The sequence below is a fragment of the Tamandua tetradactyla genome, chromosome 1 (genome assembly GCF_023851605.1).
Source record: "Tamandua tetradactyla isolate mTamTet1 chromosome 1, mTamTet1.pri, whole genome shotgun sequence".
NCBI lineage: Eukaryota > Metazoa > Chordata > Mammalia > Pilosa > Myrmecophagidae > Tamandua > Tamandua tetradactyla.
The window spans coordinates 26,390,566-26,532,383 of NC_135327.1; the positions used below are offsets into that span (position 1 = coordinate 26,390,566).

At 47.6% G+C, this 141,818-nt stretch overlaps 2 protein-coding genes, 3 long non-coding RNA genes and 1 pseudogene across 15 annotated transcripts; 2 read left to right on the top strand and 4 right to left on the bottom strand.

Moving 5' to 3' along the window:
* The first annotated feature begins 826 nt into the window (after nt 1-826).
* Nucleotides 827-16,935, top strand: LOC143644219 (uncharacterized). Of its 2 annotated transcripts, XR_013156559.1 has the most exons (5): nt 827-888; nt 2,477-2,570; nt 14,281-14,474; nt 16,149-16,227; nt 16,730-16,935. It is a non-coding gene; the product is annotated as an uncharacterized LOC143644219 (long non-coding RNA). The 2 variants fall into 2 exon arrangements; XR_013156558.1 differs by lacking the exons at nt 827-888; nt 2,477-2,570 and adding an exon at nt 13,923-14,046.
* On the bottom strand, nt 4,493-62,344 carry LOC143644180 (guanine nucleotide-binding protein G(s) subunit alpha). Of its 7 annotated transcripts, none has more exons than XM_077112811.1 (13): nt 60,208-62,344; nt 20,765-20,837; nt 17,546-17,590; nt 13,243-13,297; nt 13,034-13,153; nt 10,826-10,923; nt 6,639-6,693; nt 6,430-6,503; nt 6,226-6,284; nt 5,981-6,101; nt 5,668-5,798; nt 5,299-5,366; nt 4,493-5,021 (listed from the first exon to the last, which is right to left on the bottom strand). In XM_077112811.1, exons 1-13 carry the CDS (start codon nt 62,327-62,329, stop codon nt 4,875-4,877), a joined length of 3,168 nt encoding a protein of 1,055 aa, XP_076968926.1. In that variant the 5' UTR covers nt 62,330-62,344; the 3' UTR covers nt 4,493-4,874. The 7 variants fall into 7 exon arrangements, with proteins under 7 accessions (XP_076968926.1, XP_076968936.1, XP_076968945.1 ...); XM_077112830.1 differs by lacking the exon at nt 60,208-62,344 and adding an exon at nt 24,490-24,675 and having other exon boundaries at nt 4,496-5,021; XM_077112821.1 differs by lacking the exon at nt 17,546-17,590.
* LOC143644207 (neuroendocrine secretory protein 55-like) lies at nt 20,765-76,314 on the bottom strand. The gene is made up of 2 exons (XM_077112873.1): nt 75,121-76,314; nt 20,765-20,837 (listed from the first exon to the last, which is right to left on the bottom strand). Exon 1 carries the CDS (start codon nt 75,895-75,897, stop codon nt 75,163-75,165), a length of 735 nt encoding a protein of 244 aa, XP_076968988.1. The 5' UTR covers nt 75,898-76,314; the 3' UTR covers nt 20,765-20,837; nt 75,121-75,162.
* Nucleotides 64,623-73,819, top strand: LOC143644215 (uncharacterized). Of its 3 annotated transcripts, none has more exons than XR_013156557.1 (4): nt 64,623-65,002; nt 66,539-66,681; nt 67,673-67,854; nt 71,669-73,819. It is a non-coding gene; the product is annotated as an uncharacterized LOC143644215 (long non-coding RNA). The 3 variants fall into 3 exon arrangements; XR_013156556.1 differs by lacking the exon at nt 67,673-67,854 and adding an exon at nt 68,119-68,228 and having other exon boundaries at nt 64,624-65,002; XR_013156555.1 differs by lacking the exon at nt 67,673-67,854 and having other exon boundaries at nt 64,626-65,002.
* Nucleotides 76,167-108,231, bottom strand: LOC143680411 (N6-Methyl-AMP deaminase-like; annotated as a pseudogene).
* A 21,789-nt stretch (nt 108,232-130,020) lies between these two features.
* Nucleotides 130,021-138,822, bottom strand: LOC143683888 (uncharacterized). Of its 2 annotated transcripts, XR_013175697.1 has the most exons (4): nt 138,493-138,822; nt 137,446-137,533; nt 133,126-133,254; nt 130,021-130,692 (listed from the first exon to the last, which is right to left on the bottom strand). It is a non-coding gene; the product is annotated as an uncharacterized LOC143683888 (long non-coding RNA). The 2 variants fall into 2 exon arrangements; XR_013175703.1 differs by lacking the exon at nt 137,446-137,533 and having other exon boundaries at nt 138,609-138,822.
* Between the last annotated feature and the right edge of the window lie 2,996 nt (nt 138,823-141,818).

Below are 141,818 nucleotides of genomic sequence, written 5' to 3' on the forward strand. Positions count from 1 at the left end.
ATTAATATGATTTATTATTGTATTTCCTAATATTGTACCAATGTAAATCTCACCTGGACATGATCCATTATTTTTTTGTATAATATTGGGTTCTATTTGTTTATGTTTAGTATTTTATTTCATATATATACATATTCATATATATATATATATATATTGCTCAGTAATTTTCATTTTTGGCGCACTCTTGGACAGGTTTTAGCATCAATGTTATATTTGCTTCATAAAAATAATTTTGAAGTTTTCCTTATTTTAATATGCTCTGAAATAAGTAACACTGGAATTATTTGACCTTTAAACGTTTCATAGGGAAAAAAAAAAGTTTCATAGAATTCTCCTGTGAAACTACCTGAGCCTAGAGCCTTTTCCTTTTCCTTTTCCTCTTTTATTTTTATTTACCTTTTAAAAATACAATATACATACTGGAAAATGAACAGATCATGAGGCTACAGCTCAGTGAATTTCCTCAAATGGAATATACTTGTTTAATCAGCACCTAAATCAAGGAACAGAAACTTACTAGCATTCTAGAAACTTTTTATGTGCCTTCCAGTCGCTAGACCCTAACCCCAGAGGGAGCCTAGAGCCTTTTTGTTGTGGTGTTCTCTGCGTTCTCTATTTTTTCCTATGGTAACCAGTCTGCTTAGATTTTTTCTCTCTCCTGGGGTCAGTTTTGACATATAATATTTTTCTGAAATATTATCTATTTCACCTAGGCTTTCATATGTCTTACCTAGAATTGTGCAAATTAATTTCTTAGGATTTGAAAGTTTGTTAATTTACCTGGCATCTCCCTCAATCCTTTAAAACTATAGGTGCTGGATATGTTTTTCTAGATGTTCCACCAAGGTGTGTGCAATAGGAAATGATGAAACCTTCTATTTGGGGGTAAGGTGTGTATGTATAACCGTGTTATTGAACAGTCATTTTTCCACATCTATTATCTATCAATCATCTATCTTTCTATCCATCCATCCATATACCTATCTCTATTACTACCTATCTGTCTATCTAATACATCTGTCATCTATTGTCTAATCTAATCTATCTACCTACCTAGCAATCTATCTAGCTATTTATGTGTATTTCACATGGCAGGGAGTGAATGGAAGCCTTTGCATTCCTAATAAAAAGAGAGACTTGACTATCCCTTTTCTCTCCTTTCTGCTTTGGGCTAAAACATGATGCTACCCTGGGACCGTGAGATAAAGCAAGAGAATTGTGAAGGCGTCTGCCTTCATTCCTGCTGAAATAACACCAGGAACCACCTATCTCCAGCACCTTAAGTGGGTCTCTATTTGTGCTACTCAAGTCAGGACTCTGTTCTTTGCAGCTGAACAAATTCCTGATCCAGAAATCAAGATAGGCAGAATGAGAAAACACTAGTTGTTCATGGTATATGAAAGTTTAAACATGAGAAAGTTGCCGACAGAGACACAAAGTCCCCAAATCTAAGTTGGAAACCTGGGGAGCAATTACTCAAACTGGGTGCTCGTTGCAAAGGTCTTTTCAGTAAAACTTTGTTAAGAGCATAGTTTGCATACATTACAATTTTCAGATGAGATTTACTTTTTCACTTTGGAACCTCGGAGGGTTTCAAGAAATAATCCCCATAAAGGGCCTAGGACAATGTCTTGCATATGGGAAAGTGCTTGCTGAACATTATTTCTGCACTATAATAATTAATAAGCATCTAAAACAATGATGATAGCTATTAGTCCTTGGACAGCTAGCTCCTTCCCATCCTTGGGCACTCCCACGCTAAGAGGCCCACTCTGAGGCGCATCTCTAGCTGCTCTGTCTAAAGTGGAGTCCCTCCCCTCTCCCTTCACACCCTCGCTGCCCTCATACTATTTTTGTCACCAAGACCTTGTCACCTTGTGTAATTCTCTTAATTACTGATTTGGTAAATGTGTCTCTCCTCCACCAGAACGTAACCCCCCATGCAAGCAGAACTCTGAGTGGCTGGTATAGAGTAAATACTCTCTATACATTTGTTAAATGACAAGATGAACAAAAATGTCCAAGAAACCATTGCGATATGAGATAAGAATGCCATTTGACATCGAAGGGCCAACAGATATGGCCGTTTCTTATGGTATAATTTGGCCCACATTATGTATAAGTGAAGGTCGATAAATAGTCTGCCCAATTCTAGATGCTCCTCATACTATGAGGGGGTCTAGTGATTTATTACCATATTTTTAATTTCTAAAAGGTCAATGAATAGTCAATTATAATATTTGGCCTATACCCCTGTATAAAGTGTAACAACAAAATATGTTGTTCTGCACTTGACTAGAGATTTAAGATTTAGCTAAACTTATTTTTTTAATTTAGCTAAACTTTTAATTTAAAAAAGAATGAGTCCTTGTAATCAAATGTTTAGATGAAGTTCTTCATAATATTTTGACTTTCCGAAGATCCTAGAATCCAGATTTTAAAATAACCCTATAAAAGTTATGTTTGGTCTTAGGGTCAAAGGGAAAATGCAAATGAAAAAGTTTGAAACACAAAGGATGACTCCTCAGAGAAAGAAGCTGACTTCAAACGCAGCTGAGTGACTGCAGGTACTCCCCTGAACAAATCTCCTAACTGGCAGGAAGGCAGGTGTGTGACTGAGGGAAGAGGAAGGTCCCTCCCCATAATCACTACCAGATGTGGAAGTTCCATGGGGCCATGCGGGATGTCTCCTCGAGTCCAGTCATGGTCCTGACCATGGGTGCCCCGGAGAGAACACTGCGGGACTTCTCCCGCCCATGGGCTGCATCTTCTGGAGGGCCATAGAGTGTAGTGGCCAAGCAGTGGGCTTGGGATACCTGACCTTGAAGTCCATTTCCCTGGCTGACTACAGCATCTCTTGAGGTGAGTGACTTTGGTCCATTCTAGAAGATATCAAAGTCTCTACCGAGTTTGCTCAGCAAGAGGGAGTCCTGGGGTGTTGCTTCCCAGGCCCAACTGCTCTAGGGCCTGGGGATTTGTTTTCTGAATTTGAGGGGTGTGTGCCTAGTGCTGTGACAGTCACATGGGGATTCCTTTCGTGGAGGTTCCAGAATTCCCATGCAGGAAGGGGCACCCCACCCCTGGGGCACACACATTCCCACCCCGAGGCACCCCACCCCCCAGGGGCCATCTGGTTGCACAGGGGCTAAGGGCTGTTGAGCCTTCATCTTCCTGTCATCCCACTTTTTACTTGGAGGGTTTTTTTTCTGAAATAGCTGGTTTTGAATGAGATTGTGTTTACTTGGGGCACTTTGGGCTGGTCAGCGGGCTCCATTTGCACAGCAAGTGCTGCGTTTTCTTTGGATTGTGTTTATTTGGGGGGCTGTCTTGTCACTAAACCTACATACCACGCACACAATGTCATGTGGGTTGTGTTAGGCAGGGCACTTACAAGGTTTATGGCGCCTGGGTTATATAATTGGGAGGCATTTGTATTGCTAGTTTTTCTGCCTTGTACTGGGCTATGTGACTGTATAGAATTTGATCTGAAAAACAGAGCAGAGATTTCTGGCCCGGAGTATGGTAGAGCCGTCAAGTCCTCGTCCATCTGGCCAGTTGCAAAGGGCACAGTGGTGCTGTGGGTGTTGTTTCCCTCTTGCCCAAGGAGAGCCGCGCCACGGGGGAAAGGATGCAGGTGGGACGGATAAGCCTGGGGGTAAGACTGGGGAGTCCCTCACTCCAGCCTGGCTTCATTGTTTGATACAGGGCCCCTGAGAGCTGCTGCCCACCCCACCCCTAATAATGGTGAAAAAGTTGTTCTGATGTTCCTTTTCATTGAGTGTAGTTCCACATTTTCCCCAGTGTTTATTGGCTATTTGTATTCCTTTTTTTTTGTAAATTGCTCATTTTTCTGATTTTTTTTTCCTTCAGAACTCTTTATTAAGGGAAACCAACCCTTTGTTGCCCTACGTTTTTACCACTTCCCCCCACGCTCTTCTTCCTCATTGATGTGTGGTCTTAATGGTTCTTTTTGTAGTCATTTTTCCACCATTTATGGCTTTTAGGTCTGGGGTCATGCTTAGACAGGATTTCTAAGTAGGACTAATCCACAAGGAATTTATTTTGGTGAATGAAATGAGGTGGGCAGTTTAAGATTTTCCCAAATGGCCAGTCAGTTTTAATTCCATTTATTGAACGACCCTCCCCTGTTTCCCTTACTGAACTGAACACTGCATTCCTAAATTTCCCCACATCTGAGAGCTAGACAGACAGCAAAAACTGTACACCTTTTTGGGGAAGACTATGGGTAAACAGGCATAGGAGAACCTTCGGATGGGGCCCCGCTATCCCACTGTAGACTTCTTTGACTGGGGATAGTGGCGGACTTAATACAGTTTGCAAACTGTTTTGAGAAACTCAAAGAATAGGTCAACGAAAACATACAGTGGCAAGATTTTATACCCACTTCTAACCTTCATCAACTAAGTGGGGCCGCCCCCTATGCTGACGCGTAAGGGGCAAGTGGAAATCGCCGAGGAGAGTTTACTCAAAGCCGCAAGTAATTCACAGGAGTCACATTTCTTGCCCACATTTAATTTTTATTCTGATTTTTTTAATGCTGCACAAAACAATATTTATTTCATTTATTTCTTTATTTCTGTTTGCTGCTGTCATTTTATTTACTGAAAGTGAGAGGGAACTTTTGTGGCCTTTTTTTTTTTTTCTTTTCTTGTAGGCCGCCTTAAGCTTTCTAAATTTGGAACATTTAAAGCAAGCTGAAGGGAAAAGGGGGGTTCGCGAAATCACTCAGGGAAAAGGAAAGGTTGCTTTGTTAATCATGCCCTATGGTGGGTGATTAACTGCGTGTACAATTACGTTTCACTTTTAATTAATTGTGCTTAAGGCATTAATTAAATTTAGGGGTTCCCTTCTTAGAGCAGCTCGTACTGACGAAGGTGCATGCGCTGAATGATGTCGCGGCAATCGTTGAACACGCGGCGAATGTTCTCAGTGTCCACAGCGCAAGTGAAGTGGGGGTAGCAGTAGTGGCGTCCATCCCCACTGGCAGTGCTGATTCTCTGTGGGCACAAATATGGGAACGTGGTCAGCCCACCCCTCTCAGGAGCATCCCCATCATCCAGGGGATCACCTGCCAAGGATGCTGACCAGTGACTGAAGTCACATTAAAACGAAACCAAGTTGAGGGGCATCAACAGCTAAAAAGTGCACTGGAGGCTCATGAAATAAAACTGAAAAAGGGGAGAGTTCAATCCCTACATTTAGTGTGAAGTAAATTTACATCCGTAAGAAAAAGAGAACACGCAGGAGAGGGAGGTAAAGATGAGTTCTACTCACCAGGAATTCGTCGCGGATAAAGTACTTGGCCCGGGTCACGCGTGGGTCCTCTCCGGGCTCGGGAGTAGCTATGAAGAAAATAAATGTTTTGTTTTTTAAGGGAATTATAAAACGCTAGAGCAGGGCTAGAGTGCTAACATCATGAACTTCTCTGAACTTTTATTTCTTCATATGAAAATTTGGGGAAACGAATGCGTTTTTGCTTCCTTTACAGGTCCTTTATAGTTTGGTGGTAGGAAGTGGAGGCATAGTTATAGCTAAATCATTTAATAAAAAACACCAAGAACGTAAACTTTTAACACCTATGTGACTGTACAGGACCAATAGGCTGAAATGTGCTCTGATCAGTGGCAGAAAGGACATACGTACCATCCTCAGGAGTAGTGTAGCGAGCAAATTCTGGAAAGTAGTCCTCAATCTTCGATTTTCCAGCAAGGACTTTCTCAGCGAGCAGATCTTGCTTGTTGAGGAACAGAATCACAGAGATGGTGCGCAGCCATCTAACACAAAGGGAAGAAAGTTTATTTCCAGGAAAAGAAAGCCATGTTGCAAGGAGTTTGAAATGCTTGCACAAGCACTTGGGCAAGATTCTTTTCTCTAAGAGTGCACAAGCAGAGCCTGGAGGTCAGTGGCAGGGCTCCTAGGTAAGCCACGATGAGGAACCAGGGCTCCCTTGGCAAACCTGTTGTTCCAGATGCTCTTGAAGAGGTTCAGGGCCTCCTGCAGGCGGTTGGTCTGGTTGTCCTCCCGAATGACCATGTTGTAGCTGCTGCTGGCTACCACGAAAATGATGGCAGTCACATCTTGACCATAAGAAAGCAAAACCGTGAGTATTAGAAGGGAGCTGAGGGGATGGAAAGGGAAAGGGGGGGAAAGCAAGCATAAGTGGCCCTTAACAATTAAAAAAAACCAAAATGCCCTTTATACCATTGAAGCATTGGATCCACTTGCGGCGTTCATCACGCTGGCCGCCCACGTCGAACATGCTGGTAGGGGGTTGGGGGAAGGAAGAAACAATATCTTGTTATCCCAAAAGGGCTCAACACTGGTCTGTCACCCTAAAAGCCACAAGGAACATCAAGAAACAGATACATAACTCTGCTTTTGTTTTTAAATAAAATGTTCACTTACTGGAAGTTGACTTTGTCCACCTGGAATTTGGTCTCAAAGATTCCAGAAGTCAGGACGCGGCAGCGCAGCAGGTCCTACAACAAAACACAGGTCAATGGATCTTACTGAAAGCAACCCACACAGTAATAATGGGCTAACCTGGAACAAAACTCTCGACCAGCTTTGGAAGAGGGCTCCAGGTACTCTGACTATGACAGGTGTTCACGTACCTGGTCACTCGGCACGTAGTCAGCCTGCTTGATGACATCAATCTTGTCCAGAAAGCTGGGAGGAAAAGAAACGTGGAGGTATTCAGAGCTCACATCAATCTGCCAACTACTTGTGACTCTCTAGAAAGTCAAGCTCAAGGAAAACGACTATCCTGTGGCTCTAGGCAGTAAGGCAATGGGGGACCCTGCTTGCATTAACCTTTGTGGCTCAATGCTTATGCTAACTTCAACAAGTTAGAGCAAACCACATTCAAGGGAAACACTCCCAGACATGTATATGGCTGATTAATTAGTTACTTCAAGTTAAGATTTTTTTTTTAATTTAAAAAAGGATATAAATTGTAGCAATTTGAAATTGACACCTAGGAATCAGGAAATGGAAAATACTTCTACGAGATATTCCAGAAACTTCCCAGGCATCTGGACTACAGACACAGGACAGGACAGTGGTGGGCTTTGTTCTTGTTTTTAATTTTAAAAGTTTGGTTTTGTGCCTATCAACCAGCAGAGGGCCCAAATCAGACCCATCAGGTTTTCGTGCCCTTTGATAATGATTGGCAAGAAATACAAATTTTCAAATGGCTTGGCTTTGACGAAAATGGCAAATAAATTGAAAACTGTATATACCCTCGCCATTCTGTTTTTTTTTTTTTTAAAGTAAAATGGCACACTTAAAAGAATCAAGCTTTTTCCGCCCAAGGGACTAATGAAAATGAGACTGTTTTAGTTCCTCGGAATCTGTACCCCTTCCTTCTACTTTTTAAGAATCTCATTTATTAAAGAGAACAAAAGAGGCTGGCACAAAGGGGCCCTTCTTGTCCTAACCACACTGAGCAGGAAACAAACACAAAGTCCCCTTCCGTTCTACTTGGTCCACGAAATAGAACACTCCAAATATTAAACTTTTAGTTAAAAAAAAACAACAACAACAAAGAACTCAGGGCCACCCAGGTGACAGTTCCTTGTAGGGTCCAGGGACAAGAAGCAGAGGGGGCCCAGCATCTTGGAGACTTAATACCCATCATGATTACTAAAAAGCTTTATATAAAAATTACTTCTCTCTACTTCCAACTCCACAGTTATAACTTTTCCCAAAGCAAAAAGTATCTTGCTTGTGTTCCTTGACTGGGATATACGATTAGGAAACTTAATAGTTTAAAGTTAAGTACTGTAATTAATATGGAAAAATTAATGTAAAAAACATTTTATTTTGTGTGTGGGAGTGCATTAGTTTAAAGTGGGCTAACCATAAAAGAATATCACAAAGGGAGAAAAAGCTATTTAAAGAAATTGTCAGTTTTTGTTCTTTTTTTTTTTGCTCCCCCCCCTCTTCCTTTTTACCAGTTTAGAGTTAGTCTGGCTGGAGGATATACTAACTTGCCCAATCAGTCTTACATTACAGTCCAGAAATAGCTCCCCAGCCGCCCTGGCCTCCAGCACCGTTGTCATGACAACAGAACCACAGTTCTATAAATAGATCATCAGCACCAAATCTTGTGAGAGAGACATCTGGACTGGGGCCAGCCAAACCCCAGCTCAACAAATAAAAATAGGCAGCTTAAGAAATGGGCAAGGTACCAGTATCTCAACTTTAACATAAAGGCAGTTAAATCAGAAACATACTGGTCATTTCAAAAGCAGGGCTGTTCTAATCATCGAGTTACGGAAGACATTTTAAAAGTTTTAAGCTGTGTTGTTCTCTTTTTTTCTCTAGTTTCCTAAAAACTTTCCACAATCTGTGCAAATGTTGCTCTTTCAAGATAAAGCTGCAGGAGTAATCTAGTGTTGCTTTTTAAAAACTTTTTAAATGGTGAGAGGAAAAAAAAAAACACCACCCTAGCAAACGAAATTAATGAAATTGCCCCCCCTCCCAAAAATGCCAAAGCATTCAAAACTGGGAAGCTAAATGTCTTAATCCAAATCTTCCTAATCTAAACTTTCCCAATCTTAATCTTGTACCTGTACTTAATTTCTGACTTGGATCCAAAACACAAAACGCAAACAATTCCAGGATTTCCATTTGTTTTGCATTACTATAATTAGCGCTTCCAGCTTTTAGTTCAAACTTTTGAGAAAATCAGGGACTTTGTTGAAGGAGTGGTGGGGGGTTGTGTCACACAGACTGGCCAAGATGGACTGTTTTTCTGTTCCTTGCAAAAATATACAAATTCGCTTGGATATTACACCATGAAATATATATGCATGTGACAAATGAAAACAATCAAATGCACTTCCTATGGGAAAGCAGGGCAGGGGAAAGATAAATTGGTAAGTTTCACAGACCCTAAAATAAATTCATGAGATTTGTAGATAATAGTAGTTCTACAGAACTTGCCTCTAGTGTTTTTGACTTATGCTACCTTGCCCTCCCTCCTATTCATTCAACTGATTTTCACAACGCATTCCTCAGGCCTGGGGCTCCTAACACAATCTGAGCCACGCTGGGGTTCTTCTGCTCATCGGCTAATCCTTTCCAGAGCAAAACAGTCACTGAGTTTCAGCTGCTTACCTGAGCGAGGCTGAAATACCACAAATATCTACCATCCTTCCACCTCCCAGTCACAAAAGACATGGGTCCTTCACAATATCATAACCGAGACTGCTTTGTACCTTGTACAACATCAGTAAACAAAAGATCTCTTTAAATGTTTTTATGAGCCTGACCACCATATGCTTGCTGTATCATGTACAGGATGAGGGAGGTTGTAAAATATTTAAAGGCAACTTCCCAGATGTGTGGTATTATGTCCACTGGAAGACACCACAAAGGGTGCTCGTGGCAGCCAGGTGGGGACAGAACAAGGATCTCCCTGGGGAAAGTCCACCGGGTTCTAGACAATGGGGGTAGCAACCCAGGATCAGGTAAAGGTGGGCAGGAAGTTCTGAACTTTCCCCATTGACCGACATACTCTTCCTCAATAATCCTGACGCTGCAATGCCTAGATGCCTAGAACTCAACAGGTTTCACCCTGGCTTACACCTGTGCAGCAACCGTGGCTCAGGTGTTACCAGGAAGATGACTCCCAGAAGGAGATGAAGTCTAAATCAATGACCAAAGGCAAGCAGCTGTGGCCAGAGTGAAAGCTGAGGGGCAGGGGGCTGGGATCTCGCCGTGGCCTGGCCAGGAATATCAGCAAGTCCGTCAGGTGCTGGACCAGGTGTGCCTACCCTTAGAGTAGACTTTGAGGAAGTATTTACTGGTGTTTTCTAATAGGGTAGAATGCAGGCTGATTCATTTACAGTTTTAAGTTCATAAAGAAATTGAAGTCAGCTAAAATTAGAACATGTGTCTGAATAGAGAGAACCTGGGAGCCTAAGATAAAAGATTCCACCCCCCAAATTAATTTCTCCCCTGAAAGGAGATTTTTTTGGATGAGATTGCACCAGAGGGAGAAATCCAATGGGTCTGTGATTATCCTAGGATTGTCTAAAGTCTTGCCTGGACGAGGAGGCTCTTCACATGGCCATTGCTAGCCTGAACCTGTCATCCGCTCGGGTGATTTGTTTGATTAGAAAATAACCCCACCACTGTCCTGTGTGCTTAGCTGTATGTATAGCTTAGGATTGAAAATCCACGGATCACTTACCATCCTTGAATTGAGGCCGGTATGAGTGAATAAATAAGGATGTGAAATAGAGTTCAGAAGTCAAGACAACACAAAACCAACTCTATCTACATTAACAAAATCTAACAATACTGGGCTGCGGCAGTACCACAGTAACTTCCTGATAGCAGAAATAGTTAAGCAATCATCAATCAGCTACTGAGGAGGGAGTAGACCTGTTGGTGTCTTCACCATTCATTCCTCTTTGTCATGTGTTCAAATTCCAGCAATAAAATATTTTTACATCCTCCGAAGTGTGAATGCTTTAGAGGTCAAATTCAATTAATTACTCCAAGCTAATTAATTATGAGCGTCAGTTTATTGCAAGTAATTATTTTACCCTAATAGGCATGAATTGTTTGCATCATATAATGTTACTGCACTGAAAAGTGCAATTCAGGGCTTTATACAACCAGTGAATCAGACTAGAACTTTCTAACTGCAGGTAGGGATAACGGTTTGCTTCTGTGGAAAGAACTCATTTGTAAATAACTTTAAAAGCCAGAGTGATAGACGGTTTGGCTATTTTGTCCATGTTCCCCAGTTTTATGTGCCGATTTGAAAGAGAGGGGTGACACTCACTACTGGGCGCAGTCGATCAGCTGGTACTCGTTGGAGCGCTCGTAGCAGGCCCGCACGCCCTCGTCCTCCCACAGAGCCTTTGCGTGCTCGTAGAACTCCTGAAACACAGGGGCGAGAATGCGAGCCGGGGAGCCCCGTGACCCCCCTGTGGCTGATTCCCACCTGCGAGCCCAGCTAATGAATTAATGATCACAGAAAACGTTCCTTCAATGGGTTCAACATACTCACAAGTAGACATAATTAGTTCCTGCTGTTTTCCTATTATTATCGATTACTGGTCTTGGGTAGCCTCCCCCTGTATTTTTTGGGGGAGAAACGGATAATAAACTATCAAATTGTTTTGTTTCTGCCCCACATCATCTGTATAGGAGGGATGTACACTAATCTGTGTTGGGAGAATGTGCCAGTGAATGAGTCAGTATTGTGAAAACAAGAAACTTCATTGTTAAGATGCGCCTAGGACTAAATTTTCCTTCCAGGAAAATTTGAATTTTACCAAAAAATAGTATCGTTGGTAATTTCTGGCAAATCAGTGCCTACCATTTTGGTGAGAGTTGTAATAGGAAGAAATAAGACAGCAGATAGCCTACGAAATCGCAGTAGGTGATGATTCACGTTTCATTTCAGCAGAAAAACAGGCTTAATTATGTAGGGGCAATCTTCCCTTACAAGGGAAGGGAACGTTTTTTCCCCAATGCAAATGCAGCCATAAAACATTTTGCATTATGCAGAGAGAGTTCTTAGATAGAAAGGACTTACTGGGGGACATCAGCATCTGTAGTTCCTGATTTAAATGTTTTAAAATCTGTTTCTGGCTCCTATAAGTCCGTGTTGGCCTTGCACCACCTGGCTGCATTTGCAGTTTCTGGCTTGAAGGTAATAATCAATATCTCAAGTTAGGAGGATAAGAGAAGTTTTCAGGAGAAGGATTAAACATAGGTTGGAACATAAAGTTCAGATACTAGTAAGACCAACAAAAAGGTTATTGCGCGGTTGCATCTCTGTGCATGTGACTGCCATGTTTTCTTGTCCTATTAGAACTACAGAATCCCATTTCATGAATAAGTCGATGTGTTGTTGCATTCTATGTTTATTACCTGAAATTTTTTCTAAACAAATGCTATTTTTTTAAATTACCTACCAATACTTATTAATACTGCTTCCCCACTAGTCTAAGTTTGCAGCCAAACCCATTTAAAATACACAAATACAAATTCCCACGAAAGCCTAACAAAAGGCAACAATAACTCATTGTTTTAACTGCAGACAAGTCTTTTCCTTTGGGGCCTTATAAACTCGCACATCTTCCCCTGGTTTCCCCTTCCCCTCTCATAAACCATTCTACACAGGGGCCAAAATGTAGATGCCTGGACATGAGACTTTTCTGTGTTCCCTAAAAATAGTTCTTGATGGAGCAGGCAAATCACTACAAATGATGTTATCCACGCCAATCAGAAGATGCATAAAAGAAAACTTTTTTTTCTAGAAGTTTTACATTGTAATTTATTTCTGAGTTATAATTTAGGTGAAGTTTTTTTTTTTAATGTTGAGAAAAGCTTTCTTTTCATTTGCCCTAAGGCAAAGGCGGACTTTAGGAAAACCTTAATAAACGCAAAATGGTAATGTGTTTAAAATGACAATATCTTCCATTTATAAAACTCAGAACTGGCATTCATTTTTGCATTCCTTGGTATCTTAGGATACTTTCAAGTGAGATCTTATTAACTGGACAATTAGTATCTGTGTACCATCTTTAACAAACAGTTTTGTTTGTCATAAGATGCGTATGAGGGAATAATTAAGACTATCACAGCTCATGACTTTTCCCTCATAAAAATTTACAATCTAATAAAGTGAGAACTGTAGTATTATGGTGTGAGGTTTACTTGTAGGGATGGGAGAACCAGATTTACAAGGGGTGGTAGAAATTCGCTCGTCCATCTTGAACAAACCAGATTTGTTCAGATGACAGGTTTTGTGAGCATCAAGGACATGTACAGAGTTGGCTTTTTCCCCAGGTATCAATATGGCTGAAACGTGCTGTGCCTGAAGCGTGGTTCTGACACCCTTTTTCCCGTGTGCGAAAACGTCTCTAATGTTCTTAGTGGGCAGGTGGATGTGAGCAGAAACCCCAGCTTGCTATCACCTGTGCTTTCCACCAGTCAAGTGAACGGGGCTCAGGCAACACAAGTCAAGGGCTTTGCTTACGGGAGGGAAATCAAAGTCAGGCACGTTCATCACACTCAGGATGTAGTCCACTCTGAACTGGTTCTCAGGGTTGGCCAGCTCCACAGGGGGCACCAGGTTGCTCATGGCGGCCACGATGGTCTGAAAATGATTTACAAGCAGTCAGGGAAAAGGCCCTGTCTGAAAGGGAGGCTACCTGGGGGAGAACGAGAAGGAAAAAGAGCACATACTTCAATGGCCTCTTTCAGGTTGTTTTTGATGTCCTGCACTTTCGTTGCCTTCTCACTACAGTGGGATTGAAAAGAAAAAAAATCATATTGCATCACGTTGACCCCCCAAATTGCTTTAGTCAGGATATTCCAACTAAAAGCATAGTATTCTGTTCTTCGAGGAGTTGTGGGTTCAGAACTGTGCATACTGGAGGCCCCCAAATCAAGGCAGTTCAAATTATAATCTCCAGAATGTGTCCTGAGGACATGCCCAATTGGGGCAGATTAGCAAATTGGCATTGAGATAGCGATTCAGGCTACTGTACCATAAGCTGGACCCTGTTTGTTTACTACGCCAAGTGTGGTACCGTTGGCTTGAAACCCCCACAGCACCCAGTAACACTTCCTAAAAGGTTTCTGTCGGTCCTTATCATCACCATTGGTGGGGTGGGTAGGGGGGGGCTGATGGTCAATATGGGGAGAGAGGAGAAAGAATAGGTTCATGGTTTGACTTGAGATTCACTCAGTCACTGGACTAGTTTACCGAATACCAGCTAATGGAGGTGGTAATATTTGGAAGATTCGGTTCATAAACAATAGTCTTCATTGCAAAATAATGGATTCCAGGGCTTTGTGGCCCCCTTATTTTTCTAATACATTCACTCTTTTTGATAAAAGCTATCATGCTCCTATCCCACCAGACGCAGTTCTGGGCCATGCGGCTAGCAACAATGAACAATATTGCTAGTTTATGATGTGAATGAACGTGAAGGGAAGGATTCCACCCCGACATCCCTGTGTACCTGGGACCTGCACTTCAGTTAGGTGAGGGGGGGCGGGTCGGTTACCCCTGTGACATGGGGGCTGGAGGGGTTGCTCCTTTCTGTGAATTCTGATGTTACTCGGGCATATAGGGCAGCCACATTGTGCACGGCATGATTTCCATTCGGGACAGTGGACCCTAAGTAAAGGCCCACGCCCTTGGGCTGGGGGCTTCCCTGACCCCCAAGGTTAATCTTTGTCCCAATGGCACTAGTTCAAATGCTGCCTCTCTTACAGAAACCGGCAACCAGGCCTTCATTAGAGTTCGTGCTTCCAGGGGACATAAAGGACCTCTTCCCCGAAGTACCCATCTTGCTGCGTCTACAGCCCCAACCTCACCTTCCACGCTTTCGAGTGGAGGTATGGGGCCAGCACGTACAGCAGCCCAGGCCTGCAGCTGAGGAAACTGAGGCTCAGAGGGGTAGGGCCTGGTAAGAGAGGGATATCAGGGGCTCACTTTTTCTAGCTGTTTGGGATGCTTTTGATTTTTTTTCAATGTCTCGAGATTCCCAGTTTTTGAAGCATTCGCTTGGTTGATTCGCCAAGAGTCATGGAATGGAAGTAGAAATAAAAACAAAAAAAGAAAAAAAAAGCCTCTGGAGCAGAACACAACAGGTATTAATGTAGAAGAAAGGCAAAGGGGGTTAACAACGATTGCAGCCTGTCAGAGCAGGTTAGCGGGGCCTCATGGGGAAGCTGGGTATCATCATGTGTTGGGGGGCAGCGGTAGGGGTCCCAAGGATGCCTGCCAGCCGCCCTTCCCCCCACAAAGGGCCTGGTCTTTCCTTTGCCAATAATTATAACAAAGGCTAACATTTACTGAGCACTTTATTCTCCCAAAATAAATATTTGGATATTTATTTGAGCAGTGGGCCTTCCCTCTCCAAATGATCCCCTCCCCCTCTTCCTAGCCTGGAGCCTCTTTTCCCTGCACGGGCTGTAAGATTCTCCTCCTACACGGGAGTAAGGGGATGGTGGCTTCAGAGGGGCTGTCCATTTAGCGGCCGTGGGTGTGGATGGCTTGGGGACCCGGCAGAGGAAGAGTCCAGCCAGGTCAAGAGAACCTTAGAAGAAGATGTGATGAGAGGACAGAGGTGTGGAGTCTGCGCTCAAATCATGGCTCTGGACCCCAGACTCAGAGCAACTGCCCCGTTTTTATGGGAAATGAGTACATGAGGTGGGGGGCGGGGGTTGTTTGGAGAAGCAGAATCAAAGCTCGATTCTGAAATTAACCTTTTCAAAGGATTTCCAGACTCGGTGTTAGAGTCTAGTAGTTGTTTAGACATTAGAGATTAAAAGGACATGTGTTTGCCTCTAATGTTCCCTCATGAATGAAAAATTTACCTAAAAACTCACAGGACAAATCCATTCCCATTCATTAAAAACAGGCTCCGTTCCCTTGGTAATGAAAATCCATTAACCTTTGGTTTATAAAGGTCCAGACAATAGCAAAATTAGGTATGTTTGGGTCTTAAATACCCAAATCTACATGCGGCAAGAGAAAAGTATTTCTAGAGACAAGGTTCTTTCATTCAGTTCGATATTTTGGTCTAAGTAGTAGTATGATAATTGGAAAACTTCCAGTCTTAAATACAGATATTTTGAGAACGTGTTCAGGATTCATCTACGTTATGTGAATAGGTGTGGGAGTATATCAAGTATAAAACAGCTAAAATAGAAATCTAAAATCTAATTCGGGTGTGTAATACTAAAACATAAAATTCTTCCATCGAAGCAATTACCATGTAGATGGAGATATTATACTGGGGGTTGGCAGGTTTATCATCATTTTTACTATCACTTAATTTAAACACAAGTTGTGAAATTCAGAGAAAATTCCTCAGATGTCTCTAAACTACTTAAGCCAAAATAGATTTATCAATTGCTGAAATTCTGACTGATTAAATATTGGGGGTGGGGGGGCTAGAAGTACTTTCGGGTATTGCTGTCCCTCTCCTATCCCCTCTATGTATAAAGCAGATTAGCTGGGTTTGCATTTTAAGAGCCTCCCTCCCCCCACTCTCCATCTAAGTGCTAAGGGAAAGCGAGGCTGCGTTAGGCTTCATCTAGTTCTATACCTTATCTCTGTACTTTCGTGAGAAAAGACAGACAAAAGAAGGAAGACAGAAGACAGACGCGAGATACAGGGATTGCTGAGACATGCAGAGAATTTTTATTCATCAGGTATGTTGTTAATACTTAATTTTTCCTTGTAGAACAGAGTCACACAGAGAGAACTGCAGGCAGGGTATTAGTAGGGCTCAAGGGTCTCACGCAACATCTAGTGCATAGTAGGTTGCTCAATAAGGACTTTTCATATTCCTCAAATGCCAGCTTTTGGTACAGGAGACTGTCAGTTTTTACGTAGATGCCATTTTTGGACTGTTGTTATACCACATGTTTGCCAATCAAGGATTTCAATTCATTTTGGGTTGATTTACTCAGTTATCTCTAAAGGTCAGCTAGTAGGGCCCTACCCCCCTCCCCACAACAGAATAGTATTCTTATTGGAAGTTCCTAAAAAGATGGACAATTCCAGCATGCAAAGGGTGACAGGACAGGGCCGGGGAGATGAGAAACTGTAGCCACCATCTAGGGATAATATATTCTAAAAGAAACAGATGAACAGACACGTGTCAGTTAACTCTGTCCCCCACCCCTAAATCCTTTGCCCCTCCCTTCCCAGGCCACAGAAGCTATTTCTTTCAGATGACCTCGGCTAAGTCAACCAGCTCTGCATGTTCTCATGAGAAGCAGCTGCTCCGTTCCTGCATGCTGAATGTATGAGCAGCACTGGACTTAGGGCTACCTGGCATGCGTGTGTTTGCATGTGATGGCACGAGGGGGCAGGAAGGGAAGGAAAACATCATTTGCTAATAAATGGAAAAAGAGTGATGCCATCGTCCATTTTCTTATCCATTAGATAATGTAAAGGACTTGGGAATAAAATAAATGCATACGATCAGTTTTAAAAGACTAAAGGCTTTTGAGTCTTAAAAACAGTCTACAGCAAAGTGCCAAGGTGTTTATCAAAATTAAACACTGCAGCACTGCGTAAATAGAGGTTTTTTTTCCCCTTAAAGAGGTTTGAAATTTTAAAATCAGACCAACCACTGGGTGGATGGAATTTAATAGATAGTTCTAAGTATAAGTAGCAGATTCAAATAGAGAACTGGGGTGTTGGGGGGTGGGGATAGAAACCATGTGGGAAAACATCAATTCTCAAAATCCTAAACTGATCCTCTAATGCTGAAATCTTTAACTTTCCCCCAGCTGGAGCTAATTATACTTCCAGCATGGCCCAAAAAATTATGTTTCATACTTAACTTGCTCTGAAAAACTAAAAACAATGGCTTATGTGTTATATGGCAACATATACCAACATGGCCGATGGTTCCGAAATGACTTGTTTTCCCCTCAGATTGCTGCCCATGGTTTCCCAGTATGATCTTCATGTTTGCTTTGTTTGTGAAAAAATTTTTCTGTTTTTGAATGTGCCTACCCATCGCTGTTGCTCCTTGCAGCCTGCGGGTCCTCTTCGCCGCCCCTTTTAAAGAGAGATTGAAAGCTCACCTAATCTGCAAGGCACCGCAATTCCACAAAAACCCCACACAGCCTCTCTACATTCCTAAACAAATGGCCAAGAGAACATGCAACAATCCGCGCCTCCGTCCTCCCGTTATTTCCTAGGTCGCCTTTCTGGCTAAATTGGAAACGTCTACTGAGACTGCAGGCCAAGGAGAGAAAAATTCCACACCTTCGCTGCAGTATTAGCAGAGCCCTCTTGAGATTCTGGTCGGATACAGAGGGACCGATAATTATTTTCTTGTGCTTTCACTAAATGTACATGCATTAGGGAGCTAAGGCAGTGATTTATCTCACAATCCTTCCGAGAATACGGCAGCGCAAAAGGCTCCTAATTCTCCCAGGTCACAAGCTTCCCGATGAGTTTTATCTGAACACAGAAAGCAACTGACATGGGAGAGTTTTGCTCATGATTTCCTGGTGCATATTTAACTACCTCCCTTTTTGCAGCCGGGGAAATTACCTATAAAACATTTTTATTTATAAATAATTGTTCCCCATATATTCTTATCAATTAAAACCTTGTCTGGACCATGAGGCAGCAAAAAAGAAATGGAACAAAAATTTACTGCCACAAAACCAAACGCAAAGGACGTGCTCTTCATATTTAGTAAGAATTCCGCCTTGAAGGCAGGCAAGGGTGGGATGGCCAAGCCCCTATATGGTTTTGTAATTGATTAGCTTGGCTCAACAACAGAAATGGTTAGCTGTTAGTGTTTCTGTTTTTGTGTTTGTTTTTTTTTAACTCCCTTGCATTAACTGTAAGGAAAAGCTGGCTTTGAGGGAGGGAAATCTGCATCCGACCTCTGTGTTTCTGAAGGTCAAATTAATATTACACATTCCTCAAAAAATGTAATTGGCATGGCAGCCTGCGGAGACAGCCCAGCCCTAACAAGGTGCACATTCCTGGAGGGGTGCCCAGGAAAGGTCCCCCCCCCACCCCTCAAAGCACCCTTTAAGGGATGGATGTTACCACTTTGTAGGGAATTCCTAGTGAAGAAGGAAACTGCTTTTGATGCAATACCGCAGTGAGGAAAAAGAAAAAAAAAAGGCTCAGTTGGGTAAGATAAAAATAAGGTCTCAGGACTCCCATGAAGAATTCCCTGGATGTCATTTTCACAGGCTAAATTTACCATCCTCGGCGATTACCTATGGCTTCCCTCTACAAAGGAGACAAATGGGGGGATGCTGCTTCCTCTTTTCAAAAGAAAATAAAAGAGAAGTCCTGGTTTAAATGCCTTGTCTGCATCACAGACTGGCTCACTGAGAGGCAAAGGAGAATCCTTTCTCTAAAGATTAAAAAACTTGGGGCGATTTGTAGGGTAATAAACCATCCTTCAAACAATTTACTTAAAGTTGCATTTTCTATCAGGCTCAAGCTAAGGTAAACAGCTCCATCCTCTTAGAAATGCTAGCCATGTCCACTTTTAATCAAAATATTTGCCTCGAGGGTACATGGTCAAATTATTTTTCCTTAACTGGTCTCCTGGAGAAGCAAGTGCTCTCAGGCAAGGGCAGGGGCAAAATTTATGCAAGAGATAAATTTTTCTTTAAATTATACATTCATGGCTAAAAAAGCCCATTTCGAACAGCTGTATCTGTCGTCAAGGCTTTATTGAAAGTTGTGGTCAGGAATTGAAAATTCCAGAATTGTTTTGTGACAAGTGAAGGTGACTTACTGTAGCAGCCTGTGGTGTGCGCATATTGATGACTCATTGGAGTCATTCATAAAATTGGTAAAATAGCCCATTCTTCTGCATACTAACTAGTCTTCCTGAATTCAGGGTTAAAGTACAAATGCCGTTCTAAACTAAAATGTCCATTTGTATGGGTGATGTCATCCTTTTCAGCCCCTTAATTATTTGAGCTAACACATTCAACAATTTTCCATATCAAGCTGCCTTCAGATGGCAGTTTTTTGGTGTTTTTGTTTTACCTCGAAAGGTGATAAAATTCATCTTCATTTCCTGGACAGTAGGCGGGGGTTTTTTTTGTTTTGTTTTTGGTGTGTTTGTTCTATTAACAGTTGAATTAAACTGTGCTACCTGACTCAACCTTCCCTTTTGGAACTGAAGGGAACGTGGCACAGAGGTAAATTTTCCCGTGAATCCAGGCTTAAGGAAAGGAAGGGGATTGCTTCTTAGTAATCCCCCACCAGTGCCCTCGGGGATCTGTCATCTAGTGAGGCTGGCAAACTTTGCCTTTTCTCTTTCACACATTTCGTTACATGGGAAAAGTGAATTTCATGATTATGTTTAACTTCCCTTAGCATTCTTCATGGCAAGTACGACTCCATATCTATCTTTGCATCTGTATTATAGACTGGTTGCTGCTTTTTCTGGTTTTTAAATCTTTATTCTCACTGCAGTATTGCATTGTCCTTCAGTAGAAAGCTGAAAAGGACTTCCCAAAGGCAAAAGAAAAAAAAAAAGAAAGCCTATCCATCATTTAAGTGTTCTCTGAATCTTTGGGCAGAAGTACTGGTTTTTTAAAATGAGAAATGATGTTCAGCCCACAATGTTAATTCTAAAGCAAAACAAAACAAAATATCCCAGAGGAACTGTCAGCAAGGGCTGCTAATTTCAACTTTGTTTTATAGGGGAATATTATGGAAACAATGTTTCCCTAATAGTTTAAAACATCCCGCCCTGGTTAATTATGCTGAAATCTGCTAGAGAAAAAAATAAAAATCCCAGCAGCAGTGGTCAGTGGAGGAGGGCGAGGATGTGGCCCCCGCCTGCGCCAGCCATGTCGGGAGAAGCACTGCAGCACAACTCTGCAGCAGGGCTGCGGCAGGCGACCTGGGCTCAGACATGCTGTCACCAAGCCAAGGGCTGTTAACTGTCCTCCGCAACCAGGCGCTATTTTCCTTGGAAAGGGGCATGTTTTACAGGATCACTGGAGGCATTTTTTTCCTTTTTTCTTTTTTTTTAATTATTATTTGTTGTACCAAAGATTAAAAGGAGGGAGGAGGAAATTCCCTAATGAAACTCTTCTTAGGATTTTTTTAACACGGAGTCTGAAAACTTAAGTGAAAACTGGGTGTCCCACCCCAAAAACTCTACCTATGCTTCCTAAAGGTTAATCTAAAATTTGTGACACTCTCTTAATTTCCTTAAGCAGATGTGGCACTTACTCTCCATTAAACCCATTTACATGCAGGATCCTCATTTGCTTCACAATGGTGCTTTTACCAGATTCTCCAGCACCTAGAAAACGAAAGTAAGTCTCAGGTTATGAAGGAGGCATTTTACACACTTTGGGCAGGGAGAGGACTGCTGTCTTTTCCATAGAAGCAACACGTAAAAAAACAAACACAAACAATAGAATTGCAATTTTCCTTGACATTTCGACGCAGAGAAAATGAAATGAAGGTCGGACTCTGGGTCTCCTGCCCTTATGTCACCATCAGAACAACAAACAAGAATGAAAGGTTTTGCTGGTTTGTGTGTGTGTCTTCCTGGTGGTTTTGTTTGTGGTGGTTGTTTATAAAAATTGTGAAGTGGGAAAGTAAAAGGGCGAAGAGAAGGAGTGATTCAGTTTTATCATTTGAGGGGGAAAGGGAAAACTAAGGTTAAAACTGCAAAATGGAATCTTTGGAATGTGAGCATTCTCTGGTAAGATGTACACAGAAATGTATAGAGTCACATAATTCACTGTTTGTCAGATGCGTCACGAACGCACCCAGGATTGACAAACAATGCCCAGCCCAGCAGTCTCCTCTACTTTCCTACCCAACGTTTCTACCCAGGGCAAGTTTTCCTCCCCTTGGGCTACTTCAAAATCTACCTGAGACCATGATGTGACATTTTATCCACTTATTTGCCCTCCTTCTCCCCCAAACTGCATCTTTCAAAAGATATACCCCCTCTGGATACAACACTCAGGTTGCAGGGGAAATGGAAGACCGTCAATTATCTGTCATCTTTTCAAAAAACACATTTAAATCTCCAGGAAAGTGCTTGAAACCAACCCTAGTAACGTTGGGTAACCCGCAGCAACAGTCATGAGGACTGAAAGGACAATACTTGAATCATAAGGAAAAAGATTCCAAGCCTTTCCCACTAAAACAGTAAGAAGGAGCACGTCTCCATTTTAAACCACCTTTCATTTGTTTAAAAAAAAAAGCATTACACATACATACATATCTATATATCTATATATATATATAAGCACATTGCCACCAGGCTAGAAGGAGGATTGGCTGCCATTTTTTTCATTATTCTTTTTTTGCAAATGAACCCTCTTCTCCAAATTATCTGTGTGAACAATTTTTTTTGCCCTCCTCCCACACAAACCTGTGTGTGCCTCGCCCCCATTTCTTTCTTTTTCACTTTGTTTGATTTTGCTGCCCAGACAGCAAAGCATTCCTCCTTCTCTTGCCTTTTCACGAAGCTGTAATCAATATTGTAAGTTAAAATTAGTTTCCACAGAAACATTGATTTCAAAGCAAACACTATCTTAATCAGTTTAACTCATAAATTAAAATATAAGGGGTACTAGTAGCAGAGCTCATGAAGAGAATAAATTATATGCATTAGGATCCCCAATATTCTTATTGCACAAATGTATAGCACGTATTAGAGATCTGTGCCTCAGTTTCCACATTTATGAACTGGAGGACTGGGCTGAAAAATTACTGCAAGATTTTTAGTAGTTCTGTTAATTCACTCAATACGTATGCCATTAAATGAAGATACAGTAAAAAGGGAAGATTGGAGCATTATTTTTCCTGTGGGGGGGTATTATTTGAGGAGAATCACTTTGAAAATGCAAAATGTACCACTATCCTGGTGACACATGGTCTCAAAAAACTGATAAAATTTAGTCATTTAAACTAGAAGATCTCAGCAAGATTAGCCCACATCAGTACAAGGTGGGTTCAGAGTAACAGTCTCGAATTAAGTGAAGACTTTGTGATCATTGCCCAAAAAGTGTCAGAAATTTAAGATCCCATTAGTATCACACTTGACTTAAATTAGTATTCAAGATAGCAAAATAGTGGTCATAGGAGATTCTAGACTTTTCCAGGCTTATGCTTTGAAATCAAATTACCATATGCATATTAATATTCACATAGCATAATTATACTTCTAGAAGTTTTAGTCAAGGCCTCAATGTATGTACCATTTAATTACTGGTACTGCAAGAGAATAAACACCAAAGAGACTTATTTTCACTTTATATAAATCTGGACTGAGGAGAACAAAGACATGACCCATCCAAAAAAACCAAACCAAATATCATCACAAAGAAAACCGGCCTTTTACATTTTGTTCTTTATAATCAAGCTGTTTTGTTGAATGTGACCATGAACTAGGATTTAACCTAGTAAATTCATAAATTTGTCCAGATAGCCAAATTACCAAGAAAGTGGAAAACTTCCATTCTAATGAATGCTTGTGCAATTTTTTTGATCATTTTAACAATTTCTTTTATGTTGCTCCCCATCCCACCCCCCCAAAACAGCACCTTAAAGAAAAAAGGGGTAAAGGCCGTCTCCTTATAATTATCTCCTTTTTTGCCAATGAGGAAAAACCACAATCAAAAAAAGAGAAGAGAGAAAAAAACCCCAAAGCCAAACAACCAAATGTCACTTGACAAACAACTAATTAATGCCCTTCCATTGCCTTCCACCTGGGAAAAGGTCTCTTTATAGCACCCTTAATCCCCCCCACCCTTGAAAAGGACAAAAAAACGCCATTTCCACACCAAGAAGCCATGTACAGACAAATGTCATTTTCCAGTTTTATCTAATTTGTGAACGTCTTCCCGCCCCCCCCCCCAAAGCTTTCTCAATGTGGCCGACTAACAGGAAAATGTGTGTGTATTTAATGGTTTATTGCACGGGGAGGGGGGGGGCTGCTACAATTAATTCTCTTCTTTGCTTTTCAAAAAGCCTGCATATCTGGAAGGGGAAAAAAAGGTCATACTGTAAAAATGACGTGTCATTTGGCTTCACAGGGCACTTTGCGTACTAACACACACACACTCTCTCTCTCTCTCTCTTTTTTTGTCTTATTTTATTCGATTCTCATTCTCTTCCTTGCACCGCCCGGCCGGGCCCGGGACGCGTCTACTCGCCAGCTCCGCGCGCACAGTGGGTCGCGCCCAGCGGCCGCGGCGCTCCCTCCTCGCCCCCCCTCCCTCCGGCGCCACGACTCGCCCGCGCCCCCTCCCCCGCCCCCCCATTGCACCACCTTTACCACTCGGATCCCTTCCGAGGGACTGATGTCACCCGCTCCCCCCCCCACTCTCCACGGCCACTTCCCTCGCCAAAGCCTCCCCTTGGCGAGGCCCCCCAGCGACACCCCTTTCTCTTCTCCCGCCTCTCTCTGTTCCCCCCAATATTTCCCTCTCCCAACAAATCACACACTCCACGGAGGCGGGTCCCCCTCCCTTCCCCCGCCACCCCATTTCCTGTCCCCGAAACCCTTGTATTGGTCGCAGTCTCGCGTGTCCCGTCCCCCTCCCCCTCCCCAACACGCACCCAAACCCCCGGCGTCGCGTAGGCCTCGCGGAAAAAGAGAGAAAGAGCGAGAGGAAGAGCAGGGAGGGGGGAAAGGGGGCGGGGGGCGAGCACGGGATGGGGAGGCGGGCGGCCTGGGGGGGAGGGGGATCCGCGCCGGCGCCGGCCACGACACCCCTGCCGGGCTGGGAGCCCCCGCCCGGCCGAATCCGCGCCCCGGGGTCCCCCTTCCGGCCTCGCCCCCCCACCCCCCCGTGGACAGAGCCCGCGAGCGGGCGGAGGGCGAAGGGGCGCGCGCCGGGGCGGGGGGCGGGCTCGGCGCGCGCGGCCTGCGGGGCGCCCTGCGGGGCTCCCGGGCCGGGCCAGGCCGGCGCCCCCCGCCCCGCCCTTACCCAGCAGCAGCAGGCGGTGCGTGGCCCGGTAGACCTGCTTGTCCTTCTGCAGCTGTTTCTCGATTTTCTTGTTGGCCTCGCGCTGCGCCTTCTCCTCGTTGCGCTGGTCCTCGGTCTTACTGTTCCCGAGGCAGCCCATGGCGACGGCGGCGGCGGCGGCAGGGGCTCGGGCGCGGCCGGGGCTGCGGCGGCGGCGGCGGGCCGGGGCGGGCGGCCTCTCGCGGGCCGGGGCAGCGCCGGGCGGGCGGGCCGGGGCGGGCCGGGGCGGGCTCGGCTGCTCGCGAGGAGCGCGCCGGGCGGACTGCGGGCCGCGGGCGGGCGCGAGGGGGTGTGTGGCGTCGGTCGGAGCCGAGGGGCGCGCGCAGCTCCCCGCCCCCCGAGCCGAGGCTGAGGGGGCTGATGGCGGCCGCCGCCGGGCCGAGGCGGACGAGAGCAGGAGCCGCGGGAGCTGCTGCCGCCGCTGCCGCCGCCGCCGCTCTTATTGCCTCGGCCCGGGCCCCGCCGCCGCCCCGACCCAAAATGCCGCGGCGGGCGGGGGGAGGCGGGGGGAGGAGGAGGCGGCGGCGGCGAGGGGGGTGGGAGGAGGAGGAGGAGGAGGGATGAGCAGCAGCGGCCGCCGCGGGGAGGGCGGGAGCCGGCGGAGGGAGGCGCCCCCCCCGGCGGACCGGGAAGGGGGTTCCCACCGCCTGCACCCGGCCGGGCCCGGGGAGCCGTCCCCCCACCCCCCCGTGGCTCGGGCCCCAGCAAGGCCGGGCCGCGGGGGGAGAGGGGGCGTCTCCGCGCCTGTGACGACCCCTCGCACGACGCCAACGCTCCACCCCCCGGGCCGCGTCGCCCCGCGGCCCCCGAGGCCGCGGCCCCCCTCCTCCCGCGGGCGCCGCCGAGGGGCCGGGGTGGGCGGAAGGGGAGGGAGCGCGCGCCCGGACTGAGGAAAATTTTCGCAAAGAGAGACACAGAGAACCAGAGAGCAGAGGGTGTGGAAAAAGCGAGGCGAGCACGAACCAAAGGACAGAGCAACCGAAAAGGAAAATGTGTCCAAACACACGCACAAAGACTCAATAAAAATCCACACTACACAGCGATGGTGGTGTCTGGTGGTGGTGGTGGTGGTGGTGGTGGTGGCGGTGGTGGTGGTGGTGGTGGCGGGGGGCGGGGGGCTGACTAGATGAGCCGCTCCTCGCGCCCCCGGCGCCGGGCGCCATTGCCCGCGCCGAAGACACCGGTAGCCCCGGGGCGTCCGCGACCTCTTCGCTTGGCGCGGCCGCCCAGGAAAGAGAAGAAGGCGCAGCCCAGGAACATTCGGAAGCAGCAGGTTGCCCCGAACACGAAGCCGCAGCCGCGGCCCTGCTCCGTGCGCTTCTGCAGCAGGAAGTTGAGCACCCACGAGGGGCTTCGCACCGAGAAGACCAGGAACACCACGAGGGGCAGGTGGGCGCTGAGCGCGCCGGCCTTCAGCGGCCCGGGCCGCCACACGATGCCCCCCACGCGCGGGGCCGCGTAGTAGTTGTCGTCCTCGTCCTCCGAGCCCGCGTCCCACTCGGCCCAGGCCCTACTCGTGCCCCCGCCGCCGGCGCCCTCGCCGCCTCTGGCGGCGCCCTCCTCGGCGCCCTCGGCGCCCTCGGCGGCGGCGGCGGCGGCGGCGGCGGCGGCCTCCTGGCCCGCGCCTCGAGCCTCCTCCTGGGCTTCTGGCACCTTCTTCTTCTTCTTCAGAATCTTCTCCAACTTCTTCCTCTCCTTCTTCAGAATCTTCTCCTCCTTTCGCCTCTGTTCCAGCAGCTTCTTCTCCAGCTTCTTCCTCTCTTTCTCGGTCAGGAGCTGACCGGGGGGTGCCTCCTGCGCCCGGGTCTTCGCGGTCTTCGGGGTATCCACGGGCTTCCGCGGCGCGGGCGGCTCTCTCGGCTCGGCCAATGCCGCCGCCGCCGCCGCCGCCTCGGCTGCCACTTCGGCCACCTCGGCGGCGGTAGCCGCTGTCTTCTTCTCGCTCTCGGCCACTCGGGCTTTCATCTTCTTGGCCATCTTCAGCATGGTGGCTTGGCCAACTCGGGGGGCCCGGCTCACGCCTGGCTGGGGCGCCCTGCTTGCCCCCGGGCTCGCTCCGCCCGGACCCTGTACGCCCCGTGTCGGGGATCGGCCGAGGTCCCCGCCGTGCAGCCCCGGGGCCGCGCGGGTCGCGGTCACCCGACCTTCGGGCTCCTGGGCTGGCTGCCTAAGAGTTAGCGCCAACAAGGATGAGCAAACGAAAAAGGGGTGAGAACAAACCAAAAAGCACCCAACAATAGCGCGAACCAAAAAGCACCGAGAAATGTCAAATAACTCAAAAAAGAAAAGTGCAGAGGCGCGATGGCACGAGTCTGCTGTTACCCTGAGGCGCTCCTTGGTTTGGCTCTTGGACGCGCCAATGGAGAGCAGAGAGGAGAAGAGAGAGAGAATTGGGGGGTGCCCGGGACGCGCTCGGGGCAGGGCGGCAGTGCCCGGGTGCCGCTGCCTCTGTCCCGGCGCCCGTGGCTCTGGCCCGCGCTGGGCGACTCGCACTTCCGCGGGAGGCCGCGGTGCCCCGGGACTTACATGTGAGTGAGGTGCACTCACACGCAAGGCAGTGCCGCCCGCCGCTGCCGCCGCGCCCCGTGCGGGGACCGGGGCTCGCTCCAGCCGCGGTGCCGCAGCCCGGAGCAAGAGAGCTAGCTAGCGAGCGAGCGAGAGAGCGCCGCGCGGGGCCAGCCACCAGACGCAGCCCGCTCCGCGGCGCCGACGCGACTGAGAGTCCCCGCCGGGGAACAGCGCTCCTGACCGGCCCGATGACGCCCCAGCCTCTTCAGAGGACCGACCCACAGTGGTGGCCCCTATAAACCGAAGGGGAAGCGCGAAAAATCGGCCCGCCGAGGATGCACCCAAACGGGACGCCGAGCGCCCCGGGGGCACGGGCGGGCTGGGGGGGCGCCATCCGGGTGGGCGCGAGGCGCGGGGGCACGGCGGCGGGGGGCACGGGAGCGCCCAAGGCGGTGGGCGCCCGACCCCGCCTCCCAGACCTGCCTCCCAATTTTCGGTGAGTGGTGTAGCCCTTGGCGGCGTGCAAAGTGTGCGACGGCGGCGCTTACCGCTGCAGCGCGCCTTCTTACCTCCAGCTTCCCGGTTAGCGCACGCGGGGACCGCCACCCACCCCTCCCTCCTAGCGGCGCGTGCCCGCAGAGGTAGGTGTTGGTCGGCAAGCCTAATTAATTGCGACGCCTCTAAAGGGTTTCAGATCTCTGGCGAGAAGTGCTATGTGAGCACAAATAGGAGCATTCCCAGAAGGAGCGGGCGGCGCGCGGACGTGAGAGCGGTAGAACCGTGGCAGTGGGTCGCTGTTTCGTACTTCCAGGCGGGAGAGGTGGAGGACCGGCTCTAGAACAGAGAGAAAAGTATTTTATTGAACGTGAACTTGTCAGAGGATTGTTGAAAAACTCAGACGCGTCCCTGCCCCCGCCCTCCCACCTGGTCCACACGAGGATGCAGGGCAGAAAGCACTAGGCGAAGAGGGAGGACTCGAAGTCCTCCACAACAAGCCGCCGCTCCCTTCTCCTGGGACCTTGCCTGGGTCACTTGCTGCCACGCAGGTGTCTGCCCGGGTACAGTTCATTCATTCAGTCAAGGTTTGGTCCCCTCCGTCCACCATGTGCCCAAGTGGGCCAGGGGTAGCCAGGTGGTCAAGCTAAATCTTGGTGCCTACCTTTGGTGGAACTTTGGCCTACTAGCCAGGAAACCCACATCTGGAAGGAAATCATGAACTCCCTTCCAACTTTGACCTTCTTTGACTTCTAAATAGGGTCCAAAAAACCTGGGATGGATTAGGGGGTGGGGGGTGATTGTTTAATACTCCCAGAGGCCTCCATCAAAGTGCTGTTGTGTACAGATAGTTTCAAGCCATCTCTTTGAAAAGAGAAAGGCACTGTTAAGCACTCAACAGGACTTTTGAAATCTCCCTTTCTCCCAGTTTGCTCAACTCAAAGTAAGAAAAGGTGTGACAGATGAAGATGTCATTCGTTATTTTTCTTGGCCCATTCAGGTCCACTTCTACCCCTATTCTACAAGGCCTTTTCTTTACGAATCTGAGAGGACAGCAGAGGTGATTCAATGTCACGAAGGAGCACTTGAAATTAAGAACAGGAAACAAAAGTTGGACACAGGGCCCTCGTCACCAGCAGCTCCTGCCTTCCCGTCTCACTGCAGACCCCTGGCATTTCTAATCTGCTGAAAAGCTGTTGCCCTTCCCCCCACCCCCCATCCAAACATAAGCCAGCTCTGTGTGATTATGTCCTCTCTCCCACAGAAAAATACATCCTTCTTTGGAAAAAAGTTCAAAGGAACTACTGTTCTAGGTTGACACTTCTCACTGAAACAAAGGTAGATAACAAATAATGGAACCCGGATGACAGTGTGCTCAGGAGATGTGCAGCAGATGTGCCTGACCATCAGTGACTCCCTGACTCTTTGAACAGACCATGATTCGCTATCATCCACCAACAGGGTTATAAGCCACCTAGAGATGGTTTTATATCTTCAACAGTTAAATAAAAACTGATTGGCTAGATACTTGATGGCCATTTTAAAAAATGGATGAACACTTTTGCAGAGTGAAGTAAAGGCCAGAAATTTGTGTTCCTCTCCTTTTGTTCAAAAGCATCTTCCTTCCTGCTTCTAACAAGTGGCAAAGCACAAATACATTGTATTTCATAGGTACAAGGTAAATAGTAACCAATCCATCCTTAACACTTATGCCAGTAGCTACACAGTTACTTTAATGAATATAGTGAAGAGGCTCCTTATTTGGAAATCCCTGCCTTGAGTTTCCATTTTCCCCTTGGAGATAAATATCACACTTGAACTTTAAAAGGAGTGAAACTGTCCCATGTCATATACTGACACATATTCTAAGCAAGGCACAATTGGGACTATTGTCCTAGAAAGGTAGAAAGCAAGGTCAAGGCTTTAATCATTTCAGCTTTTAACCTAGCAGGCCATGCTTGAAATGCTTTTTTTTTTTAAGTGTAAGTTTCACCTATATTTTATTATGACTAACCACTGATGAACAAATAAAGCATTTACTTTGTAAATAAATGACAGCAGGTGGAATCGAGGGTTTACAGGTAAGCAAATGACACTAAGAGCTCTGAAACACAAGCTGGTTTGTGGTCTGCTCAGTTTTCTGTTTTCACAGGACACAAAGTGAAAGATGAGATTTTTACTTAATTGGTGTGGTGAGCTAACACCAATCTACAGTTTTAGGCCTAGCATTTGACCTAGCTGGGCCCTAAAAAAAGGGAAAAAAGTGGTATAACCTTTTAAAAAAAGTCTTATAGATTTGGAAGCCGCTATGTGTGGCCTTTTCATACGGATTTATTCTAATATGTCATTCCTGTTTTAAGTACCTAGTTTATGTGCCAAGAGTAGAGTAAGCCATTAGCATAATTCGTGGAACAGTCCAGATGAAAGTTTTCCCAATGGAGGGGGAAGTTATAAAAACTTCAGGATTCAGAGAGAGACAACAGGCCAGAACATCCTGTGTATGAAATGCCCAAGGAGGGCACAGCTCCCTGGCTCAGGTGGTCTGCTTCTCACCAACGCCAGAAAGTTGGGATAATTACACACATACACACACCCACACACCCACACAACCTAAGACACCAAGTCACCTAATGATTCAACTTGGTTAAACAGACCATGGCCCTCACTCAAGTAAGGGATGGCTGAGCAACGTTTCTTTTCAGCATTCCCTATTTTACAACAATAGATTGATTCATGTAAAGGGATTTGAATTTTGTGGTCTTGTAAGCTTTATATTTATGGATGGAGTTTGTGTTCCTTGGCACTTTCTCACCTTCCTTTCTGAATAAGAATGTCTTGTCTGGTTTTAGAAACCAATAGACTTGCCTACAGCTTAGAATCCTGAAAATACTCTTAAACTTAATGATGTAATTCTCATTGGCCTTTCATTAGTTGGGGTCATTGTAAATTATTTTCCAAGAGCCGAGAGAAAATGTAACTATAATATTATTTTAATAGCCTAGAAAACAATAAATAGGTTTCCACTGAAACAGAAACTTTACCTGTAAGGTTTTAATAATAGTATTTACCGCTTCCATAGTGCTTTATGTCTTCAAAGCACTTTCTGTACTTTAATTAACTAGAATGACTAAAACTGTTATTGTAAGTGAATGCAATTCGAAGGCAATGCCATATAGATGAGAACAAGTATTGTAAAATGCATTTTTAGTCCCCATTTAAGCCTTGTAAATTTTATATTTTTGCAGATCTGTGAATTGTGCATTTCTAAAAATTGTTCCTGCAATTACAGGATGTCCTTTTTTTTCCCTTTAAACAAAGCATGCACATTTATTTACTACTTTGGCAGCAAGTAGTAGTCTTTCACTTTAATGTTTGATTTCTCATCAATCCTCAAATCATTGAGCAACTTCTCATTTGTACTTCTAAATTTGAGATAAACTGGAAAGGCCAAATAATTTTCCTCCACCCATATTGGTTCGGGGGCCTCTACTTTTCCAGTCAATCTGGTCTGTGAGACAATCAAGCCTGATGGTTTAGGCCCAGAGCTTCCTCCAAATTTCCTTGTACTTCTGGAATATGATGTAGGAGGAGTGGGAGCAAATCAGTCAACCAGTAAATATTTATTTAGCTTCCCAGACCGGCTAAGGGGTAACAGGGAAATAAGGAGCTAGGTGGCAGGGAATGGAGAGGGGGCCAGACCTGCTGAATCTGGCCCCTTCTGGCCCCAGGATTCCAGCTATTACCCCGACTTTGAATAGAAAGCTTCCAGAAACATACTACTAGAGAACAGCTATGTCTTTGACACCCTCAGGGATATGTGATGCTTCCTGGAAACCTTTGAGGTCTACTAGGCCATCTTTTCCTCCTCATTTATCAAGCTTTCAAAACTGCTCATCAAATGCACCTTGCACTGATTAAAGACCTAGGAGTCATTTGTGGAGAAAGCTGCATTCCTAGCCCCAGATTTGCAGAGGCTTGTTGGTGTCTTGCCTCAGGTGCCCACACAAGACTCCCAAGAATGTCCTCCCCGATCCTCAGCTTCCAGACTACTGAGCTAACTCAAGTGCCAGCTCCCTGTACCCAAAACTTTAGAAAAGCTCATTTTTTTCTCTCCCATCAGATATCAGCTTTGAAGGAGATTAGCTGTCTTTGCCTTCTGGCAATGTCGATAAAATGCTTCTGTTTTGGGTGGAAACATAAAATCCCTTCTTTATTAATGGGGGGGGGCCCTCTCATGTGTCACCTTTGTGTCTGAATAAATGGTGAATCACCCATCACTTCTATTTGTGCTACCTTATCATGAAAGCCCTAGTTCAATTTGCAAGGGTATGTTGGGGAGGGGAATGGGTGGGTGCGAGGAGATTCTATTCAAAACTTGTTAAAAATCTAACATAGTGATTACCTCAAGTATTTTTTTTTCTTGTCATATTCACAAGTTAATAACCAAAGAACTTATTTTCAACCACACAATAATCCTAAACCTGTGTTCAAAAGTCAACAATGTTCAAGTTAGTAAAAAATGTAAACTGAATAATATAATGCACATGGTTAAGTCTGGTTGAAAATTCTAGGCGACCCAGCAATCTGGACCTCAAGAATGGGGGGGGGGGAGGCAATGGGAATACCAGCAAAATCAAAAGGGCAACCCATCTGCAGAGCACAAGCAGCCATATCTACAGTTCATAAAGCAACTAAGAGTAAAATTCAGTAAGCCTCTTTCTCTTAGGAGTCCATTGACTGATGGGCTTGCTTACTGAAGATCCTCCTAATAGGCTGGAAATATATTTAAGAGGTTTTCCCACTCTGCAGCAGGAAAGCTAATTTTCCTAAGGACTAAGATAATGGGAAAACCTGTTGCCTAGGGACTTTTAATTTGACCTGGTTAGACGGAAACTCGTCCAAAATCAGGAATAATGAAGAGAGGCTATCTTTTGTTTTTATTTACAAGTTTCCTTACCTAAATATCATTTTGATCAAGCATCTTATTAAACAAGTGAAACCAGGTGTGGGGGGGAAGAAGTTGGTATAAATGGAGATGTGATGCAGAGAGCAATCAAAAGGGAGATAGCTAACACCCTAAAAGTTTATCTCAGATAAAAGAAGCCCATTACTTGCTCTTACTGAAAGATTTTTATTTTTTTCCCATTGTATTTAATTCTTTGAAGTTAGCCCCATATAATTAAAGTCTAGAAAGTTAAAACTCTGGATCAATCAGGCAGTAAATTTCTTTTCGTCAAATGCTGCTTTGTGGATACACACACACACACACACACACACACACAAAACAACCAGTTAAATAGAAGGTTCACATTGTGGATTTTTACTTTATTCACCTACCAAACGAATGCAGGTGATCATTTTAAAACAGCCCTGCAACTAGTTGCTAGCCTCAGTTTGGGGCAACTGAGATTTGACTGGGAAAGGCTGCAGATGCCATTTGCCTTCTTAAATGGAACCCACTCTGGAGCCCCATTTCCATCTGCTGTTGGTAAACCCTGAATTAAGCAATTAATGTGACATAATTAGCCACATGTTTAATTCATCGAGAAATGTAGGTAGCTTTTCATCTTTTTGTGTTTGCCCACGCATGTTTAAATTGAAATCGGAAAATGTGTAATTAGAGCTCAGCCCCACCTATTTCCCTGGATTTTTATGTTGATTGAGAGCGAACCATCAGGGGCCTCCTGCACAGTCCAGGTGAGGCAGGGGTGGCTCCCCTTGAGGGAGCTGGGCACCAGCCCCAGCCCTCCTCCTCGCTGCCACCCCAGCCCACCCCTGCATGGAATTTCCCATTTATTCTCCATTTCGTCAAAACTGAGTGTCGGCTGGGGAGCTCAGCAGCTGCGCCCTCCTCTCCCCGACTCGGCTGCTGCCTGAGGGCTGGGCGGTGACCCCGCTCTCTTCCTGGCTTGCTAAAAGCGTAAGCGGAGGGCTGCTGGCTGGGCATCGGCAGAGCCCAGATGGCACTGTAGCTTTCTAAAGTCTTTGCCGACTCTGGAAGGCGCGAGGCAGGGGAAATTATTCAGCCAAAGCATTGAACAGTTGTAACCAGTCAAGGATCAGATGAAACGGAGACGTTTTGATGAGATACAGACCTCAGGTGCCCCCGCCGGCCCCCCACCCCCCACTCCCACCCAGATCCTCTCCTCTGCTACCCTGACCTGGGAAGCCTGCCTCTGCCAGCTTTCTTATAAATTCCTGTCTCTCAGTTGCTTTAGTCTCTACTACCTTCTCAGATTACGGCTCCTTTTGTGCTAATTACACAGAAAAAAAAAATGGAAAGAATGTCTCTGACTTTACAAAGAACACAAAGCAGACTTGCTTTAAATACTAAAAATAGCCCATTTCTTTCGGAAGGCAGACGACTTGGCCTTCAAACTATCTGTACAATGTGGATTAATTGTGGATGGCCAACTGATTTATTAAGGTCCAGGTGACAGAAGGGGCTCAGCCATCAGAGAGAGAGATTAAAAACGTGTGTTGCTTTGGGGGGCCATTTCCATAAAATGAGAAGTTCTGATTAATAATGAACTCATCCCCTACCGCCTCCCCCCCACACACACCCGCCAGCACTTAATGATCAATTAGGATTTTCTGATGGGGATGGGTTCATTTAAGCTTCCTCAGGAAGAAGAAAGAAAACCGAAGCTGTCAATCTGTAGTAAGCAGTACCTGTGCTACGCAGGTAAAAATACAAATGAGATGAAATTGAAAAGTCTAACTTCTCACCCTACAAGGTGGTGCCTGCAGCTGCCGAAGTGGATAGTTTCTGCAGTCCTTGTTCTCCATTATGTAAGAAACGGTTTCTTAAAAGAGAATTGAGAAGGGTGTGTTTTCCCTGCTAGCCAAGCAAATTATGGATTCCTCCTTTCCTCCCCACCCCAAAATCCCCTAAGGGTTAATGGTTGCACAGTAGCAGCTTGGAATGATTTATTTTCCTGAGGAACATTAAATACTGAATTGCTCATGCTGCAATAATGCTACAGCTGTGACCCTCAGGGCTGAATTTTGGACACTGTCTCCAGTGACAGGTGCACTCTCATGTGTGCCCAGCTGGGCTGAAATGGTGATGCCGAGCTCAAGTTTTCCCTGGATTAACTGGCGCGGACTCGGAGCCAGCCAGGAAAGGGCCCTTCTCCACCGGAGAGAAGACCGTGAATCCTCAGGCTTGGAAAAAAATGCCAGCCTCTGTGCTCTCGGCACAGAAAATGAGGAAACCGGGAAGGGCCTGGGGTGTCTGGGCAGGCAGGGAAAGAGAAAGTGGGAGAGCTCCAGGGGCCTTGGGTTTCAGCCGCAGGACCAATCCCTTCTGCTAGGTTCTAAAGCACACCGGGCTGTTCCGCAGTCCGCTCTTGGAGGGTTTTAGCAAACAAAGCAGGCCCAGAATTCTAGGAAATGTGTCACCAAAATTGGTATTATTAGAGGAAGTGGCACAAAGCTAGAAATGTGGAGTCTAATCTGTAACATACCAATTATACCTATTTTTATCCCAGGGCTGCAGTGACCTGACACCAAGAAATAAAAACTCTGGAAAAGTAGCCCTCCACATAGCTACTACATGAACACAGTGGGATGAGAGTAACAGGGCAAAGTTTCCATTGGGTCCCTCTGTCTCACCTGGAGTGGAAAACTAGCAGACACCCAGGAAGGCAGCTGGTTTTCCAGGAAACCTGGCCACAGTCAAGGCAGGTAAGCAGGGCTCTAAATGGAACCTTGGGGTTCAGCAGGCTGGTCAGAGGACAATTCTGAAAGGCTTAAGACTCGACTGAGCAAATTGCACTACACACATGGGGTACCCTGAGGCTTAAGAGAGGAGGGAGAAAGCTGGACTATGCCTTGTCAAGCCAAGATGGGCCCTAGACAGAGGCTTCCCTCAGACGATTCCACTGATCCAAGACCTGGGGATCCCTATCCAAAGACAAGATGGAACCCAAATGGCTCAATAGAGAACCAGCCAACAGCTGCAGCACCAGATCTCAACGGGGCATCCAGCCTCTTGCTGATTGACCAGCCCCTACCCTTGGAAGGTCAGATGGTCAAAAAGAATATATAGACACCCAAGGGATGCAACCCAGATGACAGCCTGTCACCTACCTGCAAGATGAGATTAGAGGTGAAGATACCTGGTCAGGGTGCTCAAAATTTCAGAACAGACTTTAAAATAAAAAGGGTGGGGGAAAGGGGAGAAAGGAAGCGGGTTGTGGGGGGGGGGGGGGAGAGAGACTCACTGCTATGAGAAAATGAACAAGGACCGGGGCAGACCACCACAGGTTTTTCACAAGTGACAAGCATCCTGCCTTCTGGGGCCATGCATATTTACCTTGTATTTTTTTTTTTTTTTTAATGCAAATGGTAAATCACATCATGAACTCAGCCTGGTTTTTTCCCCCAAGAAATGTCTCATAACCTTCCTTGCCCTGGTAATTCCTCCTTGCTGACTAACAATAATAGCTAACTAACCTTCAGAAGTCTCACAGCGGCTAGCAGTGGAGGGAAGACCCACCACCTTGCTCAGTGGGCGATCAGATGAAGGAAGGGGGTCTCTCTCCACTGCAGTGAATGGCGGCAGACTACAGCCAAAGGGATTGTCCTCTCAGAAGAGGGGCCAGCAGGACCAAAAGATAGTAATATAAATAAAATCAAGCTTCTAGGACCATAAACTTTTTTCTTTTCTTTTCTCCTTTTTTTTTTTTTAACTAGTGGGCTCAGCTTTTGGACACTTTCTGTTTGTACTTGGAGCGAACTGTAAGATGACAGGGCTCTGAAAAGCAAAATTCAAAAACCAATTGTAGGGTGCACGGGTGGTTCAGTGGTTAGAATGCCTGCCTTTCAGGCGGGAGACCGGGGTTCGATTCTGGGACCATGCACCCCCTCCCCCCCAAAAAAATTTTAAAAAACACCAATTGTACAAGCTTTTGCTGGGTCATCTCTAGGAGGCTCTCATGGTCTGTCTTTCCATACTGAGGGGCCATATGATAAAGCGCCAGTATGAAGGTAGGTATAATCATGCTGCTTTAGTTCAGAAAGGCTCAGGAAAAAAACAGAAGTATCCAAAGAGGTCTTGGGGGTCGTGAAACAGGTTCAGAGATGGGGCAGGATAGGGCTGCAGAGGCTCCCACTTTTGAGACCATTGGGATATTTCTCATTAAGATGATGGTTGGAGGTGTCAACCAACCTAAAGCAGTGTTAGATTTTTTGCTTCCTCATTAAAAACAAAGCAAAACAACTGTACTCTTTGAGTATGAGGATTTATTAATAATCGGGTACCCCGGAGCTGTTTTTTAAAAGCCTACCTGTTAAAGAGCCATACAAAAGAATTTAATATAAACTTAGCTGGGACCCAAAGACATCTAATCCCCAAGTTAAATGGGCACTCCATCACACTTAACCATGTAAAGCATCCAGAATTCTAGAAAAATCTGACCCAAAATTCGGCTCATGATGTCATTTAATCCATGTCCCTGGGGGGGGGGGGCGCCCCAGAGCAGAGTAATTTAAAGTCACTCTCAGACTTACAGTAAGCTTCTTAAATTGTTTCTATTAATTAAATTAGCAATTATTTTGATCCAAGTCACCGTGGTAGTTTTCCTCTGTGTTTTTAGAGCCCACCATTCTTAATATTTCCTTGATGGCTAATAAACAATCGAGTCTCCAAATATGAAACAGAGGCTTCCCATAATTTGCTGACATATTTTTTATATGGCAATTATGATGTTTTTTATTTCCTTCCATTATTTTCCTGATAGAATAACCTCAGTTTGTCGTTGGAAAAGTCTAATAATCTCAGGGTATTAAAAGGAGTACATAGCCATGGGTCTAACATAATTTTTAATACTTTTAAAAAGAAATGCATAATTTCAATGAGATGCCACAAGTTGGTTGAATTCAAAATATAAAAAACAAATTGCTGATCAACCAGTGTGATCCCCAAATAGATTTAATATTGTGATTTTCACAGTTTGACTTTTGGAGTTGAGGAATATTTTAATCTTAAATATAAATATCTTTATATTTCATTTACCTTACATATTCTTAAATGTGCTAAATAAAACATTATTATGTTTTCCTCGACCTGGCATAAGTACAAATCCACTAGATTTATTGAGGTTCCAGAAGGCAAAGAGAGAGGGACTGTAAAAAGAAAAAAGAAAAAAGACTAAAGAAAAGAACTCTACAATAAAAAATTTGTTTCTAAAATAGATGCCAAAGGTAGAAGAGATTTTGAGAGGAAAAAAATATTCATAATGTCTAAAATGTGTAAAGCAAAACAGCAAATCTACAAATGAATTTTTTTAAAAAACCACTAACAGCATACAAATCCCAGGTAAATAACAACAAATCACTAATCTAGAGTAACTGAACCCATACTTAACCTCCCCCCCAACACATGACAATTCAGTGGAATCATCCAGCTGTCACTCTTTTCCTTTTGGAAAGGTGACATTGATTTGTCTAGTAAGAACTCATTATTAGAATTCTGAGATCTGCTTAATGGGGCCACTAATAAATCTAAGTCATCAATTTTTTACTTCTTTCCCTAAAGTCCGTAGTATGTGGCAAACTTGAAAATACGTTTTCAAGATTCTGTGACTATAACATAAAAATAAAGAATCGAAGCAAGGCTGGATCTGATCGCATCTGGGCTCTGCCCTTCCTGCATCCCAGAGGGAAAAATAAGTAAGACAGATTAAGAATGGCATCTGGGGGCAAAGTCGATACCGTCCTTTGGGCTGAGCTGTTTGCAAACAGAAACGAACTGCCCGAGGCTAGAGTAAGGAAACGATTGAGCTGAGGCGCGATCACCCCTTCTCCCACCTCTCCTTGTCCCCTTCCTCCCCCACCTGCTGGGCTTTTTGCTGCATTGCGAGATCAGGAAAAATTCTTGCTAAGAGAGTCTAAATTCACAATCCACATGGGAAAGAAAGAAAAAAGATGGATTGTCTATTGCCAGGTTTGGTGACTCTGAGATAAAAGGATATGGGGAGGAGGAGTCTGCTTTTTCGAGAAACCAAATCGTGGATATTTTCTTCTTTTTCTATAAAAACAACCCTCCTCATCCTTCTTTTTCCCTGGCCAGACTGAACTGGTTGAAACCTAAGACAAAAGAGGCAGGTAACTTCAGCTTTCTCTAAACTCTAAGATGGCTGCAGGCATCAGACAAATCTTGACTCTGATGATGATGTGCTGAGAGCCTGGCCATAAGGATTTCCCTCCAAGCCCTGTGCCCGCACCCCTCCCCCTCGCCTACCCAAACGACAGCCCCTCTGCAGCAGAGACGGCCAGGCCAGGCAAAGCGAGGGACTCCGACCTCTTGTTCACACGTGCCTTCTCTGGATATGGAGGGCTTCTGGGCCGGCCCCCTCCAATCCAGCTGGGCACCCCTAAAAGTCAGTTTATCTGCGGCATTTAGGCTGTGTTGGGGTGATGTCAGGGCACGTGGCCAGAGGAGTGGATTTACTCGAATATGCAGGCAAACTGTTTGTCTGTAGACAAAACATCCAGATGCTCTTTCATGATTGAACTTTTGACCAAACTGATTGGATGCTTTGGACTCAAGAAGATAAAAACTCAAGGCAAAGAGGCCACTAGACTAGGAAATCTGTGGCCAATACAAAGCCCTAGAAAGAGTTGGAAGCCTTATGTTTTTCTAGCAAGGAAATTCAGAGTTTTCAGGTAGCTTTGAATGACTCAAACTTACCAAAGCAAAGCTACAACAGTAAGAATGGATTTTTTTTAAGGTTATACTGTTCCTATTTATTTGGCCTTGCTGCTGCCAGAAAGTGGCTTGGAGCCCTTATTTTTAGCACTCTATAAAATGCAAATGGTCTAAATTAAGAGGCCATCTAATCTCACCCAATATTAGTTCTGACAATGAAAAATGAGAGCAATTCTTCGGACAGGATGACAATCACCACTAAACCGTCATCTCACTATGCTTCTCCAAGCACTGTGTATTTCCCTTCTCCAAAGTGCCTATTTATTCCTAAGAGGGGTCCCAATCCTCACTTTGCTCATTTTGTCACTGAAAATGTATAATCTCTTAAACTGAGTCTGTCACAACCCCAAATTCTGCAAACCTATCGGATCTGTTTCTTTCCCTAAAACTTAAGCTATTCTAAAATAAATGATCTAAGCACCCCAAACATCCTCAGTCAGGATCCTGCCTTCGCATATTTCTCCTTCCAGACTGAACTGCCAACTCCGAATATTGCTTTCCTTGAAACGAGAAAAATGAATTCAAACATTTTTTTCAAATGTTTCCCCCTAAATCGGTCCCTGGAAATCAGCAAGATCACTGCTCCCTATCTCTGTGACAGGCAGAATTCCCGTGTTTCCAGATAAGGGATGAATTCGCATTCTGGCATAGCTCATGGAGATACTGCAGTCATTCTGGGGAAAAGGGGCACTTTCAGTGCATCGCTGCAGTTTGGTTTCACAATTGCAAGCCCACTGCCTCTTCCCCTAAGAGTCTGCAGATGCTGCATGTTGCTTGTTAATCCTCTTGCTAAGTGCAAGAAATAAAGTGGTTTTACTTGTAAATGTGATCACAAAACAGTCCATAATTTACCTTCCACAAAGCCCTAAGTCCCTGCTGTTCATTATCAGCTTGCCTGTTAATAATAATCAAAATGGGAAGTGTCTCTAGCAGAATTGACAATTTAGTTGGGGGGGGGGCAAGGAACCCCCGAAGATTGCAAATTATCTGAGGCAGTTGCTGCCTATGTATGGGGTGTCTCCTCTGGGGAAAATAATGAGCAAGCGAGCAGGCCCACTGGTCAAGGCCACAGGGTTCCTTTCTGTTAACACAGGCACTGTGCAATTCAGTCACACACGAACAGCTGAGATGAGCAGGTTCAAGGCATCTGTCACTTTTCTGCCTAACCCTGTACTAGGGGCCCTCGAAACAATCTTTACTGTAGGTTGTATACCATGAAAGAGTCCTAAAACAGAGGAAGTAGGTAGAAGGAAATGGGAAATAATATGCCTTCTATGTATTCTCTCTCTCTCTCTCTCTCTCTCTCTCTCTCTCTCTCTCTCTCTCTCTCCCTCCCTCCCTCTTTCCCTTACTCCCTCCCTCCCCACCTCATCCTCCCTCCCTCTCTGTTCTTTTTATCCACAGGACTCCCAGAGCTACCCTGGACACATTTTCCTTACTTCGATTCCCATGTCCAGCAGCTAAGGCTCTTTCCAGCACTGAGGGTCAGGAATTCACTTTCTCTCTAAAGCTGCCTTCTCAGCCCTTTGAGGCCAGCCTGAACCCCCAAGGCCACATTTGGGGATTGTAGCAATCCACTTCTACTGAGGGGGGTCCCTGAGGACGCAACCCCTAAAGTCAGGGAAAAGGTTACCCAGAAGCCCAGGTGGATGGAAGTGGGGAGACGCCACTCTGTTTTATTCTTGCCTGAGCTGAGTGAACGCATCCTCTCTCATCATTCGCTTTCCCCTTCTCTCTCTCCCCAGCCCTAAAACATGCTCCTGGCTAATACAGAGCACCATCCTGGGCACAGGCCCCCCAGGTTCTCTCCGTCTTGCAGGGGTCCCGAGGCCCCTTGAGTGGCTGTTTGAAGCACACATCTGACTTAGCCCCTGCCTTGAATTTGCCTGCTCTGTGACCACGAGAAACCCTTCACCCCTTTCAAGTTCAGTGGGGCCAAAAGCACAAGCTAGGGGGAGACTCCCCTTTGGGTTAAAATCACGATATCTCATCCCCACAGAGACACAGGGAGAGGCAAACACCCAGCAGCTTGCTAAGCTTTGCCCTTTCTGCTCTTTCCATTCATCGTTCACCCCTGGCTAAAAACAGTAAGGCAAGGCCTGCTAGATTTGCTTGGGGGTCAAAGGATGGCAGGGGAGGGGGCTTCACTTCCTCTCTCCAGTGTGCATCCATCATTTGAGGTGACATCCCACTACGGTCTCTTGCAGAGGTCCCCTCCCTCTTGTCCCTCACCCCCTCCCCACCCAGCCTCCTCAGTAAAAACCAAAAAAAAATCTTGTCCTTTCATCCTAATTAAAGTGCTGTCAGTAAATCCAGCAGGGCTGATTTCTGCTGCTGTTGAAAGGACCCTTACCCATTCCTTTGCCTCCCCCCCCTTCTCTCATTTGCTAAAGTGGTCCTTTCTCTGCCTGAAATCAGGCCCTTTGGTGATGGAAATTTTAGCTTGAAGCAGAGAGTTTTCAGCAGACTGCTAACCTTAGGCGGGTAGGGAGGAAATCCTCCATCTGTGGCAAGGTGCAGGCGAAGCCATTTTGGCCGGCAGTATGGGCGCGTCTGCAGCAGCTACCTCTGTAGCTGTGCACGGTTTTCTAATTACGAGCCACTGTCAGGGTACACAATCTAGAAAAATCTGGAGGCTGAATTGCCCCGCTGCCTTATCTAGGGGAATGGAAGAAGCCGTTTGGAAGGAACTAGGGAGGTGCTGAAACTGGGAAGATAAAATCCAAACGCCTCTCGTACACAGAGGGAAAGCCTGGCTGCGTAAGGAATATTGTGGCGAGCCTGCATGTCCGCACGTGCGAAAGAAAGCTAGAACTTACACGCCTAATTAAGCGCCTTTCCCCTAAGTGGGGTAACACTTGGTAACACTGCTGTTTGTCTCGGGGACTGCAGAGTTGAGGGCTCAGGGATCTTTCTAAAGTCCTGATGACAGCATCTCACCTCATTTTGTGGAAATGTCATTCTAGATCCTTGTTGACCATCACAGAACTTGAGGAAATAAACATTTCAGGTGGGGAACGCATTCACGTTAAAAATAAAAAGACAGCCCACAACTCTGAATAGCACTTAGCTCTGCCGTTGGAATCCATGATACATATTCAAATACATACAATGCAAGGAATTCATAAGATTCAGCTTAGCCTTCAACTACTTACATTTTAAAGAAACTCACAAGTCAAGAGCTTTTAAAATTAGCTTAATTTCCTTTTCCTAACTATCATGCATCTTGGAAAGACCCCTTTTAGGTGACACTGGGGAGCTTAATTGGCAGGATTACGGGTTTCTATAAGGGTACGCTTAATATCTGGCAAGTCAAATGACAATTCAGGCTTCCACTCAGTTGAATCATTAGTGGTTAATGCGCCTCCAAGGAACTCAAGTGAAGGTGTGAAATCCACCTGTGTCACTGAGCCCAGTTTTTCCTGAGGCTCTAACCATGGACCATTAGGGGCTGTTTATGTAACATCCAAACAACAGGCTGCTTTTTCCCTGTTTGCCTATTTGCTGGCTAGGCCCCTGGTCTCCTTGCTCTTTCTACCCCCATTACATTTTTTTTTAAGAAAGCAAAGCATTATTGACTGAGCTGGAACAAGGCATGCACCCTAAAGGCTGTGGTCTCTGACAATGACATGCAATGGAGCACCCCACCCCCACCCCCACCCATTGCCTGGTAGAACCCAACCAAGAAACTGTGCTGGCGTGGTAGTACCTGGGGAACCTGGGACAAGGGGTCCCCAAGTTCTGGGGGTAGAGGGGAGGAAAGCCAACTCTGTGAGCTGGGGGTTGCTATACATCCCATGTTTGGGCTGGAGTTGGGGAGGGAGTGGAGCCGTGCAACTTGAGAGCATGTAATTGGCCAAATGCCCTCTCACCGTACCCCCCCACCCCACCCCCCCGCCCCAAGCCTTGTGTTAAAATTCTACTCCTGAGGATCGCACTATTAAAAATGTGACTCTTTCAGCCACTTGGCCTCACAGAGCTCTTTATTAAAATACATATGTCCCTTGAGAGAGCAGAGCCCCATAAGCCTTTGCTAGCTAATGGGATGAACTGAGCTGGACACAGCTTCCTGCAGGCAGGGAAGGAGGCCTAGAACCAAATCATCTGTACTTCAAAAAGCTGCCATCCACTAATCCCTGAACACCCGGAATGCCAAACTCAGGCATCCCGGCTTCTGTTCTTTTTGAGAGGTAGCCTGCTGAAAAGGAGATCAGAAGCCAGGGTCTGAATCTCAGCTGTGGGATCGATTGCTTACTGAAACTCTGAGCCTTGGTTTCCATTTCTCTTTCAAATCATTTCCCTTAAAATGGGTGATGCTTTGAAAGTTCCCCAGTAGAATGGCCTGGAGTCAGGAGAGGGCATCAGACAGCCATGGGAAAGTAATCAGTGATCCATTGCTGCTGTGAGGCAAACCCCAGCTACAGGTAACTAACCCATTCTCAGAGGTCAGAAGCAGTAACACGTAAAAGAGGACTCCTTTAAAGTAACTTGGGCAATGTCTGGTTTTTCCAGGGAGGTAGAAGAGAGGCAGATTCCTGGCTGGCGAATAGGCTTCAGTTTACGTTTTGAAAATGAGTTTTCATTCATATCGATTTCTATGTGCCTCACAGGTACATAGTATTAAAGGGCTATGAATCAGAAGAAACAAGAACTTAATAAATCTGTAAATCTGAATTTGACTTATTATGGAATAAATCAATCCTGCCATCTGAGGGTCCCTTCAGTTTAGTCATTTACACAAAAGAACCTGCCTTGCCTCATATAAAAAGAACCTATCTATCTATCCAGTCACACAAATACTTTCAAGAAGTATATAAAGATCACAGATGACGGCTGAGCACTACAAGAGAATTACCTGTAGTAATTCATTACCAAAGGTAATGAATAGAATCTGTAGAATAGAAGAAAAAGAAAAGTATCTGTGAAAGCAAAGTTAGAAATAAAACTCTAGAAACTGAAAGCATTTTTTTTCTTTCAACAATGACGGGAATTAATTACACTCCTTGAATATTGAATGTCTCTGTCTATATTAGGTAATGGAAAGAGACCTAAGCTCAGGATCTAAGATGAAGGGCAGCTGAGAAGCTAAGATGGAGAGCTGAGGCTAAGGTGAAAGCATTCTACAGCACATCAGAACCTCCGACTGCAAACCAGGAACACTTTCCCATCACACCCTCGGAACACTAATTCTAGACACAGGCAGAAGATTCTAAGATGAGGGTAGAGAATTTGGTCCTGCCTCATAAGGGAATTTTCTGTCCTGGGAGATCTCAGAAGACAGAGTTTGGCTCCTGACAGAGCAGAAGTGAGAAGGGAGCTGGCGAAGGGAAATTCTCAGCAATCCCCCTGGGCCAGGCCTCTGGGGCCCCTTCTGGAAGAAATCCCTGCCTCCTCAATGTGGCCAGTAACTCTGAAGATACCTTGTCCAACACTGCAACTGACAAGGTACCAACACTGGGCCCATCCTGTGACAAGAGAAGACTGGGCTACTGCTGTTGGCGGTTACAGTCTCAGCCCTGGGCTGGCCTGGGATTCTGAATGGTTGTGTCTGTTGAAGGTCTAGACACCGATGTTGTTTTGACCCAAGCAGATCCTTCTAGATTTTCTGCAGCTTAATTATCAGCACTCACAATAATTTTATGTAAGCAAGTGATTTTGTTTAATTCTCTCTCAATTGGGTTAGAGAATGGTTAGAAGGCTGCTGAAGGTTTGTTTGTTTGACAATCCAGTCTCCATCTCTTCTTAGCTGATCTATCTTTATTTCCACTTTAAGCACTTAGGAGATTGCTCATGAATGTTGACTTCCTGGGATGTTTTTACTCTCTAGCAAGATGGTCAGATCATCAAGCGGGACCAGCAATGTCCTATACCTTTGTCTTCCCTAAGGGGAAGGGTACATTTTAGGCACTCAATACGTATATATTGACTGAATGAATGAATGAATAAAGAAAATACCCATACCAGGGCAAACTCACCAACCAGGCAAAGATTCGTCCTGCTGAGAGGCGCGGCAGACACGTGAGTGGCTACTGCAAGCTAAAGAGGGCTACTAGGAGGCAAGAAGGAAACAAGGCTATTTCAAGGTACAAAATTAACCAAAAAGTTAGGAACCAACTTATCAGTACAGAAACATGGGTCCGTGTTCACCAAGGACAAGTCAGGATTCCATGCTATTTGCCAAGTTGGATACAACCTATCTTACACATGAAGTAAACCTCAGACCTGCCAATAGTCAACAATTTGAAAAATCAATTTGTGACAACTATTTTTGTTTTGGCACCAAGATGGACTCACTGGGTCCCTAAATTAGGTGAGTCATTTATGTTAAATTCCCATTCAACACATCCAAACAACCTTTAGTTTTTCCTGAGGAATGTCAGCCACAACCTTTACCCCCTAACAATTCCTAAATTCACAGAAGGCCCGTTTTTGTAAACATATTTGTGTCAAGTTCCTTTTTCTGGGCGTGAGAACTGCAATTATTTCCACCCCCACTGGCCCCTAATCGCCCATTTTACTGAGTCTCAAAGCAATACAAATTTAGCTCAAATCAATTAGCAACACATTTCTAACTCCTGGCACTTTTGGAAGAGTGTGAACTTTTCCTGGTGGGAAGAGGCTAAACCATGAGAATGAACCAAAGCAGGGTCAGCCTAGCAAGCCATTTCTGCCTCTGTGGGCTGCAAAAACTTGGGAGAATGGGTCCTATTACAAACAGATTAAAACATGATTTCTTTTTTATTTTTTCGCTTGAGCTAATTAATTAATGAATAAAACATAGGACCCAGAGAGGCAGCTGAAGGAATATTTTCCCCACTAAGGCTAGGTAACTGAAGGTCTGCTCTGGCTTGTGGTTCATTTGTACAGGGTGAGAGATTCGTATCTGGGCGTGAGGTTCGGTCCCAGTCCCCCCCACCACCAGACCTCCCCCAGCACAGAGAAAACTGCCTCCTAGCCTAGGGGGCTTCTATTCCTCCTGTAGAATCCAGCCCTCCTTGTTCTCTTCCCTTCACCCTTCCTTACTGAATAGAGTTGTCGTCCTTCTCTAATGGATGTACCCCGAGAGTAAATTTATTTTTTCAAAAGAAGGTAAAGGAAGAAGGGAGGGAGGAAGGAAAAAAGAAAAACACAATACCCACATTAGGTTTGGCTGGTACCTAAATCCTCAAAGGTATCCACCTATAAAATTCTAAGGATTTCCTAAACATCTGAGATACATACTTAATATGCAGAGTGTTTGCTTTTAGCTTTTAGGATTTGTTTTGTTTTGTTTTTGGTAATTGTGAATCAAAGAACACATGACAGTCAGATTTTTTTTCAGGACAGAAAGGCCCAGTTTGTGCCAGATTTCTTAAAACAAAACGAAACTACTAAATGGCATAAGGGTAGCAAAAACACTTGGAAAATCAGATAGTGCTAGGAGGGGGCTTTTAGCAATAATCTCCAGAAAAAAAAAAAAAAGCAAAGGTTCAACAGACACTTCAGGATGGGGAAAGCAAAAAGGCCCCTCTCTAGACAAGAGAGCGAGGGCTGGAGCTCAGAGGGCTATAAGGGTGGAAAGGGTCAGGGGTGACCCCAGCCCCAGCACCCACCACCAGTCTTCTCTCGGACTCCTGGGCCCAAGATGCCTCCACCACGCCTTCCCAGTTGAACCCAGCCTGACCCCTTGGGAAATTTCTGGCTGCCCCTCAGTGGTGCTGGCCGCTGGCCCTGTTCACTCTCCATGTACCCTCTGCTAGGTGCAACCTGATCCTCACTTCCCTTCTGGACTGTAAGCTCCTAGAGGGCAGGGACCCCAGAGGGTGTTCAGAGCTAAACTTAGCAAAAGCACCTTATTTTATGCATTTCTCCCTTTCTCCCCTAAGAAAGTCTTATTTAATCTCTGATTTCTTTAGCTTTTTCCTTCCTTTTGCATTCCCCACGCCCCACCTCTTTCCCCCTCTTTCAACAATAAAGAACTGGTTTAAAAAAGGGAATTAGTTTTACTTCTGAGTAAATTCACAAGGACCCTGGGATTTCAAAAGTTCAGATGGAAAGGCAAAGGAAAGGAATACAGATTGTTTTTCCCCCTTCCCCACCCCAGTGAGGGGACCCAACCAAAGAACTGTGAAAAGGCACATGGAGAACAAGAGAAGACCTCTGCAAAACCCTTCGGCAGTGTGTGTTGGTGAGGCAGGAGGGGAGCTAAGTGCAAAATAGTTTGTACACAGTGATTAATATGCTCTTTAAAAATGTCCATACATCTGGGTAAAGAACAGGAGGAGATAAGGAGAAACCAAATCAGGGCAGGATGATGGTGGGGTCGGGAGATTTCCTCTAATACTATAATGTCATTTTAACAATAAATATGACTTCTGCAGGACAGGGGAAAAGAGCTGGGGCAAGTGTGGGTTCATATGGTGTGTATGTATGTGTGCATGTGTGTAGTGGGCAAAGAAACCCCACTAAAGAGCCCTCCTTTACCTCTGCCCCAAACGCAAAGAGCGGCATGACTGGTGCTAAAACGAAGCCCCCCAGGGACCCAGGGCAGAGTCCTACCCCAACCTAAGACGCTCCTTAAGCACCCGACTTTTTTCTGTCGGGGCTTCTACGTTTTATCTAGAGAATTCTAAGTGATCCCGCTTCGTACGCGTGGGCTTAGCCATTCTGCGCTCTTTGCTGACATCTGGTGGGGGAGGAGACTTACTGGCCCTGTAAAGGTGTTGGAAATCTGGGTAGCCCACCTGCCCTGCCTTCTCCGGGGAACACCCGCTCCCAGGAGTGGTGACCGCTGCCAGCTCTTTGGGCGAGTGGCACAGAGCAGAGAGGAGGAAAAGGAGCCAGAAAACCTTTGCAGAACCCCCAGGAAAATACTGGCTTAAGAGAGGAATATTGTAGTAAAGTAGTTAACTTCAAAAACTTTTTTTTTCTTTAAATAGTGGAATGCGGGAACTTTTGCCTTCAGTTATTCTTTTTTTATTCAGCCCCTTTGACTTTTCAACTTTAAAAGAATGAAGAATATATTACCAAATGGGATTCCTGGTAGGGGCGGCTGCTCACATGACCATCTCAAATATATGACGTCATGATTGCACAGCTGCTCTGGGGAGGGGAAAAAAGAGAGGGTGCCTGCTCTTGGACCCAGCGTCCCCCCAACTGGAAACTAGGCCTAAGGAAGCCCCAAGCGACCTCCCCAAGTTCAGTGTTTGATGAAACCGAGGGAGTGGCCCATCCTTAGAAAACCAAAGAGCCATTGCTGACAAGGGATGCCCCTCCTTCATTATAGGTTTGGATAAGTGTGGAGTAAAAAGGTATGAAGGAAAGGAAAAAGTGAAAACTAGCCTTGCAATGTCAGAAACCCTGAAAAAAAAATGCTGATGGCTCTCAGGAGTGAAAAAAATCAGAATTCTTCCTCCACAGTGCCTTCATGTGTAAAAAGGCACTGGGCACCCACCCTGAATTCTCTCCTTCATCTCCTTGCGTCTTCACCTGTGGTCTCAATGCTAACTCCTCCAGGAATGCTCTTCAGATTTCCCTGGTGGGAAGTGGGCACCTGCTCATCTCTGAGCCTCGTCCCTTGATTGGGGGGGGGGGGGGGTGGAGAAGACACCACTCATCTCTGCTATCTCAGCTTCCTACAAAGGTTCTCCCATGGATGGGCATCCAGAACTTATTATTTAACAAAGGACAAAAAGATGTCCCTAAAATTTGATTTTCTGGACAATCTGCCACCTTGAAACAGACACCTAAGAGAGGTGTGTGTGTGTGAGACACACCTGCTCTACTTAAACTTTTTATAAGAGAATTTAAAAAGTTTTAGAGTACAAAGGACGCCCTCTCATTTTTTAGAGGGAAAAAGCAGGGGGGAACCCAGGAGATAATGTGACCTGCCTAAGGCCCGTGACCCTGTTCCTGGCAGACCCAGGGCACGGGGGCTGTGAGTTTGGAGGTCACTGTGATTCCCAACTCTCCTAATGTCCCCAGAGCTACTACTTAAAAGTGACAGGATTTGTCCTTAGATGTCAAATGCTCCACTGAAAACCTTAAAAACTGTCCCTAGGCTATGGGAGGCATGGGGCTGGGGTGGAAGGCTGTGTCCCTAGGGTTGAACATCCAGGGAGAGGAGGAGGCAGCAGATTTCTGCCTCAGACACAAGCGCGCGCGCGCGCACACACACACACACACACACACACTAGTTTTGAAAAGCCAAGCTCTCAACACTAAAAGCAGAGCGCCATCTGGCAGCCAGCTCTGAGCATCCTTGCTTTATTTTATTGTCTGTATTTCCCAGCCCTGAATAGGTGGTATTCTCAATTTTTTCCCTAAAAAAACCCCATGAAAAATGTATTTTCTGCTCAGAAACCCCCCAAAATATGAATCCTTATTTTTAAAAAAAATCTCAGAGAAGAGAAGAGGAGGGGGGGAAAGGAAAGCAAGAAATAAATTCGAGAACTTTGTAGGAGGCTGATTTAGTTGCCCCATTTCTGAGCTGTGTAAGCCTCTGAGGGGAAAGGGAAGGGGGTAGGAGGAGCCCCTTTCTCATCAAAGGCAGCCCCAGTGGCTTTATCCTGGCCCCCCCTTTCCTGACCGCCAAGTTTTCACCTGGCAGAGTGAGTTACCCAATTTTGAGCCTGTCTTAACATCTGAAGTCAGGCCCTGACTCTAGGGACCCAAAGTTTTAAGGCCAAGGGAAGAGAAAAAAAGCCTCCATTGTCAACTTTGTCCCCGTCTCCACCTCGAGCCTCCCTTTCTCTTCTCCAGCTCTGCACCTCACCACAATCCTGCGTCATCACCTCTTCCCACAGAAAGCTGGACCCACAAATGCCTGCTGGCTTCATCTTAAACCACTCGAATTTAAATCCTCCTTGGCTGGTTATGGCAGAACCCCAGGGCTACTTGGCAGAATTCTCACAAAATGGAACATTGACCATTTTCAATTCTTGACAATTTCAAGAATCAAACTTTTATCTTTTCTGGACACCACTTGGCAAATTCATGGAATCCTTGAGTTGATACTAGAATCAATCAAGATCACAGGGCTGGGAACCCCTAAGTTCCAAGCCAGTGCTTTCTTCCTGTTATCCTAGAATCCTCCAGAGAAACTGATGCTCCTCTTTCCACCCACCCCAAACCCCTTCCTCCATCAGAGTAACACAGGGAGAAAGCAAGAAGTAATCACTCTAAGCTCACATACTGCCAAACTGCCCTAGGAGAGATATTTCATAAGAGTGCCAGAATGACGGAGTTCTCATCAGGCACATTTCCAGACTCCCACTTGGAAAGGGGAACCCTGCTCTAAGTGTCCACCTTAAAACTCACCCTGGCCATTTGTTCTGAAAAACAAAAATAGCTAATATGCTTCCTTTTTAGCAGCAAGAAAGAAGTGAAATCATACAAATGCTTAATTATAAATAGCTGGAGGTTTTCTGTTCAATGTCTAAAAATTTTCCCTTAACGTCTGGCATTTGTTTTGTTTTTGGGTTCTGCCCTGAGTCTTCTAAGCATTTCCTTGGAAAGATGTTGCACTTGGTCCCAGGCAAAATGTCAAAATCAACATTTTAAAAACATGCTTTGGATAATTTCTAGGATCCCGCAGTTAGGAGGTATTCTCGTTAGGGGGCGCTTCGCTCAGCTGAACTTGGAACCTGTAAATCTCGTCTTCAGGAGTTTGTATTCTCAAATGATACTTGCAATTTTGCATGTCAGATATGTAATTTATCAAACTACCAATCCCCATTTCCCACTCCTAACCCTAAATTAATCCTAGTAGTTTATTTTTTAAATGCTTCAACGCACCTGGGGTAGAAAGCCACTCCACCACTGCAATTAACTTAAAGGCCACAAATTCCAAAATCTCTGAGAAAACAAACAAACTTATTTTTAAAAATTAAATCCCTGATGAATCTGAAAGCTCTATTGCAAGATCAGATGGGAGCAAAAATAGAAATGTTTTAGGCTCAAAATACAAAAATAAAGCAATCAAGTCCTCTTCCACAGTGTTACTTGGGAGAGAGGCGGACTCAATGCAAGTTCAAGAGTCAGAGCAGTCTTTAAAAATAAAACCATAATTTAGTCCTTTTGTTCTTATTCCAAAGGGCATCGGTTACAGCATCTGCCCCAGGACTGGGGAGGCCTGTTGACAATTTTACCTAACGCCAAGTGCAGTCCTCTTGACCAAGAAATATCCCAAGGTTGTTTTGTCTATTGACAAAACAATGATCTCTTCTTAAAAGGTCTTATTTTGCCTTTTGGTCATTCAGAGGCCCCCCTTCTCCCTCCCCTCCTTCAAAATAGCATTTCGGAAAGGTCTGGGACCACCTCTGTGCACTGGGCTGGCTCTCTGTGGGCCGGGGACTAAGGTGTCCTGGGAAACCGCACCCTTGACAAGCTTTTTGTGGGACACACCTCGCCCCAGCAGCCGCTTGAGGATTCTGCTTATCATCTCAGCCTCGGTCTCCCCAACCCCGAGCAAAGTAATCTAGGGCTCACTGGTCAGCAGGAGAGCCCCCAGCCTGCTCCAGAGACCCCCTAAGGAACCCTTAATTGGTAGAGGTGCCATTTAAGGTTTAAAATAGAGTGAAGCCCTGATTTAGCCTGGCTAGGGACTGACTTGGTTAATTCATTATTTGACTTTACATTATCATAATCCCCTTTTCTATCTATTTAGGGTCATCTGGGCCACCCTCTTATCAGAAATTTCTGGAAATCCCCTCTACTTGAGGATGCAGAATCACCAAAGCTGGTGCGAACCTTTCCAACTGGCTATGAGCAACTGAAGTTGACAACTTTTTCTCTGAAGGGAACTTTTTTTTTTAAGTGGCCAAATTATGGCACAAATAATCTCTAATTTCCCCAGGATTTAATATTGATCATGTCAGAGCAGTGGTTTTTAACTAGGGGCAGTTTTGCCCTGCAGGGGACATCTGGAAATGTCTGGGGACATTGCCGGTTGTCACGACTTGGGGGAAGGGGATGGGGGGCGATATTGGCAGTAGGGGCCAAGGGTGTTGCTAAAGCTCCTACAGTGCCCAGGACAGCACCCGCGACAAAATGTCAGGGGAGCCCCTATCGCGAACCCCTCTGTTAGACAGGGTCCCTCAAAATGCTCCTTAAATTCCAGCACTCAGCCAACAGGGGGAAGTAACAGCTTAAAAATAAAAAGCTGGATTTGTCGAAAGCTTTGGAGCCTGTTTAAATCGGGGCTGTGTCCTGGGAGGATGGATGCAGGGGAGGAGCTCGTTTTTGCTGGCTCTCTCCCTCACCTCGCTTTTACCACGGATGCATCAGCTTCTTCCAGCCTTATGTCGCCTCACCATCTAGTGGTCATCTGGAACAGGGGCTCACCTGAGCATCTCCAGGCTCTGGAGAGCTAGTCATCAGAAAAGTCACATTTGGGGGGACAGTAGGCAGAGGGACCCCTGAATGACGTAGATGATTTTATTGAAAAAGTTAATTAAAGCTTTACCTTGATAGCCTAGAGTTATACAGAATGTGGCTGTTGGGGAAATAAGATGGACACTTGCTAAGATTTCAGAAGCCTGTCCACGGCAACAACCACAAAAAATAATCAAGGAGCAAATAAGGTTTGAATTTTTGTGAACGAGGACCCCAGAGGGCTCCTGCTTACATCCTCTGGACACTTAAGACTTACCCTATGAAACTATGGCTAAGAAAATGGCATCTATACAAAAGGAATTATTCAAGTGGTCCCTGCAATTTAAGTATCTATCTACTGCCTCAATAATGCCATCTATTTTTTGACAGGTTGTTTCCTTTTTATTCCACCCCCGCCAATTGGACTAACCACCTGATTTACAACTGATGAAACTGAAGTGCAGGCTTGTGGGTCCCGGGACCCAGGAGCTTGGAAGGACAATAGCCAAACTGGAAGACATTTGTTCCTGCTTCCCCAGTCCAGCAGCCTTCTTGAGCCCTGAACTGTATTGTGACTGGATTTGGTTTTCATGCATCAGCACAAACCTTATTCTTCCTTTTCAAAAATTCCACAGCTTTAAACTGACCTCCAGGCAGGATCCTTATAAAAAAATATCTTCGTGGTAATTTGCACATTAGCAATCGGTTTGATGAAAGGCAAAATTGTTCCAATAGGAGAGAGGAGAGAGGCAGGGTGGTCTTTTGATTGATGGGGAGGGGCAAGAGCTAGATAAATTAGACAAGAAAGACTCTTCCTGCCCCCAGGAAAGAAAGAAAAGAATCGATGCTCACTCAGTGAGCCTGTGGAAGCTTGACACTGCTGCTCGTTGGAAAGTGGGATCCAGAGATTTTCCTTCCTATTATCAACTCATTAGAGGAAGTTTAAAGTACTTCTACTGTCCCACACACAAAATGTGTGTAACAGCGTCTGAGACAGGGTGACTCATAAAACAAATGATAATACCTCTCTCCTCTCCCTGAATTGAATCATTAAAAAGCATTTAGCAAGATCCAGGGTTCAAGTTCTGTGGGCAGAATTCACCTAGTCAAAATACTCAAGAATTCTCCTGAGGTTTAACAAATTACCCTGCAATGCAATTTGGGCTTTTACCTCTAAATAAGTACAACAAAGGCACACTTCCTTAATTTGCAGTGCAGTTGTAGGTCAGTGGCCTCATGTTTTCCCCTCTTACGGGTCCCAGTTGTCACGTGGGTAAAACTGTGCCAATGATTCTCATTTGAAAGGTGTGTGCGCCCCCCCTGCTCATCACACACAGTACCCCAGGTCCCCAAAGCGCATGTGCTGATGAATATAATTAAAAGTCAAACATTTTGATTTTGTGCTGCTCCCTACCTCTCTCGGAAGAGTCCTGGTCTCAGCTCCCGCCGGCTGCCCGCTTCATTATCTGGCTGTTGGGAAGGAAACTAAAGAAATTTTTTCTTTTCTTTTTTTTTTGTAAGTGAAATAATCAAAGAACAATTCCTGTTCAGGTTCTGGGGCTCAGCCATAGCAGTGAAGTGATTTATAAAGGCTAATAAAAGAGGGGGGAGGGTGGGGATAGATAGGCTGGGGGGATAGGTGACAATTTGGGGGTGGGGGGGACAAGAGAAAGTTATCTGCCCACTTTCTCTCCCTAGGCATGTCACTCCCTAACGAGTAACTTCACCCAATTCTAAATGTGAGAAGGTATCTTTTGTCTACTGCTTAGGTAGCTCTTTCTTTACAGAATGTGTACAAAGCATGTCCTCTGAAATGCAGACAGGGCAGGGTGCCTTAGAACTTAGAAGTTAATAGTCTCACAGAGAATATGGAAAATGAAAACAAAACAAAAAAACCCCAAATACCTCACTTGGAGCAGGGGGTGAAGAGTCTAAGGGTTAAAGTAAATTGCTCATAACAGCATTTATTGGGGTTCAGAATTCCCCCTTCAATGGCTTCTCTCACTTAATTTTCAGAATTTGACTTCACTTCTAAACTCTGAGGCTGTTTTTAGAAGAATTAAGAAGAACTGAGTCTTGTCCTCTAATTTTTTTCTTCCTTTCTCCCACAGGCTGCCCATGTCTCCTCACCAGTACTTGGGATCAGGGCCTCCCCATTAGTCTTTCTAAATTGTATAAAGGCCACTTAGGTCTTGCCGACCCTCCAGCAGGACTGCCAAAGAGACTCAGCCCATTTTTCTCTAACTCCCTGAGGACAGCGTGATCTCCAGCCCAAGGTGACCACAAGCCAGAATAGGGATTTAATGGGAAAAAAGGCCTTAAGTGAGTCTAATTCAGTGGAATCTGTTCAGGTGGCGGTTAGCAAGGCCAGGCTCTCACATCCCTGTTCCCGGTGGGGTTCCCAGAGCTGGAGACAGTTAATGGAACCCACCACTTCTCTAAACCCCTCCAACGAACTGTTTTCACTTATGGGGGGGGATCTTGCCCCATCAATGGGCCCTGCCATTTCCGTTTTGAAAATTGCTATTCTTCCTTGAGAAATCTGATTTTTAAAAGGACAATGTCATCTTAATTTCACATTTCTTTAGGGAGCCTGGGAAGGCAAGCCTGGGTTTGGGAAGAAACCCATCTTTGCCATCCACAGGTTGAAGAAACCAAGAAATTTAGGGACTAGTTTCCGTTCATTGTTTACATGTCTCCCACACGTAAAAGCCACAATTTTTTTTTCCCTTTGCATGGTCAAGAACCGGGATTTGAACTCGGGTCTCCAGCATGGCAGGCGAGAACACTCGCCTAAAAGTGGCCCGCCCTAAAAGTTGCGATTTTGTTGGGTGTAGGGAGACAATTTTATTTGGTGGGGAAATTTATTTTCAAAGCAGAGAAGGAACATGGCCAGCACAGGTTATTTCAAATCTAGTCAATTTGGTTGCCTTTTCTAAAAAGAGATTTACTTTTTGCTTAACACCATCCTTTCCGCATATAAGTCAAAACTGATGTGAGGGTGATTTCTATATACGCTTGACTCTTGCTAAATGGAAATTAGTGCAATGATTAAGGAATACTTTAAAAAAATAACAATCACTATGAATAATATTGGGCAAGAGTTACTGTAATAAGATCATTAGATCTAAGCCAGGCACCTGTTATACTCAAACACTAAAAATGTGAGGGAGTTATTCATGAAAGGAGCTATAAATAAATAGATATAAATATAATATATATAATAAATATAGTACATATCATATATATATTTAGTGGAAACATAAGTAAGGAGAAAAGCTTTAGACCCTATGCTAAAGAAAACCACTAAAGGATTAAAAGAAGACTTTAAAGAAAATCTGCATTTAAAAAAAAAAAAACTAAGACTGCAGTGTTGGCAGACAAGTTAAAGCAAATGTGGAAACTAAATATCACTGTAGCAATGGCAGGTGTCTCAGAAATGAGGAGCTCATGTTTTATGTCCACTCGGTGGACATTTATGACTGGGGATCTGGCAGGGTTTGGCTATAATTCAGAAAGCAGCAGACGGCTAGACACCTGTCATTTCAACAAGGGATTTTAAGAACACATAGCACATTTACAGTAATCACGCTTCAAATTTAAATAATGCTTTAAAGCTTGTCTTTTTTTTTGCAAGCTTCATCTTATCTAAGTGAGAAGCTGAGATTCTATCACTTACCTTGCAATCTCATAGCAAAAATCCCTAATATTTCACCCCTGAGCTTTTGGGTTATTTGACTATGAAATGGAATCCTACTTATGAAGTTTTTGCTGCCCAGTTCTGTTTCAAAGAATAAATGTGACAAGATGAAAGGCTTTTATGAATGTAAACTACAATAAATGTGTTATTATTTTTACTGATTCTTAATAACATTGGGGGCAAGGAAGCTGCTCCCTTTCAAGTCAGGATGAGACATACAGAAAGGGAGTGAATTCCAATTTTCTTTGCTTAATATCAGCTTTTCATGGTATATATCACTTGGGCAAATTATAAAAATTAACTGAACTAAATGAAAAAGAAGTAGAAATCTATGGAAAATTGGATTTTATAAGGCAGGGTAGAATTTCAACCTTTGAAAAGCATGAAATACTACCGGGAGACAGAGAAAGGTAAATAACAAAAGTGTCTTAAATCCTAAAATGTTGTGACCTAATAAGCCATGTTCTTTTCACTGCATCAAACAGCTCAGTAGACTGCATTTTGAATACTGAAATATGACTGTATTTGAAAAAAAAAGTTCTCCCACAAGATAGGATATGATGTATCATTGTTGCACTTAGTGGCATAAACAAATTATTATACAATTAATTGTCTTTCACTGTATAAATAATGGCAGAATGGCCATTATTATATATAGCCTTTGCCTACATGATTTCAATAAATGCAGCAGACACTAAAAAACTCTGGTTTATCAGCCCCCATTGGTTATTAAAGAATAGAAGGTTTCCAAAAACATGTTAAAGCCAACAAATTATTTAAAAGTGCACCAGAAACATGGAAATACTCTATTAGTGGATAATGTTAAGTAAGAAAAAGCAGGTTTCAACGTTTTAGAATTCTAGAATTTTAACCATAATAGACCAGATCTACTTATCTGTCTGCCTACCTATCTACTTGCCTACCTATTTTCATTTTAAAATTCCCTATGACATGGTTATATTGTTTGAGCAATAAAAATGGAGAGGACATACAAGCAAGCAGGTACATTTTTAAAGCAACAGATGAATCTGCATGTTGTAAATGAGGAACCCTATCAAGGGACAGTGTTTGACCTGCATTTTCAGTGGAAAGAACGTGTGGATGACTTGTTTTATGCATGGGCACTGGAGAGTTGGTCAAGCCTTGTCCTAAATGTGGACAATGTGGAATCCCTCATCCTTCCTCCTCACCCCCTCCCCAATCAGTAGCTCAGACCCACATGGGGGTCCTCTCTCGTCACTTAGGCAAGGTGAAGCCTGTTCCAAAATGGTAGGTTGGGCTGACAGATTGCACTGCCCTGGAATGCAACACTGTCTAGCATCTACATGCTCATGCTAGGCATGGCCTGATGCTTCCCAACCTGGCTCCTGGCCCAGGCAGCATCCAAACACACTTTACCTTGACCACCCCTACCCTGTAAGCAAAGCCAGGAAGAGTGGCACGAGGACTCCAGAAAATCTCTCATAAGGTTAATTTTTCCTCTTGGATGCAAAACAGGGAAAGGAAATTCTTAAAATCTGACCCAGATATAGGCAATGTACTGCAGGATTTATGTTTGCATAATCTATGGTCTGAGCCTCCAGTCCTGATTTCAGTGGACTGTGCTCCCCCCTTCACTACTCTAGAAAATAGGGGCCCAAGTCATTGAGTTAAACGAGACCTGGGTGGGAAAAAAAATTTTCATTCCCTAAATGAACCAACTGAGCCTCAGCACATAAAGGGGATCTGCCAATTAGGGGCCAGGAGTATCCTGTCACTTGGGTCTGCTGTCTGTGTCCAGTTGTCCCTCTACTCCATCTCTGTTGCAGGTTTGCTTCCCAGAGCTCTGCTTGAAATATTGATATGGGGGATGTTAGGGCAAATGCAGTTGTCTACAGGGAAACATGGCTCTGTGGCTTTAGTGCAGTTGGGACATCTGAAATTTAAGCTATCTCCCTTCTGTATGTTTTTTGGGAAAATGATAAGGTCATTATTTCCTTTGGTGGGCATAAATAAAATGATAATCACTTAAAAATAGCAGGAAATATCACAATAGCATAGTTATATCAATTGTGGCATTAATGAAATCCATCACACATTATACAATATTTAACAGACAAATGTAGCACAGTCTTAGAAACTGTGATCTTGAAATCCCTTGAAAGGTTTTAGAGAATAAAATAAAGAAATTAAGATTGTGGTGCTTCAGTTTAGAGATCTTCATTTAAGCCACAGATTCAGAGTATTGCTAATTGCTGCTTTGATTAACCATGGCAAAAAGAGTTAATTAATGTCCCAGAATGAGATGGGAAGAGTTTTGAGGAGAAGGGGTGGGGGTGGGGAATGGAGATGGGGAAAAGGGTTTTGTTTTGGGGTGAGGCAGGGGGTGCTGGAGAGGGGAGAGGACACTGAGAGAGAGGGTGGGGAAGGAGGTACCCTTCTGGTCAGAATATGGTTATTCCAACTTAAGTTACAAGTCTTTTGAAACATTTTTTGTATTTAGAGCTGAGCAACAGAACCTTACCTTTGAGCCTCTGGGCCACCAGCTAAAGCTGCTAGAAAAAATTTACATGCAAACACTGACATATTTCACAAGTCATATCCACTGTTTTACCATTTTGTTCACACAGGTAAAATACACTCGGAGCAATTTTTTTTAAAGCATTTTATTTTAACTGCATTTCAAACACGAGTGGAACTGCACTGCCAACCCCCCCCCCCCACCACCACCTTTTAAATCAAGCCTCTCCTACTGTTTTCTATGTAAAAGAGTAAATGATTGGCTTACCTCGGGCTCTTCCCTGGGGGAAAAAAAATTATTTCATTTTTTTAAAACACAGCCACGCCCACCCCCTTGGAACCAGCCCAGTCAGCCCAGAGTGGATTTTCTTTTCTTTTTTTTTGTTTTTGGATCTAGACTTGCCCAAAGCAGATTAAGTGCCCCCCGCCCGACCCCTCTCCTCCACCCCCTACAAGGTAAGCTGAGTGTGCGCAGAATGCTGAATCTTTGGGTGCAGTCCTGGACGCCCCAGATACCTGTGTGTCTGGTTTTTCAACGTAAAAGGCGGGAGGGTTTGGTGAACGAATAAGAAGTGAGGAAAACGTTTAGCGCAGAGGGAAAAAGAGAGAAACACACAGAAAAAAAGGTTATGGAGGCCGGTGTGCACCGGCCCCCTCACGCCAAGGCCCCTCAACCCAAGATGTCCAGCCACCTTCCCCTCTGTATTTTCGCGCTGCCCGCTGCAGAGCGCCAACGTACAGGTACCACCAGAGTGCGCGAACACGGAAAGTTTTTTTTACCGCGCCATAGCGCAAAACACAGAAAGCCACTTCTCCAGTACAAGTACACAGTCGGCGGGTAATTTGGGGTGCCGGGGTTGGGGTAACTGGGGATACTTGAGCTGATCATGCACAGGCAGACACAGGATACGGACACTAACACATACCAAACACAAGCTTTCCGAGTCCAAGCAGCCGTGCCAGGCGAGGCGGGGGCACACCTTTCCCGACGTCCCCAACCCACCGCGGCCCAAACCGTCCTCGCCTGGGGAGGCACCAGCCCCCTCCTCAGCGCTTCCTGGCTCACCTGAAGCCCTCGCCTGTTCTGCCGGCCCCCACCCCAAGGCTCCGGGGCAGCTTACTGTCGCTGGTGCCGGCTTGTCCAGCCCGAAACGACCCTCAATGTCGCTCTGCGCCACTTTTCTCCCTGGAGGGCACACACCTCGGCCCCCGGAGCCTGCCCGGGTACCCTCCCGCTCCCAGGGTAAAGTTAGGGTCCCTTGCAGGAACTTCCGAGCAGGCTTTTCCTGCCTTTGCCCGGACCCCCTCCTCCGGCCGCCAGGCCCCGAACCCCACTGGGCAGCCCTGCCACCCCCTCCCGGGCCCCACCGGCGGCTCTGCTCCTAGTGGGGAGCGTCCACCGCATTACCTAGAAGCAGCAGGCGGTGCGTGCACATGTACCCCATCTTCTCAGCCTGGAGTTGCTTGTCGATGAGTCTGCTGCGTTTCCTCTCGGCGCGCTTCTGAGCCCGTTTCTCGAGCGCTTCTTTGCGCATCTGTCTGCGCTTCTCTGCCAGTGAAACCTTCTTGACTTTGGGGGGCTTAGGAGCTTTGGGCTGGGGGCTGTCGGATCGCCCAAAGCAGCCTCCAAAGGCTTGGATGAGGAAGTTGCGGAGTAAGTTGCGCCGGGGCTTGCGGCGGCGGCGGCGGTTCTTCCGGGGCTGCCCCCAGCGGCGGCCTCCGGAGGTCCCCTCTCCTGGGTCGTCTTTGCTGGCAGAGGATTCATCGCTGCTGACGGACTCCTCGTCGTCGCTGCGGTCGGACCTGGGGCCCCGCCGGGAAGCCGAGCGACCAGGCTGCGGAGTAGGCGGGTCAGCAGCCTGGATCTCGGGGCTGGGGGGTCTAAGGCGCTGCATCTTGAGCCTGCTTGATGCCCGGGTAGGGACGTCGGCTCTGGTGACCCGGCCAGCAGGGGCGGCCCTGGCAGCAGGGGTGGCAGGGGCTGCAGAGACCGCGGCAGCGGTCCCGGTGGCAGGGGCTGTAGGGGCGGCAGCAGCGGCCCCGGCAGCGGGAGCGTCAGGGGTGGCAGCGGTGGCCCCGGCGTCAGGGGTGGCAGGGGCGTCAGGGGCTGCAGGGGCATCAGCGGCACACCCGGTGTCTGGAGTGTCTGGAGCTCGGTCCCCGGCATCAGGGGCTCCGTCCCTGGCGTCTGGGGCTCCATCCCCGGCGTCAAGGGCTCCATCCCCGGCGTCTGGGGCTCCATCCCCGGCGTCAGGGGCTCCGTCCCCGGCGTCAGGGGCTCCGTCCCCGGCGTCAGGGGCTCCGTCCCCAGCATCAGAGGCTCCGTCCCCGGCGTCAGAGGCTCCGTCCCGGGAGTCAGGGGCACCGTCCCTGGCATCAGGGGCTCCGTTCCCGAGAGAAGGTACTTTACCTCCCTCGGCGGGAGCAGTGGCTGAGCTTCCTTCCATCTCGGCTGCTTCACCCTCAACTGGGGGTCTCCCTGGCTCTGCTCGCTCTCTTTCAACTGGGGCTCGGGAGACCTCGATGGGCGGGCCGTCAAGCGCGATTGGGGGGCTGTCCATGTTGACGGGAGCGTCGTAGACCCCAATGGGGGCGCTGCCAATCTTGAGCTGGGGTCGGGCGATCTCCAGCGGGGGGCTGTCACCCGCGAAGTGAAGAGGAGGTCTGACAGCCTCTCGGACTGGACTGTCGATGGCGCCCGGGGCCCAGAGGGGGGGCGCGTTCTCGGCGGGAGTGAGGCGGACCGCGCTCGGGACCGCGACTGCTGAGACCTGGGCCCCGCGGTCGGTCTCTGGGAGGACTTGGGAGAGCCCAGAGGGTGGGCTGTCGTACCCAAAGCCTGCTCCCTCGAACCGAAATGACATAGCCTCTTCAGGGAGAGGGCTGGATCCTCCAAAGCCTGCGTCTGCAGACCTGGGGGGTCCAGGCTCCTCTGGGGGAGCGCTGGTGACCCCCAAACCTGGGCTGGCCGGAGAGAGGGCTCCGAGCTGCAAGGGAGGTGGACTGCAGCCTCCCTGCTTAAACTCAAAGGGCAGAGCTTCCTCTGGTGGAGGGCTGTAGCCTCCCAGGCCTGACTTGGCACCATCGAAGGCTTGGGGCTCCATTGCTGCTGGGCCAAAGGCCTCGAGGCTTGCACTGGCCCCTGCACGGGCCCCAGCGAAGGTTCTAGGTTGCTCCTGGGTAGGCCAGAGGCCTCCCACGCTGGGCTCCTCGGTCTGGAAGAGCTTGACTTCTTCGGGAGGTGGACTATGGCCTCCACAAGCTCCAGCTTCCTGGAAGGCCAGGCCGAGGCCCTGGGAACAGGGCTCGGAGACCTCAGGCGATCCAAAGGCCTCACCGCTAGTCTTGACCGGGATGGGCTCGCTGGTAGGCGGTTCGGTCTCCATCGCTTCGGCTGCGCCAGGCCCAGCACTGGGGGCAGCTGCCCCTGGGGCCTCCAAAGGTGGTTGGTTGGGCTGCTCCCCGAATTCAAGGGGGATATCGCGTTGTCCTGACATATGATTGCCGTCGAGGCGGTTGCGCAGGCCCATAACACGGTGGCGGCCTTTCAAGATAATTTGGGGGCCCCGTAAGACGGAGCACCCAACCAAACTAGGGTGAAAAAATTTTTTTGGAAAAAAAAAATCGAAGTACCAATTAGAAAGTTCTCCAACCTCACTGCTCAACCTGGGTGAAGTCTGGTAGTTCAACACTTCAGACCCTGGACCATAGCAGTAGCAACTCTACCGTTGCTGGTGGACTCTTGGTCCCTTCTTGGCCACTTTTTATCCCCTTAGCTGCCCCCTTGGCCCCCCCTTGTCCTTGTCCTTGTCCCTCCTCTCTCTCTCTCCCCCTCTGCTCCAGGCTAGCTCCGCCTGCTTGGATCTGAGGAGCGTGCCGATTCGGTCCGAAAATCGTCTGTAGTGCCCGCTCTCTGCCACCAGGGGACGCTGGCTCCTGGCACTCGCAACCCCGGACTTTGGGTAAGGGGCTGATGAGCGATGAGCGCAGGCCTCCGAGGGACGTTTTGGTTCCTTCCACTCCTCTCCCTGACGATTTGGAGGCTTTCTCCTCGCTTCATCCCTGGCCAGAGAGAAAGCTCTCCCTGCGTTGCGGGACACGTGACGCAAGACGTGGGTCCCGGGCAGGTTGAACGCAGGAGCTGAAACCCTGCCTCCCTGACCTAACCGACTCTACCCCCCAGGGAGGGGTTACTGCAGGAGGGTGTCTCACCTCAAGATACCTCTGAGCCGCAGCCCCCAGTCCCGGAAAGCCCCCGATCCCAAGCTCCAAGTTCCCGGCAGTTCCAAGTCCATAGCGCAAGGCTCTGGGAGCCCGGGAAGGGGGATGATAGCGCATGAGAATGCGACAGGTGGTCGTGAGCCCACCGGAAAGGTGGAGGGGAAGTGAGGGGCTGCCGAGTGCTTGCACATGATTGCTTTTAAATCGCCTTAGGGCACTTTCCATCTCTTCTGCAGTTTTCCTTTGCTGCTTGCCGAGGCTGGCTTCCGTGAAGCCCTTCAAAGTCCCCCATCCCCACCAAACTCTAGGGGTCTACGCAGTGGCCTAGAGCAGCGCGGGCAGGGGGTCTCTCCACGTTTTTGTATAGGGTGAGGCAGAGTGAATAAGAGGGTCTTGGGCGTGCACCACTGAATGCCAGGCAAAACCTCCCGGGAAAAGTCACGGCGGTGGCGGCGGCGGCGCGGCAGCCCAGAACCCGGGAGTGCGGGGCGCACATGGAGACCCCACAGAGTGGAGGCCTGGGAGTTCTGCAGTTCGCACCATTCTGGGGAAGAGACAAAGTGGATTTAGGTCCAGGTTTATGGCCGGCTTGGAATAGTCTCGGAGATTGGCACCTCTGAGCACGCTGAATCCAAAGGCACACACACAGTGCCGCGGCACCACGCGGCTCCAAGGCTCTAGCACCCGCGGCAAGTCCAACTAGTCCCCTGGCCCTTCCGCAGCGCCCTTTCAGCTCCTTTCTTCTTGCTAAGGGTGTCTCAGGGTTACCGCTTTACTTTCCCATTGCTAGAACACGCAGAAGCACCACTAAGCCCGGCCACAAGCCAGTGGTCGCCCGGCTGCGCTATTACCATAGCACAGGGTGGGCTCAGAGCCCACAGGGGTAAACACCCGTCGTGTCTGGGTGGACTCGGCGCGTGCTGTGTACCGCGCCGGGTCTGGGGATCTGCGGAGGGATCTGACCCAGGGGAAAACCTGCAACCCAGGAGAGAAAATCTCGCACGCGCGGGCAGCCTGCCCAGCGGGTAGCACAGACTGGCGAGCACTTTGGGAAGGGACAGGTGGTTGCTTGGTCTGCGGAACCATAGGGAAGGGATGGCCCGCTGATTGCCACATCGGGTGGGCTGCCGCTCGCAGGACGCACCGCCTGGATCTCGGGATCGCTATAACCACAAGCCGCTGCGGGCGAACCACAGCACGGTCCGATCTTAAGTTTAACGCGTCCTTCTTCCTCAGAAGGAGGGTACCACAGCTACCGAGCCCCGACCTCCCCCCCACCCACCGTGCAGGGGGCTGTTGTGGGGGAGGAACGCTGGTAAAGCTGAACTAACGTCTGGGGGTCCCTCCAAAGGCGCTTTGCCTCCTCCCTATGGGACTACATGCTTCCAAATGCCAACACTGAACTCTGGTTCAAACTTCGGCCAACTACCCGCACGCACCATAGCTCAGCCATTTGGGAACCTACTGAATGGGCCCACTGGGTCCCAATAGCCAACTCACTCCCCCTCCAACTCCAGCACCGGGTCAGCCATTGGGCTGGGGTCACGCCAATCAAGTCTTCCTGGCGAATGAGCAGGGGGCGTCCGACCGGAAACCGGATATGGGTGGGAGGTCCAATAGGGGGCGCCGCGTTGGAACGCCCAAAGAGGTGTTGGTAGGGTGGTTGGAAGCCGTTGGTGGGCGGGTGTATGGCCGCCAGGCCTGGGAGGCCACGAGGTCGGTTAACGCCGTGGGGTCACTCTGCCTGACACCACAAGTCACAAAGACTGGGTGGGGAGGCCAGGGGCTCCAAGGGGTCGACCCTTGGTCTCGCTGATGGCGGTTGGCGAACCTGCCTAACATAGGGGACCGCCGCTGGGGCGAGGTGAGGAGAAAGAAGATTTCCAGGGCCTGGAGGTAGAGATCCAGGACCCTGAGGAGAGGGCTTCCCGCCCCGATGCAGTTGTTGACCCCAGGAATGCTGAGACCTGCAAAAGTGGAAGGTCAGTAGACGCTGGGGTTGAGTCCCAGGGAGATCGCGCTGGGGACCCCAGAAGGAACCTTTGTTCACACCAGGCCTTGCGCTCAGCCCACCTCACTTCGGATGGTGCGAATTTGAGATCTCTTTCCCAAGGCATCCATCAAGGGATGGTTTTGGGGCCTCTTTGTGCAACGTTGTCTTGGGCCCGTGAGACCCCCTTTGTTCAACGTTCTTTTGGCTTATCTTGGTTATTTGACAGGGGAGCACATACATGGAGGGGATCAAGGCTGGGCAGATACCAGCCCCCCCCCAAAGGAAATAGCAGCATAAAAATGAAAGAAAGACTTCCACTTGGGATGGGGGGAGGGGGGGACCCGGGAAGGCTTGGTGTAGGAAGAAATGGCGTTTCAAATGGGCGTCAAGGATAGATGCCTTGGCTATGAATAGGTGGGGGGATGGGAGCCAGCTCACCGGGAACAAAAGATCCAGTGGTAGGAAGCATGGGGCATGACCTGGTAACAGAATAAGCCATCTGGGCTCTTGGAGGGGCAGAGGAAGAAAAGCAAGGAAAATAGAAGAATGTCTCTGAGGATGCTGTGGGCTAGGGCAAACACTTTTGAGGCTATTTTTGAAGGAAATAGAGAGGACATGGAAAGTTTTTTTTGTCCTGCAAGTTATGTTTTGAGCCATGTTTTAGGAAGGATTGAGGCAGCATGGAGGAGCCCTCAGGAAGAGAACAAAGGAATGGGTATGTGTGTGCACAAAGGAGGCCATGGCTGGCTGTGACCTTTTAGGGAGTGAGCCACACACAGTCAGGGGAGCAGGATCTCCTGAAATTCTGTGCTAGAAATGCACAAAAGCGGAGGGGGCCCAATGGCACTTGGCTGGCCAGCCATGAGTGAGATGGGGGAAGTGGGGAGGAGCCGGCATGGTGGCGGAGCCAATTTAGTTTTAGACACTGCAGAGTTGATGGGCAGTTTTGATGGAGGTTGTGACACACTAGGAGGATGGGTCTAAGTTTAAAAGAAGGCAAAGCCAATAAATTCAAATTGATAATTGTCCTTAGCAGGAGATGAAATCACTGGATCAGAAAATACTCTCAAGGGGAGAAATATACTTGGTGATAGAATCTTGGACAAAGCCAATATTTGGGCCACTGGAGAGGGCAGTGAGGGCTAAGGGGCAGGTGGGGGAACCCCAGAGGGAAGTTAGGAAGTGGTCAGCATATGAAATCTGCTGATACTCGGGGTTGGAATTCTTTTGTTGTGTGGGGACTATCCTATACAGTTAAAGATACTTAGTAGCATCCCTGGCCTCTACCCACTAGATGCCAGCAGCATCTTCTTAGTTGTAACAACCCCAAAATATCTCCAGATATTGCCAAACATCCTCTGGGGGGCAAAATTGCCCCCCATTAAGAACCACTGCTGCAGGATGAGAAAGGACAATGAGACTTGAGTAGGAATCACCTTCAGATTAAATTAGGACCAGGGAGAATAAATCCTAACACTTAAGAACCCTAATGTTTCCCTTTTTGTCCACTTTTATTTTTCTGTAGTGACTGGCTACTATAAGCTGAAAACCTCACATCACTTGGGCAAGTGGGGTTAAGAGTGAAACTCAACAACACATTGGCTGTGCGGCTTGAGGAGAGACCCCAGAAGCATGGCCAGATATTTGAGGAGCTGACTGATCAGAAAGGTAGCCTGAGGACTGGCTTGGGGATTTGAGGAAGGTGGTATGATAAGATCTATGTGTGATCAGTAAATGGCTGGCTGGGGGCACTCTAACTGTAGGGCAGTCTATCGAGCCTGCTGCAAGCAAGCTGGCTGTCTCACTGGCTCAAGATAGAACCCAGTCTTCATGTACTGCCTGGGGATGGGTGTTGGTGGGCAGCCTAGTCCAGGGCCCATAACGGGCAGTAGTTTTTAGACTCATCCACTACAATTTTGTAACAATTCTGGATGGTTTTCCATCAGGGAAGAGGCAAATATTTGATAGAAATGAGCAGGGACAAGGAAATCAATTAATGGGTTCATATAGCAAAGGAAGAGGAAGTCAAGATAGGCTAGTCAGGGTGCCTGAAAGAGGAGTAAGTTGGATGAAGGATAAAGACTGCCAGGGCCTTGACTAAGAGCGTGTGGTAGATGGAAGGGCTGGAACGCGGCCATGTGCTGTGTCTGAGGGGGAAGGGGTTGCCTGTATAAACTCAGATGACAGTTTCTTGAAAATTGTGTATACTTGGCTATTTAAAAATAATAGATTTTCTACAATGATGACTTAAGAAAGGGATGGGAAATGCTACATATGTTTCCACTAACTCTGCATTTCTGAAGAAAGTTAGGCCTGTTTGAGCAAATGGCCCAGGTGCCACAGGTATCAAATTAACAGACTGTGTAAATAGATATCCCCAAATGGAAAGAACTTAACTTCTTCAGTGTTGACTCTCCGAATGGTACCACTACCACCTGTAGGAAGGTAGTCCACTTCCTTGGCATCCTCACATGGTGCCCTGGGCCTTCCCAAACTGTCTTCTCACTACAGTGGAAATGTCTTCAGGACAGCATAAATTAGAATCAACAAATGATTGTGTTTATACTTAATTTTTGGGATTCTTATTCATTGCCAAAAGCACAAGGTACATCCAAATTTTAAGTAACTGCCTATAAACTTTCTGAATTCTTCCCTATAGCCAAGAAAGAGAAAGCAAAGTAGAAGAGGGTCCCTTGAGAAGAATTAGGCAGTGGGGAAGAAGGAAGAGAGCAGAAAGCAAGAAGACCCAGTTTTTTCAGCAGCTGTTTGCTCTCCTTCCAGCCTGTGGCTTTGGGAGGGCAGTACACAAAATTCTTCTCTTTAGTCCGTAGCCCACTCATGGTTAGTTGATAAGTCTCTTTCAAATGAAGAAAGGTGGGGGGGGGGGGGGACGGCTTTTCATCAGTTGGGAGGAAAAAGCCAAAGCAGAAAGGAAAGAATATAGGAAAGAGAATTCAGCCCACAATTAAGTTTCTCAGCCACACAATGACAAATGTTTTCTGAGTGCTGACTAGCCATAAGACTTTGAAGCTGTTCAATAGTAATTACTGTTCAATTAGGACTGGCTGCCCCTGTCCTTTTACCTTTTGGTGTTTCTTCTGCCAGCCTTGGCCAGTGGAGGCAGCACCAGCATGCTGCTTTCTGCAGAAGGGTCTGTGTGACCAGACTGTCTCAGGCGAGTGCCAGCTAAAGGAAAAATGCCTCAAATAGAAGAGGTGAGACCCTGGGTGAGCAGTAGATGTAAGCCCAATATTAAAAATAGTGGAAACCATATTTATGAAAGTACTTTATCTGCCAGATGAACAAGCCCCATGCTAGAGCCACAAAGGTCAGAGGCCCCTAACCAAGAATTCAGACTCTCCTTCATAGGCTCATTAGCTATATAATCAGCTGCCCTTTTCTTGGAAGTGCCACCAGAGTCTGCTTGGATCAGATTGACACTGTCAGTCAAAAAAAAGTGGGTGCCATCCAGCAACCTGTGTGGGGCCAGACATTCTTTTCACACTTGCCTGAACTGTGTAATTCCTTCTCCAGACTAGCTGATGCTGCAGCAGAGAGTTGAGAAGGAAAAGCGACCATTCTGGAAAAAATGAACAGCATAGAGGCAGTGCCATTGGAAAGGGACTGAAAGAAGGGCAGAAGTGGGGGCTGGTAGGGTGAGAGGGAATCCCGGAAGATAAATTTGGATTTAGTGTAAACTCTGTTTAATATTCCTGTAATTCATGATAGACATTCCAGGTACCCTGGGGGCTTCTGGGCAATGTTGTTTGAATTTAAGGGGGATGGTGTACTTCACCTATAGCACAATCTCAATTACCTAGAGTGAATTTCCCTAATGAAGTCGAACTGAGACAGCAACATAAGCCAGGCATTCAGGAACCAACTCTTATGGGGGCAGGGGGTGGGGGGACTCTGTCTTTTTCAGCTGGCTGTCAATCTGTGCCAGAACCCCCCCCAACCTGGCAGGACAAAAAGCGGGGGCCCAGAAGACCAGCCTTTCCCTGGACCCAAATGCAAGGCTTTAGATTTGAACTACAAAAAGAGATTCCCTAGGTTTTCAATCTTTACATTTGATTATAGTCATTGAGGTACTTGTAGGAAAAACCCACTGCCCCTCCAAAATGGACATTTCCCTGCCAGGTTTGTAAGAAACTCTCAGAGGAAAAGCCACATTGAGGGGGGCTAATCTGAGGTTCCCATCAGCAGCTCCCCAGGGCCACTGTTGGCTGTTAAAAATGCTCTTCCTCACACTGATCTGAGGCTTGCCCCCTCAGATATTTGAAGACTGACTTTGAGTCTCCCCAAACCTTTCCCCCCAAGTTCCTCAAATTGACTTTATGCTCCCCAATCTTTCTGTTTCTTCCTTAGTGTTCTCTTTTTGCCCCATATCTTCCAGTTTTTTGGTGTGATCCCTCAAAACTTATTCCCTTTGTCTTCCTCAGATCTTCTTGCTTTGGGCCCTCCTTTGTCCTATTCCTGCCTCTCCTGTCCTCCTATCCCCACAGCCTGGTTGGCCCTGCCTTTTTTTAAATTTTTATTTATTTATTATTTTTTAATTTTTTAAAAAGAATTACAAGGAAGAAACACAAACATTCCTAATATATGATCATTCCGTTCTACATATATAATCAGTAATTCACAATCTCATCACATAGTTGCATATTCATCATCATGATCGTTTCTTAGAACATTTGCATCAATTCAGAAAAAGAAATAAAAACACAACAGAAAATTAAAACGAAAACAAAAAATTATACATACCATACCTCTGACCCCTCCCTTTCATTGATCACTAGCATTTCAAACTAAATTTATTTTAATATTCGCTCCCCCTATTTATTTTTATTCCATATGTTCTACTCATCTGTTGACAAGGTAGATAAAAGGAGTATTAGACACAGGGTTTTCACAATCACACAGTCACATTGTGAAAGCTTTATCATTATACAATCATCATCAAGAAACATGGCTACTGGAACACAGCTCTACATTTTCAGGCAGTTCCCTCCAGCCTCTCCATTACATCTTGGATAACAAGGTGATATCTACTTAATGCGTAAGAATAACCTCCAGAATAACCTCTCGACTCTGTTTGCAATCTCTCAGCCATTGACACTTTGTCTCATTTCCCTCTTCCCCCTTTTGGTTCGATGGCCCTGCCTTTTTGTTAGCCAGTCCACCTGGTCACTTGTAATGAGCTCACCCTAAAATAAGCCACAGGCATGTGGAGCTATGCACATGCGTGAATAGGGGGGTCTGTAGGCAGAGTGGGGTGAGGTTGGTTCCTCTCAGGTCTCCTGCTCTGCTGCAGGAGCCCTGTCAACAGGTGGCAGTGGCCTGCACTGCAGACTCCGGCCTTGATTCAGCTTCTCTGTTCTGTGAATTAACTAGGCACTAGCTTTTCTCTTTCCTCCCAGCATAGGTAACAGTGCGACTTGAAAAAGGAAACAACTGTCAGTGATTCACGTTATTTATTTATAGCCTTGTAATATGTGGCCAAAAACAAAAAAAGAAGTTCAAATACCTAACAGCAGTGGTGATACTTAATCACTAAATTTGACTGAAATTAGTTTTGTTTTTTTTTTAACCAATGCTTTGTTTAATATCTTGCATTCTGAAATGGGGCAGGGGGTGGTGGTGGTGGAGGGGGAGGTGCTGGGAGGGGCCTCGGGTAAGGATGAAAACCTCAGCTATTACAAGTTCCCACTGTACATTGATACATAGATTATCTGTATTTGTGGTATAGATTTTCTTGGGGAGGGGAGCAATTAAACAAAAATATCCTAACTAGCTGCAACCTCAACTATTTTCCTAGGTTTAGCTTAATCAGGACACTTAAAAGTTTTACTCAATAATCATTCAACCCTTGTGATTACTTAACCAGTGTTCTGTCAGTCTGCTCTCCCAAGCAGTTAGCATCTCCAAACTGCAGTGCTGCCTTCTCCCTGCTCCCACTATGAAAAGTCTGTTTCCAGACACTAAGATCAGAGAGAAAAAGTGGAGAAAAACAAACACGTATAAGACAAACACTAAATATCTGCTCTAAAGGATGCCTCATTTTTCCCCTCAGTGGCAGGATGCTGTGGAATTCTTCATTCTCTAACCTTTCTCTTAAAATCATTTTTGTCACCGGTTCAAAAAGCAGATTTGACAAAAATCAACATCAGATCAACACAAAACAGATTTCTTCCCTGTTGGTGCTTTTTATTTGATCAACTTTTTTTTCTCCATTGATAGAGTCAAATTGGACAACTCCAAGCTTCTTAAACTAGTACAGATTTTGAGGGTGATAGGAAGTCTTATTTGGCCATTTAATTTTCCATGTGAAGAAACTGAGGCAGAGGAGTGTGGGGCAGCCCAGAGGCCATTTTGGCAGGATCAGGTCTAGAAGCAGCCCAGTGTTTCTCTATTAGATTCTACCACCTGTCTCTGGGGTATCAAGATTTTGGAAATAGAGTCATTATATAAAACCCCACAGAGCAGGACAAGGAATACCATCCCTCATTTTGGAACATGGGGATTAAAGATGTAATTTGAGAATCTCATCCCCTTTGCCAGGCACTTTTTTCTGAGATGGGCAGCACTTGAGCTGGCATATGACATCACTGGCCTCTGGGAGCTTAATTTGATTTTAGTGATTTGTTTTTTGTTATAGGTCACCTTCCTGTTAAGAGACATGCTTTCCCCAACACCATGGTTTCTGCTCAGTTTCCTCTCAACAGCATCCCTCTTTTCATCAAGAGCCATGATAATACAAATAAAATTCATGCGGATTATTTAAAAAAGAAAAAAGACCTTCATTCTTACCAATACTGACGTTGCAGCTCTCTCTCATTAAATTTTTTATCACAGCTGCTAAAAATGAGGGTTAAAGAGTAAATGGCTGGTAAGTAATTCCAGAGGGAAAGAGCTTCCAGTTCATCAAAGTAACATTCTCTTAAAACCATTTCTAAACTTTAAAATTCCAAGTTCTTGAATTCTGATAAATATAGATTAAACATTTTGTTTTCAAAACTTTAGAAGTAAAGCCTTGCCAGGTTGTCCCACACAGCATCTGAGCATTGCTGCATAATTTTCCAACATGAACAATTCAGTTACGAGAGCACCTTTGTTCATAAAAAGGCAAATTTCCATTAAGCAAATGATAAAAAGAGTAAAGGAAAAAAACACTGAATCTTGAGGCATACCATAATATTTAACCAGTTTTATTCTCCTTGCCTCCCCCCCCCCCCATTTGAAATATAACTGGCTAGCAATTCACGGATGTATGTGGTCAACTCAAAGGCCAGCTTTTTTTTAGAGCTCCCCACCTGTGTGAAAGGGCCAGCGACTCCATTCAAATGCTAACCCCAGCTTAGCAGGGTGAGACAAAAGGCAATTGGGGGACACTAGTGAGTTGGGAATGCTTGGAGAATTTGCCAGAAATGCCTTAGAAAAAGAAAGGCAGCTGAACATCAGCACCTCAGGAAGAGGGTCTGAAAACCTATGCAGCAAAATCCCCTCTTCTCTGATGGATGCTGGGCAGGTTCCTATATACCTCAGTTTTCTTTGTAGTGTCCCTCAATGGCTTTTCCATCCTGGAACAAGGCCTCCCTCCGCAGGTGAGGAGGTTGGGGGAGGGGCACTGGAGGAAACAGGTTTTCACAATGTGCATACCCTCTACTTAACTAAAAGGTAATCTATGGAAGAAAGTGAGTTTGAACGGTAACAAACTAGATTTGTATGTTTATGGAAGGGATACCCCCCCACCCCATCCCCAATATATAAAGGGGAACTGGACATTATTAGAGTTAAGAAAGCCAGATCTTTTAGGCTTCTATTTAAAAAACAGATTGGGGTGGGGCTAGAGGTGTGGGCTAGTCACGGAGAGCTTTTTTTTTTTGCCCCCAAAACTTGTTTATTCACCCAGTAACATGGCAATATGCTAATTTCTCTTAAAAAAAAAAAAACTGCTGGAAAACCAGTCCCCTACTTTTCCTACCCTCAAAACTTAACTGATTAATTCCTATTATCTAAGCCGCTCCATTTTATGGTATTTTTTTTTAGCAGCTTGGAAATTTAAAAAATTTTCCTTGTAGTAAAAAAAAAAGAAGAGAAAGAAAGAAAACCGGTCCCCTTAGACTACTGTGTCTCTGAAGATAGCTCCCACACTGAAAAACACCCCCAAATTTAACAAAAACCATCGCACCTTTTGCAGTTCACAAGAGAGAGGTATTACTTGGTGAAAGCTTCCAAGACCTTCCCAGAGGAAAAACAGAACACTTAGTGCCACAGAAAGGAACACACCATCACTGTTCCCATTAAGGAGACACTTAAACTTTGGGAGGCACATTTCAACCGTACTGAGACAATTTCAGGCTTCCTGGTCAAAGGCATGGCACGCTGGGTCCTTCTGCAGACCCTTGGCAGCCCCCAGACATTAAGACACTCCATGCTGCCGATGGAAGCAAACTGCCTTCACAGTATTTTCTGGTGAAGACCCTAAGGCATCCAACCATCATTAGGCAGCGCCGCAACCGTAAGTTGGGGGAAAGCTATGACGCCTTTCTTATGGAAGGGGTCCTGGAAGGAAGACCACTTTAAAGTGCTTTCCCTCTAGTCGCATCCTTTTTACTAATTAGGGGTGTAAGGATCCGACCCGCATTTCATTTCAAACTTAGAACGCTTCACTTTTCCCTCAAATGATCCTTATTTATATTAATTCAAACTGGCGCGAACCGAGGCGCGCACGCAGACGCGCACCAAGAAAAGATCAATTTCCAAATCGGGTGAGGTTTTGCAAGTATGTATTTCACTTATAAATCTTTTCCCCCCAGGACTGGTGAGGGCGGCACGCTTCCTACGAGGAAAATGGGTTACCTGATTGCGACCAGTTTTTGTACTCGGTCATCAGAACAGGTTCCCCCCAGGTGAGATTCCAAACTTAGCTCCACCCGAACTGAAAATGGCCGGTAGTTGCGTGCAGCCTCTCCTCCCTGAGGCCGCCTAAGCCACCGGCTTCTGCACGCTCTCGACCACCGGCCCAAGGACTTGTGTCTGATCCAACCCCTTTTACCAGCTCCGCTAGTGCTGCGCTCTTTGGGGATGGACTGTAGGGTGCCCCAACTCTCCAGCCCGTGCCTTGTTCCGCTTTATCTTTCTCCTCGCGCGCTATCCCTTCGCGGGTCTCTTAGCTTTCTCTCGCGTCCCCCCTGGGGCAAACAGCCCCGGACCTCTCCAGCTCAGGGGCATCCAGCCCCGCTGTCCGAGCGGCTGCACCAAAAGGTGATGCCCCAACGTATCCAACTCCGCGTTGCCAACCCTGGTAGCCCGTAAAGGCACCCATTTAATCCCCCATACCTCATCTGCCTGCCCTTCAAGTGCGGGCGGCACTCAAGGAGCCCCTGGCCGGCCTCCAGCGGTAGGCTCTGGCGCGCATAGGCAGGTGCGCGCGCTCTTTGCAGAGGTCCCCGGCCCTCCGAGCGAACCAAGGCAGGCTGAGGCAGCCAGGACTGGCGCGCAGCGGCGGGAGTCACCGGTGCCGAGGTCCTGCGGTTGCCGGGACCCGGGCTACTGGCTCGGAGACTCTTTCTTAGGTGGGGCACTCACCGAGGCTTTGCCCAGAAATCGGCGGCCTCCGGAATTCTCGCCCAATCCCATTCTGATTACTTTTCGCACATTGCAACAGTGTCGCTACAGCGCGGCTACTCTCCCTTTGTGAAAGTTTGCGCGCATTCTGGACCGTGTTTCAGGCGCCCGCCGAGGCAGACTCTTTTAAGATAAAACAACTGACTTACCGGTGCCCTTCAGGTGTGCATCTCGAAACCTGGGGCGCGCCTAGAATTCAGTCACGCGTCTTGGGTACCAGCTTCGGAGACCTCAGGCTGTCTGTAGCGGGGCTCAGGGAGCGCCCCGCCGTCCAACAAGCCTATGGCCACCAGGGCACCCACCGGGGTGCCCTGGGGGAGATATGGGGTACCTTCTCCAGCACGCCCCAACCCCTTCCCTCCCAGGCTGGTTGACCCGCTCTCCTCCTTCCTTCCTAACCTTGCTTTACCTTCTCCCTCTCATACTCCCACCGCTCCCACACTGCCCTCAGGCTCCCCAATATAGCGATGGGCAACCAACCTGAATCAAAGAAAACAAGGAGAATCTGGACGGCGTCCTCCATTAGTGACGCCGGATGGGGATGGGCCCCTTTTTGGAAGGGGACTCCGGGGATGGGTCGCGTCGGGTGGGCTTCTTCTTTGGCTTGCAGCGGCGCTGCTGCTTCTTCTCCTGTTTGGGCTCCTCGGACTCTTCGGGGTCCCTCGGATCCTTGTCCTCAGGCTCGAGCTCCTCCCCCTCAGTGGGGTTCTGGGGCTCCTGAGTGCTGGGCTGCGTGCGACTAGGGGAGGCGTCGGGGCTCTGCAACTTTAGAGCGTGCAGACGCTCAGTGAGAGATTGGCCGAAGGTGGGGCGCTTGGGCACCACGGGGCCACGCTCGTCCTCGGGCTCGGTTTCAGGCTCAGTGGCTGGGGCGGTCTCGAGCTCGGTCTCGGACTCAATTTCGGACTCGGACTCGGTCTCGGTTTCGGTCTCGTAGTCGAACTCCTCCTCGTACTCGAGGCACTCGGGGAGGGACAGCTCAAGGTCGGCTTCTTCTTCGTGCTCGTGGTCAGATTCGGGGGGCTCGGGGAAAACCTGGGCGCTGGAGCGGTGGTGGGCGTTAAGGAAGCTCCGGCGCTGCTGGGCGGCAGCACGCTGCTGAGCCCGAGTGTTGGAGGTGGCAAGGGCGCGGAGGAGCGCGATGGAGCAGGAGAGCCAGAGAAGCGCGGTGGCAGCTCGGCGGCCTATGGGTGGGCACAGGTCGTTGTAATTGTGGCGAGCTCGGCGCCACTGCTGAGCCCGGGACCTCCGATCCATCCTTTTAGGCGCACGCCGAGAAGCCGACCTGACCTCTGGCTCTGCAGAGGAAGGCTCCGATGCGCATTGGCTGCCCAAGCTGAGAAAAGGTGCACCTCACCAGGTGAGATGCTAGATCCTGAGGTCCCAGATTCACCTCGGTGTGAGGAGAAAACAGCTACCTTCCCGACGACTTGGAAACTTCCCTAAGGTTCCAAGCCTTTGCCTGCCTCTGAGCAGAAAGAAGGGCTGAAAAAAGTATCTCCGCCTCGGGCTCCTCCAGCTAAGTCTCAGACTCTGCAGCCCAAGACTTGCGGGAGGTGCCTCCGCTGGTCCTCTCGCCTGGGAGAGGAGAGAGGAGACTGAGGCGAGGAGGACAGGGCGGAGAGCTCTGCAAAGTTGCGCGCCCGGACTTCTGCCGGGCATGTGCAGTAGGGAGGCGGGGGCTGCCTGGGCACCGGCTACGCGATGGCGCTAAGCGAGTAGTGCAGACCCTGGCGGGCCGGCAGGTGGCAGGAGGGAACCTTGTTTGAAATGATTTGGGTGCAGCTAGGGGCGGGGAACCTGGCGGGTGCCAACGAGAAAGCCAGCGAGCTAGCCACAGGTTAGAGGATTTGGGCAGCTGGGTACAGGTTCACCAGGGGTTCCAACCCCTTCCCTAGCTACTCCAGGGTTATCAATAAAAGGAGCAAAGCCTGGAAGCAACTAAAAACCAGATCGCCAAATTGCAACTGTTCAGGGGAATAAAGGGCTTGTTGGTGAGTATTAATGAGCCAGCCCCAGGCGTTTTCCAGGGCTTTAATAGTTTGAGGATGGTAACCTCAGGCAGTCATTAATCATGTAGCCACCTTTGGCAGATCTTGTTACAATGAGTATAATTAGAGAAGTTTCCAAAAAATATACACCCCATTCACAACTGGTCTCACTTGGTTAATTACCTCATGGGCAAATAAGCATCTTCTTTAAGAAGTGCTTGGCAGACCCACCATGAGCTCTATGGGAGAATAGGCACTGGACCACAGTTAGACTTTAATTAGTAGGGAGGCTGGTTAAGGGAAGCCATTTCTGCACACACTATCTTGCCCCCCCCCCCCCCCCCCCACAAATGATAGTACATACAGTCGGGTGTCTGCTCCTTTGAGGCTGTCATATGTGGTCAGTTATGGAGGAACTCTTACTCGACACCCCTTAAAGCTATTTCTTAAATTCTTTAATAGGTTTTCAACAAAGTTAATTCAGTCAACAAATATATATTGAGTTCCTACCAGGAGCCAAGCTCTATTGTGGGTACCAAAGGTAGAGCAGTGACAAAGAAAAATTCCTGCATTAATAATTTTTAGAATTCATCTGTTGCTAATTAGGACTAAATTACCAAGAATCCCTCTGTACCTACCAATATTTTTTACTCCAGCTTGAATTCTCCTGAGAAAACTGCTGGGTCCATCAGAGCAATAGGGTTAGGAGGTGACCAGCCACCTGTAGATCATGTTGTTGAACCCCACATGAAATATACCCTATGACCTCCTGGAGATGGAGCCCTGGAGTGATCCTTGCTTAGGAAAGGATAACGCTTTGGAAGTTCTTGTTCTATCTGTAACCTGACTGATCTTTTGGCTCATGTGTGTATGTCCTCCATCTTGTCATCACATGTTGAAGTAAGAAATGCCCCTTTTGCCATAGTGACAAGTCCAAAGGTGATACAACTCGAGAGTGAAACCATCTTCCAGAAACTCTGAGTGTGCCCATGAGGTTGCTGGGCTTGGGGCATGTCATGGTGGGTTTTTTCTTTCCTCATTGAGTCTGTATGAGGAAACTTAAAGAGGTTCTTCCTCTTAGATGTCTTCTACTTTCCCTTTGGAGGTTGTCCCCAGGCTATTCCCTCTTGGTGGCTGACCAGATGGCAATAAAACTTACTCATTATAGTGGACCTCATCCTTACACCTTGGCCTCTGCCCTAAAGTGGTCAAATGTGCAGTTAAGATTGAGGGTTGAACTTTTAGTTTCTGCATCTTGACTGTGGATGTTCTTGAATGTTCCTGACCTGGCTTCTTAGCTGTGACCACCTTACAGCTCATGTTCTGCCAGTTGGCCTGTAGCATTAAAGTACTGATTGATCTAATAAGGTGGGATTGATTTGGTACACCCCATAAAAGGAAAAACTCCGATGTTCCAGTCATGCCATTTTCTAACATTCTCCAGAGAGGTTGTGAAAGGATTTTGTTATCACAACCTCTTGGATGGCTCTAGTCACTGCATGGATATTAATATTACCAGAGGACACTGGACAGGGGTGTTTGGAGCTATTGATCTCAAGTCCTGACCTTTACCTCTCAGCCCCAACTGATGGGGGCCATTTCTAAAGATTCTATTCATGTTGACCCACCTGCTTTCTTTCTTTCCATTAACACAAACAACCTCCCACCCCACCCCCGCCATCTCCCTGGAAGTGTACGGAACATAAAGACGTCATTCAAGTGGATTTCAGGGCACAGCGGAAAAAAAAACCAGGGATATGTGGGTGCTGGTAAATGCCCTTTCAATAGAATCTAATACCAGCTGTCAGCAACAAGGTGGATTATGATTCTTTAGTGTACATAAGAAAGAACTTCGTTTTTCAGATGGAGTGCTTTATGCCTATAATGGAGATGGCAGTCCAGAGCTGATTCACTAATATAGATACATCGAGATTGCCTGCATTATTAAAAAAATGTACATTACATAATACATATTTTTGGACTAGATTCTGCATTAGTAATGCACTTTCTTTGCAAGATACATTTTAATCAGCAAACGAACATTTAAGAAAGCACTGCATTGTAGAGCCCCGGTCATGTAGAGTTGCAAATACATTTCAGTGTACATTCAGGCAGGCTCAGAGAAGAGTGAGGTAGCTTGCTGAAATACTGTTCCATCTCGCACTTAGTCCCGAGGTCGAGCAAATGGATCTGTGCAGAAACGCTCTTTAAAATGCATTACGTGCATGACTTTAAAAAGTGCTTGCTGCAGAGTGAATTTCAAAAAGGAGCAAGTGGGTGATGAACGACCTCAGGTTATTACTAGGCTAAGGAACAAGGGGCTCTCTCTGTCTGCGGTAAATAAAGAGAGGCCATATATTACCTTCAGGGCTCTGTGGGAGGGAGGCTCCTAAACCAGTTGGACAGGAAAGCACAGTTTCCAGTTCATTACAGTATCATACAATAAGGTTTTTATTTGGATGAGTTGTGAAGAAGATTGTCTTCAGAACCTTGTGGAAGAGGCTTACAGATTTATTTTATGTGGCTCTAGAGGCAAAATTAGAACCCATGGCAGGTTTCTGATGAGCTCAAGGAAGAATATTCTACCAATTAGGACTCTGAGATGGAATGGCTGTCAGGAGGTTGTGAGCTCTTTGTCAGAGAGGTGGTCAATGAAGGGACAGATGACCACATACTGGAGATGTTTTCCACAGGGCTTAAGTGCTGGGTAGAGTTGGAACTCAGTGACCACCAGCATTCTTTTCAACTCAGAGTCTGATTCCAGGAAAGGCATCTGTGGGATGTGGGAGAGGGGCTTGGAGCTCTGGATGGACAGAGTCTTTTGACTTTGCTTCTATTTTGGGAGTGTTTGAAAGCCCAAGTGGAAGGAATGTCTGGGTGGCAGTTTCAAGACATGGGCAGACGGGTGTGCATGGGTGGAACCAGCAGCTCATTGCAGAGCTTTCCCAACCAGCGTTGGGCACCAAGGCTCTCTGCTCCACAACTCACTTATTGAAGCAAAGAAGTTAGTCAAATCCCATCTATTAATTACATTTATCTCTTTGCCTTCCCTCCTGGAGCTGTCTCAGAAACTAAAAATGAAATTGGCTATTTAGCAATCATCCATCGAATCACTTCTGTCACTGAGACACTATTCTGGCATTGTAGGGAGGTAGAAGTAATGGAGGATGAATAACCCCTGCAGCCCACCAGTGTGCCCTTCAATGTGAAATGCCCCCAAATGCTAACAAAAAAACAGGGTGCCAAAGAGTGCAAAAGAGTAAGTTCCATAAACTTAAAAAATCAGATCAATAAAACAGGGTTGGGAAGTTTAGTAGCCATGATTAGAATCAGTGGTAGCGTTTATCCATTTCATCTCCTTTCTCACAGAGGTGAGTTTTAACGTGGTCTGATTTTGAGTTTTTCTTTGGATCTTTAAACATTCATGAAAAGATTGCTTTCAATCTACCTCTCCCTCTGTGCCTAGCATGTGCAAGGCTATGCTGGCTTCTCCGAGCGAGGTGAAGAGGAGTAGTCTGAAGAGGAGTAGTCAACCTTAGGAGAATTCTCCAAAGGTTGGCAGGCCATTGCCATGGGTCTCATGGGTAGCAACACGTTTTCCAAGATGGAATCTGAGATAAAAGACTGGTTCTGCTCTGCTCAGATGAGTGAGTATAATCACTCTTGAACATGTTTTTGGACAATCATTGGGAAGGACTATTTTTGGAGATGGAGAGCTTTACAAAGTTTCCTTTGGATAGAAATGAATTCAGGGAGTTTGACATGTTTCCCACCTCTCACTGTGGCAATCAGCCAGACTCAACCTCTCCGGGAGTTTGGCATTGGCCCCTCCCCCAAAGAGGTCTGGCTATAATACAAAAGCATTCGGCTCATTTCTCTAGGGTGCTATTTTGCTGTTACTCAGACTGCACTGATATCAGTTGGCTCTCACCAGTAGAAATGGTGAAAACCTGAGCTCCTGATTCTGATTTGGAGGGAATGCCATCTAGAGCTAAAAGCAAATGATCGGGGGAAATAATCATCTTTTTGGCATGGCTATATTCTATCCAGGCCATTGTTGAGAGTACAATACCATATTTATGTGTTCATTTTGAAAGTGAGATAGGATCAGAAATGCATAGCATTCCTGTGTACATAGATTGCTCAGAGTTGTCTTCTCAAGCATTGCCTTGCATTCTAGCAAGGTTCTGCCACCAGTGTAACATCTGCCTACCTATCTCTGCCATGGGAGGAGCAACTTCTAGGTCCGAGATTCAAATAGGAAGTGTTAGGAAGGCCCCTCCTGAGGAAAAGGGTGTGTGTGTGTGTGTGTGCGTGCGCGAGCACGCGCAGGTCCTTGGAGACAATGCCCCTACTCTCTGCTTCAGCCCCACCTTTAGCTTTCACATGGTTCCTATTTTCCTCCCTGGACATCTGATCAGTTGTTTGCTTTGTTCTGTAAAAATTGGGACTGGTTCTGTCTACCCAGTCCCACTGACCTTTTCTCCTTCTTTCTCATGGCTAGCTGAGACATCAGTGTTCAAAAATGCTCTCAGCCTGAATAGTCTTAGATGTCCAGTTCTGCCTTGCACAGCCTGTGACTAATGGCCTGGGACAAAGGACCACCCAATTGTCATGAATTCACTCTGACTTATGGTTTTGTCTTCATCCAGCTCTCCAGGTCATCCCACCTCTTCCTTCAGCCACCCAGCATTGACAGAGAGCTTCCGAGTTGTTTTCCTTTCATCCGCTGAGGTTCTGACTCAGCCCTTCAGACCCGGGGGAGGGAGTGAGTAACGAGCCCAGACAGGGGAGGGGTGTTATAGTTCAGGCACACACTCAGAGAAATCCTTGCAGCGTGAGCTCTTCAAAATATGATTAGACCAATTTTACATGTCTAGTCACTGAGGCTCGGATAGATTGGAACTATTTCTATATGTGCAAAGTGAAGTGGAGAATTGAGGCAATTATCTTCAGGCAAATGAATATGGGCTCTGTAATCAGTCCATCCTGATAACTGGGAGAAAATCGGCCTTATCCACTGTAGCATTGCATTGAGTTAAACAGGATTCTAAGGTATCTATTTGTTACTTTCCGTGGGCTTTGTTTTTCCACAAGGCAGTTCAGCCTAGTAAAGAATCCATCCTGTCCCATGCAGGTGTTAGAGTGCGTGGCTCCCTTAGGTGGCTGGAGGGTGATACCGTCTTAGCCCGTCAGGTCTGTGGGGAATCGAGTGGTATCAGTTGTGAATTGAGTGAGTACCATGGCAGGGTACATGCCAGCTGACCATGCCTCTGTTTACATTGGAGCCCAGCTCCTGGTTTCCACTCCAGTTTTTTCTTTATATCCCTTCTTCTTGTGTACCTGAGAATCCCAAGATGCTAGACGGATGATGTGTAAGTTCCTTTCTAAGTGAAGCACTGTAATTCCTAATAGGGCCCATGGTTAGAAATGCTTCTCACATGAAAAAAAAAAAAAACTTATTGAAGCTAGGAGGGTTGTGGGTCGGGTTTTATTGACATCAGAAACAAAAATTCTGTCTAGATGGGTAATGACTAATGGATCCCCCACCCCTGACCATTGTTTTGGCCAGAAATCATTGTAAGTTGGGAATTTTTCCCTTTCTTGGTCTAGAAATCCCCTCTTAAAACAGTGTTTCCTTCCCTCCCAGCACTAAACGGGGGGTGGGGGTTGTTACAACCAGTAAAACTATTTGCATGAAAAGTGGTTTGCCCAACCATGTTTCTTTCTGAAACGTTGCCTAAAGTTAAGGAAAAGAGCGGTCTCAGGAGAAAGAAAGGGCACTTTTTCAGGACCTTTCCTAAGGGTTCCTTATGGTGAGACCTGAGGTAGTGGTCCCTGGTTTTGGGGACCACTGGCTCAGCAATAGGGACTCCCATACCTTCTTGCCCCTGCAGCTGCTTAGGGAAGAGCCCCTGGGAGCACCCAGGATGCTGGTCTCAGTGCCCGGTTCTGTTGGTATGGCTCACTAGGGGTGTTGGTCTGGGGGATGGGGAGGGCCGCTTTAGGCAGAGACTAAACTGTCTGACCTCAAACATACCTTAGGAAACAGAAATTACAGTCCCTTAAAAATATCGAGAGTACCTTTGTTCAAACTTGTTATTCCCACACCTCTTTCCTGAGTTGTATCATAGCCCAATCCCCTAACAGTACTGAAAAATTTTTTTAAAGCAGCTCACTTTTTCTGTTTAAATAAATTTGGTCTTAAAAAGAAAATTATTGCACTGCTCTAAAAAAGATAACCAATATCAGTGGGTTTTAGTTCAATATTTTGAAAATGGGCTGGTCACAGTGGCTCAGCAGGCAAGAATGCTTGCCTGCCATGCCGGAGGACCCGGGTTCGATTCCCGGTGCCTGCCCATTTTAAAAAAAAAAAAAATTAAAAATACACATGATGTAAATGCAGTAACTATTGAAAATGTTTTCTTGGAAGATTCGCTTATGGGAAAGTGTTCGTTCTGGCGCCCACAGAACCTTCTTGAGCATCCTCAATACCTCTATGCCTCTTATACTCTCTTCTCCCCAACTACGACGAGGGGCTTAGGGAGTAACTCCAGGTCCTTTTACTGGCCCCTGGGAAACATGTTTTGCGAGGTAATCTTCCTATAATTCCTTGTGTGGCATATTCTTGACTGTCACCAACAAGTATTTATCACCAAAGGAGACAGATTAGATTTTGATCCCAGTATCTAGTGAGGCAATTCTTAGCAGAAGGCTGGGAGGAAGTATCTGGTTCCATCCAGCTGAAGCCTGTTGGGTTTCCACAGGAATAAATTGCTTGGGGCATATTTTATTTTCCCTGACATTTGCCTCCTAATAATAAGTCAACAGATGTAGTTCTCTTGATCTGCCTTTACCATGACATTTGCTGTCACTTTACATGATTATGATTGCAGCACAGCCAAGGAACAGCCTTATCAGTGTGGGGTTTAACCTGTGCCCTTGGCCTAGAGGCACACTGTCCCAGCTAAACAGAGAGTATGAGCTAAGACACTTCTTACTTCCTGCCGGCAAGTTCTGAAACCACGTTCTGGCCAAGAGGAGCCTCGCAGAACTGATCCACTCACCTTTTGGAGCCATGTTGGTTGAAAACTTATCGGGGAGTTGGTTAGAGGGTTGGTGGTTTTTCTTCTACCATGTTATGTTCTCTGTTGCTGAACTGCCAGAAAACACCCTGAGTTGCAAAGCCGTATTCATACATATAGTGTGTTACCCTTTTCATAAAGTTCAGCAAAAGAAGGCTAAGCCAGTACATATGAGAAAGCAAAAATGTTTTTGTTTTCTCATGTATGTTCTGTTTGGTTACCCCTGATGGTGAAGCAGTGCCGGGGAGAAGACATTCTAAGTAGCTGAGGTATCAGCTGTGCTCTTTCTGGGATTAGAGTGGAGGTTCATAGGGGTTCATGAGAGTATTTTACAATTACAAATAACAAAAGAAATATGTAATCAGACTGTCTCCATGGGTCGGTGGACTGGGACAGTTCAAACAAATCCATCACCTCTGGGTGAGGTCCTGCCAAGGGAGCCAGTGCTGACCTACCTGGCCAGAACCTCATTCATCTCCTTTTTGTACAATTCAAGAAGTGCTCAGAGCAGGTCCTAGCACGCAGTAGGCCCTCAATAAATATTGACTGACTTTTTTTTTCCCCATGCGTTTTAAAAAGAATGTAGTTGTAGAAATTTCCAGGCATACCAGGGCAGGGACTAGTCCAAGGATCCTAGAGTACAGCTTCCTTAACCATCAGCTTCCACTACTCTGATTTCTTCTATCACCCCCATCATTTCTCTGTAGTATTTCAAAACCAGTCCCAGAAATCATGTATTTTTTTATTTTGACAACATTTTTTGACTTACATGAATTCTTCCAATCTGGATTTGTTGCTCAGTAGCACTGAACATCCCACTCATCTTGGAGTTCTTCTGGGGTGTAAGTTGTCCTTCCCCTTCTCTTCTTGATGAAGTATTTATTCATTCCACGAATATTTGCTCGATCACAGTTTTGTGCCAGGTGCTGTGCTAGACCTGGGAAGTGAGGCCAAGAAGAGAAAAGCTGGCCCCTGACCCCACAGCAGTGGGCAGCTGGTTGACCTGAGGGCCTTCGCTAAGCTGCAGGCTGAAGGCATTGTGAGGGGGGTAGGCCCTAGCTCCTGTGAGCCACAGTAATCTCTGAAAGCCACCAGCCATCCTGTGGGCCCAGACCCCTAAATTGATTGTTGGAGCTTCGCCCATTTCCCAAAGCCAAGCAGGCACCTTTTCAGTAGGCAGCAACCAGGCAGATCTTGGTCTGCTCCTTCTAAAAGAATGCACTTCTGGAATGTACAGAGCCCAAATTAGTGTGCTGTTGGTTGTCACTGTCCGAATGGAAAGATCTGGCAGTGGCCAGCTGCTGGGCCTCTTTGCCACATATTAATAGTAGGGCCATGGGGCTGGCAGGGTGGGGAGCCAGGGAGAGGGGAAGGACAGCTGGGGTGGACACCACACCATGCTCCAGGCATGTGCTCCTTGTTCATGGGCACTGGAGGCCCTTACCCTGCCCTGCTGCTCAAGAGCCCCCTGAGCCATGCCTGTCTCCTCCTTGTAGGGTCAGGAATGGGCTTAAGCTGGCAATGCACTTGACAGAGGAGCCAAATTAAGGTTAGCGTGACTGGAAGAGAGGTTTCCAGTGGCCCCGGTGTACTTAGTCAGCTTACTTCTGTACGGGAAGCACAGGCACGTGGGGGCCGAAGGAAGGAGTGGTATTTAAGCAGCTGGAGGTATTGAGTTCTATATGCCAGGGTTGAACAGATATTTTTAAATGTCACAGGCCAAATGGAAACTTCAGTTGGCAGCAGATTGGAGGGGCAGGGGGATTTGGAGGATGTCCATAGCTGTGTCTGGATATGGTCAGGATCGCTGGGAGGGATTAGCACCTGGGGAAGAAGTCCAGCCTGTGAAGTACAAGTGGAAAGATGGGGTGGCGGGAAGGGTCATCTGACTCAGCAGGCGCCAGGGGCGGGTGGCAGAGAGGGGGCAGGTGAGCGATCTCAGCAGGTGCTAGGGCAGAGGTGGATGGCAATGGACAGAAGTGCCCTGGACAAGGCTAGAAGACAGAGGCCAGGCTTCCCTCTCTGGTGAGAGCAGACTGAGCCCCCCACTCAGAGACATGGGTTGAAGGAGAGACCTGTGGTTAAGCACAGAAAGGACTGAGTACCAACCTCAAGGTCCAGTTCCTACCCACTGGTACCTTGGGGCACCTTATTTGTCAGCTCAGGCCCAGTGTCCACATGTGATGAGCTCAGGGTGTCTGGGAGGGTTAAACAAGACAAGGAACACCTGACACAAAGGAAAGAACTACTAAATGGTAGCTTTTGGATGAATAGTAAACATTAATATTTCAAACACCACCATTATGGAGCAGAGGCTGCAAATTATACCCCTAGGCCCAAGCCTACCCAGAGGCACACAATATTTCAACCACAGAATATTTTCTTTTGTATCTGAATTGTGGGAGCTGCCAACATGTAGAAATTGGAAGATTTTAGAGAAAACTTTAGACATTTTTTCACTGCTCTTGGCCTTTCGGAAGCTCTGGCCAGCTTGGGCCATGGTCTGCCTTTCTATGGGCAGCGTAGGCGAGGGGCGGCCACCCCCTGTTGGTGGACAGCAAACCTGCCACCGAGCCTGGGTGGCCATCTGGCCCCTTCACTCAGCTCAGAGCTGGGCCTGGCCTCATTAGGCATTTGCACTTGCTCTCCCTGCTGCAAAGTGGAGCTATTATTATCTTAGAAGGAATGAGGGTCACCAGATTTAGGCAGGTGGCTGGCTGGGGCCTCCTTGACTTTGCCGTGACATTGGTCCAGCCGACCTGGGTTCACAGATGAGCACTGAGTGGCCCAGCCTGGGAAGGGCCAGGCAGAGAGAGGGGAACAGTGAGCCTTCCCCGGCCCCGGCCAGCTCAGGGTGCCCATGCAGCTGCCCGTTCTCCTCCCTGGGGCCCCTTAGTAACCTGAACAGAAACACAACCCAGATAGGGCGGTTACTATGGGGACGCCCACATCTGCGTCTCTGGGCTGCCTGTGGCCTTGACTGGCAGGGGGTGGGGGTTGAGTGGTACTGGGGGTACTTAGGAAGGCTCTGAGGAGGCCAAGGGCCTTCTGAAAGCGAGGCCTTGCCTTGTAGCACAAGGACAGGAAGGGAGGAAAAGGGTCTGGGGTGGGGCACAGGCCCTCGTGGGGCTCTTGGTTGGGCATCAGGCAGCCCCTGAGTTAATTCCTATTCCTATTCGAAATTTCCCGTTTCCTCTATGGTTCAGAGTTCTCTCTTGTTCGTTCCGTTCCTTGGGAAGAACTTATGGCAGCAGTGACAAAATCTAGACCATCTACATGAAGGCTGAGTAGATAACCTTTCCTCTTTTGGAAAGTTTTTTCCTGTGGACTACAAGGAAGATGTTTGGGTAAACTTTTCATGCACAGCCTGCTTCAGATTTAGTCTCCTTGGCAGAAGGACGTCTTCTCTCCTATTGCTGGACTTGTGCACTCTTTATTCATGGTGTCTCTGTGGTACCTGCTCTGTCCTAAGCATTAATGAAATATGTTAATTCATTTACCTCTCACCCTATGGAGAGACTGAGGCATATAGAGATCAAATACCTTTCTCTGGGCCACACAGCTAGAGCGTGGAAGCATCTGGATTTGATCTCAAGCTGATCAAGCCCCAAAGCCACCTTCTACATACTTTCTGGTAAGATGAAAGGGAAAGTGCCCCCAGGTGGTATTTGGGCCCAGCTGGGAGCCTGCCATGTAGCAATGTGGCCACAGAGCACACCAGCCCAGGGGGGCAGCAGGTGGTTAACCCCAGGGCCAAAAGGAGCTGGACTGAGAATGAAGCAAAGCAGGAAGCTGGGTGGTTGCAGGAAGTGAGCTGGGGAGAGCAGTGGTGGGTGAGGAGGTGAGAATTTGTTTTATTGGTTGTTATTCCAAGGGTAGTGAGAAGCATTGGTGGGTTCTAAGTAGGGAAGTGCTGTGATCCAAATGCACTTTTCTAAGCTTTCCTCAGGCTACTGGATTCAGAAAGGATTATTGAGGCAGGAGAAGCAACAGGGAGACCAATTGGTCCAGGCAAGGCAGTGGACCTGTGCATGGCAACAGAGGAGGGTGCATCTAGGATGTGTCTGGAAGGTGGGCAGCACTTGTCATTGGAAGCATGTGGGTGTGGAGAGGGAGGGAGAAAGGGGTTAGAGGTGACTTCAGTTGGATTGGGGGTTAAGCTCTGTTGGTGTCCTCCTGAGGTCGTATAGTCTGGAGAGGCATTTTCCTTGGGACCTCTTCCTTGACTGTGTAGAGAAGGGTCTCTTGTACTTTTGGAATCTTCCTCAGCCATTTGGGGCTCAGCTTGTAGCCCAGCCTGGCTCTTTGCAACCTGGAAAACAGACACGGCTCCATGTGAGGCAGCTGGGAGAGCTGTCCTGGGCAGAGGTTGCATTTAGGAAGAGCATAGCAGCACTTCTGAGCGGGCTGTGCAAAGTTCTGGAGAGACAAGATGGGGCAGAGTAAGTACCCCGTTCCACTGATGGGTCATGCTGGCAGCATGTGGACCTTTGATGGCATCCTCCCTTCCTCCTGCCTGTACTTCTGGAGGGATTAGCTAGACATCTCAGTAAAGTAGTCCTGGTGTGGCTGCTTTTTAATTTTCTTACTGTGAGGTAATTGGGCCTTGAGAGAGGTCAGTGACTCTGGCTACTTCTCCAGTCCCAGGTGGGGTGCAACTGATGACTGGAACTCCTAGGGTACACCGTGAGGAGCTCTCCTTGCACAAGATGGTGAGGAACTTTCTTCAGATGATTGGCAGGCTGGGGGCTCACATGGTGGTACCAAGTGCCCAAGCCCCTCATCACCAGATGGCGTAGCTGCAGTGAGGATGCTAATGAAGTTTTGCTGTGCCCCTTTCTCAGGAGAATAATCTTGGGTGGGGGTGTGAGTTTTCGTCCCCTTCTCTGCCCTCGAGTACCTCTTGGATCTGATAACCAGTCCCATCTGTCCAACTAGCTGTGTCATGATGGTCAGTCATTTAACCTTGTGGGCCCAGATTTCATTGACCCCAATAAAGATCAGGTCCAGAGGTAATTGGGTTTCCACCAGGTCTGTGACTTCATGAGGAACTAAAGCACAAATTCCATTTCCTTTTTTCTTCTTTTGCTCCCCACTCCTGGGCCTGCTCTATACAACCAACAGGATACATTAGCTCCATCTCCCTTCTCTCGCCAGGCAGGAAGGATTTCAGGACAGACTTCTCTCTCCAAGCTTGACTTTTTTTTTTACATGGGCAGGCATCGGGAATTGAACCCGGGTCCTTGGGCATGGCAGGCAAGCATTCTTACCTGCTGAGCCACCGTGGCCCCAAGCTTGACTTCTTAACACTTTGTTCTTGTCCAGCTGAGTACTCTCAAGAAGTTGACTTTGGGCGGGTGGTATACCTAAGAACGTAGGAGAAATCTTGGAGATTGGGACTCCAAACCTATCTCACCAGCAATACACTTCCCCTCATCAGAAAAGGGGTCATGTTTTTGAAACCATGACTGCTTCTTTCCTAAGTCAACACCACACAGCAGCCTAAAAGTTGCCAGTTAAGTCCTATTGCTTTGGCCATTGGAAGAAAGGCATCGTGTTGAAGAGCCATCTAATCTAAATGTGCCTTTGGGACATTGCTGTGTGTGTGTACGTGCATGTGTGTCTGTGTCTGGTTTTATTTACCCTACTGACCTTTTTTTCTTTCTTTTAACTCTAAGCCTTTCTGCTCTCTGAGTGTTTTTGGAGCTTTCGGTAGTTAAGTGTCCTCTCTAATGTTCTAACTCCTCATGGTACAGCTAAGCCTCATTCACACCACCTCCTTGATTTGGAATCTGTCATGCTCTTCTGGGTGGGAGTTTAAACTTTTCACTCTTTTCATGAGGTTTCCTAATAAATATAGTTTCATGGGCCAGATGCATGGGTGAGGCCTGATACGCACTTCTCTGAGAAGCCAGCTGCCCTTAAAGGTTGCTGCATGATATTATCTGCATGTGCCAATTAGAGTTGCCCATGTCTAGTTTTGAGTAAACTAGCTTTATTTCCTTATTTTGGAGTCACCACTGGGGCTTCTTTAAAATGGCTTGATTTACTTATACTGAGGATCCCCTCAGCCCAGGTTACCAATAAGTCATGCCAAGTGATAAGTGGGAAACTCATAACCAGCTGCTGTAAAGAAAGAAACAAACCAAAAAACCTAACGACTAAGAATGGAACATTCACAAAGCAAAACACTTTATCCTGCTGCTGAATCAGTGGGCCTGTTAAATACAGTGACCTTGGATGGCCATGGGTCCATCCACCCACCCCTCATCCATTAAGGCTGCTGAGGTTTGTGGCCTTCCTCCCCTGGGAGAAAGCCCTGAACACCTAGGCTTTTCTCTAGCTACGTTCATTGTTTTCTCCTCGAAGACTTCTTCCTCCAGCTTAGCTGAGTTCATAGTTTCTAACTATTTTCCTTGTGCCACAGCAAATGTTCCTGGGCAGAACACCCAGATTTGTGCTGGGGGTGCTTATTGAGCCATCCCATCAGCTTCAAATTTCTAAATTACAGTTACATCAACTTTTTTGTAGGGTCAGCCTTGGGGGACATCAGAGAAGAAACTCAGCCCTACTAAAGAAATGAGACCCTTCTCCCAAATGCTTTTCTGTGATGATAAAAAATTAGCCCATTGCTTCGCTTAGGAGCAAAGCGACAGCTCCTTCTTGATTTGCAGCTTTTGTTCAGAACTAGGCAGGAGGCTTTCCATCGTTGCAACACTTGAGTTAGGCAATCATTCGTAGACTGTTGAGCCCCTCTCCCAGGGCCCCACACAGAACAGCTTCATTGTCATGTACCTGCCATTCAACTCAAGGTAGCAGACAGAGCCTTCAGAAGATGAAATGTCGAGGACGGCTGTCAGTGCATGTGGCCGAGGCCAAACTGTGATGAAGCTCTTTCCACAATGCACTGAGCCTGCTATCAAGGTCCCTGGCAAACACATGTTCAAAGGCCATTGTTTCAGAGTCAGCTACACCAAAATTTGAACTGGGCAGGGAACTGGACAGTTGGAGGACAAGTTTTGGTGAGCATGCTAGACTAGGAGTTCCACAAGGAAGGATGTAAGGGCCGGTGTTGCTTCTGATCTGTAAGACCTTGGAGTTGAAAGAGAGAATGTTAGTGTCTGTGACATACGTTGTCTCTCTGGGGTCCACCATAGGCCTGTGGCCTGGGACAGAGCTGGGAGGGTCGAGGAGGTTGTGCTGTGCTGGAAGGGAGGGATTGGGAGGTCCCAGGTCAAATGCAAAGTTGGGGAGGAGGTGCTTTGGGCATGGACTTGTGTGGGAGATCGTGTTAAAGAGAAGGACCCTTCCGGAGGGCCCCCCCTCAATCCTGTTGTGCTTGATTCAGAGGGTTGGGTGGAGGCTTTCCTGAAGGGCTCTGAGAAGCACCGCTCCCACCTGCTGGGTAGTCAGCAGGGAAGATGTGGAGGATCCAGATAAGGGAAAGACACCCTCTGTCTAGCCACTCAACCTCACCCTTGGCTCGTGCCCTGCTCCCTCCCGACTTGGCTCCTCGAACAGTGGCCAGGGGGTATCAAGTGAAAACCCAAATTTGTTGTTCTTTTGCTGCAGGCCTCCAGTGGCTTCCCACTACAATTTGAAATCCAGACCCCTCTTACCTTGGCCTTCCAGAGCCCTCTTGATCATCTCCTAAACATAAACCCACTTAGTCCCACAGGCCTCCTTTCATGTGCCCATGTCAAGTACCCACTTTGTAGAGTCTCCCCTTATTCTCATCCCTACTTCCCAATCACCCTGGCAGGCCCTTCCCACCCCAACTATTATCAGGGATCACACCCCCCTTGGCTCTCTTGGTCTCTTGACTGGAGAGAAAAAAAACTACTTTTTTAAAAAATTAGTAGTACTGTTTTAATAATCCTTCATCAATTGTAACAAAGGTAACTAGTGTTAAAAAATACTACAATTATAAAAAAGCCCTATCAGTTGTAACAAATATTCCATGTTAATACAAGGTGTTGGTGGTGGGATGGTATATGGGAATCGTGTATTTTATGCGTGATTGTTCTGTAAACTCACAACTTCTTTAATTAAAAAAAAAAAAAAAAGGAAAAACCTCTCCTGCTGAGCAACTATTTGAATTTCCCTGAAGTTTTATGCTCTCTAATGGGGAGGGACTGCTCAGTCAAAAAATCAGTTGTGGAATGGGGAGTTATTGAAAGTCCTTTCCAATAAGCAGCAGTGAGAGTCCGCAAAATCTCCTAGTCAGTTTAATACATAGTTACTGATCACACTGTCATATGTAAGGTACAGTGCCTGAGCACACAATACTTGGCTGCTGTATTTCAATGAGAGTGGTGTTAACTGTCCTGTGCAAGTAAATCTTAGTTGTAACATATAACTTAAAAGTAAGTATTCACCTTGTCACAGCTTAAAAAATGTAGCACTTTGGAATTCAAATAATTCCAGTTCTTCCTTAGTTCAGATCTGCTGTCAGAAGCAAAGATGTAATGGATGGATTCATAAGACATATCCTACACCTGAGACTGGTTCAAATGAAATATTTCAGCCAACAGCCAGTACTCTTGAATAGGGTGTGTTGCAAACACACCCTTATCAGCACAGATCACAGAAGGTTGAGCAATGCTGTTCCAGAATCCAGGATAATGCTGATCATAGGATGAAACTGTCTGAGTTTTGACGTGTGAGGTCAAACAGAGTTCCATTGGTATCTTGTGTTGCCTCACAGTTCACCAGATCCCGGGATCCACCCTCAGGGGAGTTAAGGGGAGTTAAGCAGTTAAGCATGTCCCATGCCCAGTTCAATCAGGAAGCAGATCCAGTAGTATTTGTGTTTCTTTTTTTTTCTGGTTTGGAATCCCAGAGATGCAATGCCAACTTCAGACTGGCTCTTTTAGCTTCTAAAAAAGTTCCAAGAAGTCTTTTGCTTGTCCTGCAGTTGGGTTTCCATTGAAGTCAAGGCCAAGAACTCTCTTCTCAGTAGAAAGGAAGAACTCTTCAGCACGTTTAACAGTCTCCTTAGCTACTGAAGGCTCACCCATCCAGTTAATTGCTACTGAATACCTAATGCCAGTGTCTAAGTTTTCTTGTTTGAACTGTTAAACCCTCAAGTATAGATTCCACATAGTAATTTTTGGTCATTTTAGTGGTGGTTTCTCCTCTGGGCATGCTCTTGAATTCCAGGTACTTGACACCATCATCTGCATATTCTTTAATAACATTGTTTGTAACCATTAGAGTATCTGCAGGGCTTGTAGTAAGCTAATGAATAATCTGAAATACCTGGAAACATTCTTCTAAAGTTCTATTTTTCCCTTGTCAGTCACAATCACCTGATCATGGATTTAAAGCTCTGGGGTCTTGGCTATTAATTTCTTCATGGTGTTACAACTAACGGATTCATCCATTCAAGTGGGCATGAAGTTCCACTTTTGGTAATTCCAGGTAAGTTTGTCTTTCATGATCATTGCTGTTCTCCTGATTCAATGATGATTTTAGCAGGGAAAAAGGTACTTTTTCAGTCTTATTCTTGGTATGAACTGTTACTGCAAACAGTAAGGTTTGTAGTCTGGAATTTTCTCAGATTGCTTTACTTATACACATTTTATTACTGTTAGCTGTATATGTTGCTCTGGCCTCAACTTCACCAAAGAGCAGTGTGCAGCCTTGCTGGATGCCATTCCTGGGTCTCTCTTGGCCATGGGCCCATGAAGCATTGAGCATCAGGAGAGGGCAGTTCAGAGCACCAATGACAGCAGCACCCTCAACAAGAGTTCCTTAGCTGCACGTGGGTACGTACATGATGCCTTGGCCATGTTGCTCGTTCCAGGGACTGCCTGGAGATTTACTTTCTGCCCATCTCTTCTAGATTGTGAGCTCCCGTGGGCCAGGACCACGGATACCTGGATTATTATGTTCTCCAGTTGCTCTCTCCATGCATGGCTCATGGTGAGTAGGTGCCTAATAAATTGGTATAGAATGAGTGGATGACGTCTTTCTTTTTTTTCATCCACACTTCATATTGCCCATTTCAGTGCTTGCTAGAGTCGTTGCCCACTTAACTGTCTCAGTTTGTGTCTCAACTCAAGGTTGCTGCTTTGGGGTCCCTCTGAAAACTTGACACCCTCAACTACCACCCCAGACCAAATCAGGTGCCCACTGTTCTTCCTCTCATTATAGCTTGGTCTTTTCTTTCATTGCACTCATTGCAGCATGGAATTACATGCTTATTTTCTTAATGCCTATTTCCCCCATTAGAGGAAACTGCCAAAGGGCAGGGATTGTCTTTCTCACACATAGAACAGAGTAGACATTCAAATAATTGTTGCACGTATGGATGGATGGTTGGATGGTTGGATGGATGGATGTGTGGATCCATGGATGGGTGAGCAGGTAGGGGGGTGGATGGGTAGGTGATTGGGTAGATGAGTAGGTGAGTGGATGGGTGGATGGATAGTCAGGTAGGGCAGAAAGATTCAAAGACACTCCAGGACATGAAAGAGGCAACTGAAGTGTTGCAAAAGTAAAATGGCTTCCTGACAGTTAGATGAAGCCTAGAGGGAAGCTTATGGGCAGGATAGGAGGAGTTAGGTGAGGTCCCCAGAGCTGGAACTGAGAGCAGAAGCAAGGAGAGCATCTCCTTCCTGTTGTGGCAAAATTATTCCTTTGAGACCCTGACAAAATGGATAGCTTCTCCACTCAACCAGAAAAAAAACACGTATATACACACACATTTGACAGAATTCTATGAGCTCTGAGTCTTCTTTACTCTATGGGCTGGGAGTGGGGAACTGATGGGGAACCTCGTTGTGCCCAGTTTTGTAGAAGAGCCAGGCCTGGTGCACCTCAATTTCTGGGGGTCTGTCATTGGGAGGTAGTAAGGAATGCTGTGCTCTGGGAATTATGCTGGACCTGAACTGGGCTGGAACTGAGCCAACCATGAAGCAACCGCTGTTCTGCCCTGGAGCCTGGGCCCCATGAGTTACGCCAACCAGACTGGGGCAGCTCCCCTGAAATCGAGGCCCCAGGCAGGCCTTGGGCGAGTGGGACAAGAAGGCCAAGGGCATGGCATCAGGCCAAGAAATGAGAACTAAGAGAGTGAGTCTCTCTCAGTATCAGACATGGTGGCTTTGGCAGAAAAGGGATCAGTCATTAGGAGCAGTTACTCTTTGGAAACAGGGCAGTGGAAAAGGAATACTGCTACCTGAAGAGCCTCCCGTCTCTGTTCTGCAGCTGAGACAGGTACCCCCAGTCTCTCCCTTTCTGAGCACCCTTTCCCACTTCCTGTGCTGGTGTGGGCAGTGGGGCTCAGTGTAGCTTTTAGTGGGTGGGCTCAGGATTTGGAAGGTGAAAAGCTTGGCACCCACCTTGGCTCTTGGCTCCCCTCTGCCTTTCCCTGCTCCATTATGACAACCAACCATGTCTCCAGACATTGCCAGAGGTCCCCTGGGTTTCAACAAATCACCCCTGGTTGAGAACCACTGACGTACAATTAGATTACACAAATATTAACTTGACCTACTTGGATATATGTGTACATATCCAAACCCTTTACCATAGACCTAGGCTCTATGGCCCCCGGGCAGCTGAAATGTAAAGAATGTCTTCTAATCTTCTAGGAGTCCTAGTGATGTGAGGATTTTTGCCTTGTGTGGTATCCCCAGTAAGATGAGTCTCCTCTTGAGTCTTTGCTTTCTCCTTTCCCTGGACCCTTCCACTAGGCTACAAATCAGTGCCACCTCTCTTCCATCCTAGTCTTCCCTCCACCAGACTCCCCCAGAGCCCTCTCTTCTTTCCAACTGGTGTCCACTTGGAAACTTCTCTCAACAGGCTTGGGGTGGGGGTGAGAGGAGGCAGAATGGGTTAGAACTGGAATCTTGGGCTATGATGACATGGAGAGGAAGATGGAGATCTGGCAGTCATATGGCAGGCCAATGAAAGGGAGGCTCCAGGGACAGCTGAGGAGGATAAAGGAGCCACAGGAGGGGGCTTGAGGGAAGAGATCTGTGTGGGATATATTCATTTATTCAACAAAAACACCTTGAATGAAGGTCAGGCACTGTTCCAGGCAGTGGAAACACATGACCCAAACAAGGGGTTGCCTGGTATTGGGTCAAAGCCAGAGGCATCAGTGTAAATTCACCCTTAGCTTAATAGGGACACTGGCAGATAAGGAAATAGTTATGGAAATATGTGTATACAGGTCTGATGACAGAGGTTCCCAGGTCTGTCTTCCTGGAGTGACACCCCACTAGCAATGAGCACCCAGATCTTGGTTTCTAAATACCATTCTCCAATAAAAAGAACCAGAGTGCCTTGGAAAAATAGCTTCTTTGGGGTATATAAAATGAGTATGGAAATTAAGGAAAAGCACAGAAACACACACACGTATAAAACAGTGGAAGTATGGCAAAGGGACATCCTGAGTGTCCACTGGCCCAGTGGAACAATTTGAGCAACAAAATAAAGTTAGGCTGGATTATAACAATGTATAAATGAGTCCAGACTGATATAAGTAACTGTATAAAATAGATAAATGGGTGGAGAAGAGACACATCTCTGACACAGAAGAATCCCATCAAAAACAAAGTCAGAAACTCCCAGCCCAGAGCAGCCTGAGGAGACATGATGAAATGTGATGTGGGCTCCTGGGTAGGATCATGAGACAGAAAGCTCATGAGAGAAAAACTAAGGACATATGAATAAATAGGGGCTTTTGTTAATGATGATGTCTCAATAGCGGTCCATTAGTTGAGACAAATGACCATGGTAATGTTGAACATCACCATTAGGGAAACTTGGTGTGGGCTACATGGGAACTCTCTATTTTAGGCACCTTTTCAGTAAATTTAAAACTCTTCTAAAATTAAAAGGTTGCTTAAATATATAAATACAAATATCTCTCAATACAAACAGCAGTAGCCCAGCCCTCATGAACTGAGAATTGGGGGAGATAGACTCCAGCAGAGAAACACATGCACGGAGCTTTCCTGGGTGATTCGAGCCTAAAAAAAATGGAAAAATTGCCACCTGCCATTCTCCTGATCCCCTGGATCTGGATCTTAGTCTCTTTACTGTGCCTCGCCTTACCAACCACACTAGAATGCTTGCACATTTACCAGGCCTGGGGCTCTCTGTGACCCTGGGGGCATGAAGGCCAGCCCCAGGCTGGGGCTCTGCCCCTTTCACTGAGGTCTGCATCCCCAGCCACCTGGGGCCGCTGCTCTGCGCAGAGCCAGGGAGGCAGAGCCAGAAAGGGGCAGGAGCAGTGCCAGTCAACAAGGGGAAGAGAAGAGCAGGAGGTGAGACTGGCAGGGCAACGCCAGGGATGTTTGGGGACGAGTGCAGCAGGACACAGCCACAGATCTTGAAAACCTAGGTCTTCCTCCAGCTCTCCACCACAGCTAGCTTCAAACCCTCTGCAGTCTCCTCAAAGTTTCCAACCCACCATCTTCTTTCTTCATCTTGGCAGATGACACTGTTTCCTTTCCTGAGTATCAGAAGTCTCCAGACAGGCACCATCTTAAACTTCCTGCACCTTGCCTGCATGTACGGCCTAGCTTCTGATGGTGACGTGGCCAAGGAAGGGGTCTCCTGGTTAGACCTGTCCCCTCCACTTGCCCCTGGGTCCCTCCTTGGGATAGCTGATTCTGTATGTCACCTTGGCTAGGTAATGGTGCCCAGTTGTGTGGTCAAACGCTGATCTAGATGTCGCTGCAAAGTTATTTTGTTGATGAGTAGAAGAATGTGGCTGGGCCTCATCCATTTGTTTGGAGACCTTGAATGCAAGGAGCCCAGGATTCCAGCAAGAAGGAATTCTACCACAAGACTACACCCTCTGCTCTCCACCCTTAATTTCTAGCCTAAGGAATTTGGTCTCAGGACTTTAGCATCATTCTTACTAGAGGTTCTAGCCTCTGATCTGCCCTACAGAATGCACAGTTGCCAGCCCCCACATCACAAGGAGCCAGTTCCTTATAATAAACCTCTTTTATATATAGACGTCCATATACCCTGTTAGTCTGGTTCTCTGGAGAACCCTCACAGGTATACTACCTGTCCTTTCTTTCGTCACACCATGTCGAGTGCAGAAGGTGTCAATGGTTGCTCCTTGAATTAGGTTTTGTGTAACAGTACTTTGGAGCATGCTTCCTAAATGCAAAGGAGCCTTCTGAGGAGGAGGAGGAGGGGAGCCCATGAGCCTCAGGGCTGCAGGTGCCTTACTGCTCGACCTGCAGAGAGCTTGATGATGACAAAAAAGCAGCCACCAAAGGGACCCCCAGCGAATTCTCATGGCTTCTCTTGGATTCACACCAAACTGGCCTTGGGCAGGGGGTTATTACAATTTAAGTTCCCCTGGGTTCAGTTTTTCCACCCCCTGGGAAAACCAGACATAGGCTTGGTTGAAGTTGGAGCAGCCTCATGGGACGCGAGGGTGCTGGAGACACCCCAGCCCCACTCCATGTACAAACTGGCCCCTGTGGGACCTGGGGCCTACTTGAGTCACCTCTTAGTCTCTAAGCTATGAAGCCTTCCTGCAAGAAGGGGCTGGGGCGGGAGGCTCGGATGGGCCTTCAGGTGGAGGGGTCACCCTTCCTCACCCTCTTTTCCTTCTGACCCCTTCCTCTCTCCCCTTTCATTCTCCCTCTCTCTTCCTCCCTCCCTTCCTTCCTTTCTCCCTCCCTCCATCCCTTCCTCCATCCTTTACCTCCCTCCCCTCTCTTTTTCACCCCCACCCCCTGCCATTATATATTCTCTACACCCCTCTGCCAGTTTCTCTGCTGCTCTGGTGGGAGACCTCTTGGAGTTTCCAGCCCAGTAGGGGAGATAGACCATGCTCAAGAATGTAAAGTTGCAAATGTAGGCAAGTGTTCCCCCAGGAGAGCAAGAAAGTTCATGGGGAAAGGCCAGCAGCTGGGGGCAGCAGCTGGGAGAAAAAAGATGCTTAACCTGATTAACTAGGAAGGAAGATTTTACTAGATTAAGGGAGATAGGGGAGGTGGAACCTTTCCAGGCTGTGGTGGGAGAGAGTTTGGCTCCTGGGAGAAGCAAGAGTGGGAGTGTGGGCAGGTAGTGTCTTGGGTGGAATCCTTGATCCCATATCCCTCCTGGGTCAGCTGAGGGACTGGCAGAGCTCGGCCTTATGGGTCGGTCTGGGCCTGGCTTTCCTGCCTCTTGGCGACAGTTTCTACAACTTGAAGAAAACCCAAAACACTCTCTTGGCAGAAGGAACTCCAGGGGAGTCCCTGTCTGCCCCAAAATATCTCCTCCATGCTCCCCCTGAAATTCTACACTTTCTCAAAAGGCAAGATGTTGTAATATGAGGTAAACTGGGGCCAGTGCCACCTTCAGAAAAGAAAATGTACCCTGGCAGCAGGCATTCGCACCCCTCTGCGAACTGGAGCCAATTGGGGCTGTTACTTCATACCTGGCTGCAATATCTGCAGGAGAAAGTGGTGCAACCTGGGAGGGCAGAGAAGGGCTGGAGGAGTGGCGGGCAGCCCAAGGGCTCTGGGTGGGTACAAGGGTGCCCCATGCTCAGCTTTCCTGTGAACCAGCCTCCTGGGCAGAGTCCTAGAAAGGATGGGGATGAGGCAGAGAAGCAAGGAGTGCCACAGCACAACCACCATGTCACTGTGGCAAGTCACTGCCCTTTCCTGCTGCAGGCAGTCCGCAAAGACACACATGCAGGTCCAGCGTGCTGCCCCTTTCTGGGCCCCAGCAACACTGGGGAGGACAAGATGGACCTGAGCCTGCCCTCATGGACTTTACAGCTTATGCTTGCAACAGACCCTGATGGCAGATTAGCAGAAACTTGGCCAGCAGAAGCAGAGAGGGCTTCCTGTAGGAGGTGGCATCTAAGTGGAAACTTGAAGGAGGAGAAAGAGGTAGCCAGGTGACAAGGGAGAAGGAAAGCGTGCCCCCTGAGGAGAGGGGACAGCACACAGAAAGACCCAGTGTTGAGGACTGAGGTCCCCCTGGCAGCCTGAAGAATTGTATGAGGTTGGAGGAGAGGAGAGATGAGGCTAAAGGCGTGGGCAGGGCCAACCCCAGGGCAGGGAAGAACCACTGAAGCGACAAGGTCCGGGTTCCATTGGGGGAAAGTTCCTTCTTAAGCATGTCAGTGGGGGCCAGAGGGAGGCCTGGAGACTAGGGGGAGTGTGGCTGCACAGGCACCACCACCAGAGGTGATGGCACGTGAACCTGGGAGGTCCTGAGGATGGAGCGATGTGGAGTCTGGGGAGCCTGGGGCGGTTGGCTTCCGTGGCTGGCTGAGGACTGTGGGGAGGGAGGAGGTGGGAGGGGGGGTGTCTAGACAGGGATGGGGAAAGCTGAGGAAGGAGCTTTTTGGGAAGAGACTTCGGGGTCCCCTTCCTAAGTCTTAGTGCCCCATTTGTTAAATCAGGGAGCTAATGCCAATTCCCCTCCTAACTCTGAATCCCCACCAAATGGTGTAGATGTGTGTCCCGAGGCCCCTGAAGGACTCGCCTCCCCTCACCCACCACCCTGCTGTCCAAACTTTGGGGCCCACACGTGTAAAGTGCAGTCCTTCCTGGTTCACTCTGATGAAGCATTTAGCTGTCCCCAGCTGCAGCCCACGTCCACAGCCGCAGAGTGCCCTTTCTGCCTGGGTGACTCACCAGAATTAATGCTCATTTGATTTTTACTATAAATTATGCTTCACATAATTTCTCCACTCTAGGCGGACGGCAGCTCCCCAGGAAAAGCTTGGGCAGGCCACTTGGCCACTCAGACCGCGGAAGCACTGAGTCACCGCTGCTCCCACACGCTGGCCAGCGACAGCCCACCTAAGCCATCAGGCGGGTGGGACAATGGATGTGACTCCCTAATCCACTAATGCCAGCCGCTCACCTGGGCCCCCAGAGAGGAGGAGGGCAGGCAGCAGAGTTTGTTTTCTTGTACTACTCCCATATGGAAGGTTGTGCTGTTGAAGGTTAAACCACCCCACCCCATCCTCACATACCACACACACTTTAAAGACGCCAAATGTCTGTTAACTGTGCTTGTTGTGCGGGACACTGGTGGTACAATAGCAAGCAAAATTAGCTGGGTCCCAGCCCTCAGTATGCATGCGCAGACAGCCCAGTTGTGTTTTTTTGTTTGTTTGATTTTTGCAGCGGTGGTGGCGGTGGCAGCTATTGATTATATAAGCACCAAAGCATATGTCAAGTTACTGCAAATGAGAATGTGCCTCAGAGGGACAAATCCTTGACCTGAGGAAATGATGCCTGGCTCAGATCTGTGGATATGAAGGAGTGGGGAGAATGCCCTAGGGGAGGAAACAGCATGTGCAAAGGTCCTGTGGAGGGGAGCCTCGGGAGCAGGTGGGACCCAAGGAAGGCCAGGGGGCTTGAGGGGAAAGCTGGGTGGTGAGCAAGCAGAAGTCATCAGGCACCGCCCCTGCAAGACTTATTGGGCTTGCTAGCCCCAGAGCAGAGGGAAGCCACTGAGGTCTTTTGATGAGGGTAAGGACATAATCCTCCTGGATGAAAATCTGATTCTCATTTTGCAGGTGAGGAAACAGAGTCCAGATAGGGCAGGGACTTGGGCATATTCACACAAACAAGTCCTCCTATGCTTGACCTGGGGGAAAAAAATGGCACCGTGATGGGCCATGGACTGGGGGCCGGATATCACTGCGTGAGGATGACCAGGGAACACGCAGAAATTGAGGCAGGGTTAGGGGAGGGGGCGGAATGTAGTGGGAAACAAGAGGTTGCCAACCGTCTTCTTTCTCTTCCCAAGTGCTTAAACCACAGTCTACTTTTACAAATCTGACACATAGAAACCGCAATTGTGAATCATCAACCCTAATTCCCTCTACAATAGAATAAACCAATTTGCTAAACCTCCAACTGATCTCATGCATTTGTCTTTTTGTGTGTTTGTTTCTTAATATCCGAAGCTGAAATGAAACCCAAGTTTACATGGAAAGCAAAACCCTAACATACTAGATTGAAGCAGACACATGCTTATCTGTTTTCCAAAAGAATTGAATTAAAAAACAAAGCCCACAAACAGGACTTCACCACACTCAGCATGTCTCAGGGCCTGGTATAAATCACCCCAGGTATCCTGCTCCACCTGGCACCCCCCACACACCCCCAGCCCCATCCTGCCGTCCCCTTTGCAGCATGCAGGGCTAGGCACACAGAGAACACACCACGCTGCCACCACCAGTGACCCAGAGACAGTTTCCTGCGTGAAACGTGTAAAATTTGTGAGCAAGATCCTGTCACCCTCCTGGTTTGCAGATGTGGAAACTGAAGCTCCAAAAGGTTGAGCGATTTATCTGAAAATCTCACCTAGTGAGTATTCAAGCTGGGCCTTGACCTACATCTCTGGCTCTGGAAACCAAAGGACACAAAAGTCATAAGATTTGCTCTTTTCTCTCTCTTAACATCGGATTTATATGGAAGAGTGGACCCCTGATTCTGTTTATGTCAGGAGTTCACAACTGGGATGATTTTATCCGCCACGGGGCGTTTGGCCAGGTCTGATGACATTTTCACTTATTATGAAAGGACCCTGCCCTGTCCTTGCAGGACACACAAGGAGGAATAGACAGGTCCCTTCATGGCAGACAGGTGGGTAGGTATCTGGACACAACCCAGATATCCACCATGCAGGACCGGTTAAATAAATGCCATCCCTCCCTTGCAATGGAATTACAAGATAGTTCTAAAATCGGACACTGGAGGTCTGGTGGTTAGAGGAGACACGTTGTTGCATTGTTTGAAATATAGAACGTATGTGTTGGAGCACTGGCATCTGGTGGGTAGCGCCCAGGGATGCCAGCCAACACCCCACAAAGCACAGGGCAGCCCCCACTGCAGATAATTATTTGGTTCAAAATGTCACTAGTGCTGCAGTTGAGAATTCCTGATTTGGATAAAATGAGTGTGTACCCATGGACAGAGAAAGAACTGGAAAGATAAGCACTGGAATGTCTACATTTGTTTATCTCCTGGTGAAAGAATTTGGGTCATTTAAAAATTTTTTCTTCCTTATGTTTTCCTGTACTGTTTGAATTTAAAGAAAAAAAAAAACCCAATGTGCATGTATCATTTTTATAATCAGAAAAAAAAGCTGTCTTCATTTTGTAAAAATAAAAAAAGAGAGATTCAAGACTTATCAATTCTGATCTAGTTCCCTCCCTAACTAGCTGTCGGGAACAGCTCTGTGGAAAATACGTCTATCTGGAACATGAGAAGAGAAAAACATAGTCCTGGAAAAGCTCTCTGAGCTCAAAGGAGAATGTTAAGAATCCTGAGATATTACTTCTCTCATATATTTTTCCCTCTGGCGTAAGTGTACATTTGTGCAGCATCAAAACCTAGGAGACAGGACTGGGTGGGGTGCCCCTATGCCAGACACAGGACAGCATGGAATATCCGGGTGCTGGGAACAAGCATCTGCCTTTCACAGGGAGTCTTCAGAAATGTAGAATCCATCTCAATGCAGGGCCAGGGCTTAGCCCCAGCACGGCTGACATTTAGGGCTGGACCATTCCCTGTTGGGGGGGTCGCCCTGTGCGCTAGGATGCTCAGCAGCCTCCCTAATCTCTCCCCACCAGTTGCCAATAGCACCCCTCTCCCCAGCAGTTGTGACAACCAAAAATGTCTCCAGACCTGGACAGATGTCTCCTGAGGATCAGAAACACACGTTTGGACATGCCTGGTGTTTTAGTGAGAGGATTTCATGGAGATACCGGCTCCATCACGCCCTGAATGAGGCTACCGCTTTCCTGGTCGTTGTCCATACTGTCCCCGGGCAAGGGTTCCTTTTGTGGCTCCTCTCTCAGTCCTGACTTGGGAGCCCCCAGGGCCTTTTGACAAGTCCCCCCAGGCTGTCCCAAGGCCAGGCAGACTGTGTCCCAGCAGCCAGGCTGGCAGCGCCATGGAAAGTGATCCCCAAGAAAGAAACCCAGATGCCACCGTGGCCGCTTTTTATGTTTCCACAGCAGCTCTGAAATCCCAATCGGAAGATGAACTTTAAATTGAGCAAGATAAAACCAGTTTGGGAAATTCAATATCTCACCTCCCTCCCTCTCTTTTTTTAAAATCCATAATTCATAGAGAACCCAGTCAGAGGGTGCAAGGCTCAAATTAAATTCTCTCCTTCTCCCTTTCTCTCTCTCTCTCTCTCTCTTTTTAACCTAAAGACTGACATTGCAAGAGGCATTTTCTTCACATGGATAAAATCAGCAGCAACTCTTTTGTGCTCAAATCCCTCTAACTTGCCCTCCTGGCCACAGACATCTATCCCACAGGGATGCGAACATGCTAAAGACATGCTAAGTAGCCTCCTAAAAGCCACACTTGTCACCCTACCCTGTCCTTAAGGACACAAGGAGGAATAGACAGGTCCCTTCATGGCAGACAGGTGGGTAGTGGCAACGGGCTGGACACAACCCAGACATCCACCATGCAGGACTGGTTAAATAAATGCCATCCCTCCCTTGCAACGGAATTACAAGATAGTTCTAGAAAAGGAACCAGGAGGTCCAGTGAAAAGTTAGAGAAGGAAGACACGTTGCTGCATTGTTAAAGCCAGCCGCAGAACCAATGTTTACAGCATGCTTCCACCTGTGTTTACAAAAAGAGGGACGAATATGCATGAGCAGATTGGTTTGAAAAGGCCTGGTGTGTCTCTGGGAGGTGGGGTGTGTGTGTGGGGGGTGACCAGGAGACTAGAGAGAGAGAGGAAGCAAGGAGCCCCCATAGCATACATACCCTTTTGTACGTTTTGATTTTCGAACCAGAAATAAATGCTTAGAAACACATGTATAAAATTATTTTTTAAAAAAATCCGCACATGCACACACACACACACACACACACACAAACACACCGTGCTAATCTGTTATGAAGAACACGTCATGGGAAAAGGATGATGGATTTCCATGACACAAGCTTGCAGAAATCCATGCCCTTCTTTGGATCTCGGGATTTTTCACTTCATAGCTGTTTTCTAAGGATTCTTTTCTTTCCTAATATTCCTAATATTTCCTAATATTCCTAATAATATTCTAATATTCTGAAAGATACTTTGGTGTCTTTCAAGTTACAACCCAGCTGTCGCTGCTCAAATCTTCTTCCAAAGCTCTTGTCCCCCAGCCCCGTTTCCTAATGGTGATGATTTGGGTTGATAAAAGAGTGATCATTTGTTAATAAGCATGTATTTATTCTTATGGGTATTTCCTATTTGTGGCAGGTAATGCGTATTTTTCCATTCACTATGGTAAAATTTCCTTTTCAAATCCTTTGTTTAAAGAAAGACAGAGCAAAAGTACCAAGTAAAAATAGTGCTGCTAAGCCTGCAGCTATGCAAAAAATCCCAGAGGGGGCACCCTGGAGGCTAAAGTCTGGGAGGCAAGGCTCTCTATACAACCTCTGGCCTTCTCCCCAGCGAAGAAGCTGTGCTACTTTATTTTACATTGCCTGGCCTCTTGGACTCCCTGATTCAATGTGCTCAAGAAAAGAGGCAAAAAGAGGCATTGCCAGCGAGCCTTCAATTTGCTCCACTGCATAGCGAATCCAGTTGTCCTGTTTCAGGCAATCACATGGGTGGGGAGACAGTCTCCCCAAAGTCCGCCATGCTCCCTTGGTTGATCCATGCTCCCATGGCTGACCTGTTGTAGCTTTGGGCAGCACAATGACCTTTGCTTTCCATTGCATTTTAGAACTTGTTTTCCATTCCATTTTAGAAGCTATTGTCGATTCTGAGATGTCGATTCTGAGATGTTGATTATCCTTCAAGTGCTACAAAATTCCAAGCTAGTTAGGGAGGCCTTAATAAACTCCAAGGTTTGGCTGGATCACCACTTGCCTGTAGCTCATTCTCAGGATATTCAGACAGATAGTGCCGGAGAAGTTTCCCAGGACGATTTCAGAAGATCAAAGTTCCAAGAACTGGTTAACAGATGAGCTGGTACTGCTGCTTTATGGTATGCTTAAATGCAAGGGTGTCCAAATTAAATTGCAGAAACATACCAGGGGGAGGGGGTCTTCCGTGAGGAGGGCCTAATGGTCCTTCCTTGGGCAGAGAGAATTCCAGCCGAGCTGGCCTCTCACGGCCCCAGACTCTTCCCATTCACCTACCCAGAATACCTGTTTGTTAGGAGCTGGTTACAGCACCATCTCCCTTGGGTGAGCCCTTTACCACCACGTTTTTTATTCCTTTTCTTGCTGCTTGGAAGTCCAGTTAATCCTACTCCCAACTTTCCTTTAGGCTATGGACCTTGTACCTGGGAAAGCAGGCTCCTAGGGAACTAGAGTTTCTGGCTGACCTGGGGTGATCTGGAAAGCCAAGTGTGCCATTTTCTTAAGGTTGGAAGACAATCCTGAAAATGGGCTGGAGGTCACTAGGTTGGAACAGGCTTGGCTACAGCTTCCCTATAGACAGTGAAAAATACCCCACTTGGATGGATCGACCTGGCTTGAATGCTGACTTCATTAAGATTGCAAATGAATCGTCTCATTTGATCTTATGAGGAAAGTGCTGGTGGGGTCCCTACTGGCAGGTGGTCAAGCAGAGGCCTTGAGAAGTTGGGTGACTTCCTAATGTCCCCATAGACAGAGAGCATTCGAGATAGGGCTCAAATCCAGGTTCGACCTTCTATCTGATGCTCCTTTTATCCAGGGTATGGACAGATGAGCAAAAAAATATGGATTAAAAAATAATAGGGGGGATAAGGAATAAAATAAATTGGGTAGATGGAAATACTAGTAGTCAATGAGAGGGAGGGGTAAGGGGTATAGGATATATGGGCTTTTCTTTTTATTTCTTTTTCTGGGGTGATGCAAATGTTCTAAAAATGACCATGGTGACAAATACACAACTATGTGATGATATTGTGAGCCATTGACTGCAGCCACTGATTGTACACCATGTATGGACTGTATGTGCGTGAAGATTTGTCAATAAAAATATTAAAAAAAATAAAAATCCAGGTTTGACTCCAGGGGTTGGGTGCCCCATAAAGCCATGCTAGGGAGATGGCCAAACCCATCTCAGGGCTCTCCCTGAACAGACACCACCAAGGGTGGGAAGGCAGGGAGCCAAGGGAGAGTCAGCCACAGTGTCCACTGAAGGCCCAGCTCAGGTGATGTCCCAGAATTCACTGTACAATGACCACCGAGTCTACATGAACGCTCAGCTTGGGGAAGGGCCCAGGCTTGTCCACACTGGCGGATGTCTTCAGCACCCTTCAGGGGAGAGAGCAAGCATTATGGGCAGGAAGCTTAGAGGAGGAGGCTCCTGGAAACAAAGCCTGGCCTCTGTGCCCAGAGACTCAGCTCCGGCCAAGCTTGCCCCCACCACTCGGCCCAACAAAAGCTCCAGGAAAGAGGTCTCATCCCCATGTCAGGTGACCTTCAAGTTCACCTCTCTCTCCCTCTTGTGGTGTTATCTTTTTCTTTTTCGAACTGTATTGTGGGAGCATATCTACAACATAAAAATTGCCGTTTTAACAGTTTTTAAGTGTGCAATTCACTGGCATTAATTCCATCCGCAGTGCTGTGCAATCATCATGATCATCTATTACCAGAAATTTTTCATCACCCCAAATAGAAACTCGGTACCCATTAAACAACAATTCCCAATTCTCCATGCCCACAGCCCTTGGTAAGCTGTAATGTACTGTCTATGAATTTGCTTATTCTAGAAATTTCATTCACATAAGCAAGATCATATCATATTTGCCATTTTGTGTTTCTAGCTTATTTCACTAAGCATGTTGTAGCATGTGTCAGAACCTCATTACCTTTTATGTCTGAATAATATACCATTGTGTGTTTGGACCACATCTTGTTTATCCATTTGTCTGTTGACGGACACTTGGGTTGTTCCGTCTGTTGACTGTTGTGAATGATGCTAGCATGAACATTGGTGTTACAAGTATCTGTTTGAGTCCCTGTTTTCAGTTCTTTGGGGCATATATCTAGGAGTAGATCTGCCAGGCCAAATAGTAATTCTGTGTTTAAGTTTTTGAGAAACTGCCAAACCATTTTCCTTAGCAGCTGCACCATTTTACATTCCCACTAGCAATGGACAAGGGGCCCAGTTTCCCCATATCCTCCCAACACTTATTTTCCTTTTTTAAAAAATAGTAGCCATCCTAGTGGACATGAAGTGGCATCTCATTGTAGTTTTGATTTGCATTTCTCTAATGACTAATGAACATCTTTTCATGTGCTTGTCAGTCATTTATATATCTTTGGAGAAATGTCTATTCGAGTTCTTTGCCCACTTTTTAATCAGGCTTTCATCTCTTCGTTATTGAGTTCTTTACATATTCTGGATATTTGATCCTTATCAGATAAATGATTTGTAGCTACCTTTGTTTTAGCATCCTCACTTTTGAGTCAGCACCAACTTCTGTGCCCAGCCGGGGATTGCTGGTCTAGTAGGGAAATGGCAGGTCCCCAGCTCCGCCAGGGATACTCTGCCCCGCCCATCCCACAGCCTGGTCTCTGCTCAGACACCCCTTACCCAGCTTTCTCCTGCTTCATCGCATTTACATCTGTAACATATCAGTATCGGTTTTTTTTTGCCTCTTTCTATTCTTTCAGTGTTTCAAGTTGAACCAAATGAAATTGCTGCTTTTGTAAGCCAAAAACAGCCAGATCTTGGCAACTTCATGTGTTTTCACCCACTAGTTCTATGGGGACGGGACTTTCATATGTCCCCTGCTGAAGTCTAGTAACTAGGATGATGCCTGATCCAGAGTAGGGGCCCAGTAAACAGTGAATGAATGGATCCAAGTAGCTACTTCAGAGCCTGGAATACCCACTCCCTGGGCTTAGGGGAAGCCGATGGAGCTGGCTGGCTTGGAAGGCATCCCAGCCACCTGTAGGCTGGGGGAACAGATGCTCTTTCTGGCCTGTCCCCTCCCATGTGAAGACGGCAATGTGGACCCAGGTCCATGCGCTGCTGATTGGAGACTTACAGGCTGCAGAGGAATGGTTTAAAGGAAGGGTAAAAGGTCATCTTCCCCAGGCCCTCCCAGGTGGGGTGGGGTGGCCGATGAGAGGCTGACATGGGCCAGCTGTGGTCCCTGTCGGCTCTGCACAGAAAGATGACCATTTTGCACACCAGTCTCTGATGAAGGTTGCAGGTGGATGCAAATGGAACTAATTAGAAAATAATTATTCAAGCTGGGAAGCGGCCAAGGTTCCCGGTGCTGAAATTTCTATGCTAATGGAAATGTTGCAAAGGGGAGGGCAGCCAGAAGGAGCCACCACTCTCAAGCTTCCCTGAATTTGGACTTTCTGGTTCCGGAAAGTTCTCAGGTGGGGGAGATTAGAGGCCCAGCCCAGGGGATATATTTTAGCCCATCTTGGAACCTGCCCATACCCCACCCCTCCTTTAATCCTAAATGGAGGCAAAGTGGAAACGAGGAACCTGGAATCAATGTTGATTCAGGGGCTGTTGAGACAGGGGCTGAATTAGAAGGTCTGGAAGAGATTGATTCTTTTCACCCATCAAGCAATTTAGGGTCAGGTTGCATCCCCCTATCTCCTGGAATCCCCTCCTTTGGCCTTTGAAAAGGACTTGGCAGGGGAGGTTGCCAGGAGAAAGGCCAGGCAGGAGGCGGCTGCAGAGACCCCACTGACTGCCCTGAAGCTGCCCAAGGACTGTGGGGTGGGTGGACCGCAGTCCACGGCCATGGAGGGGACGTCTGGGTTCCTCTTCTGGATTCTGCTGCCATGTTCTTTGCTCTCAGGTCAGGGGACCCCATGCTTTTGGGAAAAGGGACATGCCACTAACCAACATGAGCTGCCCAACGCTTTCAACAGCCACAGTCTTGGAGTTCTTGGAGTCTCCACGTATTGTTTTCTGAAAACTGGTGGTCCATTTTGATAAGACTGCAGGAGGAGATATGCTATAGGCCGGGGAATTCCACCCACCCAGCCCCACCCAGCCCCCACCCGATTTCCTGGACCCAGGACAATTATGGAACCTAAGAATTATACACTCCTGGCAGCAACACTCCCAGTGTTCCCAGGGACCGGTGGAGCAAGGAGATTGTAAACTCAAGTCGTTTCCCTAGACCCCGGGAACTTTTCTTGCAGATCTAAATTGCAACAGCTTTTGCTGCAGGAGAGGAAATTCCATCTCCTCAGGGCTCACACTTAATTTCAGCCTTCAGGTGCAGCGCTGGGTCTCCAAATTGCCCGTGTAAAGCAGCAGATAAGTTAACGTTCCTAATTTGGCATTTTCTTCTCGCTGTGGGTGGGAGTAGCTGAGGTCTTGGTTAGCTTGACCTGCCCTTGGTTGAAGCTCTAAACACAGGTTCCCAGGCTCTGCCCCAGACCCGCCAGTTCTGAAAGCTCCTGGTATCTGCATTTCGATTAATGCCTCCCTCCGCCAAACCAGCCTTACGGCCACCGGCCTAAGGATAATTCCAAGTGGATTCCACCTTCAAAATGATTCAGGGGAGAGCTAAGATTGAGTGTGAGCAACCAAATTGATTTGCATGAAGGTGGAGGGGGCGCTAAATTTTCCACTACCTTGAGACTGGCTCTCAAACAACTTGAGGCTGTAATTATACATGCAAAGTGAAGTTAAAATTTTAGAGAATTATCTGGAGAATTCAAGTCAGAAAAAGCGCGTCCCTCTGAAATACCTAGATAATTAAAGAAAAAAATATTCATTGCATAAATTGCTCATTAATTCACTCCTCTGTGGGGGTGCACCGCTTAAAAGCAGGCAGTTTGATTAATCCAGGCTATATTAAATCCTCAAGATGCTTTTTTTTTAACTCCCTGTGCCCGATCTCCATATTTCCTTCCTCTAAAAAATCATAAATAAAGTTGTCCTTTCGCAAAAATGCATTTCAGATTTGACTTGGCAAAATGAGCCCTATCGTCAGTGGAATCAATTTGGGTGCGCTTTTCCTTTTTAAAGCACACGTTTCGAAATCAGATGCATTCTTTCCAGTTCACTGGAAATGCTAATTTTTTCCCCCACCACATCGCAAAGTTACATTGTGTGTGGCTAAGTGAGTAACTCCAGCACAATAGCACTTCAGAAAGCCAGAGGATCCTAATTCCAATCAGGGGGAAAAGCCAGGGAAAGGGTTAATTTCAAAGACAGGCAGCTGATTTGGGGAAAAGAAGCTATAGCATTATTTATTTCCTTAAAGAAGAAAACAACACCCTGAAAATTCGAAGACCGCTTGGGAAGAACAAGTCTGACCCCCAGGTTGATTGGGCAAGCCCCTCCTCGCTGACATCTCAAAGCACGGCTGCCCAGCTCGTCCCACTGCCTTGTGTCGTTTCCACTGCGGGAGGGGGTGGTGATGGTGGGGGCACCGACCGCACCCTTGACCCGGCTCGTTTATTGTTCCTCCTTTAGCTGTTTTATTCAGGTTCAATGCATTGTCTGTGGTCATTTCACCTTTCTGCTTCTCCCTCCGCCCTTCCCCACCCCTCCGGCCAGCCCCTTTCCCCTCTCGGCAAAGCTTCTTACAGGTGAACTGGGGAATAAGCAAGGCCAACCCCTGGACATACAGACTATTGTCTAGTGCTTTTTTTAAAAATAGCCTTTTTATGTCCGTTGGCTCCAAACAGCGAGTGTTTGCTGGGTATCTTCCTTGGGATCAATATTGAATACTTCATCATGCCTTGTTTTACAAAGCCTGTGGATGAGCACAGGAGCATCCTGTAAATAGAGAGATGGATAAACATGACGGAGTTTCAGGTGCTTTCGGTATATTCATTTCCATTCCGTTAGCATGGGCATATTGCTCTTCTCTGTTCATTTAAGGAACCAGTTCCCAGATAGGGGGTTTTATAGACCAAAAAAAAAAACAAAAAACAAAAAACTAGCGGGGTGGGAGAAACACTTTTATTTTATCAAGAAAGGGCATAAACAAATATCTTCTAAGGCCACATCTCATAAAAGGAAGAACACGTGAACTTGCTAAGAGCAGCATGAAAAAGAAGGACTGAAGCCAGAACTAATGAAGCAGTGTCTGCTGAGTGCCTCCCCTGGGCTGGCCAGCTTTCTAAGCACTGAGGGTGCAGCGTGCACGAGACCCCTGCCTCGTGGACTCCCTTGTGAGAAGCTCCCTCTATCTTCCCCACTGGGCTCAGTTCCGGGAGGCGTGGAGGCCCCTATCACAACCCAGCGCCAGCCCCATCAGGCGAGTGTGTGGGACCCTGGTTCCAGGGAGGTCTTACTCTGCTTGACAGTGCTTGGCCAACATGCTGGGAAGCCACACGCATTCTCCAGACCATGACCGTCCACGCCAACAAGGCTGAGACAGCAAACGGGGTGGTGGGTCCTATCAGGACCCAAAACAGGTGGTCTGCTTCATCTCTCCTCCCGCTGGGGACTAGGGACACGGATGACCCAGCCAGGGCCCAGGGCAGGGCCCCTGCCCATCCATGCTGCTTGAAGCCTCTGACCATTCACCCTCCCCTTTCCCTACCCCCATCCCTCTTCCAGGAAGCAGGAGGCACCTCCTGCATGTCACGGGGTGCCCAGGGGGCTCTTCCTCCTTCTGCAAGGGGTGCTTCGGCTCCGTGCCACCCAACAGTAAAGACCACCTCAAGGCCCAGGGTGGACTCAGGGTTTAACAAATGGAGAAGGGCTACCCGGGTCCCAGCCCTTAAAACCGCCACTGCCACCACTGGAGGACTTCACGCTTCTTCTAGACAGCATCTGCTGCCCTTTTCTTTGTAAGGACCCGTCGGGCTGGGGCCGTGGTGGAGAAGGGGGGAGAAGAAGAGGTGGAGAAGTTGGTGAGCACATCTGTCCAGGCAGGGGAGGAGATACTCTCATCCTGCCTAGGCTTTGCAGAAAGAGGTCCTAGACCAGGGGTAGGAACCTAGGGCCCAAGGACCCAGTCTGGCCTGCAGGCTAAGGATGGGTTTTACATTTTTAAACAGTTGGAGAAAAAAATAAAAATGAGGGTGGGCCATGGTGGCTCAGCAGGCAGAGTTCTCACCTGCCATGCCAGAGAACTGGGTTCGATTCCCGGTGCCTGGCCATGCAAAAAAATAAATAATAAATAAATAAAAATGAGAATAATATTCTTCTTCACTCATGAAACTTATTTATAAAAACTGAAATCTTTATTTCCCATAATGTTTTATTAGAGCACAGGCATACCCATTTATTTACAAATTATTTGTGGCTGTTTTCGTGCTACAGTGACAGAGTTGGGGCAAGGACCACGTGGCTGCTGATATCTACTGCCTGACGCTTTACAGAGTATTCTGACCTCCGGTGGGTCATGATGGGCTTTCAGAGGGTTCCATCAGTTCCTTGGAATTGTTTGCAAAATGGACCCTGTGTACTTTTTTTGTAGGGAGCCCTACAGCTATCATCAGGTTCTCAAGGAGGCCTGGCGTCCCCAGAATGCGGGGTTGCCAGATTTAGCAAATACAAATACCGAACACCCAGCTGCAGTTGATCTTCATATTAACTAACAAATTTTTAGTATAAGTGTATCCCAAATATTTTATGGGGCATACTTATCCTAAAAAAGTTCATGGTTTATCTGAAATTCGAATGTAACCAGGTGTTCTGCATTTCATCTCTGACCAGATCAAAAAAGTGAGGACAACTAGCTCCTAAGTGTCTCCTTCTGGTGGCCCCACCCTCCCCCTGAGCTGCCCTCTAAGGGGTCTTAGCCCTTCCTTTCCTTCTCTGATTCCTCCTGGGTCCCTCCCTCCAGTGTTTCTTGCACCTTGTGATAGGTTAAGACAGAAACATGGAGTTACATTTTTTTTTCTAAATTTATTTTTATGTATTTTATGGCATAGGCTCTTTTCTGATTACAGTAGAAGTCCATGCTCATTATAAACTATTAAATTCTAATGAATCAGACACTATAGGAAGGAAAAGTAGTCCACACTCCAGCCATCGGAGGCTGCCTGACTCCCCCAAGCTGCTGGGATGGATTTGCCCCGTTTCCCCCAGACCTCCGTCCACATGCGATGCCACTCTAAGTGCATTGGCTCTGAGCTGTCCCATGTAATGATACATTGTAGGCAGCTTTCATTTTGATTCGTCTCTTTTTTAAACCACTGTATACTATTCAGCTGATGGATGACGCGCTGTTCAAAGTATTGCCCGACACAGGGCCCTGATGTCGCTGCACCTGTGGCCTCTTCCTCCAGTTAGAGTACTGAAGGAAATCTAAGATTGCTTTGATTTTTTTTCTTTTTATCAATATAGTTCATGTACATAATTAAAAATGCCCAAGAGTTTTATACATTCATGATAAAAACTACAGTCCTTTGTCACCGTTGATCCTTCTTGCCAGAGACCCTGCCCTCCTCTGCTCTTTTAGCTGCTTCTTCTGGCACTCACCTGCGTATTTCCAAAGGGCATGCTTATATGGCTATTTCTTGACTCATCCGTTTTGGACGTTATCCACTTAGTTTACAAGCTGCTGGAATGTGATATACCCGAACTGGAATGGCTTTCAAAAAGGGGAATTTAATAAGTTACAAGTTTTTATTTCTGAGGAAGTGAAAGTGCCCAAATTAAGGCACCGACAAGAGGTGACCTCTACTCAAGAAAGGGCGATGGGTCAGGAACACCTCTGTCAGCTGGGAAGTCACGTGGCTGGCGTCTGCTGGTCCCTTGCTCCTGGGCTCCGTTGCTTTCAGCTTCTGTTCCTATGGGGATTCCTCATTTTGTTCTCTGGGACTGGCCTTCAATTCTTGGCTTCCCTTGGCATTCTCCAGGTTCTGGTTTACTTAACATCTCATGGCGATGGCTGCTGGGCTCCAAACACCTCCAAACATCGGTGTCTCTGTTCTCTGAAACAACTGTTTTCTAAGCTCCTCCATCTGCTCTCTCTGTTGGCTCCGAGGCTTCTGTCGTTTCTGAAGTTTCTGTCTCTTCTCCAAAATGTTTCCTCTTTTAAAGGATTCCAGTAAACTAATCAAGACCCACCTGGAATGGGTGGAGTCACATCTCCATCTAATCAAAAGTTAATACCCACAATTGGGTGCGTCACATCTCCATAGAGATAATCTAATCAAAAGGTTCTAACCTACCGTATTAAATCAGGATTAAAAGAAATAGTTGCTGCCACACGATTGAATCAGGATTAAATCATGGCTTTCCAGGGGGTGCATGATACTTTCAAACCAGCATGCCACTGAACACCCTCCCTGGCAATGATGGTTTTGCCTCTGGGGGCCCCCACTTCCCCCTGGGAGGGTCTTTGGCCCCTTGGTCCCCAGGGTTCCCCCAGCCTGCCCCAGGCTCCCCCTAGTGCCCCTCACTGGTGGTCTTTGCTATGGATCCTGCACCTTGCACAGCACTTGGTCCTGGGTGAACCCCAAGGAAGTGGATCAGACAGGCAGGCAGGAATCCCTCCCCACCTTTCCTTCTCCATCCGGAGCTGACAGCCCCAAGTCCACAGCTTCTCCTCTTCTCCTCTGTAGCCTGCTCACCCTGCATTCGCCACAACCCCACAAGGGCTGCTGGGTGCTGGGCGCTGAACCACAGTCTCCCCTGCAGGTGCTCGAGCATTCTGGGATCATTAAGGGAAGGGCAGCCCTGAGAGCAAGCTGTGCTGGGTGGGGTAGGGGTGGTGATGAGCTCAGCCCCGATGGTTCCTGCTCCTGAGAAGGTTCTGGGTGCCCAGGCCCAAGCTAAGTGCTCCTGGGGCACACAGTGGGACAAGATAGGACCCTCCCCAGAGGGAGCTGACACAGCAAGGAAGCGGGACCCACCCGTGGCAGGGGACAAGTGACCAACGCAGTGTCTTAGCACCCAGAGGTGCCGAATTTGCAGGCGAGCTCAGAAAAGGGGTCTGCGATGACCAGTGAGGAGAGACCCGGTCAGGCAGAAGCAAGCACCCACTCTGCACCCACCTGGCTCACCGCCCCACCTGGGTCTCTCAGCAAATCTCCCCACAGCCCTTTGGGATGAGAAAGAGGAGGGAGGGAGTCAGACAGCTGTTAGTGCAGAGCCAGGGTTTAAACTCATAGCTGGACTCCAGAGTTCACACACTCAACCCTACTCTGCTGTTTCTCTATAGTTACTAAACAATAATAATTATAATAATAATTTAATGTTGCTTTATCCATGGAATTCCCACCACCCCCGTGGGAGGGAGCATCTACTCATCCCCATTTTACAGACGGAGAGACCGAGGATCAGTCCCATCAGGTGGTGAGAGAACGCCCCCCAGGCCAGGCTGACAGTAGGTGGGTCTTATGAGAGGAGAGGGCAAGATTTGGAAGGTGGTGAGGATGGTGAAGTGAGAAGGCAGCTGCTCGTTGGAATGAAGCTGGCCAGGGAGATCCAGTCTTCAGAAGGACACTCCTCAAATGGATGGGCAGCCATCCGATGGCATAGCCCGGAAATGAGGGGCTGGCTTCCTCCCGGGAACCCCACTGGTGTTGTATTGCTCTTCCCTCAGGCTCAGCCTGGTGGACACAGGAAATATCGTGTGCCTGCTGGCTCCAGACACTGGGATGGCCCTCATGACCCTTGTCATCTCCAGGCTGAGCCACAAGCTGCTGAGATCTTCTAGGACCACAGCATCTTCTTCTTCCAACATTGTAAGCTACGGGGAACAGGAAGCAGACAGAGAGGTAGAGAGGGAGGAGGTAGGTAGGGCACCCAGAAAACTTTTGTCTCAAGAGGCATGTGGCTGCCATGTGGTCCACAAGATGCTGGCTGGGTGCTCACGGGGTGCCTCCTCCTTCCCCCAAAGAGGGAAAAATGCGCCTCAAAGATGAAAGCGGTCATTTCTGCAGGCCTCTTCAGGGCCTTTGTGAAGCTGATATGCCTTGGACCCTCCCCTACTAGGAGGCAGCCATATGTTTACATTTAAGTTCCCAATATGTGAGCAATGCTCGTGTATATTTGTCACTCAGTAAATGTTAGTGGAGAAAAAAACTGTTTAACGAAGGGGCAGGCTCCAGGACGTGGGATGGATCTGGGGTCTGCAACTTGGCCCATTCATTGGGGTGTGGTCTTCAGAGCCAGGAATTGGCCAGGGGACCTTTGCAGGGTCCCGGAAGTTCTCCCCACACACCCACAGACCAGCACTTGTCATCCCAACAGACACATACGCACACACACACACATTCATCCATCTCCATGCAGCTGTTTCTGGAAGGACTGGGAACATTTCTTGTCCGTCTTCCTCAATTTGAGCTGGAAGCAGAGGCCCTGACGGAGGAGGGATCTGTGCTAAGGGTTTAAACCCTGCAGCCCCCAGGAGCTGAGCCGCCCTGGGAGCCAGGCTGCAGCAGGAAGGGCAGGGGCAGGGTGCCAGCAGCAGGTGTGGATGACTTTAGTGGCTTCCAGGGGACCCATGTGGCTGGGGACAGTCAGATTTTATTGTCAAGCGCTGAGGTTTGCCCTCAAGCAGCGTGAATTCTTGCCCCAACCCTCTAACCCTATCTGAGGCACTGGGGCAGGTTCGCTAGGAACATGCAGCATCAACTTCCGCAAGGCAGCTTCCCTCCCTGGATCCCTGTCTGCTCATCTACAAAGCAGAGGGAGGGCCCACTCACGGAAGAGGCTTAGCCCATATTTGTAGATGAGGGACCTCGCTGACTCGGAGCCCCCTTGGGCTGTTTGTCTCTGGAGCTGCCTCCATTCATTCTACAAGGGAAGAGCACCGGGCTTCTTTCTGGCTGATGTTTTTGACTTCTGACTTCTCCCAGGAGAGAGAAGGTGGCTCTGAGGAGGGCGTCCCCAGCTCTTACTCAGAGGATGGCATCAAGAAGGCTGACACGGCCAAGGGGCTGATGGAGGACTTTGTTCTAAAAGTCACGGCCTTCATTTTGGGCTTGAAACCCACCCTGGAGCCATTCTCCCCTCCTGCGGGAAAGGTTCTGGTGACGTTGCTCCTGAGCTTGGCAGGCACCGTGAGGGCCCCGGTGGCAGGGCTGACATTGGGCTGGCCGAGGGGATGGACAGACATGCCAAGGGAGGGCAGGCCCCAGGGTTTGAAGGAGGCATCAGGCTTGCTGGGGACACTCAAGGGACAGAGGCAGGTGGCTCTGCAAAGGAAGGGGAAAGGCATCCCCTGGGAGCAGAGGTTCCAACTGAGGGCTGGATGGTGAATTCCCTGGAGCAGAACAGCAATGAAGAGCCACAGTAGCTTGCAGAGAAGATGGTCCAGGCTCAAGGAAATTGGGATAGAAAGACATTTTCCATCAGATCCAATAGCTTTGTTGCTACTCAGATGAGAGACCAGGCGTTCCTGGAAGGGGCTTGGATCATTCCAAGGAGATCCACCTCTGCAGGGCATCCCTGTCCCAGAGTCCCAGGGGAAGCTGTTTCTCTTGGGATATGGCTATATCCCAAGACTCTGGGGAGTCTTGCCCTGTTCTTTAGAGCTTCACCCCTCCAAGGTGGTCCTTGGACTGGAGCACACCCTCTATTCTCCCGAGGGGCCATCAGAAATGCCTGTCTCCTGGACCATGTTCTGCATGTCTGCAACTCCTCCTGCCCACTTTATTCCAGAGCAGCGCTGGCCAATAAATGGAACTTTCAGTGATGCTGAAGGGAGCATTTGACCCGGGTACCCACCAACCACATGCCACTTTGGGGCACGCGACCCATGGCCGGTGCAACAGCAGAGTGGAATGTTTCATTTTATTGAATTAGAATGGAAATATACAGTCTAATACTTGATTCCATTACTGGAAAACTTAAAAGTTTGTTTGGAATTAGTTGGAAGTGTGAATCTACCTTCTCAACTTTAAAATTTAGGAAATTTAAATACCAATCAAGTATTTGCTGTGAAAATGTACTGCCCCAATTGAGATATGCTCTAGGTGCAGAATACATGTCAGATGTATACAAATACATTTCCCACTTCTGGAAGAAAACACCAATTTCATATCCTCAGCCATCTACTGAGTCCTGCCCATAAGACGGCTTGATATATTAGAAACCTTCCAGCAACTTGGGAGTCCGTCCTTTCCCAGGACCATAGGATGGGATGTTTTAATTGGAGGCTTCCTGCCTCCTTGAAGACTTGCCTTGGGAATTAAAGCGTGTAAAGTATCACAGCTATTTTTAATATTGACTACATCATGAGATGATACCATTTTGGATTTTTTAAATAGCCACTCTGGCTCTGGGTTGCCGTGAGAGTAGCGAGCAGCCCCTCTCCGAAGGGTGGAGCAGAGCCATGATTTGGCGGAAGAAATTTCTACTCAGTGGCCCAGGGACCTGGATTTTGAGGGGCAGGCAGCCTCCAATTAAAACATCCCCTCCTATGGTCCTTGGAAAGGACGGACTTCCAAGTTGCTGGAAGGTTCCTTATATATCAAGCCGTTTCATGGGTGGGACTCAGTAGGTGGCTGAGGATATGAAATGGGTGTTTTCTTCCAGAGGCGGGAAGTGATGGAGGCGCTCCTCTCTCTAAGTTGCCAAACAAAGGTGGAGACATGGAGCTGCACCCTGGGCTGTGGGCCTCTGGCCACGAGGAGAGCCAAGCGAAGACCTTGGGCGTGTGTCCGCGCGTCATGGCAACCTGCCCCCTTCCTGTAAAAAAAATAAGAAAATGGTCATTGCAACAGCATCAATAAAAAGTAGTTTATCCACTATTTACTATGAGGCAGCTCTAATTGTAAGGGTTTTTTTTTTAATTAAAAAAAAAATTAACTAACACAACATTTAGAAATCATTCCATTCTACATATGCAATCAGTAATTCTTAATATTATCACATAGATGTATGATCATCATTTCTTAGTACATTTGCATCGATTTAGGAAAAGAACTAGCAAAACAACAGGAAAAGATAAAGAATGATAATATAGAGAAAAAATAAAAATACTAATAAAAATAAAAAATAGAAAAAAATGTATAAAAAAGAAAAAAAGGAAAAAGAAAAAAACAAAAAACACAAACAAACAAAAAAACTATAGCTCAGATGCAGCTTCATTCAGTGTTTTAACATAATTACATTACAATTAGGTAGTATTGTGCTGTCTGTTTTTGAGTTTTTGTATCTAGTCCTGTTGCACAGTCTGTATCCCTTCAGCTCCAATTACCCATTATCTTACCCTGTTTCTAACTCCTGATGGTCTCTGTTACCAATGACATATTCCAAGTTTATTCTCTAATGTCGGTTCACAGTAAGGGTTTTTACATTATCGTTAGGACACTGAGGCAAAGGGGAAAGTTATCTGCTCAAGTGACACCAGTCTTAAGTGGGGGAATTCAGACCTGGGTAACGTGACATCAGACTTTCTACTCTTAGCGGCAGAGTCTGTCTCCCTAGCAAGCAGAAGGTGTGGATTCCAAGGGGTTGGCTGTAAAAATGAGCCCCAAAGTTGAGCTAAAACAAACTACCAAGAAAATTCCCAGCTCGGCAAGGCAAGATGGTGCCAGCAGGCAGCAAACCCAGAGTTCTGCACGAGGTTAGCATGCTCCTGCATCCAGTAAGCACTCAATAAACGTTTCCTTAATTAACGAGGCTTGCCCTGGGGAGCTGAGCAAGGAGCCGGCCTCTCTGCTGGGCGGAGGCTGATGCCCATGCATCATTCATGGTCTTGCTGAGCAAACATCTATCGGAATAACGAAGCTCACAAATGCACCCAAGGGACTGGTTGGTGGGCGCTATTCACTCTGCAAATGACAGAAGCAACCAACTTGCCCAAGGTCACAAACCCAGATTCTCCGAGTCCCAGTGAGAGGCTGTCCGTCTTGGAAAAGATAGTCTGGATGAAAAATGACCAAGCCACTGGCTCCAGAGTGACTACCACTGGCTCACCTTGACTGTTGGAGCCCATCCTCTGTGTTGTATCTGCTTCTGTGCATAGTCCTGTGACAACCCCAAGTGTCCAGGTCCAAAGGAACACTGGGACGAATGTATAATGGAAAGAGGGAATGGAAAGGGGACTCTGTAAACAGCCTACCGTATTCCCTGAAGTGGGAGCAAGCCGGAAACATGGCTCCTCACCCCAAGCCTGTCACTTCTCCACTCAGCCACCTCCCCGACTTCACCCGCTTAGTCCGTTACTACGGACCTATTGATGCGTGCTGCCATAATAGCTTCTGCACCGCCCTGCGATCGCAGGCAGAATCCTAGCGCGCAGACTCGTTTCTCCAATTCTTTAAACTCTCCCCATCATGCCTAACGTGGTGCTCTGGACACAGGACATACTGCATAACTGTTTGCTAATAGCTCATTCAGCTTTTAATTTTGCAGCGAGCTCTGGGAGGAGAGGAAACAGAAGGATGTAATTAATATACCTTTAGATGAACTCTACTAATTTCTTCCCCCACTGTTCTTGTTTGCTAGCTGCTGGAATGCAATATATCAGAAACGGAATGGCTTTTAAAAAGGGGAATTTAATGAGTTGCTAGTTTACAGTTCTAAGTTCGAGAAAATGTCCCAATTAAAACAAGTCTATAGAAATGTCCAATCTGAGGCATCCAGGAAAAGATACCTTGGTTCAAGAAGGCTGATGATGTTCAGGGTTTCTCTCTCAAGTGAGAAGGCACATGGTGAACACAGTCAGGGCTTCTCTCTTGGCTGGAAGGGCACATGGCGAATATGGCGTCATCTGCTAGCTTTCTCTCCTGGCTTCCGGTTTCATGAAGCTCTCCGGGAGGCGTCTTCCTTCTTCATCTCCAAAGGTCACTGGCTGGTGGACTCTGCTTCGTAATGTTGCTCTCTCTGAATCTCTCTCTCTCTCCAAAATGTTTCCTCTTTTATAGGACTCCAATAAACCAATCAAGACCCACTCAAATGGGTGGAGACATGTCATCCCCTAATCCAGTTTAACAACCATTCTTGACTAAATCACATCTCCAGGGAAATGATCTCATTACATTCATTCATATTCAATACGAGAATTGAATAGAGATTATTCTACCTTTATGAAATGGGATTTATATTAAAACATGGCTTTTCTTAGGGGGCATACTTCCTTTCAAACCAGCACACCCACTAAGCCAGGAGAGTATAAAACTGCCTTAAACCTGTCTTGTAGTGCCGCCCAAGATGGAAAAGTTCAAAAATAGAATCTGCTGGATTAGTTAAAAAAAAAAATCACACCTGTTTACCCATGACTTGAGATTGCTTCCCAGACGTTTCCTCTTTGCATGGACACCTCCCACACTTTCAAGTGTGTCCAAAAAAGACATGAACCAGAGCCCCTCCCTCCCCACAGACACGGGCCCCCCTCTCTGCAGCTGTGATTGCTTTCACATTTCATCCCAATAAGAGCCTGGTTGTGTGATACGCTGATGAGCCATGCCCCTGCTTTCCTGTCCAACAGGTTTAGGAGACTCCCTCAGGCAGAGCCCTGAAGGTGATATATGTCCATACTTTATTTACCGGCAGACAGACAGAGCCCCGTGTTCCTTAGCCCGGTAACAACCGAGGTCGTTCATCACCGGCTTGCTCCTTTTTGAAATTCACTGAGCAGCAGGCGTCTCTTTAAACTCCTGCACGTAATGCATTTTAAAGAGCATTTTCTGCGCAGATCCATTTGCCCGACCTCGGCTCTGAGCACAAGATGGAATGGCATTTCAGCTCGCACCCTGCAGCCTGTTTGGAATGCATACCCTGAGAGGGACATGTGGCTGTGTCCCACCAGGGCTCGGGAAGGAGCCTGTCCTTCAACACTGATTCTGAGTGATGGCTTGGTGGGGCCCGCAGGCAGGGGCTGTGGAGGCCACGCAGGTTAAAGGCAGGGTCCATGCCCTCCGGAACTCCCCATCCAGGCAGAGTGCTAAGACCTGCGTGGCAACAAGCAAAGTGCAGGATGGAGAGAAGCAGAGCTGGAGCCACTTCTTGCAAGCTGGTTTTGATCTTGGAAAATCGTCTCTGGGTGTCTTGGGTCCCCTTTGCTGCTTCAATTAAGAGTGCTAGGCAAAAGGTAGAGGCATTTGAGCTTGACTTGAAGGATGGGTGAAGATGGTGGTAGAAAGCTCTTCTCTGGCTGGGGAAATAGCCTGGGCAAAGTACACATTTGGTATGAAGTAAATGGCTCTCAGCTTGGGAAGGAGCATGGGGGGATGTGGGGAAAGGAAACTGGATATCTAGGGCCTCCCAGGCCACCTGACCAGTGGATGGTATCTCCATCCACCCAAGTTTTGCAAGCTAGTTAGCTCCCTTACTCTTAACCCATGTCCAATCCACCATAAGGTTGACCTGGATGTCTCTGGAGTTGCCTTCTCCCTGCTTTGCTCCAGGTTGCACCATAGTGCTTGCTCCCCCATCTCTCCTTGGACCTCTGCAGTGCTCCCCATTAACTTGTTCACTTTAGTCTAGTCTCCAGAGCAGCTGGAGACATTCTTTTCAGTAACTCTGATCATGTCCCTCCTCTGCCTTAAGCCTTCAATGGCTCCCCATTGCTCTTGGCATAAAGATCAAAATGCTCAACACAGCCTTCAAGACCCCAGCCGACCTCAGCCGTCTTCTTGGCATCTCACACTTCTTCTTGCTCTGTCTGCTCTGACCCCTCTGCCTCCTCCCTCAAACCTCCCCTTCCAGGGACACAATCCCACAGCAGGCCCGCATTCAGGTTCTTTTATCCCTCCTCTCTTGAGTTTTTCCTTCAGCTCAGGCGTCGCTTTCTTCTGGAAGCTGCCTAGGTCAGCTTCCCACTTTCAGGCTCCTCCCGTACCATGTGATCCTCAACCCAGCTATGATTGCAGCCGTGATGCTACCCATGGGTGTGGGTGACTTCCGGACACCTCTGCTGCCAGGTTCTGTGCAGCCCGGCAGGGGCAGCTTTGCCTGTTCATCGTCGTGTGCCTGGCACATCTCGGGTCTTGTATGCTGGACTCTGCTGTCTAGACAGTGGAGAAGCACCGGGCATTGCTGGGGTGGTGGCTGCTGTGGGCGGGGGTTGCTGGTGGTGGAGAGTGGGGGGGTGGGAAGGGGTCATAGGAAGAAAACACCCTAGGCTGATTCTTCTGGAACTCAGTGAGAAACAGGTGGGACAGGAGACCTGACAGAAGCCAATGAGACAGCAAAGGGGTCACTGTGACATTTCTGACAGGATCAAGTTAAGAGTGTTGGAAGACAAAAGGACAAGAAGAAACATGGAGTAAAGACTCCAGGTCTGAAACTTGTTCTCCAAACCAGAGCTCTGGTCAAAGCAAGAGACCCACGTCCCTCGAAGTTTCCCATGGCTTTTGTATGAATTGTCACTAGGGGAGTGAACCAAAAACAACTCTCCCTGCTGGCTTCTGGGAGCCTCCTTGCAAGCTGGTGTCTCTGGATCTCCTTTCAGGTGAAATGGGAATGTCTTGTGGCCCACTGAGCAGCACCCCCTCTTCCTTTGCCAGGGGAGACCCTTCCCAAGTGGGGAGTTGGCAGGACCTGTCCCTTCTGCATTTCAAGGAGCACTGGGTGCAGACTCAGCAGTCTTTTTTTGGGCCAGAAAAGAGAAGGACATTCTCAAGAGGCCCGTGGCCCCCTGAGGAAGGCCTCCCAACACCTAAACTGTCCAACTTTTGGATTTGTAGCAAAAAACCCTGACAATAATAGAAGTGGGAGGGAACGGACAAGAATCTTCCAGAAGGATGGACTTGGATGCACGCCGGATCTCTGGAGGCATGAGGCATGGGAAGCACCCTACCTCAGGAGGTGGGGCCAGCCCTCAAGGTCAAAGGGGTCAGTGTGGGTTTGGTTAGAAGTATTTGGGAGCACAAGGGTGGCTCCAGAGAGCAGCTATGCTGCACCTCGCACGCCCTTGGGGAATGTTCCCTGGGCCAAAAAAAAAAAAAAAAAAATCTAGGTTGGGGGATGAAGTTCATGAGTTTTTGTCCCAGAATGGCAATTTTTAGGCTCATAATAGCAGTGAAAACAACAACTTTTTAAGTGCACGAGCCAGGCGCCGCGCTCAAGTGCTCCGAGCCTGCACCGTCTCTTTCCATCCTCCTGGAATGAAGTAGACCTTGTAAAGAGGTGCTATCACTGGCCTCCTCCTGGTGAGGCCATGGAGGGCACAGTGGTTCTGTCACTAGCCCACATGAGATCACATCTGGCTTCTTAAATCCCTGCTCTAATCTGTTGTCCTGGGCTTCTATTGGCATTCATTCTTTGGTGTGGGGCCTGTCCTGTGCCTTGTAGGATGTCTAGTGGCATCCCTGGCCTCTCCCCACTAGATGCCACTGGCCTCTTTTCCCAATGGCAATAGCCAAAAATGCCTCCAAACATTGCCAGATGTCCTGTGGGGGGAAATTGCCACCGGCAGAGAATCACCATGCCAAAGTTTGCTTTGCGAGAGGGGCTATGATGGCCCAAGGGACTGCCAGCGGCCCCCTTTCCCTTCTCCCCATCCCCACCCCAGCTGGGAGGGAGGCAGGAGATTCCGTGCAGCATAGACACACAGATATTACATGCTGCCTCATTTGGTTCTGCAGTGATTTCTTTGGGTCATTTCTCTCTAGCCAATGGCCCTGCAATGACCAACACAGGCTGGCATACAGAAGGCACCTAGCGGTGGCTTCCTAAATGATTGGATTCTATGGGTTGCTTAGAGGGAATTTCCAACCTTGCACTGTGCCCCTCAGCTGGGACTTCTGTCTCACTTGTTTGTTCTGGAACTATCCTCTGAGAACCTACTGATCGCCAGACCCTGTGTGAGGCTGTAGGCCTCTCACAGCCGCCGTCTTGGCCTGAGACGTTGGCAAAGGCACCATCGGGCCCAGAGTCGACACTTGGGTGAGATTCAGGAAAACCAGCTTCTGTCCAAGGGTAGGGGCAGTGGCAAGGCTGCGTTCCAGGGAGCTTCCTCTTTTCTGGCCCCGGCAGGCAGGTTTGAGTTGAATTTGGGGAGCCAGCCCCTCAAGGTGCTGAGGAGGGAGTCCTCTGGCCCCCAAGTCCACCTCTGCAGTGACCCCAGCCTGTCCTGCATTCGCACTGCAGTTGCCTGGCAAGGCTCTTCTTTGGGTTGCTGCTTGCTGAAGCTGTAACTTGTCTGTGTCCTTTGCTTATAGGACATACCACCACCCCCGTGGACTCAGGGGTCAGTGGCTCTGTGCCCAGCAGCGCCTTGGCCTTGGGCCACCTCACCATGTGGCATAGCTAAGTCACGGCGCTGACTGCCATGATAGGGAACCTCCTTCTGGGAGAGGAGGGAGCGCTGGAGAGGAAGGTCTGCCCCCTGCTGCGGGCAACGCTTGGGGAAGAGTTTCCTCGGGAGAAGCCTGAGTGCTTGGACATGGAAACCCCTTCCTGAAGACTTTAAATAAATTAATGGATGCAGGACACATGAGAGGTTTCGAAGGGAGACAAACTGGGAATGTCTGGGGTGTCTGGGACCCTCAGAGGTCAATGTTGGGATTAGGGGTGAAACCCCACGTGACTACATTCATTGCTTGCTGCCCTTTGGCTAGAAACAGCCCTGAGGGGAGGGCAGAGGCCCTTTCCATTACATGCCCAACACTGGCTAATCTTGGGCCAGCTCTTCTCTCCTCTTTCAAGAGGAGAAGAAGGAGGTTCTTGGGGGAAAGCCTTGACCAGGCTTTGTTTACTGTCTCTGAGAACAAAAAAACCTAGGCAGTTCATATTTATTTGTGCCTTCCACCCCAACTCTCAACTTCTTCTCCCCTTCAAAGTGGACATCGGTTGCCTTGATGGGTGGGCTTGGGGATAGAGCCCCCCCTAATCTCACTCAGTCCTGTGGCCCCTGGGGATCCTCCCAGGTCTCATGAAGAAGGAACAAATGTATTTTTGGTCCCAGCACTGGGAATGACATCTCAGAGAGGAGGAAGGCCCGGTGGCATTCACGATGAGAAGGTCCCTGCAGCTTCCACCTATCTTTTTGTCCCATGGCCAGGGAGGGCCTGGTCAGAGGCTGAGGGTATGGAGGGTCGGGCTGAAGCCTGCATGCTGTTTTCCCAGAGGGTTTGGCCTGGTATAAGCCATGTCTTCTGCTTGTCTTGGTGGCTGTGGTGGCTTTTATCTCCATTAGGAGGAAAAAGATCTCTTCTAGGGATGGTCTCACTGCTTGGGTAACTCTGCAGGGGGAATGGGTCTTGGTGATTGAGCTGTCACATGTTGGGATGTGACTCCCGACATTGGCCTTTGAGATTGAGAAGAGGGGCTGGGAAACCGGAGTCCCTGCCAGCTGCTCTGCATGGAATCTTGGGTACAGTGGAGACATAATGCAATCTATCCAAGACCTCTATCCCAAAGTGGATCCGAGTGACTATGTGGGTGTGTATGGTGTGAGGGAAGCCCTGCCTGGCTACCCTAATTATGGGACCATAGCACCTGGCAGAGGTGGTGACTGGGGGAAGTTAACCAGAAAGCCAAATTGGAAATGTAACCCTAGAAGGCCCCGAACCTGTGGTCCCTGAGGCCTGCAATGTGAAGGGAGAGTGGGCCTTGGCACCACCCTACTCTGCAGGTGTGGAGTGACACCCATGCCAGCCAGCCGAGCTTGGTCCTGCTGCTCTGGACGTGTGTCATCTGGATGACCCTGATTGCCACTGCCTGGTCCTTCTCAGCTCGCTGTACCTGGCCCTCTACACCAACGTCCCAGTCCTCCTCACCCTCAGTGTGGGGCTCTGTGTGTCCCAGGATGAACTGTCTCCATGGGTCCCTGGCTGGCTCCTTGCTGGCCTGGACCTCCAACCCTACCCCCAGTCCTGTCTCTGCCTGGGTGCTGAGGTAGGGCCCCACCTTCTGCTGTGCCCTGAGATGGGGTGGGCCCTGGCAGGGAGGGTAGCTAGAAGGGAGGGCCTTGCAGGGGCCAGGAGCCAAGGAAGTATGGAAGTATGGCAGAGAGAGGTCGTCCACTTCAGTAAAGACCCCAACCCCAGGCTAGGAACAGCAGGGAGTGGAGTGCAAGACGGGGATCAGGGGCCCCATGGAGCCCCAGCACAAGGGGACCCTGCGTGAACAAGCCTTCACTCTGGGCTTATGTTCCTCCTCAACAAGTGGAGCAGGGAGAGGTGGGCCGTGTGGGCACCTCCACATTCCACCATCTGGGAGGCTGGTGGGGAGGAGACACAGAGAGGGCTGGGACACCGCTCTGGGCCTTCCACCCAACACAACTTCCCACAGAGCAGCTGTGGCTCACGCCCAAGACACTGGGGTCTCCTAAAGGAAGCAGAAGCATGCACACCACTTCCAGCCGCAGTGACAAGATGGAAACTGGTGATTCATATCCCACAGAGGCTGCGGATAAGCAATAAAGCTACCTTTTGCTTTCCACTGCAGAGTTTCTATGCATTTTTATTCTGGGTGCTGAAGCGGCAGCAGGTCATGGAAAGCCAGACTCTGGCAAAGGTGAAGGAAGAGGCTTGGAGAGGAGAATCTGGGGAAGCAAGTGGTGAGGACCTCTTTGGCCTGCCTCCAAGCCTGGTGGCTTCATCAACCATTGATGTGTCTGTTTTTGAGTTAACCATTTGTCTTGGGAATCCCAGAAACTTAGGGTAAGGTTAAAGAAGTGCCTGGAGTCCAGGACCCTGGCCTGCCTTCAGCTGACCCCTCTGGTGGTTTTCAAAGGACAGAGGTAGTCTCCCAGGTGACCCAAGTCATAGTCCAAGGACAGGGGCTCCAGTGAGGTGTCTAGGCCAGGGCAGGGGCTCATTCATGCTGGATCCATCCTTTATGACCAGGGTTCTTTGACTGTGGCAGGATCTGAGCAGAAATTCCTGCCCTGAAGGGAGAAAGGCCACTGCCCCAGATGGGATGGGGATAAGGGACCAAGGGTTCGGTTGGAGGAGGCCCCCTGGGATTCCCAAGTTTTGGTCAACTTGCTCCCTCAAACTGTTTCTTCCTGTGGTTCTGAGAGCCTAATGTTCCCCCGGGACCTCCCCCTGGCCATAGGGTGGGGCTGATAGGTGGCAGTAAAAGGGACAGTTCCAGAGCCCCCAACCTGGCTCCTCCTTGTCTCCCATGCTGGCAACTCCAATCTGCTCGGCTCCCCCAGCAGCACGGTCACCCCTCTCAGCTGTCTTGCTCCTGTCTGCAGGAGGACAGCCCCCTGGGCCCAGCCAGCCCCTTTCCAGAGGAAGCATGGCAGACAACCCAAAGAAGCACAATCTTGCCAACCCATTAGGTAGCAGGGAGGAGTTAGGGAGACAATGAAGACCCATCTGTGGTGCCGAGATCTGGGCCCTGACTGCCGTTCCCCCTCTCCCCACAGGGCAGGCGAGGCCCACTAGTGTCCTGGTGGACCTTCTGAGCTCCTTCCTCAAGGGTCTCAGGGTCAAGCACTGTGTCAACATCTGTGGGGCCATGTTTTTTGTCATCAGCTTCAATGGCAAGGTGGTAGCATGCAAGGACCTCTACATCTTTCTCTTCCCGAACTGGATGGCTTTGTTTCAGGTATGCCTGCCTGGAGCGAGCGCCAAGGATCTCCTGCTCCCTGCCCCGCCCACTTCCCTGCACCCCCCCCCACATCTGGCCCCTCCCCTCCTCGACTGGCCCTGCCCACTGTCCCATGTCCCTCTGGGCAGGGCTGCCTCCGGCTTTGCTCCTGGGGATGTCTCAAGGCCAGCTCATCAGGCCTGGGGGACCCCGTCTCCTCAGATGTTCCACCGAGTGCCTGACCCCAAATCAAGCAAAAGTCACGGGCTGCGCATAGGGCCGGGTGGGCCGCTCTTTCCTGATGTGTCACAGTGGGGCAGGGAAGGGGAGAAAATGAGTGAAGATGGGAGGGATCCAGCGAGCGGCCATGGCCTTGGGGCATGGGAAGCCAGGCCCAGGGTCTTGGTTTAATTTCGCACCACGGAGTGGGGACCAGGCCAAGCGACCTCAGACCCTACCCCTACCACTGTGGCTGCCGGCACTGGCAGCCCCTAGCTGAAGGACTTTGGAAACAGACTGGGGCAGCTACAGGCACCTCCAGGTTACCGCCCTACCCTGTCGGCCCCTTGGTTCCTGTTTTCTGTGAGGCCTGGCGGGCGGAGGGGGGCGGGCGGCTTGCTGCTCCGTGGGAGGATGGAGGCCCAGACAGGCAGCGGGAGCCCATTAGCATATATCAATGAGGTCACATAGCCCTGATCTGCAACTAGACATATCCATGCTCCCTCCAGAGAACCCAGCAGTTCCGGTTCCTCAGCTGGAGCAGATGGGGCGCGTGTGAGACAGAGAGTAGGATGGATTTCCAATACCACCCAAGACGCGCAATAAACAGACTGCGCTCACAGCCCAGTAGTTTCCTGGCTTTGAAGGTGCTGCAATTCCCCAAGCTCTGAGCATTGCTCTTTGCAGGCAACTTAGTGAAGGGATGAGCCCCCCACCTCCCATTCCATCCCCGTGTCTCATAAGAACTGGCTTAGACCGTTGGAGAAGCACAAGCTCAGGGCTCTAGCCAGCAAGGATTTCTGTTGAATAATACGATTTTGCACCAGAACGTTCTTAATTCGAACTCTTGGTTGATCCTGCTGGGTTGTGCTGCCCCCGCTCCCGCCCCCAACTCCAGCACCCACCCTACTGGCCCTAGCATCTGCCATTTCTTTAATAAGCTGAGTGTATTTTTTCAGGGACCATGTCGGATTTGCAGATGCACTGTAACTTGTGGAGAAGGATCCTGAAGTACTTTTAGATGACCGTGGTCTCTTACTCAATGCTGGTCCTTATTGCTGTCTACACTTACAGTTTTAAACTGTATCTGGGTTTTTCAACCAAACTCTGGGACTGTCCTAAGATGATAAGAATTTGGCTCCTGAAGTTTTGTGGGTGGTAGCCACTGAAGTTCCGTTGTCCAAAGGCTTCCAGTTCTGTGAGAATTCTTAGGCTTCTGGGGTCAGTCAGTAGGAAGGATCAAACTAAACCAGGTCATGCTTCCTAGGGGGAAGCTTGTAGAGAAAACAAAGCAGTTACTCACCAGGACCTGTGTTTGCCAAAGGAGATACTTACAGCTGCCCCGTGCAACCTGGGGAACCAAGGAGGCCCATCATCCTAGGCCAGTGGGCAAATATGCTAGTAGGGAGCTCTTCTAGATGGTTCTGTCCTATTTCTGGGCACATCTGCCAAGCTCCTGGCTTGTTAAAGGTCCGTAGAGATGCCTCTTCCAGCTACCATTGGTTTCCAGGTCATAGCTGCCAAATCCAGGGAAAGGGAAGTATGTCATATGGACTCATCAAGACTTTGTTGCATGATCACTCCTGCTCTGTTAGGATCCCCAGAGCCCGTGATTTAAAACCCCACAGTACTCTCACTCCCACCTCTATCCTTGTACTCCACTCCCTGCGTCCCCCAGTTTCAGCTGTGAGTCTGGAGTTTATACCAAAAGTGTTTACCTTAGGCATTACTCAGAAAGGGCTAAGAATTCCGGGCTGTCTCAGGTCAAATGAATCCACCTGTCCGAAAACTCGGGGCCAAAAGGGGCTTTGCCTGAGCCCTAGAATTTGCTTGTGGACACTGCACCTGCGTCTCTCAGAATCTAGAGACAGGAGCTCAAACATCATTTGGTTATCAAGAGAAAGGGTTGCAAGGTCTGGCAAGGCAGGTATCTTTGGCAGGCAGGAGTACCCAGGTAGGGGTCATTTCTCAGCCTTAAAACTTCTCTCCCCTTTCCCTGCTTCAGGTTACATGATATGGGTCGGAAGCAGTTCGATACAGTGGAGTTGTTTGCTAAGGTTTTGCTGCCTGCCACCTTTTTGCTGGCGTGCATCCTTCAACTTCATTTCTTTAATGAAGACTTTCTGAAGACCCCCAGCCTGCATGATATTCCCATTAAACAGAAAGGCACCTCTGGTAGGTACTGTTGTCCCTGGGGTAGCATTTAAAGATTCTGCTAATAGACTGAGAGATGGACTCAGCTTGGGAGATCAAAATTGGATTTACTTTCTGTTTGCTGAGTCATTCATTTGTGAATTTTCTTTGGAAGTTGATGGGGAAAGGTAGAGCTGTGGATGACCCTGCCAGGTTAGAGATGAGAACAGTGACTTTCATTTCCTAGCAGGTACCTTCCTTTACAGAAATGTAGCTGAACTCTGTTGAGCGGGCACTTTGTTTTTGCTGGGACTCCGTATAAAGAGTTGTCTCGAAGAGCCACTCAAATGCAGAACACTCATTTATTGAATGTTCTCCATGCCTAAGGATTTGTTTTATTTTAGCTTTCACCATTCTGTACTTTAACTAAATTAAGGAGCTGGCTGTGAAACTTGGCTTTTAAAGGTTTTTTAATTTTCGGACTGAGTCACTAATACGTTAGAGTATTTCGCAGAATTCTTATTTTAAAAGGTGGTATTTTGCCAGAGCAATTCATTTTCTTACTAAGAAAAATTAAACAGGAGGCTGCAGTCTCCTTAATGCCCAAATCTGTTTTTCTGATCAAATGGTGCAACAGTCTTAACACTTGACATGAAAAAAAATGCCCGGGAGAATACAATTTGATTCTTTTTTCCCTGGGGGCTGTAAGATATTCTTTTTTGTTGTGGTTAACATTGTGTGGTTTGTGTTTGTTTTTTTTTTTGCCCTGCCTTGTTCATAGTCAACGAGGGATTCGAACGTTCTGTAGAGAAAGGAAAAGGGCAGTGATGAGCTTCTGGGTCCCTTGGCGACTGGGAAGCCATGCTGACAAGCTGTGGACACGAGATACTGTGCAGGGACACATCTAACACTAAATGGGCTCCTGCTTCAGAGTGGGGAGAGAACTTGGGAGAAATGTTCTCTTCTGAGCCACTGGGCCCCAATGGGTCAACTCTCTGGATGGAGTGGGGGAGGGATGCAGGTTTTCCGCAGCAGACCCATCATTTTGAGGGGACCAGGTTGCCATCGTAACATCACGTGAACATCAGTTCCGCTGTATTTCCAACATAAATGCTCAGTGAGTCATAGCCCACCCCAGCCCCCCAGCAACACGAGGGTGGAAAATGACACGCATCTTCTGCTGGATATTGGAGTCTATTGCTTTCTTTAAAGTGCCTTCTGCAAGGAGTTCTCCCCTCTGAGCACCTTATGCTGCAGCCGATGCACCAGCTTTGCCTCATCTTGCTTGGTCACTATGTTCTTATGCATTTGAGTGCTAATCTCATTCTTTTACAAGCTGCAGCAAGAATGAAAGCCCATCACCAGGGGACAGGTTAAACAAATTATGGCGTGTCTCAGCAGCATAATGCTATGCAGCCGTTAAAAAGAATGAGGCAGCTGTACATATACTAGTATGAATAAGCATCAAGCTGTATTGCCAGGTGAAAAAAATAAAGGTGCAAAGAAAAGTCCATAGAATGCGCTGCCATTTGTTTAAGAAAAAAAAAACTCTCTCTATATATGCTTATACACACAAAGCATATCTTTGGATGAATGTGGAAGAAACCTATAATGGGGTTTGCTCTGGGGGAGGCCTAAGTGGGAGGTGGGAAGGAGAGTCACTTTTTCACTGTATACCCTTTTGTACTTTTGGGATTATTTTTTTAACTATGTGCATGCATTGCCTGGCCAATATAATAAATGAATAAAACATTTAAAAATCTATTAAGGAGTTTGCTGTGTAAATAGATCTAATGGAAAATGAATCCCTTACCTACCTCCAAGAGGAGTCTCTCTCTCCCTCTTTCTCAGGCTTGACGTTACAATTTGGAAACTTTGGAAGAGGTAAGAGTTAACCAGTGAAGAAAAATTCATTTTTCCAGTTTGATTTCTGGAGTCAGTTGTGCCTGAGAAGGGAGAAAGCTTAAGTATCATTTCCAACATTACAGCTGAACCAGCTCAAATTGTTTCTATTTTGTTTTGTTTCTTTAATGACCTAGTCAATGACTCTGCCTGCCTCATCCATATTTACTAATGGCTTGGACCCATTTCACATGAAAACAGACCAGCAAGTTGATACTCAACCCCCTCTGACCAAATGCCTATGAGCACTCAGCCTTTGAATTTTAGTCTAGGGCCCCACAGGGAAGAGGAAGAGACTCAAAACTTTGAAATAGAGCAAGCAATACTGCAAAAGATGAGCCACGCAAGCAGGAAGATGTATAACTGGGGCAGAAGGTGCCAGCAGGTCAGAGATGCAGCTTTCCCCAGGAAGTCCCACACGGAGGGATGTGGTTTCCAGTGTTACCAAAATCCAAGTGTTTAGGTAAAGAGTTGATTCATTAAAAAGAAAATTAGTTGAGGTTGAGCTGATGCAACCCAACCTTGACATGTTCTCCTCACTTAAAAAAAATTTTTTTTTAATTGTGAAAAATACCATATATACAATAACATATATACTATAAATTTCAAAGCACATCACAACAATTAGTTGTAGAATAGATTTCAGAGTTTGGTATGGGTTACAATTCCACAATTTTAGGTTTTTACTTCTAGTTGCTCCAAGACACTGGAGACTAAAAGAGATATCAATATAATGATTCAGCCATCAAATTCCTTTGTTAAACCCTACCTTCTCTATCTAACTCCATCTCCTTTGATCTTTCTCCCAATTTTTAGGGTTATTTGGGCTATGCCCAGTCTAACTTTTTCATGTTGGAAGGCACTGTTGATAATATGGGATAGGGGGATGGAACTAGTTGATATTCTGGAAAGGCTGGCCTTTCCGTATTTCAGGATTAATCTGCCCTGGGAACCCATCTGGAGGTTGTAGGTTCTGGAAAGTAACATAGTGCATGGAACCTTTGTAGAATCTCAGATAAAGCCTTAGGTGTTCTTTTGGTTTGACAGGAGTGGTTTTGGTTGGGGTTTGGCAAACCTTGATGAATAGCAGTGTCTAGCTGAAGCTTGCATAAGCGCAGCCTCCAGAGTAGCCTCTTGACTCTATTTGAACTCTCTCAGACATTGATACCTTATTTGTTTCACTTCTTTTCCCCTTTTGGTCAAGATGGCACGATTGATCCCATGGTGCCAGGGCCAGGCTCATCCCTGGGAGTTATGTCTCTCATTGCCAGGGAGACTTTCATTCCTGGATGTCATGTCCCACATAGGGGGGAGAGCAATGGTTTCACTTGCAGAGTTGGACATAGAGAGAGACTGGCCACATCCAAGCAACAGAAGAGGGCCTTTGGAAGTAACTCTTAGACATAACTATAATCTCCTCACTTTTATTCCAGGAAACATGCAAAAAAGGACAATCACCTGCCCTTGTGTGGAGTAGACCAGTTGTCCCTGACCTTCTCCCTAGCTGCTCTCCCTGATCAGCCATGCTTTTTTTCTGATGCCAGATAGGGAGCCTGTTCAGGTTAGTTGGACCTGTGAATTCAGAGTTCCACAGCATTTCTGATCCTGGCTGGGTTGACAGTTGCCGCTGCAGTTTCAATTAAAACATAGCTTGCAAATTTAAAGTGAGAAAGATTTCTGGAATCTGTTTTGCCTCCTTGGGGAGCCCACTGCATCCAAGTGATTTGGGGGCACACATGCCTCTTGCTCAGTTTGTAGGTGGCCTGATGTTTTGAGTCCTTAATTCCTGGTAGTCTCTTTAATTTTACCAAATTATGCTCTTTCTCAACGATTAAGAACAGCAAACGTAGAAAGTATTTTCTTGGGTGGTGGTTAAACTTAACTTCTCTTGGGTGGTTAGATTGCTTTTTTATTCATTTGTGCATCCAGTTAAGCATTTGGTGAGTGTCTTTTAAGTACCACATGCTGTGCTGAGCATTGAGGAGATAAAGAGAAATAATTTGTGTCTCTCCCTTCAAGGAGTTCATAAGCTACAGCAGGGGTTGCAAACTGCGGCCCTGGGGCCAAATGCATGTGCAGTTGTTGTGTCCCTTTAAATGTTTTGCTTTATAATGGTAGAGTTAAATAGCTGTGGCAGAGACCATGTGGCCAGAAAAGTCTAAAATATCTACAAGATAGTCCTTTACAGAAACAGTCCCTCTTGGTCTTGAGAGAATCAGAAATATCACAGATTTTGGGGTATGGTGAGAACTGTTATGAAGAGGGCAAGGCACACAATTTGAGGTTTGGGGGGGTGCGTGGGTTGAAGGAACTTTAGTCTAGGCACTTAGTACAATTGAAAAAGAAAAAGAAATGAACCACTTTCTGGTTTTCTCTGCTTTGTCCTGACTTCCTCCTAAATGCAATGTTTTGTTTTGTTTTTTTACTTTCCTGTTGCTTCAAACAAGAAACCAGACCCCGAGGGATTGCCAGGTGCCAGGTGAAATCTTTCTCCCTCCCTCAGAGGAGGAAACAAGCAATTGGGACATGGCAATTGAACGCTGACTGCTGGTTTTCTGAAGCTTCCGGAAATGGTTAATGCAACTCAAGTGTTTCTGTGGCGCGATCCGAAAATACACATCTTTAAACTTGAGTCCACCATGGTGAGCTGGCTCGCACTGCAGGGGTCAGTGGCTTTGCAGGAGGGCCGTGGGCTGCCTCATTTTTGGAGACAGCGTCAGATTGGAGACCTTCTCTTTTGGCGCCGTGCTGGCCTCTTAGAAGGGTCCAGTGTACTCTTCTGATTCTCCGAATTTGAAATGTTTCCATTGCAGTCAGCTGAACAAGGCAATCCACAAACTCCAACGCTTGCCTTTAGGTCTCTTGATGAAGTCCCTGTTTTATGTCACCTGGTGGCCTCCCTGTCCTATTCTAAATTACGCCCACGTGCATCCCACTTTTCCACCATCTTGGGCCTGTGTGATGGTGAGCTGATGCCTCATCTGAAATATGTCCTGCCCTCTGCCTCCTCTTCACACTGCACAGAGGTGAGTTGTTCCAGGGGAAGCTTCTCCCCCATGGCCTGGATTGCTCCTTCGGGGAAGTTAGGAGCTGAGTCTCTGCCTGCTTCAATAGAATCTGTTCAAAGAAAAATTGTTGAATGAAACCTTAAAACACATGTGATATGACAAAAGCATCTAGGGCAGTTCTTGCCATTCAAAAGATGAGAAAATTGAGGCTCAGGGTGAAAGGGGCAGGGAGGACTGCTCTGCAATTCCATGATGAATTGTTCACACGTTCACTGAACAGAAGTTGGTGGGGTACATGTTCTGTGGAGGCAGGCCAGGAGACCTGCAAATGAGATTCTTTCCTCCTGGAGCTGACCTTCCAGAAGGACAGATAGACACGTGCGAGTAACCAGAAACTGGGATTTGAGGGTGGGAGGCTGTGAAGAAAGCTGCAGCTGAGTAAGGGAGTGGAGTTTGGGGTGCTGCAGGGCACGGGGGCTCAGGGAGGCCCCTCTGAGCAGGGTCTCGAGTGCAGTAAGGGCTGAGTAGCGCACACTTGTAGAGAGAAGGGCGGTCCTGGAAGTGGAAACGGCAGGGACGAGGCAGTCCAGGACCGGGTCCTCGGGCCCCAGCCACCCTCCCTATGCCCATGGCCTTTTGATGGTGCACACCAGGAGACAGGATGGGGACGGAGATTTGGCCCAACCTCTCGAGGTTGGAGGTGGGGGGCGGGATGGGGAAGCAGGGGACCTCGGAAGGCCTTGGCTTGGGCCAGACAGGGACGTGTGTGTGCACGTGGGGGACTTGTGAGGAGCACAGCTTCTTGGGGGCCAGGGCTGCGAAGGGGCAGGATTCTGGGATGCAAGCGTGAGCCTCTGGGTCCTGCTCTGCAGCTCCAGGCTGCTCTTGGGAGTCTGAGGCCTGGCGAGTCCCACGGGAGCCCTGGGACCATGAGAGGAGGGTGCATCCCCACACTGGCAACTCCAGTCTCAACCTGGATAGGGGAACAGGGCTCACAAAGAAGAATCATGGTGCTAGAGGGACCTTCTGTGCCAAGCTGTTCTTTTGCAGTTGGGGAAATGGAGGCTTGGCAGGGCACAGGTGCCTGCCTGGTCAGCCCTGCAGCTTCAGTCGTGGCTGGGGAACTGGTCGGCAGATAAGGCCAAGACTTGGCCAAGTACCCCGTGCCCTTCCTGCCGCCCTCCAGGTATGGCCAGGAAATGAAACGCACCCCCTGCCCAGGCTTACACAAGAATTGATTCTCTAACTTCAGCCCATGAATCCGACAGAGTGGCTCGGAGGATTAAGGAAACACGAAGGTAAAGCGTTGCCCTGCCTGAAGTTAGGGAGGAAATAATGGCCTGTGATTAGTGAGTGCAGACAAATGGGGGTGTCTGAGAAATGCAAACCTTGGGGATCCAGGCGCCAGGGAGGATTAACAGAGATGAAGTGCCCGGCTTGGGGCCTGGCACCCGGTAGGCACCCACTCAATAAGCTCGGCACCTCCTTCGCTTCCTGGGGAACATTACATTAAGTAATTGCTTTAGTGGCCAAGTTATATATTACCGAGAGTGAACCTGGCCCGAACTTATCATTCACTTTTACTGTTTTGCCTAGAGAGGTTTCTGCGGCAGCTTGGAAAGCCAGAAATGAATAAGGAGAGAGGTGACATTAAGGCAGGCTGTTAGCAGAAGCGAAAATTAAACAACTCAGCCAAAATTCAGGCCGGTAGTGCCTTGCGTGCAAGATCCAGGAGATGAATGGCTCTCTTCCCGGGGCCCATCTGTGTGCTGGGGGCTGGCAGGCGTTGTCTCCTGGGATCCTAGCTCTGGAGCTGGACCCTGTGACACAGGGGTTGTTAACCCTGTTTTCTTGAGGGGAAAAGTGAGGTGCAGAGAGAGGTGCAATTGCTTGGCCAAGGTGTCATGGAGAAGGAAGGGGGGGGGGGCGGGACCAGGACGAGACTCCCATTTCAGGATCACCATTTGGTACATGGAACATGTCACCTCCCTAGGTGACACCTTAGCCTGGGCAAACAGGAGAGAAGGTCGTGAGAGCATGTGTCCAGCCTCAGGCACAGAAGCAAAGAACTAAATAATAAGTGAAAGGAAGCGCTGTAGCCCCTGGCTAAACATGTGAGGAGCAGAAGCGACCAGCCAGAAAAGTCTGTGGTGCACGATATTGAGCTGATGACAGCGCAGGCGGCTGGTACCTGTGGGACCCCCTCCCAGCACCCTACCCAGGGGACGCGTGCGTTCCCGGTGTCTTGACCCACAGCGCCAAATAGGGAAAGACCTGCTCGGCCTGCGAGGAAGGGGCTTCTCCTCCAAGGCCTGGGCTCCTGGGGGCTCGGATCACGTGTTCACCGTGAGGCAGAAAGAGGCAGCACGAGATGGAAGCTGCCAATACACCTGGTCCTTGTACTGAGAAATGCGGGGACAGTGAGGCCTTTAGCCCTGCGTCCGCGCTGGCCTGGGCCCCGGATGGAAGGTGAAAGATAAGCCCTGCTCAGCGCTAAGAAGGTGGAGAAGAGCAGAAGCCATTTTCCAACGAGTTTCCCAAGAAGATTGACAATCAGGTTTTGTGGTGCTCCAGGGGGACGGTTCTCTGCTCTCTCCTGAGTCACCCCAGTCTGCCCTTTGTGACATATCCTTGGAGTTCTGGGGGCTGGGGGCTGATGGAGGACTCTTATTTAAGGACGTATTGGGCTGTGCTGGTCACCGCTCAGCTTCAGTCCTTGCACCGAAAAGCTCATGGAAAGGACTCGCCAGCCAGGACCTCACACAGAAGTCCCATTGAGTCTCCATCTCTTAATTTGCTGCAAGGATGCAGAGGAGGCCTTCCCCCAGCCACGGTGAGAGCCATGAAAGGCAGGGGAGGGTCCGAGGGCATCTGCATGGGAAAAGGGGTGGCACGGTCTGGGGCGTGGAACAAGCCTCACTCTTCATCCCCAATAATCAGTCAGTCTCTCCCAAGTGCCCTGAGTGGAAGTACACAGAGCATGCTTATGGCTAAATATGATCTAATAAGGTAATCCTTTTCATTTCAGTGTCATATAATCAATAGGGAAAATACAGCATATTTAGAACCAACAATTAGGCTTTCACTGCATCTCCCCCCATCGCTCATCCACAGACACCCTCTATCAACCCCATCCCCCCATCTGAGTCACCCACACCCCATCAGTCAGGTCATAGGAAGGACCCACAGTCTGGACGTTTTGAGGCTGTGGCATGAAACGACACCCCTCCCCGCTGCCAACCCTAAGGATGCTTTCTAAATGCACACATCATGCAGCGAAATGGATTTCAGCCTTAACGGGCAGCGTTATTAAGAGCTGGCAGACTGGAAGCGGCCGTGTGTCCTTGAAAGGGTGTGCTGGTACTCAGATTGTGTTATGAAGCAATGTAATCAAGCAAAGTAAATGAACTCGTTATGATTGGCTTTTTATTCCCGCTTGTCAAGAGTCATAACCGCGTGAAATGTTCTCCACCCAGACCAATCAGAAAATCAATACCTTGGTATCTGTGGAACGTGTCTCTTCTGGGAAGAAATGAGAGGAAATGTTTGGGAAGCATTCAGGACATCAGGAAGCTCTTCTAACACAGGGCTTTGGGAGCAGTTCTTCCTAAGAGGTGGGGCTGAAACAAGCACTAGCTCTTGGAAGTGGGCAGGTTGGTCAGGATGGCCGATGGTTACGATCACCCAAACCACAGTTTTATTGAGGAATTGGGGAGGGACAGCCTGGGTGAGGACTTCCCTCGTTTGCCTCGTGCATGGTCCTGGCGAAACGAGGCTTCTGTCCCACGTGGTATTGACTCAAGGTTTGCCTGGCTTGTCAGAGCCAGCTCCCCAGCCTGGCCCTCATGACTTGGAGGGGACTGTGAGCTGGCATCAGAGATCCTACCAGCTCCAGGACAGGCTGCGGGAGACACCTCCCACCCCCACTCCACCCCCCGTGAGCCGCATTGCGGACACCTTAACTTGAGAGATTTCAATGATGGGCTACTGAGCACCTTGCAGTATTTCATCAGCTACAGATTCTACAAGTTTGGGCTTGAGGTGATGTCCCTACACGTTCCTGCACCTCCTGTTTTCATTGTTGTTTTCAGTATGGAAATGTCAAGTTGCATATAAAAGTACAGCGAAAAGTATCATAATCCCCTCCATGTCCCTCATCCATCTTCAAAAGTGATGAACTCTTGGCCAATTTTATTTAGTCTATGTCCCCACGCAATCTCCTGCCAATGGATTATTTTGAAGGACAGGTCAGAGATCATAAATACATCTGTATACATCTCTAAAAGATACAGACTCTTCAGAAAATGCAAAGACAATGCCGTCATCACACTGAAAAATGAACAGTTCATCAATATGGAATATTCTATCAGTGTCCAGGTTTTCCTGATTGGCTCATAACTTGAAAAAAAAAGTGTTCAATTCAGGATCGGAATGAGGTCCTGTTCTAGTTTGCTAGCTGCCAGGATGTAACACACCAGAGATGGATTGGCTTTTAATAAAAGGGGATTTATTTAGCTAGTTCTTCAGAGGAAAGACAGCTAACTTTCAACTGAGGTTCTTTCTTACGTGGAAGGCACAGGATGGTCTCTGCTGGTCTTCTCTCCAGGCCTCTGGGTTCCAACAACTTTCTCCAGGGTGATTCCTTTTTGCATCTCCAAAGGCGTGGGCTGAGCTGCGAGTGCTGAGATGAGGTATGCCGAGCTGCTTGGGCTGTGCTATGTTGAGTTCTCTCATTTAAGCACCAGCCAATTGAATCAAGCATCATTCATTGCAGCAGGCACGCCTCCTAGCCTACTGCAGATGTAATCAGCAACAGATGAGGTTCACATGCCATTGGCTCATGTCCACAGCAATAGAACTAGGTACCTTCACCTGGCCAAGTTGACACCTGAATCTAACTACAACAGGTCCCTACATCACAATTGGTTAATTGGTTGATATGGCCCTGAAGGCCTTTAATCTACAGATTCTCTCTCTCACTTTGCAATTTATTTGTTGAAGAAATCTGAGCAAATGCTGTAGAATTTTGCCTAGTTATATTTTGCTGATTGTGTCCCCACAGTGTCATTTAAAATGGTGATGTTCTGGTTCTAGCATTTCTTCTTTATTTATTAACTGAAAAACTGTATAAAGGGAAACTTCTCCTTGTCAACTATTCAATTACCCACAGACACAGTTCTTAAATTTAAAAAAGGCAAGTGAAATGCTAGTTTCTTCCTCCCTTTGTTTAACAGTTTTCAAAATTGTGAGTTGGTTCATAGCATCCTCCCAGGGTGCCCATCGGGTTTGCAATGTTTCAATCTGTTGCAGTTATCATCCTTTTGTGGCTCAAACTGTCCCTCTTTGGCCAGTGGAGTCCCTTGCCTTCCCTGCCTGTGGTCTTTATTTTTATTTTTTATTTTTTATTGATATATATTATGTATTCGCATACCACGTAATCATTCAAAGTGTACAATCAGTGGTTCACAATATTATCATATAGCTGTGCATTTATCATCACAACCAACTTTTTTTGTGTGAAAAAAACATATATACAAAAAAGCAACAAATTTCAAAGCACACTGCAACAATTAATTGTAGAACAGATTTCAGAGTTTGGT

Excerpts from the sequence above, each read along its gene's own strand:
- LOC143644207 (XM_077112873.1), bottom strand. The coding sequence starts at position 75,897 with ATGGATCGGAGGTCCCGGGCTCAGCAGTGGCGCCGAGCTCGCCACAAT.
- LOC143644180 (XM_077112811.1), bottom strand. The coding sequence starts at position 62,329 with ATGGGCCTGCGCAACCGCCTCGACGGCAATCATATGTCAGGACAACGC. Across the intron at positions 17,591-20,764 it reads GTAAATGGGTTTAATGGAGA|GGGCGGCGAAGAGGACCCGC; the intron begins GTAAGTGCCACA and ends TCTCTTTAAAAG. Across the intron at positions 6,694-10,825 it reads CTGATCGACTGCGCCCAGTA|CTTTCTGGACAAGATTGATG; the intron begins GTGAGTGTCACC and ends TTTTCCTCCCAG.